The following is a 141,859-nucleotide window of genomic DNA, read 5'->3' on the forward strand; positions in this document are numbered from 1 at the left end:
GATCCTGAGAATGACAGCCTCAACACTGCATTTAATCTATTATTAGACTCAATTGGCTTTGCTTAAAATGTAAATGAGTCCACCCACCACTTTAATCATATCTTAGATCTTGTTCTGACTTATGGTATGGAAATTGAAGACTTAACAGTATTCCCTGAAAACTCCCTTCTGTCTGATCATTTCTTAATAACATTTACATTTACTCTGATGGACTACCCAGCAGTGGGGAATAAGTTTCATTACACTAGAAGTCTTTCAGAAAGCGTTGTAACTACGTTTAAGGATATGATTCCTTCTTTATGTTCTCTAATGCCATATACCAACACAGTGCAGAGTAGCTACCTAAACTCTGTAAGTGAGATAGAGTATCTCGTCAATAGTTTTACATCCTCATTGAAGACAACTTTGGATGCTGTAGCTCCTCTGAAAAAGAGAGCTTTAAATCAGAAGTGCCTGACTCCGTGGTATAACTCACAAACTCGCAGCTTAAAGCAGATAACCCGTAAGTTGGAGAGGAAATGGCGTCTCACTAATTTAGAAGATCTTCACTTAGCCTGGAAAAAGAGTCTGTTGCTCTATAAAAAAGCCCTCCGTAAAGCTAGGACATCTTACTACTCATCACTAATTGAAGAAAATAAGAACAACCCCAGGTTTCTTTTCAGCACTGTAGCCAGGCTGACAAAGAGTCAGAGCTCTATTGAGCCGAGTATTCCTTTAACTTTAACTAGTAATGACTTCATGACTTTCTTTGCTAATAAAATTTTAACTATTAGAGAAACAATTACTCATAACCATCCCAAAGACGTATCGTTATTTTTCGCTGCTTTCAGTGATGCCGGTATTTGGTTAGACTCTTTCTCTCCGATTGTTCTGTCTGAGTTATTTTCATTAGTTACTTCCTCCAAACCATCAACATGTCTATTAGACCCCATTCCTACCAGGCTGCTCAAGGAAGCCCTACCATTATTTAATGCTTCGATCTTAAATATGATCAATCTATCTTTATTAGTTGGCTATGTACCACAGGCTTTTAAGGTGGCAGTAATTAAACCATTACTTAAAAAGCCATCACTTGACCCAGCTATCTTATATCTATCTTATATCTAATTATAGGCCAATCTCCAACCTTCCTTTTATCTCAAAAATTCTTGAAAGGGTAGTTGTAAAACAGCTAACTGATCATCTGCAGAGGAATGGTCTATTTGAAGAGTTTCAGTCAGGTTTTAGAATTCATCATAGTACAGAAACAGCATTAGTGAAGGTTACAAATGATCTTCTTATGGCCTCAGACAGTGGACTCATCTCTGTGCTTGTTCTGTTAGACCTCAGTGCTGCTTTTGATACTGTTGACCATAAAATTTTATTACAGAGATTAGAGCATGCCATAGGTATTAAAGGCACTGCGCTGCGGTGGTTTGAATCATATTTATCTAATAGATTACAATTTGTTCATGTAAATGGGGAATCTTCTTCACAGACTAAGGTTAATTATGGAGTTCCACAAGGTTCTGTGCTAGGACCAATTTTATTCACTTTATACATACTTCCCTTAGGCAGTATTATTAGACGGCATTGCTTATATTTTCATTGTTACGCAGATGATACCCAGCTTTATCTATCCATGAAGCCAGAGGACACACACCAATTAGCTAAACTGCAGGATTGTCTTATAGACATAAAGACATGGATGACCTCTAATTTCCTGCTTTTAAACTCAGATAAAACTGACGTTATTGTACTTGGCCCCACAAATCTTAGAAACATGGTGTCTAACCAGATCCTTACTCTGGATGGCATTACCCTGATGTCTAGTAATACTGTGAGAAATCTTGGAGTCATTTTGATCAGGATATGTCATTCAATGTGCATATTAAACAAATATGTAGGACTGCTTTTTTACATTTACGCAATATCTCTAAAATTAGAAAGGTCTTGTCTCAGAGTGATGCTGAAAAACTAATTCATGCATTTATTTCCTCTAGGCTGGACTATTGTAATTCATTATTATCAGGTTGTCCTAAAAGTTCCCTGAAAAGCCTTCAGTTAATTCAAAATGCTGCAGCTAGAGTACTAACAGGGACTAGAAGGAGAGAGCATATCTCACCCATATTGGCCTCTCTTCATTGGCTTCCTGTTAATTCTAGAATAGAATTTAAAATTCTTCTTCTTTCTTATAAGGTATGAATAATCAGGTCCCATTTTATCTTAGGGACCCATAGTACCATATCACCCCAATAGAGCGCTTCGCTCTCAGACTGCAGGCTTACTTGTAGTTCCTAGGGTTTGTAAGAGTAGAATGGGAGGCAGAGCCTTCAGCTTTCAGGCTCCTCTCCTGTGCAACCAGCTCCCAATTCAGATCAGGGAGACAGACACCCTCTCTACTTTTAAGATTAGGCTTAAAACTTTCCTTTTTGCTAAAGCTTATAGTTAGGGCTGGATCAGGTGACCCTGAACCATCCCTTAGTTATGCTGCTATAGACTTAGACTGCTGGGGGGTTCCCATGATGCACTGAGTGTTTCTTTCTCTTTTTGCTCTGTATGCACCACTCTGCATTTAATCATTAGTGATTGATCTCTGCTCCCCTCCACAGTATGTCTTTTTCCTGGTTCTCTCCCTCAGCCCCAACCAGTCCCAGCAGAGGACTGCCCCTCCCTGAGCCTGGTTCTGCTGGAGGTTTCTTCCTGTTAAAAGGGAGTTTTTCCTTCCCACTGTCGCCAAGTGCTTGCTCACAGGGGGTCGTTTTGACCGTTGGGGTTTTTACGTAATTATTGTATGGCCTTGCCTTACAATATAAAGCGCCTTGGGGCAACTGTTTGTTGTGATTTGCATAATAAAATTGATTTTGATTTGATTTGATATGTCACCCTGCGCTCCTCCGTTTTCTTATGACGTTGTCTTCTGCAATGAAGTCACGTGTGCCCAGTGGCTCTGAAACTTCCAGCCACACTGAATTAGATGATTCAATCACGCAGGTACTATTCAATCTAACCGCAGAGTTTTACCTGGATTTGCCGACGAGCTTAAGTCTGCTACGCAGAGGAAGGTGAGCACGTGTCTGACGTCTACGCCCAGCTTTGAACAAAGCCCAAAAGGGAACAACTTGTTATGTGTCGGACGCGGTCGGAGCACCGACCCAGCGTTTGACAGGACCCAGCATAAAATAAGCAGAGCACCGTTCAAAGGATAACACATTTTAATGAAAGTGAGTGAAGTGATAAACAACTAAAAAGTCCGCGGTCTGGTGAGGTGAAAACACGGCGCGCTCTCAGCAGTGCAAACGGTCCGGAGCCACAGCAGTTCGGACCCAGGGACCCCGCCGACACCCCCCAGGTGGCCGCGACAAACCAACACTTTTGGTTTTGCTCCCATTTTGTATGAGATGAATTCAAAGATCTAAAACTTTTTCCAAATACACAATATCACCATTTCCCTCAAATATTGTTCACAAAACCAGTCTAATCTGTAATAGTGAGCACTTCTCCTTTGCTGAGATAATCCATCCCACCTCACAGGTGTGCCATATCAAGATGCTGATTAGACACCATGATTAGTGCACAGGTGTGCCTTAGACTGTCCACAATAAAAGGCCACTCTGAAAGGTGCAGTTTTGTTTTATTGGGGGGGATACCAGTCAGTATCTGGTGTGACCACCATTTGCCTCATGCAGTGCAACACATCTCCTTCGCATAGAGTTGATCAGGTTGTCAATTGTGGCCTGTGGAATGTTGGTCCACTCCTCTTCAATGGCTGTGCGAAGTTGCTGGATATTGGCAGGAACTGGTACACGCTGTCGTATACGCCGGTCCAGAGCATCCCAAACATGCTCAATGGGTGACATGTCCGGTGAGTATGCCGGCCATGCAAGAACTGGGTCATTTTCAGCTTCCAAGAATTGTATACAGATCCTTGCAACATTGGGCCGTGCATTATCCTGCTGCAACATGAGGTGATGTTCTTGGATGTATGGCACAACAATGGGCCTCAGGATCTCGTCACGGTATCTCTGTGCATTCAAAATGCCATCAATAAAATGCACCTGTGTTCTTCGTCCATAACAGACGCCTGCCCATACCATAACCCCACCGCCACCATGGGCCACTCGATCCACAACATTGACATCAGAAAACCGCTCACCCACACGACGCCACACACGCTGTCTGCCATCTGCCCTAAACAGTGTGAACCGGGATTCATCCGTGAAGAGAACACCTCTCCAACGTGCCAAACGCCAGCGAATGTGAGCATTTGCCCACTCAAGTCGGTTACGACGACGAACTGGAGTCAGGTCGAGACCCCGATGAGGACGACGAGCATGCAGATGAGCTTCCCTGAGACGGTTTCTGACAGTTTGTGCAGAAATTCTTTGGTTATGCAAACCGATTGTTTCAGCAGCTGTCCGAGTGGCTGGTCTCAGACGATCTTGGAGGTGAACATGCTGGATATGGAGGTCCTGGGCTGGTGTGGTTACACGTGGTCTGCGGTTGTGAGGCTGGTTGGATGTACTGCCAAATTCTCTGAAACGCCTTTGGAGATGGCTTATGGTAGAGAAATGAACATTCAATACACGAGCAACAGCTCTGGTTGACATTCCTGCTGTCAGCATGCCAATTGCACGCTCCCTCAAATCTTGCGACATCTGTGGCATTGTGCTGTGTGATAAAACTGCACCTTTCAGAGTGGCCTTTTATTGTGGACAATCTAAGGCACACCTGTGCACTAATCATGGTGTCTAATCAGCATCTTGATATGGCACACCTGTGAGGTGGGATGGATTATCTCAGCAAAGGAGAAGTGCTCACTATCACAGATTTAGATTGGTTTGTGAACAATATTTGAGGGAAATGGTGATACTGTGTATTTGGAAAAAGTTTTAGATCTTTGAGTTCATCTCATACAAAATGGGAGCAAAAACCAAAAGTGTTGCGTTTATATTTTTGTTGAGTGTATATATCAGCTTCTGACCCTGCAGGCACGGAACAACTCAGTTCAAATCTCCACTGCAGCAGAAGCTGATTAGACAATTAGCATAACGTGACAGCTCAATACAACAAGGTGTGAGGGACACCAAATCCACTGTCATTACTTCATAAACATCACCAAAACCAAATTACCTCAGGAAGTGTGCTGAAGAGTGTGAGACCTCACCCAATCCTCCTTCACAGACTGTGGCGTCAAACCTGGAGCGGTCTCTGCGTCCGTAATGGTGAGATTGTTCTCCTGACGTCGATCTCACACGTCTGCTCACAAGGTCGAGTCTCTGGCAATCACACTGTGCATTCAAGGTTTAAATGCAGCAATCTCTGATCAAGACAGAATACACCACAGCTGTGAGTCCTGATGACCTGCACGTGAAAACAAGCCTCAGGTGTTCAGGGTGAGGTCCTACTGCTCAGCCACTCAGTCCTGAATGCATACCACCTGGTGGGAAAAACAGAAACCAAGCCAGCCAAACACCCCAGCACACAACACAACTTAACTGAAATGCTAGGAAAATTAGCCTTAACTGCTTTTACCAAACTGAAGCATGGTGAATCTCTGTTATCACAGTCTGTTTCTCAATTCCAGGAACAGAAGGAGGAGATCCAGCAATTGAAACAGAGACTAGATGAGACAGAAAAATCTTTGATCCTTGCTGAACAACGCATCATAGACAAAAAGGTAACAGTCACAGTACTCAGTGATGAGGTCCGCGCCCTGGAAAAAACTACCAGTGAACATGACAAGACAATCACTGACTTACATGACAAACTCAAGCAGGCACATTGCAAAATCACAATACTGCAAAATGAGACCAAAACATGCAGACAAGTTCTGGCTCTTGAAAAATCAAGAGCCAGGAACTTTTTGACACAGACTTTTGTCTGACTGAAACTCGCCAACAGTTGGAGCTCACGAGCTCTGGAAAATTCTTGCATGAAACACTTCAGACAGCTCCATGACTTTGACCAAAAATACTTGAAGAGGGAAAAAACACCAATTCCTCTCCACAGGTTGTCCACCTCCCTTCATGGAAACAGGCTTTTGGCCTCCAGAAAACTTTGACAGGTATCGTGAGACTCTTGGAAGCTCACCTCACGATCCACCTCCACACTCAGCCTCTTTCAGGTCTCACCGATCGAGAACTTGATAAGATCGCACAACACATAGCCTGCATTGAGCCAAGTCCCGATGGCTCACTGGACACTGGTGATTACTTGAACGACATCAAATATTTTCTCAGAAGATTTCCTCAAGCAACCAGTGACAACTTTATCTGTCTTGTCAGATGAACTTCTAGCCACGAGGTTAGCAGGTTCATTGAACGCCAACCTGAAGCAGTAAGACAAGACATTCAGAAGCTTTATATGGCAATGGAGAAAGAATTCTCCGACCACACAGTTCAGACAGGCTTAGCAGCTGCTCTTGAAGTGAAACAGGGGAGAAGAGAATCTCCTCAACTGTATTACAACCGTCTGCTGCATGCTTATTTTGGTACACGCAACAAACCAGGCATGGATGAAGATCTCAGCTTCAAAACCTTGTTTCTTGAAAACCTTCACCCTGCCACCAGTTATCATCTGGGAATCCTTGGGGACCCCAAGGAAGCCAACATTCAGCATTTCCGTGATCTTGCTTTGAAAGTTTTACAAAGCAACAGAAAAGAGACTCTAAACCCACTGAACATCATTCAGTTTTGAGTGTTAACACTTGACTGTCAGCCCTTGAGCTCAAAGGAGCCCCCTGTGGCTCACCTAAGCTCATCACAGGGTCTACACCAAACTGACCACGTCCACAGCGACCGTGGTCCCCCCAAAATGCTCACTACTTTGGATCGAAGACTGATCCAAACTCATAGACATGACATGGATAGTTTGCACCCAGACGTCGGGAGAGAAACTGGGAAAGACAACCTGATAACCAACACCAAAGCAGGACCTCCCACGCAGATGAACATGAAAACTCTGCCTTGAGGCAGAAAAGTCTAAGCATCCTATGAGACATCATCTACGAGCTGAAGGAAGAGAACCATCAACAAAGGACTGATGTGCTATCATCACCTGTAGGGTTCCACCTTCACACATAGCAGCATCATTCCTTAAGTCTCACATGACTAAGGAAGATCACAAACTGACTCAGACACAGATCCTGAGTCCTAGATTCGAGGCTCATAGACTCAAGGCTGAAGACCCAACCCTGCGAAAAGGTCAACCTTACTCCTCCAGCAACGCTCTTGGAGACAAGGTCAACCTAGAGCAGAAAGCATGTGCTAACCCAGACGGGGTCAGCATAAATGAACCATGCAAACCAAAGTTTTTGTGCAACCTGTCAGAAAATGACAGAGCACAAAAACTATACATGCCTGTAATACTTGAAAATTCCTTCCAGCAGGAAGCCCTCATTGACACCGCTGCCGATGTCACACTTATGTCAGCCAAACTGTTTAACAAACTGCAGGCTAACAACAACCTTACACACTCACCTGTCACATCCGTGGCCCACATCCACCTGATGGTGGGGCCCATGAGTTTTGTCCATCCAGTCTGTATATCACAACTGGATACTTTTCCACTTCTTCTCGGCAAAGACTTTTTTGACTGAATTGAACCTCTCATAGATTTCAAACGGTTGAAACTTTGGGCTCAGGTGCAGCAACCGCTTCCCGTGAAACCACTACAACCAACCGACAACTTGAGGTGCTACACACCTAGACCACCTGACCAAAACACCAGTAGACTGATCTGCACGTTCCTTACCCGTAGGGCTGGTTCTCACCTGGTGTGTGACAAACCCTCCACTGACGTGGACCAATTTAAAATCAGCATAGATCAAAGAGAAATTCTCTCCAAACTAACATACCGCGATAGAAGAACATTTTACTAAATCTTGTGGGACACTTCGGGTACACCACAGTTGTTGACTCACTCAGACAAATTAAAATAAATCTTGTCGCATCGGAGTGCGCCCCAAATGTCTGCGATATCTGCCGCACTCACAAAGCTATTAGTACTGCGAAAACTACAGCAAACTACATTTCCAAATCTCTAAACTTATAGAGCATCACAGATGTTACACTCTTACATGCTGACTTAAGAAAATTTCTGAAACACCTTCAATTAATTGTTTGAGGTGAATATACCAAATGAAGTGCTCAAACTTTTTATCTGTTAATTTTATCTTATCTTTACATTTGTTACTTGAATTTATTTCCTTGAAATAAATTAGCATTCGTTTAACAATTCAATTTTCAATTTAAATTTATTTTCATTTATATAGCACCAAATCACAACACAGTTGCCTCAACGCGCTTCACACAAGTACGGTCTAACCTTATTAACCCCCAGAGCAACAGTGGTAAGGAAAAACTCCCTCTGAGGAAGAAACCTCAAACAGACCAGACTCAAAGGGGTGACCCTCTGCTTGGGCCATGCTACAGACATAAATTACAGAACGATTCACAGAAACAATTCACAAAACGAATATACGAGGTCTGTTAGAAAACTATCCGACCTTTTTATTTTTTGCAAAAACTATATGGATTTGAATCATGTGCGCTTGCATCAGCCAAGCTTGAACCTTCGTGCGCATGCGTGAGTTTTTTTCATGCCTGTCGGTTGCGTCATTCATCTGTGAGCACGCTTTGAGTGAGCAGTGGTCCACCCCCCTCGTCGGATTTTCATTGCGAGGAAAATGTCTGAACGATTTGGAGCTTTGCTGCATCAAATTTTTCCAGAAACTGTGAGAGACAGCCAGGTGGAAACCATTCAGAAGATTCAGACGGCTTTCAGGGATGATTCTATGGAGATCACACAGATTAAGGAGTGTTACAACTGGTTTAAAGACGGCACACAGTGTCGGAGGGCGCACCGCGCTCTGAGCGGCGATCAACAGGCTGAAAGGACCAGATCATTTCCAAAGTGAACGCTGTGTTGATCCGGGACATCGTCTGACTACTACAGAAATGGCAGAAGATGTGGACATAGCACTTTTTCTGCACATTCCACTGTTACAGGAGTTTTTGTCATGGAAAGAGGAGCAGAGGAATTTGCCACAGAGCCGCTAATGGCGCGGGACAAAAGAACCTCCGTGTTGGTCTCACAGGACATGCCCTGACATACCCAGCTCTTGCACCATTCGGAAGATTCAGATGGCTTTCAGTGGCTTTTCAGTCATGTGACTATCCGAGAAATTGTGGACGAGCTAGACATGCCACAACATGTCCTGTGAGGCTTCATCACGGCATTGCTTTTTGTTCTCCACCATTAGCGGCTCCGTCCCGACGCACGAATTCCTCCGCACGTCTAGGAGAATCTGCAAACTCCAGATTCTTCTAATTAATCTTAAAACCATTTACTTAACTTGTATGTTAAGAAATCTAAAGTAATCATCAGTTTTAATCAAAACAAATAGTAGAATAAATGATGCAGACCCACGGGGTCTCCAAACTGCTGAAACAGGCCTAAGATCAGCTTCCAAAGAAACACTCTTTGAGCTTTCCAATCTCAGAAATAAAATGCTTTGCTTTGTTTTGTTTATTCGAGCCACTTTGTGCATATGACATCAGCCATTACAGCAAACATCGCCTGGGAGGACCTTGTCCACCATCAGCGATCAATGACTCTTCTCAGCCAGCTTCTTCAGTGTGATGAAGGAATCGGACATCCTCCACTCCTCCATCAAATGGGGGGATATGTAGTGCATGGCCTCGCTTCACTGTAATTAAATAAATACATTAATGCTTTCTCAACAAAAACCTGAGGTTTTGAACACACTGTTTTACTCCTAACTGGGAAATTCCTGGGTCCACCTGGAGATGAGCTTTGGAGACACTCCCGTGGGCCTCCACACTGTGGCCCCACACCATAACAGAACTGTGGCACAGAGCTTCAAAGGAGCCCTTGCTTGTTTATCGGTTAAATTTCGGTCACTGTGAATTACATGACATTATAATTGCTTCATGTCAGAATCTGAACTTCCCCAGGCCAGGAGAATCCACCTTTTATAGCCTCATGCCAAGGCCAAAAATTCTCCAGACTGGAACAGGATCTCTTCCATGATAAGACGCGGCCATAAACTTTCAGCCTTGACAATCAGCTATTATCTCTAGGTCTAAGTGAAGGAAAAGACCTTTGCTTAAAATAAAAAATGCATCAGTATTCTTTTATTCATATATAAAAACTTGCAATGTTGTCTGTGTTGCTTATTCAAGCAAATGCTTTGCATGTATTCCATTTAATTGACGTGTTCTTTGTAACTGCTGTTGTGTTTAAATGTGATGTTTCTGACTTATCCATGTTTTGATAATGGAATATTCTGTTAACCAAGTGGTGTGTGTAGGATGTGTTTAAGCCTTTAATAACGTTATATTCATCCCCAAAATGTCTTAGAACAAATAGTATGCCAAAATAGTTAATGTGTTTAAATAGCTGAATCATTTTTCTGAGGACATGAAGTTTTCTGTAAAGTTATACACCCTTTAAGAAGTTAGAACAGAGTTTCTTCTCTCGTGCACCCCGCTCTCACTCCTCTCTCGGAAGGCTCTCTCTTCCCCTCTTCTTTCTCTTCCTTTCTTCAAATGCTTAACTTTATTTTTGGGTCAACAAGGCCCCATGCTAACCTAGCTAAGCTACCACATGGCTTCATTCATTGTTTATTTTTTGATAACTTTTAACAAATTATTAATAGCCTGACTTTTTAAGGTTCGTCAAGTCTTTCAGATTTTTAAGAGAACGTCCGAGCTGAGCTTTTCAAAATAATAGTGAATTTACAGAAAAGCGACTTTCCTTTTCTGTACTTTACAACACTGCTCTTAAAGTTTTAACTTTTTTCTAAATTCACAAAGACTTTTAATCTGGCTCCAACAAACTTTTTAAAAGCTACCAGAACCCATTTTCAACAAAACACCTTCCACCTCTGGGGTCAAGCAAGCTGACGGACCTGACTGCAAAGCTATCCTGTGTCGGTAAAACCAGCCGACACTGAAGCCTTGGGATCGCCGGGGAGTCCGCTGGTGTAACCCTTGACCCAAGTGAGCTCACGCTGCAAATCAACGAAGGACGGACGATTCATCTGAACCACCTCTTCAAGCGGATCAGCCAAGTAACCAAGTTAAAGGTTCCAGAAAAAGGGTTTTGTTGTCAATGGTTGCAAAGTGGCTTCTTTTTAAACATGTTCCTATATTTGTTTAATAATTTTCTTAATAATTGGCTTCAAATTTCATCACTAAATTCTAATCAGATTTATTTACTTAAAGTCTTTAAGCTTTATCGCTACTTTCTTTCAACATCTCATGAGTAAGCACATTGTGCCCATAAATGAACTTATTTAATCATTGTTCACAAGAATGCCATTCACTTCTTGTTCATTTCTTGTATATCTGTAAAAATTTTTGTTTTTTAATATTTCTGCTGTGGTTCATTTTGTGTTCAGAAGGAAACCTTTTGTCAGTCGTGTCGTAGAATTCAGACTTTCACACCAGAGACTGATTCATTAAATTGAGACTGATTGATTAATTTGAGACTGATTTAATGGTTGTTTAAATTAAAGTACCTATGCTTTAAATAGGTGGTGCCCTGAGATAATTAGATATTATTCTAATTTAATAATTATTAAACCCTAAAATTGTTAATTATTTTGGTGACCCATTAATGAGGTCTAGGCCAATTTAATTCAATTTGGGAGTTTAACAATACTTAAGCTACATATTTTTGGTGCTCTCAGTGAGGCCAATCACACATTGCGAGGCTTAACTACTTATTCACTGCATTAAATTATTGCCCATGTGAGGTGCCATTCATTCCAAATAAGTAAATTAATGTAATTTCGTTACATGTTGCTTATGCACCAACATCACCAGATAGAATTCCTTGTATGTGAGAATTTACTTGGCAATAAATCTGATTCTGATTACTACTACTATTATTATCATTATTATTAGTTATTATTATATATTTTGTTTTTGAATGAATGCTTTGGCATGTGATTTTTCTGTTGTTTTCCTCTTTTACTTTTTCGGTATTGTTTTTTTGTTTGCAGTTACACTTACCTTTACTTTATGTCCTGATTGTTGTTTGCTTTTCAGTCATTGTCTTGTTTTTCAGTGAACCTCCATCACGTATTGGCATAGAAAAAACACCTTTCATTTGGAATTAGAAAAAAAAAAAATGTGAGGAATATTTGAATAACTCACATGAACCACAGACTGCCGCTTAGACTCTGTCAGTCTGAAAGAATAAAATTAAGGTGAAGCATCAAGATGTTGAACTCTCTGGATGCCATTTGAGAGGAAATTCAACATGTTTTCTTGTGACTTTGAGAAACACAACACTGGACAAATTTTAATCACAAGTCAAGGTGCATATTTGCAACATGCACAAACTTTGCACATTCCATGAATACATGACAGTTCATTGTCAAAAAGTTGTACACTATTACAGCACAGTTCATAAAGTACATAAAAGTCAAAAAGGCAAGTTTATTTCTCTACATTTCTTATAATATCGAAAGTGATCAAATGATGAATCATAACTCTGCCTCTAATGTGTAGCCACATTCATGAATTCAATTAATTTCAGTGATTATAAACTCTTCTTCAGTTTAACGTCATTCTTTTAAAATAATTTTTCATTAGATGTCATTTTTCCACAAATGGTTTTAATTTTAAGGAAAGATTATAATAAGAAGTTCAGTTTAACTGATCCAACACCCTGCAAGTGTAAGCTGTGTAGCTGAGGTATTAAATTAAGTTACACGTGTCCCAGCTATGAATGACAACATGGTTGAAACAAAGTAAGTGAAAACAACCACAACACACGCGCGCGCACACACACACACACACACACACACACACACACACACACACACACACACACACACACACACACACACACACCACACACACACACACCACAACACACACACACACACACATCACATAAAAATATCCTCCTTCTACACTAATACACATTGTACAAACCTGGTAACATTTATCTAAATGAAACACCTGTTTCTGGCACCTTGCTTAGCAGGCCTTGGAAGTTGAAGAGTTTGCAGTGATGCAGAGGCTCATCTGAAACCTGGATTGTGGACTCCAGACAGGGTGCTGATCGGAGTGCTTTTGCCTCTGAGGAGGGTGAGGGAGAAGACGAAGAAGCAAACACTCATAACACCCAGGATGATCATGCCTGAGATGAGCGCGCTGGTCACTGCGTTCATGTGAAACGCTGGTGGTTTCAGCTGGGCTAAAGCAGCAACAACACACACAGAGTTAACTTTGTACACGTATAATCCATGATTTTTCCATGCAGAAAGGGTTATTGAGTTTCCTTTTTAAATGAATGTGTTTTAAAGCTGCAGTGTGTAGGATTTAGTGTCATCTAGTGGTGAGGTTGCAGATTGCATTATGCCATTGCTGGTCTTTATTTTGTTTTCCTTTTTTTTGTTTGGTGAAGGGATTCATACTTGCCTTATTTACTCTTGTGATAATCACTATGTATGATTTTCCATTTAACAAAAATTAAGGTTCTCACACTAGTTAGCCTGCACCAGTAATCAGTAGAGAGTGCAGAGGGAGCAAACTCTGATTCCACTTCTTTTTTCTTTAGTCTTCCAGCCACACTGCAAAATGCAAGCAGTGGTGTATGTATGTCCTATTTAGGCTACCGTATCAACATGGCGATGCAACATGGCGGCTTCCAGGAGGGGCCCGCTGCCATGTAGATATGAAGGGTTCATTCTCAGTTCATGAAAACACGTTGATTTGTTGTTGCCGATACACGAATGAACAGATGGTTATGAATGCTAATTTCCATTTCTGAAAACAAACACCACAAAAGTTGGACACTGTAGCTTTCAATAAAGCTTACTTTAAAAGTCAAAAAGCCTTAATTTATGCTTTGTGACTGACCAAACAGGGTCAAGATTTGCAATGAAGAAATTAAATATGTTCATACCTTCAAATACCTTGTTGCTATTATTTACAGTACCTTATCTTTTAAACATCATATTGATTACCACTCTTCAAAGATAAATGGATATACTATGGTTTTTAAATGGGGCAGTAAAAGTCTAGAAACCTTTAATAGTGGCCACACTTACTTATGCTTACTCTGAGATTATCTGAGAAGTTGCACCTGTTCCAGCCACTAATAAATTACAGGTCTGTCATTGTGTGTATAAGGCATTGTGAGTAATAATCAAAACAAACGGTCACATACACAAGCTTCTCGATGACCGTCATAGTAAAGACCATCTGAACGTATGTACGGTGCATCTGGAAAGTATTCACAGCGCTTCCCTTTTACCACATTTTGTTATGTTACAGCTTTATTCCAAAATAGATGAAACTGATTTTTAGCTCAAAATTCTTCACACAATACCCCATAATGACAATGTGAAATCAGACAATGTGAAATCACATGTACATAAGTATTCACAGCCTTTGCCATGAAGCTCAAAATTGAGCTCAGGTGCATCCTGTTTCCACTGATCATCCTTGAGATGTTTCTGCAGCTTAATTGGAGTCCACCTTGGGTAAATTCAGTTGATTGGACATGATTTGGAAAGACACACACCTGTCTACATATATGCACAAACCATATAGAATGCTTTTTTTTTTACATAGTTAGCAACTTGAAAAACACTTATAATCCCTTTTGCTCCTGTCTGCTATGTATTTTGCAGCAGTGCAGTAACTAAGAGAAGCTGAGTTTAACTCTGCCCCAGCAGAAAGGACCTGGCTACCAAACTGCCACAAAAAAAAAAAAAAAAACATGATTCCTTAACCCCGTGCAGTGGTCCAGCGATGAGGCAGAGGTCTTGAAATGGGAAGCAGGTTTGACTTATTGTTTTGACTTATAAAACAAATTATTCCGGATAGAATAACTACATTAATGTAAACTCTTAACATGTACAAAGTGGATATATAACACATATCTGTTAAATTTAAAATAATGTACTCCTTCTGAAGATTTGAACATTAACACACAGATGCCCAAAGGGATTATGGGTAAGGGATTATGGGTCTTAGCCTCCGCTCATACTAATTGGTTGACTGATTCATTCTATGTAAAAACTAACACAAGTGAATCAATGTAACGTGTGTTGGTGTGTACAAATAAATGCGCTTTTGTAAAATCAAAATGCATAGAACACTGCCATCTACTGGTGACCGGTTGTATCACAGTGTTGTCGACCACAGGATTTTAAAATTATCTATAGGTTTCCAAAACCTGAGAGACCACACATGTGGAGATAAAAAAATCATAGATCTGACAGGTTTAGTTGTACAGTGTGTGGTATCAGCCACACGGTAAAAACAACACACATGAACAGATTTCACACACGAACATTCCCAGGTCAAACACCTAGCTTTCTGATTAGCTGTATGTCACATTTAGCTCCTCGCGTCCTTTCGAGCAGATCACAGAGTGCTCTTTACACACCACACACGGCAGGGATATCTGATAAGATTATATTTAGTGTCATGACGATTGTCAGGGCGTCCTTAAGATTGTCGGAAGGGGAACATCGGGTCCGATATCTGCCTAATTATCTTGTCATGTGAACCAAGCTTAACCAGTTGGATGTTATGACACCGCATAGAGCCGCTAACTGATCGGATGTTATGAAATGATAAACCACCCAAAAATGTATCGGAAGTTACAGAAAACCAATAAATTCCAGTATTGTCTCTGGTACGTTTGTAACTACTAACAAACTGAATTTGAGTTTTAGCACCACAATAATTTCTGGTAGCATCAAAAGCAACAACAGACCCAAACAATGAGCCCACACTTCTATCTTTGAACATCTTGCCCCCCCTGCTGGAAGCTCTTGTTTACTACACAGCTTCCAGCACAGCAACAAGCTGCGAACAGCCACAAAGCCTAACACTCTACCTGATCACAATTCTCCGGTCAGGCAGGGTCTTGGAAAATAAAGCAGTGCTGACTTATGGTTTTGACTTATAAATAACATTAATACCGATAGAATAACTCTATTAATGTCAATTCTGTCATTTGTACAAAGTTAAAATATAACATATATCTTTTAATGTTGAATAATGCACTAATTCTGAGGTTTTGTAACAAACACAGACAGATCGCAAAGGATTCTGGGTAAAATGTGCCTCTGCCAAACTGATTGGTTCAGTCATTCATTATGTAAACCAACACATTAATGTGACGTGTGTTGTGTGTTGGTGTTTACAGATAAATGTGCTTTTGTAAAATATTCCATTTTTTATTTGTAAAAACTGCCATTTTTACGGAGCCCTGGAAGTGTCATCGCAAAATGTTTTGCATGTGGAGAGAATGTGCGCTCATTTTATTATATTATGTGTACATTTTATGATGTTGTCTGCACGTTTTATGATGTGAGCATGTTTTATTATATTGTAAAACGTGCACTCAGTATTGTCTTGACACATAAATGTTGGCTTTACACTGTGTGAGTTTTGGCCCTTTTTGAGATGATTTGTCATCCATGCGAGAATTTTTTGGACAGAGTTTCAGGTTAATCGCACATCCTGCATTGTGTAGTGTACATGGAGTAACAAGCTGCATTTAACATCTCACGACCACCTCCTGATCGCCGATCGTATGGTCGAATGAAAATCAAACCTGTTTGATATTATTCTGGTCGGCCGCCATGAGGGTATCCTGCTGCTGAAGAGCTACAAGTATCCAACCGCTCACACTGTGCATGTGCAAACACCGCAGACCTGTCTTGTAATGTTTTTTTTGTTGTTGTTTTGTTTTGTTTTTAAACTTTGATGTCTCCCATTGAGAGTTTTTGTAAATTAAGTTTGAAAAAAGCTTATGTTTTGCTTCTGGAAACACGAGTCCGACGTGTGGTTTTTGAACGTACAATGTGTGTAGAACATAAATCGTGCGCTCTGAACTTTTTTTACACCGTATGGTTCTGTGGTACAGTTTGAATTGAAACCGAGTACAGTGATTAAAAATATCATACAGTGTCTGCCCAGCTTCAGGACGAATACTGCCATGAACTGCCATGAACACTACTGACCAGTAGATGGCAGTAGAGACCATGAAAACTTGCCAAAACAAAATTCCAGATAATTCGTGTCTGCTACATTTAAGATGCGTGGAATTTAACAAACACAAACACAATAACAATGTCTATAAACCCAGAGAATATATTCACGAGAGTTTTAGGCACTAGAGTTTAATGATGTTGTCCGAGGAGCCTGAACAGAGTGTCTGAAATGCATTTGTCCTGTCGTGAACGTACTGAGATTATCCTATCCTACCCATAATGCACTGCTGGACACAGCATGTGCTCACTAAAACCTTAAAAATTAGCGCATTACTTTAAAACTAAAACATATATCTGATATTTTCACTTTATAAAACTTCAGACGTGACAGTAATTTTAAATAACTTGTCCGAAATTAGTTTTGTTAAAATTTGAACCATAAGTTAAAAATGTATGCCTCTGGATGACTTGGGTGATATTGCCAGTGTATCAGTATGGTGTTAAAAAAATGATTTTTTTTTTTTTTTTGTGACCAGTTCTTCAATCCCTGCAGAGAATAGAGCAGTTTCTCCTAGAAGCAGTTCTCTTCTGTTTGCAGAAGGTGGAACTATACATCTGTTATGAAACTTTTAACAGGTAGGTGCTCAACTGATTCTAAATTTTAAAAATGTTTGTTGCTTTGTTTACTAAGTTATCAGTCTAAAAGTTATCAGACAAAAATTTATTGGAAGATAATTAGTCCAATAATGGTTTTTAAAGTAATCTAAAAAGATAATCCGATAATGAAAGCAATATCTTCGATAATTATCTGTTATTGGATTATCAGAACTGTGCCCACCACTGCTAACAGATCGGATGTTATGACGCTGCACGGAGCCGCTAACTGATCAGATGTTATGACGCCTCATGGAGCGACTGATTGATACGTTGACACCACACGGAGCCGCTAACCAATCGGATGTTATGACACCACACGGAGCGACTGATTGATTCATTGTGACAACACACCGAGCCGCTAACCGATCGAATGTTATGACACCTCACGGAGCGACTGATTGATCCGTTGTGACACCGCACTGAGCCGCTAACCAATCGGATGTTATGACGCCACATGGAGCTGCTAACTGATCGGATGTTATGACACCTCACGGTACGACTGATTGATCCGTTGTGACACCATATGGAGCTGCTAACTGATCGGATGTTATGACACCACATGGAGCGACTGAGTGATTTGTTGTGACAATGCACCGAGCCGCTAACTGATAGAATGTTATGACACCTCATGGAGCAACTGATTGATCCGTTGTGACACTGCACTGAGCCGCTAACCGATCGGATGTTATGACACCGCACGGAGCGACTGATTGATTTGTTGTTATGACGCCGCACGGAGCGACTGATTGATGCGTTATTATGACACCGCACCACAAAGTTCAACGACCAAAATACCAACATTCTGGACGCAATGAACATGTTTTCACTATTATTTGATTTCTTTGTGCGACTGACATCATTATTCAGGCATTCAAAAGGCGAATCCTATCGCCACACAACTCCAACCACACACAAGAAAGTTTTTTGACAGTTCTTGTTATTGAAAGAAACCTTGTCTCCCTAACCAGATAGAGTTGTGGTGTCATCACGCGTGCGCTTAGATGCTGTCTAGCTGGATCTTCTTTTTTTTTTTTTTATACAAATGAAAAAATGACATATTTTACAAAAGCACATTTATTTGTAAACACCAACACGTTACATTGAGTCACTTGTGTTGGTTTTTACATACACTCAACAAAAATATAAACGCAACACTTTTGGTTTTGCTCCCATTTTGTATGAGATGAACTCAAAGATCTAAAACTTTTTCCATATACACAATATCACCATTTCTCTCAAATATTGTTCACAAACCAGTCTAAATCTGTGATAGTGAGCACTTCTCCTTTGCTGAGAAAATCCATCCCACCTCACAGGTGTGCCATACCAAGATGCTGATTAGACACCATGATTAGTGCACAGGTGTGCCTTAGACTGCCCACAATAAAAGGCCACTCTGAAAGGTGCAGTTTTATCACACAGCACAATGCCACAGATGTCGCAAGATTTGAGGGAGCGTGCAGTTGGCATGCTGACAGCAGGAATGTCAACCAGAGATGTTGCTCGTGTATTGAATGTTCATGTCTCTACCATAAGCCGTCTCCAAAGTCGTTTCAGAGAATTTGGCAGTACATCCAACGAGCCTCACAACCGCAGACCACGTGTAACCACACCAGCCCAGGACCTCCACATCCAGCATGTTCACCTCCAAGATCGTCTGAGACCAGCCACTCGGACAGCTGCTGAAACAATCGGTTTGCATAACCAAAGAATTTCTGCACAAACTGTCAGAAACCGTCTCAGGGAAGCTCATCTGCATGCTTGTCGTCCTCATCGTGGTCTCGACCTGACTCCAGTTTGTTGTCGTAACCGACTTGAGTGGGCAAATGCTCACATTCGCTGGCGTTTGGCACGTTGGAGAGGTGTTCTCTTCACGGATGATGCGAAGGAGATGTGTTGCACTGCATGAGGCAAATGGTGGTCACACCAGATACTGACTGGTATCCCCCCCAATAAAACAAAACTGCACCTTTCAGAGTGGCCTTTTATTGTGGGCAGTCTAAGGCACACCTGTGCACTAATCATGGTGTCTAATCAACATCTTGGTATGGCACACCTGTGAGGTGGGATGGATTATCTCAGCAAAGGAGAAGTGCTCACTATCACAGATTTCAACTGGTTTGTGAACAATATTTGAGGGGAAATGGTGATATTGTGTATGTGGAAAAAGTTTTAGATCTTTGAGTTCATCTCATACAAAATGGGAGCAAAACCAAAAGTATTGTGTTTATATTTTTGTTGAGTATATATAGATATACGAGGTCTCTTAGATAATAAACCGACCCTTTTATTTTTTTTTTTTACTATATGGATTTGAATGACATGCGATTACACCAATCATGCTTGAACCCTCGTGCGCATGCGTGAGTTTTTTCACGAGTGTCGGTGACGTCATTTCCCTGTGGGCAGGCCTTGAGTGAGATGTGGTCCCGCCCTCTCGGCTGAATTCCTTTGTTTCACACGCTGCTCGAGACGGCGCGCGTTGCTTTATCAAATTTTTTTCTGGACCTGTGAGGAATATCCGAGTGGACACTATTCGAGAAATTAAGATGGTTTTCTGTGAAAAGTTTAACGGCTGATGAGAGATTATGGGGTGTTTCTGTCGGTGTAAGGACTTCGCACGGAGCGGGACGTCCTGCAGCGCTTCCAGGCGCTGTCGTCGGCCTGTTTCGAGCTTAAAACATCCTAATTTAAGGCTTAATTCACCCAGGACATCGTGAGAGAACAGAGAAGATTCAGAAGAGGCCGGCATGAGGAATTTATGCGGACATTCCACTGTTTAAGGACATTTTTTTAATGAAAGACGTACGCGCAAATTCGCCGAGTCGTTTCCGTGACGACTCGGCAAATCTGTGTGCGCCGCGACAGGAAAAACACCTCCGTGTTGAAAACCATTTGTAGAATTCAGGCGGCTTTTAATGGCTTTCAACAAGTGAGTAACTGAGAAATTGTTTAACAGCTTGGGCATGTTCCAACTTGCCCGTTAAGATTTCCAACGGAGGTGTTTTTCCTGCCGCGACCCCCGCGGTCGGGTCCAGCCCGACATGCGACTCTGCCCGCACGTTCTTTCATTACAAAATGACCGTTAACAATGGAATGTCCGAATAAACTCCTCATGCCGACTTCTTCTGAAAGTTCTCTGTTCTCTGACGACTTACTGCGTCAACAGAGCCTGAAATGTGGAAGTTTTCAACTTGAAACGGCGAGACGCTGCCGCCTCGAAGCGCAGATCGCCGTCAGGCGCCGTGGACCGTCCTTAAAGCGACACTACCAGACCAAAATCTCTCATCAGCCGTTAAAATTTTTACCGAAAACCAGCTGAATTTATTGAATGGTGTCCACTCAGTTGTGCCTTACAGTTTTGAAAAATTTTTTATCAAACAAAGCAACAGTCTCTGAGCCATTCCTAAACAATGAAAAAAATCGACGAGCGGGTGGGCGACTCCTCACTCAAAGACTGCCCACAGGCGAATGACGTAACCGACAGGCGTGAAAAAACTCTCGCATACCCACGAGGGTTCAAGCATGTCTGATGTAATCACACGTGATTCAAATCCATATGGTTTTTGAAAAAATAATAAGGTCGGATACTTTTCTAATAGACCTCGTATATATAGGAAGGAAGATGATATGAGAAGTAACAGCCTTGTAAAATGTAAGTAAAATTTCTCTTGACTATAAACCTACTAATTGTATGTTTAACAATTCACGAAATAGGATGTCTGGACAGCATTTGATTCAAACGTTCCCACAACATTCAGGTAATGTTACCTAAACTCATAACCTAGTCATTGAAAGAAATTCAGAGTAAGAAAGACGGTGAGACTAGAATTAATATGTTTGTCAAATTTCCTTGAACTCATCTTGACTTCTCAATATATAAAAGGAGGTAATCACATGAGGAAAACATTCTAGAAATGTTCCTAATAACTGTAACCTAAATATAACTAATATATAACATTACCAAAACATTATGTTTTAGCTGGGAAGCACACAGCCAAGATATCAAAGGAGTGGCTTCAGGACAACTCTGTGAATGTCCTTGAGTGGCCCAGCCAGAGCCCAGACCTGAATCTGATTGAACATCTCTGGAGAGATCTGAGAATGATTGTGCACTGATGCTCCCCATCCAACCTGATGGAGCTTGAGAGGTGCTGCAAAGAGGAATGAGCAAAACTGCCCAAAGATAGGTGCACCAAGCTTGTTGCATCATATTCAAGAAAAACTGAGGCTGTAATTGTTGCCAAAGGTGTATCAACAAAGTACTGAACAAAGAGTGTGAATACTTATGTAAATGTGATTTCTTAAGTTTTTATTTCTAATAAAAAAAATTCATAAAAACTTTTTTCATGTTGTCCTTATGGGGTGTTGTGTGTAAAATTTTGAGGGAAAAAATGAATTTACTCCATTTTGGAATAAAACTGTAACATAACAAAATGTGGAAAAAGTGAAGCACTGTGAATACTTTCCGGATGCACGGTATGTTGAAGTCACCACTTATCTCTTGGATCGATAACTCCCAGCTTCACCTACTCGGCTGGATTTCCACACACTTCATTTGCATTGTGTCAAGTAGCCACCGTGTTTTTGACACATTTTTAGTCCAGTCTACATGTTTGTTGTAATGCATTTGGGGAATGGGTGGATGAGAGCGAGACAGAGTGATAGAGAGATAGAAAGACAGAGACAGACTGGGGGGGGGGGGGGGGAGTTTACAAGAGACAGTGAATACATCAGGGAGTGTTTCTGCTGAGAAGAATGATAACAGAACTGAAAAAAGAGACAGGTGATTATTTTTGGGAGGTAAAAGAAAGCGAGTGTGGCTGGGATTATAAGCAGAAAAAGTGCTGCATAATGTGCAGTTGTTGATCAAATACAGAAGCAGCGATTCGACCACCAGTTTGAACAGGAACTGTGTTGAATTCTTCCGTAATTGTTTATTTTTTACAACTACATTGGGTAAGTGCACTGTGTTGTAAATATTTATGAAGACAGAGTACGACGATGTGATCACTGACAATCTGATTGACCCCTCAGTTGCATTTTACTTCCAAATGTGTGCAAAATATACTTGCTGCTGAGTTTCTATGCAGCAGTATGTAATGCTGCAACTAAGATGCATCTGAAACATACTGCTGTGGGCCAGCGCTTTATTTTTGTGCTCCCTTTAAGAAATGTCCCATTTTCGTGATGCAGTTTTTCATGCCCCATCATAAAAATGGGGCGCTTTCTGTGATGCATTTTTTTTTAAATTTATTTTACTATTTATAGTCCTCCCCTTCTCCTAACTCTAACCATAACTCCCCAGACCTCCATGTCACTCCGCATTTTGTGCCCTCATCACAAAAAGTGCCCTATTTGCGTGACGATATCACAAAGTCTTCTGCCCTCGGTTAGTGCGATTACGTAACCTAGACAGCGAGCTAAACACCCGAATGGTTCCAACAATAAAAGGACATGTTGTTGTCATCTTTACCTACTGAAGACCATTTTGTACTTTTTTTGTGAAAAGATTATGATTTGCCAAGGCTCCCAAATGAAAAACAGTGCGGCGAGATATGAATCGCCATGTTTGCACCTGCTGTGCCGGCTTCCAAGTAGTTACGACTCATTTAGCTGCTACTTACGATCACTGGCCACTAGGGGCGCTGTTATAGAGATTCACATATACAGCCAAAGGTGCAAATAATACTATAATAGTGGCAAGAGTGACATCTACTGGCAAAAAAGGAAGAACAGAACCAACTTCCACTGAAGATGAACCTGTACCACAAAAAAACATACCACTCTACTTCAGAGTGAGGGGCAGAACACTCCCCGCCTGACGTCTGTAAGATGTCATCACAAGGATTATGGCAAAGAACTCAAACATCTCTTAGGCACCAACAACACCACTTCTTGGAGTCCAACGATGTACTCTTTCTGCCACTGACTCCAGAACACATTGGCCAAGTGCTGCACTTGTCTCCACTGCGCTCTGAATAGGTCACTGCTGTCAAAATGACCAGGTGGAATTGGAGGAGTACCAACTTTCTGGGTGAGGAGGGTGGCAGGTGTAAGGATCACTGGGTTTTGTGGGTCTGTCGAAACTGTTGTGAGCGGCCGTGCATTTACTACTGCAGTCACTTCAGCCATGAATGTCACTAACACCTTATGCGTGAGCTTTGCATTGTGTTCCAGCAGCATTGCATCCAGAATAATGGAGTGTGACTCCAATCATTCCCTCCCAGGAGCCCACCATATGGGATGCGTTTGGGGGGGGTTAAACTGCCACTGACACTGGTTGTCTTTCAGGAAAGAGTCAGTTTGTATATTTGTAGCTCTCTGCAGGCACTTACAAGGTTGGTGCCACAATCAGACCTGAGTAGTTTGGCAGCACCTCTGTGAATAAGCGATGCAATGCATTGGTAAATGATGTAGTGTCCATTGATTCAAGTACTTCAATGAGTATGTCACGTGTACTCATGCATTTAAAGATCAGCTGTAATTACACGTTGTCAGGACTAGCGGTCGGATATGGCTGGATGCAAATGCAGGACACAGACAACTGGCTCTGTAGGTAAAAGCTGTTTACTAAAACAGTAAACAGGGTCTGGTACACAACGAAGCAGTCCAACAAGAGTAACAAAAACAGAATCATCAGGCAAAAGGCGTGGTCGAAGATACAGGTAAGTAGTCATACACACTTGAGGCTAGCAGGTCGAGAATACAAGAAAACAGAGCTGGAAAGTGGGCACAGGGCGCAGCAATCTGGCGAAGAACAAGGAGAACAGAGGAGCTTAAATAAGCCCTGGCAAAGAGGTGCTGATTAGAAACAGGTGAGCATGGAATGAACCAGAAAAAGGGCGTGACCAGAGAGAGAGAGAGAAAGAACCACCCCCAAGAGACAGTAGGGCAAGACAAGAGAAAAAGGGACAGACAACCCCAACCGGAAAAACCCCAATCCTGACAGTACCACCCCCCCTCAAGGGCCGAACCCGGACGGCCCAGGAGCAGCAGGATTAGCAGAATGAAAAGCACGAATGAGACCGGGGTCCAACACAAACCGGGAGGGAACCCATGACCGCTCCTCAGGACCGTAGCCCTCCTAGTCAACCAAATACTGCACCCCCCGGCCCCGACGGCGCGAAGCAAGCAGCCGGCGGACAGAAAACACAGGTCCCCCATCCACCCACCGGGTGGAAGGCGGGGGAACGGCCGGAGGGCACAACGGGCTAGACTCAAATGGCTTAATGTGACTAACATGAACTGTAGGGTGAATGCACAAGGAAGAGGGTAACCAGAGCCGAACCGAAACAGGATTGATAACCTTAGTGATGGGGAAAGGACCAATGAACCTGGGAGACAGCTTACGCGGTGTCCCACAGAGAGGCAAGTGATGGGTGGACAACCAGAACTTCTGACCGACTGAGTACACAGGAGCCACTGACCGTTTACGATCAGCCGCCTCCTGAATCCTGAGATGGCAGAATTCCCTCCAGAACCCAGAAACGAACTGCGGACCCCGGTCAGAGACGATGTCCTGTGGGAAACCATGGAGACGGAATACATGAGTGAGCATAATCTCAGCTAACTCTTGGGCTGAAGGCAGTTTGGGCAAAGGCACAAAATGACACATCTTAGAAAGGCGATCTACAACAGTCAAAACAACCGTATGTCCTTTGGAAGGAGGGAGTCCGGTGACGAAATCCAACGAGATATGTGTCCATGGTTGTCTAGGAATTGACAAAGGCAGCAGAGAACCAGCGGGAGGGCGAGTTGAAGATTTATGCATGGCACAGACCTGACAAGCATTCACAAACTCTGTAACATCGTTAACCAAATGTGGCCACCAAAACCGTTGTTGCAGAACAAACATAGTCTTTTTAATACCCAGGTGGCATGAAAACTGATTACTATGAGCCCATTGAATAACCTCCCCCCTAAGGGAACCCGGAACGAACAACTTACCGGTAGGACACTCGACCGGAATAGTTTCTGTCTGTAGTGCGGCCCTAACCCGGGACTCAATCTCCCACGTAATGGCGGAAATGAAACAGGACGAGGGCAGAATGTTACCCGGATCTACAGGCACATCGGAGCAATCGTACTGCCTAGATAAAGCATCTGGCTTACCATTCTTTGACCGTGGCCGATAAGTGATAACGAAGTCAAAGCGACTGAAAAATATCGCCCATCGTGCCTGACGGGCATTCAAACGTTTGGCTGTACGCAAATAAGCTAGATTTTTATGGTCTGTGTACACCAAAAATGGAATTTGTGCTCCCTTGAGCCAGTGTCGCCACTCCTCCAAGGCCACTTTAACCGCTAGCAGTTCCCGGTCGCCAATGCTGTAATTACGCTCCGCAGCAGTTAATTTACGAGACAGATAGGCACAAGGGTGCAATCGTCTGTCTGTGGGACACATTTCTGGGACAAGATGGCTCCCAAACCAACATCCGAAGCATCGACTTCCACAACGAACTGCCGTGCGGGTTTCAGGGAGGAGTAGCACGGGGGCCTTGGTAAATCATTGTTTTAGGACCCTGAAGGCCTCATCACATTCCGGAGTCCACTTGAAAGTCTGTAAAGATGAGGTCACATTATGGAGCGGTGCAGCCACAGAACTAAAGTTTCGGATGAACTTACGATAGAAATTAGCAAAACCCAAAAATTTCTGTACATCCTTGCGACTACTAGGCACCGCCCAATCATGTACTGCTGCTACTTTGTCAGGGTCCATTTGGATCCTCCCTTCAGAAATGACGAACCCCAAAAATGACACTGTAGATTTGTGAAATTCACATTTTTCTGCCTTGACATACAATTCATTCTGTAGGAGAGTTCGTAACACTGTGCGCACATGCTTAATGTGTGAATCTAGGTCAGGAGAGAAGATCAAAATATCATCCAGATAAACAAATGCAAATTTATTAAGGTATTCCTGCAAAACATCATTAACCAGGTTCTGGAAGATGGCAGGTGCATTAGAAAGTCCAAATGGCATAACTAGGTATTCGTAGTGACCCGTCGGAGTGTTAAACGCTGTCTTCCACTCGTCCCCTTGCTTGATTCTAACCAGGTGATAGGCATTACGTAGATCCAATTTAGTGAATACTTTGGCGCCCTCTAGAGACTCAAAGGCAGAGGACATCAAGGGTAAAGGGTAACGATTCTTGATTGTTATTTCATTTAACCCCTGAAAATCGATACAGGGCCGAAGCGTCTTATCCTTCTTCTCCACAAAGAAAAATCCAGCACCTGCGGGAGACGAAGAGGGCCGAATTAAACCCGCGTCGAGTGACTCTTGGATGTACTCCTGCATAGCGGTGCATTCAGGCGCTGACAACGAATACAACTTTCCCCGTGGGGGACTGGTTCCTGGTAACAAATCAATTGTGCAATCATACGCACGATGAGGCGGGAGAGACTTAGCTTTTGCCTTACTAAAAACAGGCACCAAATCATGATAACAGAGCGGGACCCCGGTTAGGTCCGACTAAATGGCCATTGGCTGTGACTTGAGACTGGTTAAACACTTTCCAGGACAAGAGGATCCCCACTCAATGATCGTACCATTAGCCCAGTCGAAGTTGGGGCTGTGCTGTTGCAGCCAGGGGTGCCCTAGAATAACGGAGTGAGTCATCTTGTCCAAAATGAGAAAGCTGATTGCTTCTACATGGTTCTCATTAATAGTTAGACGGACTGACTGAGTACAGTAAGAGATCTGCCCAAGCTTATGTCCGTCCACCGCCCTAACAACCAGAGGTCGTGAGATGCAAAATAATTTCAGGTGCAGTGACTGTGCGAGAGAAAGTAACATCAGATTAGCGTCTGATCCCGAATCCACTAAAGCTTGCACCATAATTGTGTCCTGATCTGACTGAAATTTAGCAGGGATTAAATTTTGGGAGCTTGAAGCAAACAAAGAGCTGTGACTCACCCGTACTGAGGCTTGACGCTTAGCTGAGGCACCCCTGACTGGACAACTTGCAACTAAGTGACCGGATTGGCCACAATAAAAACAAAGTCCATCGTCCCGTCTTTGCTGTCATTCCTCCTGAGACAGAGGCGTGTCGCCAGGCTGCTTTGATTCTTCGGTCCCGTGAAGTGTGGAGCTGACATCGGAGTGCTGGACCGGAGCGGAACTTGGGTGCGGGCTGAAGGAGCGATGAGGAAGATGACGTGGCTTGTGATGACAACGTTCCGGCAGGTGTCGGTCGATCCGAATCGCCAGGGCGATCAAATCGTCCAACTCCTTGTGTAATTCCACGGCGATCAGATGGTCTTGTACCTCTGCTGCCAGTCCCTGAAAAAACACATCTTGAAGGGCAGCTGAGTTCCACTCACTCTTTGTGGCCAGGATCCGGAAATCCACTGTGTAATCGGCCACTCGGCGAGTGCCCTGCTCAAGCCTCAACAGAGAGCGTGCTGCCTCATGGCCTGGCGAGGTATGTTGAAAGACCAGCAGGAGTGCTGCAGTGAAAGCACTAAGGGAGGAGCAAGATGGCGACTGAAGGCTCCACTCTGCTGTTGTCCACACTGCAGCCCGACCGGAAAGGTGAGAGATGATGTATGCTATCTTCATCCTGTCTGACGGAAACATACTGGGCATGAGCTCGAAATGTAATTCACACTGTGTGATAAAGGGCATAACATCACCGGTCTCCCCAGAGAAACGGTCTGGACGGGAAAGCTGGGAACAAACGACCGCTTCAGGTGCGGAGGTTGAGATGACAGAGGATGGAAGAGACGCTGGAGAGCTGGTGTTGTCCTTCATCGAGTCTGGGCTGGCCTGATTATCGAATGTCGACAGGAATGGTACCAACTGAGAACTCACAGAAGCCATAAAAGCGTCCTGTCGCTGAGAAAGCTCATCGAGACCAGTGCTGAGAGCGGTGAGCCGATCCTCTTGCTGAGCAAGCTGCTTCTGATGGTGGCGTACCGCAAGCTGGAAAGGCGTCATGTCCGCTGCGTCTATTGTTGGCCAGATTGTTCTGTCAGGACTAGCAATTGGATATGGCTGGACGCAAATGCAGGACACAGACAACTGGCTCTGTAGGTAAAAGCTGTTTACTAAAACAGTAAACAGGGTCCGGTACACAGCGAAGCAGACCAACAAGAGTAACAAAAACAGAATCATCAGGCAAAAGGCGTGGTCGAAGATACAGGCAAGTAGTCATACACACTTGAGGCTAGCAGGTCGAGAATACAAGAAAACAGAGCTGGAAAGTAGGCACAGGGTGCAACAATCTGGCGAAGAACAAGGAGAACAGAGGAGTTTAAATAAGCCCTGGCAAAGAGGTGCTGATTAGGAACAGGTGAGCATGCAATGAACCAGAAAAAGGGCGTGACCAGAGAGAGAGCGAAAGAACCACCCCCAAGAGACAGTAGGGCAAGACAACAGAAAAAGGGACAGACAACCACAACTGGAAAAACCCCAATCCTGACACACGTGTTCTCACAAGAGGGCGAAGCTACTGAATACTACAACCCTACAACCCCTGGCAAAAATTATGGAATCACCGGCCTCGGAGGATGTTCATTCAGTTGTTTAATTTTGTAGAAAAAAAGCAGATCACAGACATGACACAAAACTAAAGTCATTTCAAATGGCAACTTTCTGGCTTTAAGAAACACTATAAGAAATCAGGAAAAAAACTTTTGGCAGTCAGTAACGGTTACTTTTTTAGACCAAGCAGAGGGAAAAAATATGGACTCACTCAATTCTGAGGAATAAATTATGGAATCACCCGGTAAATTTTCATCCCCAAAACTAACACCTGCATCAAATCAGATCTGCTCGTTAGTCTGCATCTAAAAAGGACTGATCACACCTTGGAGAGCTGTTGCACCAAATGGACTGACATGAATCATGGCTCCAACACGAGAGATGTCAATTGAAACAAAGGAGAGGATTATCAAACTCTTAAAAGAGGGTAAATCATCACGCAGTGTTGCAAAAGTCAGCTGTGTCTAAACTCTGGACCAAATATAAACAACATGGGAAGGTTGTTAAAGGCAAACATACTGGTAGACCAAGGAAGACATCAAAGTGTCAAGACAGAAAACTTAAAGCAATATGTCTCAAAAATCTAAAATGCACAACAAAACAAATGAGGAACGAATGGGAGGAAACTGGAGTCAACGTCTGTGACCGAACTGTAAGAAACCGCCTAAAGGAAATGGGATTTACATACAGAAAAGCTCAACAAAAGCCATCATTAACACCTAAACAGAAAAAAACAAGGTTACAGGCTAAGGAAAAGCAATCGTGGACTGTGGATGATTGGATGAAAGTCATAGTCAGTGATGAATCTCGAATCTGCATTGGGCAAGGTGATGATGCTGGAACTTTTGTTTGGTGCCGTTCCAATGAGATTTATAAAGATGACTGCCTGAAGAGAACATGTAAATTTCCACAGTCATTGATGATATGGGGCTGCATGTCAGGTAAAGGCACTGGGGAGCTGTCATTACATCATCAATAAATGCACAAGTTTACGTTGATATTTTGGACACTTTTCTTATCCCATCAATTGAAAGGATGTTTGGGGATGATGAAATCATTTTTCAAGATGATAATGCATCTTGCCATAGAGCAAAAACTGTGAAAACATTCCTTGCAAAAAGACACATAGGGTCAATGTCATGGCCTGCAAACAGTCCGGATCTTAATCTAATTGAAAATCTTTGGTGGAAGTTGAAGAAAATGGTCCATGACAAGGTTCCAACCTGCAAAGCTGATCTGGCAACAGCAATCAGAGAAAGTTGGAGCCAGATTGATGAAGAGTACTGTTTGTCACTCATTAAGTCCATGCCTCAGAGACTGCAAGCTGTTATAAAAGCCAGAGGTGGTGCAACAAAATACTAGTGATGTGTTGGAGCGTTCTTTTGTTTTTCATGATTCCATAATTTTTTCCTCAGAATTGAGTGATTCCATATTTTTTTCCCTCTGCTTGGTCTAAAAAAGTAACCGTTACTTGACTGCCACAATTTTTTTTTCTGATTTCTTATAGTGTTTCTTAAAGCCAGAAAGTTGCCATTTGAAATGACTTTAGTTTTGTGTCATGTCTGTGATCTGCTTTTTTTCTACAAAATTAAACAACTGAATGAACATCCTCTGAGGCCGGTGATTCCATAATTTTTGCCAGGGGTTGTATGTTGGTAATATGAGCAGCAGAAGAACAAACAGCAAGATGTGTAACGCTGGCAGCTGCAGGTTTGGTGATTAAATTGGCCGCCGTTTTTCTCTTTTCTGCAAATACGAGGTCTGTGATGAAAAAGCGGTCCTTTTTATTTTTTTCAAAAAATAAATGGATTTGATTCATATGTTTTTACGTCAGACATGCTTGAACCCTCGTGCGCATGCGTGAGTTTTTTCACGCGTGTCGGTGACGTCATTCGCCTGTGGGCAGGCCTTGAGTGAGGAGTGCTCCATCCCGCCCGTCGGAATCTCTTTGTCTGAATAGCCGCTGTGGACGGCGCGTGTTGCTTTATCAACATTTTTTCTGGACCTGTGAGGAATATCCGAGTGGACACTATTCGAGAAATTAAGCTGGTTTTCGGTGAAAAGTTTAACGGCTGATGAAAGATTATGGGGTGTTTCTGTCGGTGTAAGGACTTCCCACAGAGCAGGACATCGTGCAGCGCTTCCAGGCGCCGTCGTCGGCCTGTTTCGACTTGAAAACATCCTAATTTAAGGCTTAATTCACCGAGGACGTTGTGAGAGAACAGAGAAGATTCAGAAGAGGCCGGCATGAGGACTTTATGCGGACATTCCACTGTTTAAGGACATTTTTTTAATGAAAGACGTGCGCGCAAATTCACCTCCGTGTTGAAAACCATTTGTAAAATTCAGGCGGCTTTTGATGGCTTTCAACAAGTGAGTAACTGAGAAATTGTTTACCAGCTTGGGCATGTTCCAACTTGCCCGTTAAGGTTTCCAACGGAGGTGTTTTTCCTTTCGCGACCCCCTGCGGTCAAGTCTGGCCCGACATGCGACTCTGCCCGCACGTTCTTTCATTATAAAATGTCCGTTAACAATGGAATGTCCGAATAAACTCCTCATGCTGACTTCTTCTGAAAGTTCTCTGTTCTCTGACGACTTACTGGGTCAACAGAGCCTGAAATGTGGAAGTTTTCAACTTGAAACGGCGAAACGCTGCCAGACCACAATCTCTCATCAGCCGTTAAAATTTTTACCGAAAACCAGCTGAATTTATCGAATGGTGTCCACTCAGTTGTGCCTTACAGTTTTTGAAAAAATTTTGATCAAACAAAGCAGCAGTCTCTGAGCCATTCCTAAACAATGAAAAAATCGACGAGAGGGTGGGCGACTCCTCACTCAAAGACTGCCCACAGGCGAATGACGTAACCGACAGGCGTGAAAAAACTCTTGCATGCCCACGAGGGTTCAAGCATGTCTGATGTAATCACACGTGATTCAAATCCATATGGTTTTTGAAAAAAAAATAAGGTCCGTTACTTTTATCACAGACCTTGTATATGTACTTATGTCTCCATATACATTTCTACATGCTTTACTTTTTCTTGTTCCCCGCTTTTAATATTATTATATTTAAGTAAATATTGGAGGAGTGGGGTACAGTTAGTTATAACTAACAGCTAACGTTAGCTTATCTAGCAGGTTGTAGCAACGTTCATCGTAGCTTGCAAAATAGTTGGTTCTTTTGTGTTTGACAGCCCACATTAATTCATACTTTTGTCCACATTTATTTTATATGTATCTGTTAATACCCTTACTGTAAGTTTACCTACACTATTATACTTTATACACTAATTACATTTTTATTTATCGTGTTAGCTTGCTGGGTACGGTTGGCTTATTAATGGCTAATTTAGCTCTTCTACTCTAACTAGCTTATTTTTGCTATTTACAATTTTATTTTACATGGTGTAGATTTTTAATGATTTATCAGTTTATGTGTTCCTTTAAAGATATCAACATATAGTACCTAAGTTCTTAGGTTTCCATTTGATAGCATAATGATTATACTTTTTATTTTCCTATAGTATGCAAACAGAGTTACTTTAGATAGACACCAGTACACTCACACACTCATAGCTTCTGTTTCTATAATAAAATACTAAATTTAGAGCTTAGCCTGCTAACTGTATTTAATTTTACTACTAGTCTACATGCTAAATTACCTATACTACAGTCTTCTCCTGTGATGTCTTATCCTTCTTATGTTTTATTATTTATTATGTTATATATACCTTTTTCTTGAGCTGCTTGGGTGGGTAGGGAGAGTTCCCATAGGATAAAAAAGCTTTTCAACCTACCATCCCTGGTTCTCAAGACCAGGCACTTAAGTGGGTCTACTCTACTCTTTTCTACTCTCCTATTTTACTCTTCCTTTTTAGATATTTAGATATACCTTTATATACTAGCATAGTTCCACCTTAGAATTGGAATATAATATATAAGATATACTTTACTGAATTTTCATGTAAAGATGGCTGCCCACCTTTCTGCATCTGCCTGACCTCCACGCGTTTTTCTGATTGTGACAGGCCAGGGGCCAAATACATCAAGGCCTACGTGTGTGAAGGCAGGGTCTGTGGGTAACCTGTCCTCTGGAAGGTCAGCCATGATTTGTTCTTGCCGTTTTCCTCTTAACTTGCCACAGTTAAATATTGCACTGCTTACTGCCCTTTTCCCCCTACAACCCAAAAGCCTGTAGCTCTAACTGATCTTTCAGTGAAATGTCTGCCCTGGTGGCTTACAGTCTTGTGAAAGTGTTTGACTATGAGCTGACCAAGGTGATGTTTTGCAGGGATGAGCATGGGGTGCGTCTCATCTGATCTTAACTGTGTTCTTTTCAGCCTCCCTCCAACGCTAAGGACCCCATCTGCATCAATAAATGGGCTTAGTTTGCTGAGTGGACTTGACTGTTTGATAGGTTCACCTTGTTCGATGCTGGTATCCTCTGCGTAGAGCTCTCTTTGAACAGTGCGGATGATTGTGACTTTGGCTTTGTGAAGCTGCTTTTCATCCAGATGTTTACTGCTTTTGTGCCATCCATGACATGCACACGGTCCCTGGGTTGTGTTGACAGGATTTAGCAATGTGCTTAAGTCTGGCAATGACTCTCATTAGTATTGTCCAGCTTGAGAACCTCTCAAAACGCATGCTTCCAAGTGTAGCTTTTGACAGAGAAGTAGCACATGTTATCATTGGGCGTATTTCAGTGTCAATCTCTGGGTTTACAAGATCAAAGCGTTGTTCTTGTTGCAGGCTTTGGCAAAAGTCAGTGAGGCAAGCAGGCTCACTGAGCCAAGTGGAGAGTTAGAGCTGCTCGGCAGGTAATGCACACGTGGCAGGGTCTGCTGGGTTTAAATGAGTGGGTAAGTAATTCCACTGATGAGCACCTAATACGCGGTTATGTACATAAACATAAAAACGTCTCTTTTCATTGAAGATGTAACCCAGCACTACTTTAGAGTCTGTGTAAAAGTTCATCTTGTCCGCTGTGATGTCTAGCTCCTCCAGGTGTCGTGGGCTGTCTTTGTCTGCCTGTCTTTCCTTCCCCTTCTATCTCCTCTTGTGTGTTGTTCGTCTGTTTTTCCTCCAGGTGGTGCACTGCAGAGCCGAGGAACACCTGCCACTCATCAGCTACTCACACCTGCTGCTCATCAGGAGCAGGTTACTTGAACCCTGGCTTTGAGCTCAGTCACTGCCAGATTCTTCGATCTGATTCCTGCATGTGATTCCATGATCTCCACGCCGTCATTCCTGCTGCTTCCATGCGCTTTGACGTCTGAGCTTCCTGCAGCTCATCTCCAGACAACCTGACTACCTCTAATTTCCATATTAGAGTTCATTGATCTGTTGGTGTTTCCAGATGCCTTACTGCGCAGCTTCCACGCTGCACTGCTCTTGGCTTCCATGCCAACTACAACACTACGTCACTTTGGAACTTGCTGCTGCTCTCAGCCTCAGATCGCACACCTCTTCCATGTTCAGCTAAGTCCCTGCATGTCTCTGAGATTGCTTTGTCACGCTGCTCCTGTTTGTGACTGTGCATGACCAAGAACTGTTTCCAAGAACTGTGTTCAAGAACTATTACCAAGAACTGTTACCAAGAACTGTATGAACCCATATACAGAACTGTTACAAACTTTCCAAGTCAATTCTGAAGACAAGTCCTGTTTAATTGGAACTGCGTCATAAGACGCGCAGCACCCGACCTCTGAAGATAATTCATGAACTGTGAACAATTCCTGAACAGTGAACATTATTTCCTAAATTGTGAACTTTATTTCCTGACCTGTGAACATACCTACAGTGAACTGTTAATTGTTACGGAATTCAAAGGCAGCCTGAGTTACGAGTATTATCACTCACCTCTGTTCTCCTCTTCCTCCTGCATCTTCCATCTGCATCAGACGCTCAAAGCACATTACAATTATGCCTCACATTCACCCCGATGTGAGGCTGCTTCCATACAAGGTGCTCACTACACACCAGGAGCAATAGGGGATTAAAGGCCTTGCCCAAGGGCCCTTAGCGATTTTCCAGTCAGGTGAGGATTTGAACCCATGATCTTCTGGACTCAAGCCCAACACCTTAACCACTAGACCACCACCTCCCAGTTCCATATGCTCCAGGATCCCAGCTCATTCTCCACCTTTAAAGCCTGGCTCAGCTTGACCTGCAGCTCCCTAATTTCCACCGCTACATGTGGGCTGACTCTCCACTCTGCAGGGATCCCCAGCTCAGCACATTTTGTTTATTTATTATTGTAAATAAATCTCTTTTTGTTCACAACCAGTTCTCTTCCTTGTGTTTGGGTCCATAGCCTGTACCGGTTTGGTCGTATCCAGACCTCTAACTACAACACCAGAACTAGTACAGTGACCTCCACAGCCAGCACCGCTGCACAGAGCTCCAGTCTTGGTATGTTAACGTCTGGCCTTGGAGCTAGTCTTGTTTTGCCGAAGAGGAAGCCCCCTTTGCTGTAACCATCTGTAGTTGTGAGCTTGAGGTAGGCAACAGTGCCCACAGCTTTTATGGAGGCATCACAGAACACAATGATCTCTTTTGTCTGTGCTACAAACAAGGGAATGAAGTGTACATTCTGGGGATCTCAAGCTGCTGCAAATGTTTTTGAGAGTCTTTCCCATTTTGCCATTGTTATTCTTTCTCTTTTGGTGGGTCAGTGTCCCAATCACTGACATTGGATGAAATGTCTCTTAATGTTTGTAATGGTAAGGCTGTTAGATAAGATTTTGTGTAAACATATGTCAGACTGTGCCAGCATTTTCTACTGAGTTCTACTCGCTACATCGATGGCCTTGTCTGGGGATGAGAATGACTTCAGTTTGTCATCTACAACCCCTGGCAAAAATTATGGAATCACCGGCCTCGGAGGATGTTCATTCAGTTGTTTAATTTTGTAGAAAAAAAGCAGATCACAGACATGACACAAAACTAAAGTCATTTCAAATGGCAACTTTCTGGCTTTAAGAAACACTATAAGAAATCAAGAAAAAAAGATTGTGGCAGTCAGTAACGGTTACTTTTTTAGACCAAGCAGAGGAAAAAAATATGGAATCACTCAATTCTGAGGAAAAATTATGGAATCACCCTGTAATTTTCATCCCCAAAACTAACACCTGCATCATATCAGATCTGCTCGTTAGTCTGCATCTAAAAAGGAGTGAACACACCTTGGAGAGCTGTTGCACCAGTGGACTGACATGAATCATGGCTCCAACACGAGAGATGTCAATTGAAACAAAGGAGAGGATTATCAAACTCTTAAAAGAGGGTAAATCATCACGCAATGTTGCAAAAGATGTTGGTTGTTCACAGTCAGCTGTGTCTAAACTGATGACTAAATACAAACAACATGGGAAGGTTGTTAAAGGCAAACATACTGGTAGACCAAGGAAGACATCAAAGCGTCAAGACAGAAAACTTAAAGCAATATGTCTCAAAAATCGAAAAATGTACAACAAAACAAATGAGGAACGAATGGGAGGAAACGAGTCAACGTCTGTGACCGAACTGTAAGAAACCGCCTAAAGGAATGGGATTTACATACAGAAAAGCTAAACGAAAGGCATCATTACACCTAAACAGAAAAAAAACAAGGTTACAATGGGCTAAGGAAAAGCAGTTGTGGACTGTGGATGACTGGATGAAAGTCATATTCAGTGATGAATCTCAAATCTGCATTGGGCAAGGTGATGATGCTGGAACTTTTGTTTGGTGCCATTCCAATGAGATTTATAAGATGACTGCCTGAAGAGAACATGTAAATTTCCACAGTCATTGATGATAGGGGGCTGCATGTCAGGTAAAGGCACTGGGGAGATGGCTGTCATTACATCATCAATAAATGCACAAGTTTATGTTGATATTTTGGACAATGAAAGGATGTTTGGGGATGATGAAATCATTTTTCAAGATGATAATGCATCTTGCCATAGACCAAAAACTGCAAAAACATTCCTTGCAAAAAGACACATAGGGTCAATGTCAATGAGCAGATCTGATTTGATGCAGGTGTTAATTTGGGGGATGAAAATTTACAGGGTGATTCCATAATTTTTACCTCAGAATTGAGTGATTCCATATTTTTTCCTCTGCTTGGTCTAAAAAGTAACCGTTACTGACTGCCACAATCTTTTTTTCTTGATTTCTTATAGTGTTTCTTAAAGCCAGAAAGTTGCCATTTGAAATGACTTTAGTTTTGTGTCATGTCTGTGATCTGCTTTTTTTCTACAAAATTAAACAACTGAATGAACATCCTCTGAGGCCGGTGATTCCATAATTTTTGCCAGGGGTTGTACATAAAAGTAACGTTCAATGAATTGTCTCACATCACTGCCGTACTCACTTTCAACCTCTACAGCTGGACTCTTCAGCCCATGGATGGCAACGGATGGTGATGGGAAGTTACCGAATACGTGGACACGCATCCTGAATTCCTCCACTACTCCATTGAGATCATGGTTTTTGAACCAGAGAAGCGGAGTTAGTTGAGGTGATCTTCTCTGATCACAAAACTGTGAAACATTTGCTTCATGTCTGCCATGACTGCATAAGGGTCAGACCGGAAATACACAAGCACTCCCACAAGACTGCTTTTGAGATCTGGCCCTTTACATCATTGACAGAGATACTGTCACAATGAGCACTCGAGTCAAACACTTTTCTGATTTTCCCTGACTTTTGTGGGTGGTATATGCCAAAGCTAGGGAGATACCAGCATTCATGCTCTGGTGTGAGAGGAGGGGCAGGTTCTGCATGGCCCTTCCGAAATATTTTCTCCATGAACTCAGCGTAATGCTCTTTCATCTCAGTTTTCCTTTTTAGAATTTTTCAGACGACTGAGGGCTTTTTCCCTATTGTTGGGCAGACGCTGTCTTGGGGAACGAAATGGGAGTGGGGCCACCCAATTATTTGCCTCATCTTTTGTAAATGCGTCATGCATAATGTTATACAAATAATGAATGTTTATGAGTTCAATGGTACAAATATTTCATGAGGTGATAGCTGGGACACACCATTCAACAAGGTTATATAACGGCTAAAATAGATCCTTGTCATTTTATATGATATTAATTTACAAACAACAGAAAAGGGACTTACATTTTGGTGCGTCACTGCACTGACTTTGTGTACTTCCAAAAAAAAAAAAAAAAAGACTGTTCCTCACTCCAGCGAAAAATCATTTGTCCAGCTTTTGTGCATCATTGCTGCTTTGACATCGACAATCCAACACGTACTTTAAATAGGAGGTCAAAAATAATTCTGACGATGAAGTCCGCCATGCCGTGCACGGACTTTGTGTACTTCCAAAAGAAAAAAAAAACAAAACAAAAACCTGTACCTCCTCAGTGCAGCAATAAATAAATAAATAAAATCATGTCAGAAATTAGGCTAGCTTTTCACTCTAACTTCCTCCTAAACAGCTCTTCATACATCCAGAAGGCTTACAGCGCAGTGGATTTGTTTTGTGTGTGTGTGTGTGTGTGTGTGTGTGTGCAAATGCATGTGTGTTCAGAGAATTAGCACCGTCAGTTAGCTCCTTCAAATTGTCGTCTGTCAGCAAAACAAACTCCGCATATTTAGCTTAATGCTGCCCCCACTAGCGGGCAGGGTTCACAGCGTGCAATGGTACCAAACGTATGGAACCAAATTGCACTGTAAATGCAACACAATAACACAAGCACCAAATGACAAGGATCCACTCAGCTGTTACAGCTGAGTGGATCCTTGTCATTTGATTGGTGCTTTGTATGTCATGTGACATGGATTATTCATGTTGCATTGCATTTAGAGTGCAATTTGGTTCCATTGGGGTGCATCTGCTTCCATACATTTTGTGTACCATTGCACTCTGCACACACACACACACATGCACGTACACACAAAACAAATCCACTGAGCTGTAAGCCGTCTGGAGGCAGAGCTGTTAGGAGGAAGTTAGAATGAAAAGCTGGACTAATTTCTGACATGATTTATTTCGCTTTGCTGAGTAAGTACACAGTCCTTGTTTTTGGAAGTACACAATGTTGGTGCATGGCATCGCAGACGACATCGTCAGAATTATTTTTGGACTCGTATTTAAAGTTTGTATTGGATTGTTGATGTCATATGTGATTTTTTGCTGGAGTGACGATCGTACACAACCTCTTTTTCTTTGTTTTTCTGCAAGTACACAAAGTCAGTGCAATGACGCGCCAAAATATGTCCCTTTTCTGTTGTTTATAAATTAATATAATATCAAATGACAAAGATCTATTTTAGCCGTTATATAAAACAAATAATGAATGTTTTATATTCTTTCAATGGTAGGAATATTTAATTCGGTGAAAGCTGAAATGTACCATTCAGCAAGGCGAAGTTCAATGGTATGTTCCAGCTTTCACCGAATTAAATATTCCTACCATTGAACTCATAAACATTCATTATTTGTATAATGATGCACCCTCTACTGAAAGAGCTACTTTATCGTCATCTGTGGTTTGTTTGAAAAGGTGTTTACCTAGTTCATCATGCACACTTTCAAGAGAGATACATTTGTCAGCGTATTTCTCCTTGGTGCGGATTGTGCTCTTGCAAGGAGTAAAGAAGCTTTGCCGCCCATTGTCAAGAACATTTGTTTTAAAAGATTTCACTGTGGGTTTGTGGGCACCTGAAAGGCAAACATCTCCTACAATCATTCATCCTAAGTCAGGGCATTAAGCGTAAGGCGCATCATTTGGAACATTTACATGACTGCGAAACTTATGCGCTCTAATTATGTCCCTGCCCAAGAGAAGGAGGATATCCGCTGATGGGTCTAGGGGAGGTATGTGTGACGCTATTTTTCGTAGATGAAAATGACCAGCAGCCACCTCCAGAGTGGTATCTCACTCCTGTTGTCTGGGATCTAATCACATTCAGTTAATGTGGTTCAGTTAACATAGACACTTTCTCACTTATGTCCTCAATAACAAAGTCATTAGCTCTGCAGCCCCCTGTGTCTGATAACCCTGCACGTTTTAATGGTGTATGGGCGTATACTGCCTCATACCCCAAACATATTAAAAAAAAAGATTTAGCCAATGACAGATTGCTTTGATCATCTAACATGGCATAGATCTTTTGATTTCAGGGGATGCTTTTGCCACATATTTCTGTGCAGCTGGATGTGGTAATTGTAGGTGTTAGGGGCATCTGGCTCCCCGCCATCGCTCTGTGGGGGTGTGTCAGAGGCCTTAGGTGACCATGAGGTGGACCAGCATGCATGGCTCAAACGTGTGCATCACCAGTCTCTGGCCCTATGATCTGTAGATAAACAACATTTATAGCATATGGACTGCTCTTTAAGTAGACTCCTCCTCTCATCCAGTGTCTTCATTCTGAAGCCCCTGCATTTGGTGAGAGAATGCGGCTTATGGTGACTGGGACACTGCTGGTCTGGACTAGGACAGCTTATTTTGACATTGTTACTTGTTTTGCCAATCTCTGTTTAATTCACTGCAAACAGGACTCTGTACTTGGTTTGTTTTACTTGTGTCTTATCAAACTTGGGGGAAGGTGTGTTATCGCCCTGTAGTATGAAGCTAGGGTCTGTTTTCATTTCAGCATGGTTATTTACAAACTGCACAAAGTATGAGAAGGGTGGATAAACAACATCATGGTCTTTTTTGTGTTTTGATCTTTGTTTAACCCACGACTCTTGGAGTCTCTATGGCAGCTTCTCAACTATTGGGTTTATCCCCCTGGAGGTGTCAAGAAAAATAAGACCCGGGAAATAGCTTTGGTCTTTTGCGTATTGTAACTAAAGAAGATCGGCTAGCTCTTGTAATAGATTTCAGTCTTTGTGAGAGATCTTTGGGAACATTTCTAAGTGTTTAAAGAGGGATGCCTCAATTACCTCTGCCAAACTGTCATTTTTGTCTAAACATTGCTGTACGTGCTCAAAACCATCCTCTGGGTTGTTCACATGAACTGCTCTGATCCTTAGGATGTGCTGAAGTGACTCCCCGCTGAGCCACTTGGTGAGCAAGTCAAGCTCTTCACTGGCTTTCAGGCCGAGGCCCTCAGTAGTGTTGCACAACATGGATTTCCAGGATAGATAGGATTCTGGCGGTTGTCATAGACCTTAAAACCTGCTGTTAGCAGATCGTGGTGTGCCAGGAAGGCTGCTACATCTGACATTTCAGTTCATGGTGTTTGTGGTGATCTAAGCTGATGGTAGGGGCTGCTCGATTTTGCATAGTTAGAGGAGTGTTGATTTGGACGCTCTGGGTGTGGGCTCAGTACGATGCTCACATGGATGCACCTTGGGGAGTGATTCACTCAAATCCGTGTTGAGAGTTTTCAGATGGGGTCGGTTGGTGATGAGATGTTTCCTCGTCTCAACCTCTTCCTCTTCTTCACGCCCTTTTTAATATCCTGTTCTTTGTAGAACTGGGTGTCCACATATTCTTGCTCATGTATTCTTGCGCATGTCTGACAGAAGGAGGAGTTGTACCTGGGATGCCTGGGTTCATGAGCGTAGTGGGGTGAAGTGTCTCTGTAGGTGCAGCCTCCAAGACTTTGGCTGTGGCAAGCGCTGCTCCAGCCTCACCCTGCAGTCAAGTGGAGCTCTGACCTGGCTTTGAGCTGAGAACGTTGTGGCGTGGCCCCAGTGTATGACATCTTGCCAGATGTAGTTGGTCTCAGCATATCTTTTCACTCTTCTGCCCTCGGTTAGTGTGACTACATAACCTAGACAGTGAGCTAAACACCCGAATGGTTCCAGCAATAAAAGGACATGTTGTCTTCTTTACCTTTGCTGAAGACCATTTCGTACTTTATTTTGTTGAAAAGATTATGATTTGCCAAGGCTCCCAAATGAAAAATTGTGCGGAGAGAGGCGAATCGCCATACAATATAATACAACTATTACATACATACAAACATACAATTATTTATCAAAGTATACAAAAACTGTATTCCTTGAGTTGTCACAAGAAAATTTTCTGTAAAAGTAATGAATTGTAAAAAAAAAAAAATCTTATTTTTAGTTTGTGCAAGTTCTTATGGCCTCTGAAAATGAAGGAAACATGCATACAAATTATAACAATGCTAGATATGCCATGGTACTGATGTTCCCAAGCACCAGACATCTACTGTAGTTGCATCCATTCGAGCACAAACTGACAGTTTACATTATCAACCTGTATCTGATTGCAGAGTCCTTTCGAAGCTTTCATTACTTTACTTTTACTACTTACCCAACTGAGAGTTGTTGGTTGGCGTTTCATCTGTAAAACACAATAAAAAGAATTTAAGGCTGCAAGACACGATGCATTATTAAATTTATAAGCATTAAAAGTTTGTGTTGCTGCACTGCATGTTGGCATTAAATAAATGTAAGAATGCTGGTTGGTTGCTTGTTGGCAGTGGCGGGCACAGATAACCAAAAAATTAACTTTGATAACAGATAATCAGATAACTGAAAAGTTATCTTTAATAAAGATAAACCGATAAACCACCCAAAAATGTATCCGAAGTTACAGATAACCGATAACAGATAAATTCCAGTATTGTCTCTGGTACATTTGCAACTAGTAACAAGCTGAATTTGAGTTTTAGTTTGGTTAAAATTTGAACCATAAGTTAAAAATCGATGCCTCTGGATGACTTGGGTGATATTGCCAGTGTATCAGTATGGTGTTAAAGAAAATGATTTTTTTTGTGTGTGTATGTGTGACCAGTTCTCCTTTGCCTGCAGAGAATAGAGTGGTTTCTTCTGAAAGCAGCTCTCTTCTGTTAGCAGAGGGTAGAACTATACATCTCTTAGGAAATTTTTAACATGTAGGTCTCAACTGATTTTAAATTTTAAAAATGTTTGCTGCTGTTCAGCTTGGTTTACTACATTATTGGTCTAAAAGTTATCGGGCGACAATGTATCGGAAGATAATTAGTCCGATAATGGTTTTTAAAGTTATTTACAAAGATAATCCGATAATGAAAACATTATCTTCGATAATTATCTGTTACTGGATTATAGGAAGTGTGCCCACCACTGCTTCTTGGGAAATACAGTGCATCTGGAAGCACTTCAGTTTTTCTACATTTTGTAGCCTTATTCCAAAATAGAGACAGGTGCCTTTTGACAAACTCCAGGAGGGTTGCCATGTATGTATATTCCTTTTACTAAGTAGTGTCTTCTGTCTGGTCACTCTACCATACAGGCCTGATTGGTGGATTGCTGCAGAGATGGTTGGCATTCTGGAAGGTTCTCCTCTCTTCACAGAGGAATTCTGGAGCTCTGACAGAGTGACCATCGGGTTCTTGGTCACCTTCCTGACTCAGGACCTTCTCCCCTGATTGCTCAGTTTAGACAGGTGGCCAGCTCTAGGAAGAGTCCTGGTGGATCCAAATGTCTTCTATTTACGGATGATGGAGGCCACTGTGGTCATTGGGACCTTCAAAGCAGCAGAAATGTTTCTGTACCCTTCCCCAGATTTGTGCCTCGAGACAATTGTGTCTCGAGGTCTGCAGACAATTCCTTTGACTTCATGCTTGGTTTTTGCTCTGACATGCACTGTCAACTGTGGGACCTTATATGTAGACATGAGTGTGCCTTTCCAAATCATGTCCAATCATCTGAATTTTCCCCAGGTGGACTTCAATTAAGTTTATTTACACAGCTGAGTAAAATTTACTCTGCTGGGATAACATTTGATCCCAGTCTAAATAGAGCAAAAAACACTCTATTGTAGAGTGAAATCAGCGCTACTGGTGTCGCCGGCCGAATGGTCCCCCTGCCTGCCCTGCATGGACTGTGCACGCGTCATTCGGAGCACAGCCGCTCTGTGAACGGACTGTCTTCACCCAAAGCGATCAAATGGATTAATGTGATTATTAACCATCAGATGACAAGGTCAAACCTCTTAAATCATTATAAAGTCAGTTTTAAGCAGAAACTAGGCTGTTTTAAGCAGGCATTAATCCGTTACACTTTGAAATGAATGAATGAATGCAACAGCTAGCCACCAATGTAGCTGCAGCTATGTGGAAATGATTGTTGTACAAAAGCTTCAGATATCTGTCGCTGAGATAGATGATGACTGGAGTGCAGTTTTAAGCAGAAACGACATGATAGTCAGTGAACCACAGCGGATGACACATGTGCAGTGAAGGCAGGGCGGACCGAGTTTTAGGGCAGACCACTCGGTCGATGACACTGTCTAATCGATGCAAGTGGTTTTACTCCAATAAGAGTTGATGTTACACTATGTTGAGTTGATTTATCCCCATGGTAGAGTATATTTTACTCTATTTAGACTGGGACCAAATGTTATCCCAGCAGAGTAAATTTTACTCTGCAAAATTTCCTGTGTAGAAACATCTCAAGGATGATCCGTGGAAACAGGATGCACCTGAGCTCAATTTTGAGCTTCATGGCAAAGGCTGCGAATGCTTATGTACATGTGATTTCTTAGTTTTTGTTTTTTAAAATTTGCAAAAATCTCAAAAACACTTTTTTCACATTGTCATTATGGGGTATTGTGTGCAGAATTTTGAAGAAAAAAAATTAATTTCATCCATTTTTACATAAGGCTGTAACATTAAAATGTGGAGAAAGTGAAGTGCTGTGAATGCTTTCTGGACGCACTGTAGACTAATTGGTAGACTTTTATAAAATCGTACCACTCCGAGTGATAATAGGACCGGCAGTCAGAATGGCATTTCCAGATGCGGCGTTTGATTCCTTTCCATCTGAAACATCTCTCTTTTTTCTGCTGCCACAGATCTGTGAGAACACAACAGATATAGATATGGGAATAAAACCAAACAAACACCCCTGATGTCTTTCATGAGCCAACATGAAAATATTCAGCTGATGTAGGCTGTACAATGCTTGCTAATACTGTCATTTTCCATTTTGAAAGTGCTTTTTTTAAAACTGCATTCTGGGCTGTACTATCATCCAGAATGTGAGATATGAAGGCTGTTTTGATTACACACTGGACAATGCATTGTATGAAGAATATGAATGTGAGCTGTATTACAGATAAAACTAGATTGCCAGAAAATGGACATGAACAAGAAATAAAGTAATGAATGGAAGATGTGGAAAGAAATTAAAATGTAAAACAAATAAGGATATGGTCTGTCAGGCGTTGACCCAATTAAAATAAATGATTAACAACTCGCTCTGCACTCAATTGAGCAGTATGAACCAGCAGGGATAACTTAAAGGGGAGCTCCGACATGTTTCAACTTAAACTCTACTTTTAGATGTTTTCGGGTTCATCGTTTATACCAGGACAAAAAACTAATTTAATTGTGCAATACTACGTTAGAAAGCAAACAGTGTTGTGGGTTAGGCTGCTACAAAATGTTATGCAAGTAAAAAAACACACAGTAAATTGCTTCTTGACACCACTGAAGTCATTACATGTTGATTGCTGATGAGGGGTTCTATTTTACTGAATGGGCTCCTTGTCAGCAATTGATTTGTAATGCCTCAGTGGAGAGCATCACCACCGCATGGAATTGATGCTAAGGTAGGTGGCTAACTCTATAGTCGGTCATCTTAAAAAGTCCATTTATACAGAACCCGCGAGAGGTCACTTAAAAGTGATGTTTTTTCTGGCCGTGATAATTTGTGCACACATTTTCCTTTAACTGAGCCCACAAATTAATAAAATATGCACACGTTTTCCTTTATCTCTGGCAATGATAATTTGTGAGCATGTTTTCTTTTAATTTAGCCCTCAAATTAATAAAACATGAGCACATTATAGGCCTAATTGAGCTCTCAGAATATGTATTTCGTGCTCACATTAAGTCATTTTTGACATTTTCTCACCGTTCGCTGTCGGAAGCTATTGTATGGAGATTTGGGCTACTGGTAGTTAAGTAAAGCTGCAAAGATATTCAAAGATTCGATTCTCTGGAATCAATAACTCAAAAGCGAATCGCAGTTTTAAATCAAATTACACCTCTTTCCAAACATTGTAATACAGACAACAAACTACAACCAACCAACACCGTTTCTCAAAAATGAGACGTTCTCTGTTCTTTATGAATTACACTGAACTTGATGGACAACCGTCTGCGAGATCAGAGCTCAGGGACCATTGACAAATTACCACGGCGATAGGAAATGTTTTGATAAAAACTCAGTAATGTACATTTATGGTTTTTAGTGCCACCAAACTCACATCACACATCAATAAACTCCAGCTTGAAATAAAAAGATATTGAGATTTTATTCAAATTTATCACAATAAGAAAATCTTCACAATGATATAATCTTACATTTTTCTAATCTAAGTGCTGTAGTACAACCAGAGGGAGCTGATTGATGTGTGATGTGAGTTTGGTGGCTCTACAGAGCTTTCATCAAAGCATTTCCTTTCACCGTGGTAATTTATTGATGGTCCCTAAACTCCGGTCTCACAGCCGGCTACGCATCAAGTTCAATGTAATTCATAAAGAATGGAGGACATCTCATTTTGAGGGAGAAAACGGTGTTGATCGGTTGTAGTTTCTTGTATGTATTACAACGTTTACAAAGAGGTGTCATTTGATTTAAAACAGCGATTCACTTTGAAGTTATTAAGTCCCTTTGGCTGCTCCCGTTTGCACTCAGGTTCACCACAGCAAATCCTCGGTGCATGTTGATGTGCGCAGGTTTAATCAAATCTTTGAATGTCTTTCCAACTTAACTCTGTAAGTTTACAGTTGACATTAAGTGATGATAACCACAAGCAGCTGGTGGCAGCGGACTTCTACTCTTTGTAGCAGGGTCACATGCGGTGCTCATGTTTATGTGTCAAGACAATATATACTGAGTGCACATTTTACAAATTGTGGCCATGTTTAAGTAGATCATGCACCCATTGTTTTATAACGGTGTTCACTAAATTGTGCTATCATTATACTAAATCATTCCCTCGGTTTCATAAATCATGCCCTCGTTTTACTAAATTGTGCGCTCGTTTTAGAAATTGTGTGTTCTTTTTACAATGCTTAAAATGAGTGCACACTATAGTAAGAGTACAATTTAGTAAAACGACCATATGATATAGTAAAATGAACGCACAATTTAACAAAATGTGCGCACGTTGTAGTAAAACATGCACACATTGTAGTTTTACGTAATTATTGTATGGCCTTGCCTTACAATATAAAGCGCCTTGGGGTAACTGTTGTGATTTGGCGCTATATAAATAAAATTGATTGATTGATTGATAAAACGTGAGCATATTCTCTCCACATCCAAAACATTTTGCCATGACACTTCTAGGGCTCCATACATTTACATTTAGTGAGGAAAATATTCAGTTTTCCCTCCTTTGCGATCCTTTCCATGCTACCAGACACTTCTAATGACATTTTTGCATGTTCAGTTGTGACACGACTTGTAGTACAGTGTCATGTAAAACAGAAAGGACTAAACTAATCAAGGTTAACAGCCCTGACAGCATCTTAATTTCATAGGCTCCTAAAGTTAGCATTGCAATATTAACCTCAACACATAACCACGGCAAAACTATTGGTATTAAAAGACTTTGAGTTGACTCATTGAGGTATTTTATGTGCTATATAAATCTAACTGGCTTCTTATTGCAATTTTTTTGTTTTTGCCTCTTTCATCATGAGATTGAGTGGAACATCTCATCTGCCTGCTCGACTTCCATCATTACAATGATTCATTTAAGTTTAAAGTACGGTGTGAGGCACAAGCCAAAGGATACTACAGTAGGCTAATGTAAGCAGCTACATAATTTGTTTAATACACTTTACTTTCTTACCTTCAGAGGTTCTGAAATATTTTGTGTCAAGTACCCACAGATGAAGGCTAACATTAGCTAGTTGATAACGTTTGTCGTATGTTAGGGCCCCTTCACACATAGTACGAATTTAGTTGATTTGCACATAACGTGTCCATGAATCAGGAATCATGTGCAAAATATGTAAAATCGTAGCTGCTTCGTACACCTGTTGCTACATCTATTTGCTGTGTGAACCCATTGATCCCTCTTGCAGCAGGTGTCAGCCAAATTCCAGCTGACACATACGAACATCTAACACCGCTCGCATGGCACTTAGAAAACGTGTGGCCATTTGCACTATTAACATCAAATCAAAATCAAATCAATTTTATTTATATAGCGCCAAATCACAACAAACAGTTGCCCCAAGGCGCTTTATACTGTAAGGCAAAGCCATACAATAATTACGGAAAAACCCCAACAGTCAAAACGACCCCCTGTGAGCAAACACTTGGTGACAGTGGGAAGGAAAAACTCCCTTTTAACAGCAAGAAACCTCCAGCAGAACCAGGCTCAGGGAGGGGTAGTCTTCTGCTTGGACTGGTTGGGGCTGAGTGAGAGAAACAGGAAAAAGACATGGTGTGGAGGGGAGCAGAGATCAATCACTAATGATTAAATGCAGAGTGGTGCATACAGAGCAAAAAGAGAAAGAAACACTCAGTGCATCATGGGAACCCCCCAGCAGTCTTAGTCTATAGCAGCATAACTAAGGGATGGTTCAGGGTCACCTGATCCAGCCCTAACTATAAGCTTTAACAAAAAGGAAAGTTTTAAGCCTAATCTTAAAAGTAGAGAGGGTGTCTGTCTCCCTGATCTGAATTGGGAGCTGGTTCCACAGGAGAGGAGCCTGAATGCTGAAGGCTCTGCCTCCCATTCTACTCTTAAAAACCCTAGGAACTACAAGTAAGCCTGCGGTCTGAGAGCGAAGCGCTCTATTGGGGTGATATGGTACTATGAGGTCCCTAAGATAAGATGGGACCTGGTTATTCAAAACCTTATAAGTAAGAAGAATAATTTTAAATTCTATTCTAGAATTAACAGGAAGCCAATGAAGAGAGGCCAATATGGGTGAAATATGCTCTCTCCTTCTAGTCCCCGTCAGTACTCTAGCTGCAGCATTTTGAATTAACTGAAGGCTTTTCAGGGAACTTTTAGGGCAACCTGATAATAATGAATTACAATAGTCCAGCCTAGAGGAAATAAATGCATGAATTAGTTTTTCAGCACAGAGATGAGTCCACTGTCTGAGGCCAAAAGAAGATCATTTGTAACCTTCACTAATGCTGTTTCTGTACTATGATGAATTCTAAAACCTGACTGAAACTCTTCAAATAGACCATTCCTCTGCAGATGATCAGTTAGCTGTTTTACAACTACCCTTTCAAGAATTTTTGAGAGAAAAGGAAGGTTGGAGATTGGCCTATAATTAGCTAAGATAGCTTGGTCAAGTGATGGCTTTTTAAGTAATGGTTTAATTACTGCCACCTTAAAAGCCTGTGGTACATAGCCAACTAATAAAGATAGATTGATCATATTTAAGATCGAAGCATTAATTAATGGTAGGGCTTCCTTGAGCAGGTTGGTAGGAATGGGGTCTAATAGACATGTTGATGGTTTGGAGGAAGTAACTAATGAAAATAACTCAGACAGAACAATCGGAGAGAAAGAGTCTAACCAAAGACCGGCATCATTGAAAGCAGCCAATGATAATGATATGTCTTTGGGATGTTATGAGTAATTTTTTCTCTAATAGTTAAAATTGTATTAGCGAAGAAAGTCATGAAGTCATTACTAGTTAAAGTTAAAGGAATACTCGGCTCAATAGAGCTCTGACTCTTTGTCAGCCTGGCTACAGTGCTGAAAAGAAACCTGGGGTTGTTCTTATTTTCTTCAATAAGTGATGAGTAGTAAGATGTCCTAGCTTTACGGAGGGTTTTTTTTATAGAGCAACAGACTCTTTTTCCAGGCAAAGTGAAGATCTTCTAAATTAGTGAGACGCCATTTCCTCTCCAACTTACGGGTTATCTGCTTTAAGCTGCGAGTTTGTGAGTTATACCACGGAGTCAGGCACTTCTGATATAAGGCTCTCTTTTTCAGAGGAGCTACAGCATCCAAAGTTGTCCTCAATGAGGATGTAAAACTATTGAGGAGATAATCTATCTCACTCACAGAGTTTAGGTAGCTACTCTGCCCTGTGTTGGTATATGGCATTGGAGAACATAAAGAAGGAATCATATCCTTAAACCTAGTTACAGCGCTTTCTGAAAGACTTCTACTGTAATGAAACTTATTCCCCACTGCTGGGTAGTCCATCAGAGTAAATGTAAATGTTATTAAGAAATGATCAGACAGAAGGGGGTTTTCAGGGAATACTGTTAAGTCTTCAATTTCCATACCATAAGTCAGAACAAGATCTAAGGTATGATTAAAGTGGTGAGTGGACTCATTTACATTTTGAGCAAAGCCAATCGAGTCTAACAACAGATTAAATGCAGTGTTGAGACTGTCATTCTCAGCATCTGTGTGGATGTTTGGATGGCTTGCCTCTACTGGTGGTTGGCTCTCACTGCGGTATTGTATCACTTCCTGTTCCTGAGCACAGCGGTGTTTTGCTGTATCTGTTAGCTGTTTAATCTGCGCAGTTAGATTGATCTAGATAACTAGATAACGATTTGTTTCACAGTGTAATCTTCACGTGCCTTAACTAAAGCACTCCCTCTGCTGAATCACCTCTAAATTATTTACACATTATTCACTTTGTGTGTTTTTAGGAATCCGCTAGCATAGCGCAGCTACTAGCTCTTAGCTGATTTAGCATGGCGGCTTCTCCTGTCTCTCCCGCACTTTTCTGCTCTGGGTGTGAAATGTTTAGTTATTCCTCGGCCTCCTTTAGCAGTAATGGTACTTGTAATAAGTGTAGCTTATTCGTAGCTTTGGAGGCCAGGCTGGGCAAATTGGAGACTCGGCTCCGCACCTTGGAAAATTCTACAGCTAGCCAGGCCCCTGTAGTTGGTGCAGACCAAGGTAGCTTAGCCGCCGTTAGTTCCCTTCCAGCAGATCCCGAGCAGCCGGGAAAGCAGGCCAACTAGGTGACTGTGAGAAGGAAGCGTAGCCCTAAACAGAAGCCCCATGTACACCGCCAACCCGTTCACATTTCTAACCGTTTTTCCCCACTCGGCGACACACCCACCGAGGATCAAACTCTGGTTATTGGCGACTCTGTTTTGAGAAATGTGAAGTTAGCGACACCAGCAACCATAGTCAATTGTCTTCCGGGGGCCAGAGCAGGCGACATTGAAGGAAATGTGAAACTGCTGGCTAAGGCTAAGCGTAAATTTGGTAAGATTGTAATTCACGTCGGCAGTAATGACACCCGGTTACGCCAATCGGAGGTCACTAAAATTAACATTGAATCGGTGTGTAACTTTGCAAAAACAATGTCGGACTCTGTAGTTTTCTCTGGGCCCCTCCCCAGTCGGACCGGGAGTGACATGTTTAGCCGCATGTTCTCCTTGAATTGCTGGCTGTCTGAGTGGTGTCCAAAAAATGAGGTGGGCTTCATAGATAATTGGCAAAGCTTCTGGGGAAAACCTGGTCTTGTTAGGAGAGACAGCATCCATCCCACTTTGGATGGAGCAGCTCTCATTACTAGAAATCTGGCCAATTTTCTTAAATCCTCCAAACCGTGACTATCCAAGGTTGGGACCAGGAAGCAGAGTTGTAGTCTTACACACCTCTCTGCAGCTTCTCTCCCCCTGCCATCCCCTCATTACCCCATAAGCATAAAAATTTAAAAAGAAAAAATAATATAGCACCTTCAACTGCACCACAGACTAAAACAGTTAAATGTGGTCTATTAAACATTAGGTCTCTCTCTTCTAAGTCCCTGTTAGTAAATGATATAATAATTGATCAACATATTGATTTATTCTGCCTTACAGAAACCTGGTTACAGCAGGATGAATATGTTAGTTTAAATGAGTCAACACCCCCGAGTCACACTAACTGCAAGAACGCTCGTAGCACGGGCCGAGGCGGAGGATTAGCAGCAATCTTCCATTCCAGCTTATCAATTAATCCAAAACCCAGACAGAGCATTAATTCATTTGAAAGCTTGACTCTTAGTCAAGCTTTGCCCATCCAAATTGGAAGTCCCAAAAACCAGTTTTATTTGTTGTTATCTATCATCCACCTGGTCGTTACTGTGAGTTTCTCTGTGAATTTTCAGACCTTTTGTCTGACTTAGTGCTTAGCTCAGATAAGATAATTATAGTGGGTGATTTTAACATCCACACAGATGCTGAGAATGACAGCCTCAACACTGCATTTAATCTATTATTAGACTCAATTGGCTTTGCTCAAAATGTAAATGAGTCCACCCACCACTTTAATCATATCTTAGATCTTCTTCTGACTTATGGTATGGAAATTGAAGACTTAACAGTATTCCCTGAAAACTCCCTTCTGTCTGATCATTTCTTAATAACATTTACATTTACTCTGATGGACTACCCAGCAGTGGGGAATAAGTTTCATTACAGTAGAAGTCTTTCAGAAAGCGCTGTAACTAGGTTTAAGGATATGATTCCTTCTTTATTCCTTCACAAACTCGCAGCTTAAAGCAGATAACACGTAAGTTGGAGAGGAAATGGCGTCTCACTAATTTAGAAGATCTTCACTTAGCCTGGAAAAAGAGTCTGTTGCTCTATAAAAAAGCCCTCCGTAAAGCTAGGACATCTTACTACTCATCACTAATTGAAGAAAATAAGAACAACCCCAGGTTTCTTTTCAGCACTGTAGCCAGGCTGACAAAGAGTCAGAGCTCTATTGAGACGAGTATTCCTTTAACTTTAACTAGTAATGACTTCATGACTTTCTTTGCTAATAAAATTTTAACTATTAGAGAAAAAATTACTCATAACCATCCCAAAGACGTATTGTTATCTTTGACTGCTTTCAGTGATGCCGGTATTTGGTTAGACTCTTTCTCTCCGATTGTTATTTATTGTTATTTTCATGAGTTACTTCCTCCAAACCCTCAACATGTCTATTAGACCCCATTCCTACCAACCTGCTCAAGGAAGCCCTACCATTAATTACTGCTTCGATCTTAAATATGATCAATCTATCTTTATTAGTTGGCTATGTACCACAGGCTTTTAAGGTGGCAGTAATTAAACCATTACTTAAAAAGCCATCACTTGACCAAGCTATCTTAGCTAATTATAGGCCAATCTCCAACCTTCCTTTTCTCTCAAAAATTCTTGAAAGGGTAGTTGTAAAACAGCTAACTGATCATCTGCAGAGGAATGGTCTATTTGAAGAGTTTCAGTCAGGTTTTAGAATTCATCATAGTACAGAAACAGCATTAGTGAAGGTTACAAATGATCTTCTTTTGGCCTCAGACAGTGGACTCATCTCTGTGCTGAAAAACTAATTCATGCATTTATTTCCTCTAGGCTGGACTATTGTAATTCATTATTATCAGACAGTGGACTCATCTCTCTGCTTGTTCTGTTAGACCTCAGTGCTGCTTTTGATACTGTTGACCATAAAATTTTATTACAGAGATTAGAGCATGCCATAGGTATTAAAGGCACTGCGCTGTGGTGGTTTGAATCATATTTATCAAATAGATTACAATTTGTTCATGTAAATGGGGAATCTTCTTCACAGACTAAGGTTAATTATGGAGTTCCACAAGGTTCTGTGCTAGGACCAATTTTATTCACTTTTTACATGTTTCCCTTAGGCAGTATTATTAGACGGCATTGCTTAAATTTTCATTGTTACGCAGATGATACCCAGCTTTATCTATTCATGAAGCCAGAGGACACGCACCAATTAGCTAAACTGCAGGATTGTCTTACAGACATAAAGACATGAATGACCTCTAATTTCCTGCTTTTAAACTCAGATAAAACTGAAGGTATTGTACTTGGCCCCACAAATCTTAGAAACATGGTGTCTAACCAGATCCTTACTCTGGATGGCATTACCCTGACCTCTAGTAATACTGTGAGAAATCTTGGAGTCATTTTTGACCAGGATATGTCATTCAATGCGCATATTAAACAAATATGTAGGACTGCTTTTTTGCATTTGCGCAATATCTGTAAAATTAGAAAGGTCTTGTCTCAGAGTGATGCTGAAAAACTAATTCATGCATTTATTTCCTCTAGGCTGGACTATTGTAATTCATTATTATCAGGTTGTCCTAAAAGTTCCCTGAAAAGCTTTCAGTTAATTCAAAATGCTGCAGCTAGAGTACTGACAGGGACTAGAAGGAGAGAGCATATCTCACCCATATTGGCCTCTCTTCATTGGCTTCCTGTTAATTCTAGAATAGAATTTAAAATTCTTCTTCTTACTTATAAGGTTTTGAATAATCAGGTCCCATCTTATCTTAGGGACCTCATAGTACCATATCACCCCAATAGAGCGCTTCGCTCTCAGACTGCAGGCTTACTTGTAGTTCCTAGGGTTTGTAAGAGTAGAATGGGAGGCAGAGCCTTCAGCTTTCAGGCTCCTCTCCTCTGGAACCAGCTCCCAATTCAGATCAGGGAGACAGACACCCTCTCTACTTTTAAGATTAGGCTTAAAACTTTCCTTTTTGCTAAAGCTTATAGTTAGGGCTGGATCAGGTGACCCTGAACCATCCCTTAGTTATGCTGCTATAGACTTAGACTGCTGGGGTGTTTCTTTCTCTTTTTGCTCTGTATGCACCACTCTGCATTTAATCATTAGTGATTGATCTCTGCTGCCCTCCACAGCATGTCTTTTTCCTGGTTCTCTCACTCAGCCCCAACCAGTCCCAGCAGAAGACTGCCCCTCCCTGAGCCTGGTTCTGCTGGAGGTTTCTTCATGTTAAAAGGGAGTTTTTCCTTTCCACTGTTGCCAAGTGCTTGCTCACAGGGGGTCATTTTGACCGTTGGGGTTTTTCCGTAATTATTGTATGGCCTTGCCTTACAATATAAAGCGCCTTGGGGCAACTGTTTGTTGTGATTTGGCGCTATATAAATAAAATTGATTTGATTTGATTTGATTCGATGTTAAAATCGCCCACTATAATTATCTTATCTGAGCTAAGCACTAAGTCAGACAAAATGTCCGAAAATTCACAGAGAAACTCGCAGTAACGACCAGGTGGACGATAGATAACAACAAATAAAACTGTTTTTTGGGACTTCCAATTTGGATGGACAAGACTAAGAGTCAAGCTTTCAAATGAATTAAAGCTCTGTCTGGGTTTTTGATTAATTAATAAGCTGGAGTGGAAGATTGCTGCTAATCCTCCGCCTCGGCTGTGCTACGAGCATTCTTGCTGTTAGTGTGACTCGGGGGTGTTGACTCATTTAAACTAACATATTCATCCTGCTGTAACCAGGTTTCTGTAAGGCAGAATAAATCAATATGTTGATCAATTATTATATCATTTACTAACAGGGACTTAGAAGAGAGAGACCTAATGTTTAATAGACCACATTTAACTGTTTTAGTCTGTGGTACAGTTGAAGGTTCTATATTATTTTTTCTTTTTGAATTTTTATGCTTAAATAGATTTTTGCTGGTTATTGGTGGTCTGGGAGCAGCCACCGTCTCTACGGGGATGGGGTAATGGGGGGATGGCAGGGGGAGAGAAGCTGCAGAGAGGCGTGTAAGACTACAACTCTGCTTCCTGGTCCCAACCCTGGATAGTCACGGTTTGGAAGATTTAAAAAAATTGGCCAGATTTCTCGAAATGAGAGCTGCTCCATCCAAAGTGCGATGGATGCCGTCTCTCCTAACAAGACCATGTTTTCCCCAGAAGCTTTGCCAATTATCTATGAAGCCCACCTCATTTTTTGGACACCACTCAGACAGCCAGCAATTCAAGGAGAACATGCGGCTAAACATGTCACTCCCGGTCCGATTGGGGAGGGGCCCAGAGAAAACTACAGAGTCCGACATTGTTTTTGCAAAGTTACACACTGATTCAATATTAATTTTAGTGACCTCCGATTGGCATAACTGGGTGTCATTACTGCCGACGAGAATTACAATCTTACCAAATTTACACTTAGCCTTAGCCAGCAGTTTCAAATTTCCTTCAATGTTGCCTGCTCTGGCCCCCGGAAGACAATTGACTATGGTTGCTGGTGTCGCTAACTTCACATTTCTCAAAACAGAGTCGCCAATAACCAGAGTTTGATCCTTGGTGGGTGTGTCGCCGCGTGGGGAAAATGGTTAGAAATGTGAACGGGTTGGCGGTGTACAGGGGGCTTCTGTTTAGGACTACGCTTCCTCCTCACAGTCACCCAGTCGGCCTGCTTTCCCGGCTGCTCGGGATGTGCTGGAGGGGAGCTAACAGCGGCTAAGCTACCTTGGTCCGCACCGACTACAGGGGCCTGGCTAGCTGTAGGATTTTCCAAGGTGCGGAGCCGAGTCTCCAATTTGCCCAGCCTGGCCTCCAAAGCTACGAATAAGCTACACTTATTACAAGTACCGTTACTGCTAAAGGAGGCCGAGGAATAACTAAACATTTCACACCCAGAGCAGAAAAGTGCGGGAGAGACAGGAGAAGCCGCCATGCTAAACCGGCTAAGAACTAGTAGCTGCGCTAAGCTAGCGGATTCCTAAAAACACACAAAGTGAATAATGTGTAAATAATTTAGAGGTGATTCAGCAGAGGGAGTGCTTTAGTTAAGGCACGTGAAGATTACACTGTGAAACAAATCGTTATCTAGTTAACTAGATCAATCTAACTGCGCAGATTAAACAGCTAACAGATACAGCAAAACACTGCTGTGCTCCAGAACAGGAAGTGATACAATACCGCAGTGAGAACCACCAGTAGAGGTGACAGATAATCATTGTCGTGCTGGCAGTGAAATTTGTCTAAGTGTCCCACGAGTGTGGCTTTGGTGTGTATACTAAACTGACAAGAGCTGTGGCTGCTGACAGAAGCAGCTGTGGAGATCTGTCGATCTGGACATCCCAGCTGGACAACACATACTGTGTTTGGACGGACACGGACTAACAATTGCCCACTGTGACATGCATGTGTCTGCTTGCTGTCATCACATGAACATAAATAAAAACATATATCGCTTGATGATGGGCTGCAGCAAGTAAGCGCACGCACGCTGCAGCCCATTGACAGGCTGCACCCTGGTTGAAATGGACCATCAGATCATAATACGCAGCGGGCGATCTGACTGTCACGTCACTCATGTGAGCTCTGTTCCACATGACGCGGTGTAAGTCCTGCGGCACACCAGCAGGGCATGCGTGGGTGGCTGGACACGCGCCAGCAGATGTGGACATGATCAGAGCACACTGCTTCTCATTCATGTCATTTCATGACTGTATGGCAGTGACCATGGGCAGTAGTGGGCACAGCTAACCAAAAAGTTAGCTTCGATAACAGCAAATCAGCTAACTGAAGTTATATTTTATAAAGCTAAACCGATAAACCACCCAAAAATTTATCGGAAGCTACAGCTAACCGATAACTTTCAAAATTGAGTTTTAATACCACGATCACAAACCCAAACAATGAATCACCACTTCTGTCTTTGTGTGCGGTACCCCTGCTGGAAGCTCCTGTTTAATACATATTTAACTCTGCCGCAGCAAAAGGAGCCTGACCACCAAGTTCTCAACCCCTCTCCCCCACCCCCAAAAAATAAGAATTATTAACCACATACAGCAGTTCTGCTGTGAGGCAGAGGTCTTGGAAAATAAAGCAGTTTTGACTTATGGTTTTGATTCATAAATGAACTTATTCTGTATAGAATAACTACAATAATGACATTTCTGTCATTTGTACAAAGTTAAAATATAACACAACTTTTAATTTTAAATAATGCACTAATTCTGAAGTTTTGTAGCAAACACACACAGATGCCAAAGGGATTATGGCTAAAATAGTCTCCGCTAACACTGATTAGTTGACTCATTCTATGTAAAAACAAACACGTTAATGTGACGTGTGTTGGTTTACATATAAATGTGCTTTTGTAAAATATGCTATTTTTTACATATGTAAAAAAAGCCATTTGCAAAAGCCAAAAGTCAAGTTGTGATTAGACAACCGTCTGATATACCATGATAATACTGCCATGAACATGACTGGTCAGTAGATGGCAGTAGAGACCATGAAAACTTGTCAAAAGAACTATTCCAAATAATCTGTGTCTGTGACGTTTAATCTGCGTGGAATTTAATAAACACAAACCGATTTTCAGACATCTTATACATGTTACTCTGGAAAAACAAACAGTTTTGTAAAAGACAATAAGCACGACATTAAAGCACAAACAGGAAGCGATTGCACAGTGATTCCAATTGAAAATAATGGCAAAGCAACCTGAGCTGCTTCTGACGTTTTTACATAAACACAATAAAAACGTCTATAAACCCAGAGAATATATTCACGAGAGTTTTAGGCACAATATACAAAGGGTTTAATGCTGTTGTCCGTGTGGAGTCTGAGCAGAGCGTCTCAAATGCATTTCTCCTGTTGTGAACTTTTACAGTACCCATAATGCACTGCGCACACACCATGTCCACACTAAAACCTTTAAAATTAGTGCAATACTTTAGAACTAAAGCATATAGCTGATATTTTCACTTTATAAAACTTCAGACGTGACGTTAATTTAAATAACTTGTCCAAAATTAGTTAGGTTAAAATTATCAGACCAAAAATTATTGAAAGACAATTGATCTGATGATGGTTTTCAAAGTTATCTGAAAAGCTAATCCGATAATGTAAATGTTAGCTTTGATAATTAGCGGTTAGCGGATTAGCGGAACTGTGCCCACCACTGACCATGGGTCATCAGAGGAACAGACGGATCATATTTGTATTGCCTGGTTGATAAATGTGGTGCTTTTATATGGTGTGTGGTTTTATTTTTTTTTTTTAAATATGTCCATGTCCTTTCTCAGGACAGCAACAGTAGCTCAGTGGTAAAGATTCTGTTAGGAAATTGGAGCTTTTGGAAGGCACGGGTTCAATTCCCGTGGGTGGCATGTAATTTATTTTTTTAATTTTCAACCACATCAGGCAGCTGCTGTGAAAAGCTGCTACATGAACGGAACTGTCGCAGCATGTATTTTTTTTACTTTATTTTTACTTCACAGCAGCTGCGCACCCGTCGGTGCAATGTTTTGTGGTGCGCTCATACGATCTTTACTGCCGTAAAGTTGCCCTGGAGTTGTATTTGTTCGCACTACGTGTGAAGAGGCCCTTACAGTTTCACTGAATTTGACTTTTAGTTTGTAAAAAATACAAACAGACAAAATTTAAATAAAAACTATTATGAATGATAAACACATTAAAGCTGCCAAAAAAGGTCCATTGTGGTCATTGACATTACTCAGCTAAAGCTAACGTTTGCCTTAGCTACATTTGCCTTGGCTACATATGTACGGAATAAAACAAGATTTAAAAGCTGAGTACGTCCCTTCATTTTATATTTCATTCGCAAGGAAGTGAGGTAATGTTGAGGAGCCCTGATACAACTGAAATGTGTTGAAATTTGATTTTGTTATATTCAGCCTCACGGGCATGAGCAGCGGACAGTCGTCTGCTCGACACAGCTTGGTGATGCAGTGCAGAAAGACGGTGGACATCTTTTGGTTCTTGTGCTTGACAAAACGGAATACTTCAAAGGCAAAGCGGCCCATTTGGCTCTTCCCATTCTCAAAGACAGTGGTCTGAGGGTCTTTTTCACAGCTGGTTCAGAGACAAAAAAATTTTAAATTTATTAGAAAACACCGCAGAAGAATCATCAGAGACGGCCAAAATTACAGATCTGCGTTACCTGAAGAAAAGGTCATAGCGGAGGTCATCGTTGGGATTTCCAGAGGGCGTGGAGTAGCAATAGTCCATGAGGACATTCCATCTGTTATAGCGAGAAAACCCAGAATTAATGGACTTTAAAGTGAATCATCTTGATAAGTTTGGTGACATGTTTGACACTTATTCATGTGAACCATGCTGGTATGTGTGCCATGTTTGGTGAATATTGGAGAGAAAAATCAAATTTTTGACCTTTGATGCCAGCAACCTTAACCTTTGCCAAAATAAACTCTTTTAGGTCAACACCATGATTGGCCATCATCCACATAACAATTTTGGTGGAAATCGGTTAAAGAACCTGGGAGGAATAGGGGACCAAACAGACAAACTAATTCTGTATGGAGGTCTGGTGACAACTAATATCACAGATTATATAAAGGCTGAGTGCATCCTTGTAATTTGATTGGTGGCTTGTATGTCACGTGACATGGATTATTTATACCATTTGCCGTTGTGTTTCATTTACTGTGCAATAGTTCTTTTTTAGCGTGCAATTTTTTGGCTATATGAAATGTGCTATTGCATGCCGCGACCACTGCGCACGTGCTCACACTACCGGGGGCAGCATTTAGCTAAACATAGCGTAGTTTGTTTTGCTGACAGACAATGATTTGAAGGAGCTAATTGACACTGCTAATTCTTCTAACACACAAAAAACAAATCCACTACACTGTATGAAGAGCTGTTAGGATGAAAAGCTGGACAATTTTTTTTTTAAGTACATGAAGTCAGTGCACAGCATCACGGACTACATCGTCGCAATTTTGGACTCCAATTTAAAGTTCATGCTGGGCTGTTAATCACCAATGGAACACTAAAATATAAGTCTGTTTTCTGTTGTTTATAAATTAATAAAATATCAAATGACAAGGATCTATTTTAGCCGTTATATAAAACAAATGATGAATGTTTTTACATTCTTTCAAAGGAGCAAATATTTAATTCCATCTTTCACCTCGTGAAATATTCGTACCATTGAACTCATAAACATTCATTATTTGTATAATATTTTCCTCATGTTCTTCATTAGGACATTCTTGTTAGATTGATATTTTCAGCCCAAAGCTTGCCATTTATCTGTAATAAGTTTAAGACTTGCAGTCACTCACTGAAATCGTTGGAATCGTAAGTGCAGTGAAGATGAGGGATGTCGACTGTCTGTCACTATTTAACAGTATTTTTATGAATAGTGAATAGAAAAAGGAAAATGCGTATCAAAGTTAAGCCAGGGTCAAATCGTACAGGGTTTCACGTCATGTTGACAGGACTGCAGTCCTGCCATTTGTTTATGTTCAAAAGCACCGGATGTCCACAAAAACACACAAAGCTTTCCCTTCTCAGATGAACTACATCACAATTAACAGCTTAATTCTTTCTTGCTTTCATACCTAACTTATAGATATACTTTTTGCCATTCAGACCATTTATTACTTTTTAAAGTCATACAAGAAACATAAGATGTTGTTTTCATTTTAAAAACAAACATCTATATAGGCCAGTGGTATTATTCTTCATATTGTGAAGTTGCCAAATGTGTCATTTTACAGCCACTTATGTTGCTCTACATACTCCTTTGTATGGGTTTGCCACTTTGTAGGGGACACCAGGGTTACATGTCACCTGGCTGATTGTCACATGGATTATATCTTAACCCTAAAGGGATCTATTGAACGTGACTATTGTGCTGCACATTTTCAAAGTAAGAACGTTTTTCTATGAAAAATGTACATTTTCAACTATCAATTTTTCATTTGTACTTTCTAAACAATATTTAGAAACTTTTTGGGTTTGGTAGAAATGACCTTTTTCTTGTCTGTGTTGTTTGTTCGATTCCATGGCTGTCAGACACATGGGTTTTGTTTGTTTCTTGCCTAGCAACTGGGTGTCAAAATGTTATTGGCTCTGGTACTGGGAAGTGGGTGGGCAAATAGACCAAAGCACAGACAAACTTTCCACCATGGAATACAGTTTTTAAATGGGAATACACAGGCTGGAACATTGTTTTCAGAGAAGCTAGGATGTCAAGTTTGTATGTTTGTATAATCTCTGTTTTCATATGTTGTGTTGGGAAAGTGTAGTGACCCGGCTTGTTGGGGTGTTGACGGTAGAAGTCGGCCAGGAGGGCCGGATCCAGGATGAAGCTCCTCTTCACCCAGGAGCGTTCTTCGGGTCCATACCCCTCCCAGTCCACCAAGTACTGGAACCCCCGACCCATCCGACGGACGTCCAGGAGCCGGCGCACCGTCCAAGCCGGCCCCCCGTCGATGATCCGAGCAGGAGGGGGCGCCGGTCCGGGAGCACAGAGGGGTGAGGTGTGATGAGGTTTGATACGTGACACGTGGAAAACCGGATGGATCCGCAGTGAAGCCGGGAGTTGGAGCTTCACTGTGGCAGGACTGAGGACTTTGAGGATCTTGAAGGGGCCAATGTACCTGTCCTGAAGTTTCAGGGAGTCCACCTGGAGGGGGATGTCCTTCATGGAAAGCCACACCTCCTGCCCGGGCTGGTAAGCAGGGGCCGGGGATCGCCGGCGGTCTGCATGGGTCTTCGCCCTCGTCCGGGCCTTCAACAAGGCAGAGCGGGCGGAGCGCCACACCCGACGGCACTTCCGCAGGTGGGCCTGGACCGAGGGCACACCGACCTCTCCCTCCACCACGGGAAACAACGGGGGCTGATACCCCAAACACACCTCAAATGGGGAGAGGCCGGTGGCCGAAGACACCTGGCTGTTATGCGCATACTCGATCCAGGCCAGATGGTTACTCCAGGCCGTCGGGTGCACAGATGTGACGCAGCGGAGGGTCTGTTCCAGTTCCTGGTTGACCCGCTCTGCCTGTCCGTTCGTCTGTGGATGGTACCCGGACGAGAGGCTCACGGTGGCCCCCAGTTCCCTGCAGAAGCTCCTCCAGACGTGTGAGGAGAACTGGGGACCACGATCTGAGACGATGTCGGAGGGTATCCCATGCAGACGGACAACGTGGTGGACCAGGAGGTCTGCTGTCTCCTGGGCTGTTGGGAGCTTCGGGAGGGCCACGAAGTGGGCCGCCTTGGAGAAACGGTCCACTATCGTGAAGATGGTGGTGTTGCCCTGGGACGGCGGGAGGCCCGTGACGAAATCCAGGCCGATGTGGGACCAGGGGCGATGAGGCACCGGCAGCGGCTGGAGGAGTCCTTGGGCCTTCGTGTGTACTGCCTTGCCCCTGGCACAGGTGGTGCAGGCCTGGATATATTCCCGGACGTCTGCCTCCATAGACACCCACCAGAAGCGCTGCCGGACAACTGCCACGGTCCTTCGCACCCCTGGATGACAGGAGAGCTTGGAACCATGACAGAAGTCCAAGACTGCAGCTCTGGCCTCTGGTGGGACGTACAGACGGTTCTTCGGACCTGTTCTTGGGTCCGGGCTCTGTGCCAGGGCCTCCCGGACGGTCTTCTCCATGTCCCAGGTGAGGGTGGCCACGATAGTGGACTCAGGCAGGATGGGCTCCGGTGGATCCGACAGTGCAGTTTTGACCTCCTCTTCGTGTACCCGGGACAAGGCATCTGACCTCTGGTTCTTGGTCCCGGGGCGATAGGTGATCCCGAAGTCAAAACGCCCGAAGAACAGTGACCAGCGGGCTTGCCTGGGGTTCAGCCGCTTGGCGGTCCTGATATACTCCAGGTTCCGATGGTCAGTGAAAACCGTGAACGGCACAGACGCTCCCTCCAACAGGTGTCTCCACTCCTCAAGAGCCTCTTTCACCGCAAGGAGTTCTCGATTGCCGATGTCATAGTTCCGTTCAGCCGGGGTCAACCTGCGTGAAAAGTAGGCACACGGGTGAAGAACCTTATCGGTCTCTCCGCTCTGTGACAGCACGGCTCCTATCCCTGAGTCAGAGGCGTCCACTTCAACCATGAACTGGCGGCTAGGGTCGGGCTGCACCAAAACTGGCGCAGTAGAGAACCGTCATTTCAACTCCTTGAACGCGGCTTCGCACCGATCCGACCAGGTGAAGGGGACTTTTGGAGAGGTCAGGGCTGTCAGGGGGCTAACTACCTGACTGTAGCCCTTAATGAACCTCCTGTAGAAATTAGCGAAACCGAGGAACTGTTGCAGCTTCCTACGGCTTGTTGGTTGGGGCCAATCTCTCACCGCCGCAACCTTGGCCGGATCAGGGGCGACGGAGTTGGAGGAGATTATAAACCCCAGGAAGGACAAAGACGTGTGGTGAAACTCGCACTTCTCGCCCTTCACAAACAGTCGGTTCTCTAACAACCGCTGCAGGACCTGACGTACATGCTGGACATGGGTCTCAGGATCTGGAGAAAAGATGAGAATATCGTCCAGATATATGAAGACGAATCGGTGCAGGAAGTCCCGCAAGACGTCGTTAACCAAGGCTTGGAACGTCGCGGGGGCGTTGGTGAGGCCGAACGGCATGACCAGGTACTCAAAGTGACCTAACGGGGTGTTAAATGCCGTCTTCCATTCGTCTCCCTTCCGGATCCGAACCAGGTGATACGCATTTCTAAGATCCAGCTTAGTAAAGATTTTGGCTCCATGCAGGGGGGTGAACACGGAATCTAACAATGGCAACGGGTATCGGTTGCGAACCGTAATCTCATTCAGCCCCCTGTAATCAATGCATGGACGGAGTCCGCCATCTTTCTTGCCCACAAAAAAGAAACCTGCCCCCATCGGGGAGGTGGAGTTCCGGATCAGCCCGGCAGCTAATGAGTCCCGGATGTAGGTCTCCATTGATTCGCGCTCAGGTCGTGAGAGGTTGTACAGTCTGCTGGACGGGAACTCAGCGCCTGGAACCAAATCAATGGCACAATCGTACGGACGGTGCGGGGGAAGGGTGAGTGCCAGATCCTTGCTGAAGACGTCAGCAAGATCGTGATACTCAACCGGCACTGCCGTCAGATTGGGAGGGACTTTGACCTCCTTCTTAGCCTGTGAACCGGGAGGAACCGAGGATCCTAAACATCCCCGATGGCAGGTTTCGCTCCACTGAACCACCACCCCAGACGGCCAATCAATCCGGGGATTGTGCTTCAACATCCATGGGATGCCCAAAATCACGCGGGAGGTAGAAGGAGTTACAAAAAACTCAATCTCCTCCCGATGGTTTCCAGATATCACCAGAGTTACTGGTTGTGTCTTGTGTGTGAGTAAAGTGAGGAGGGTGCCATCTAGTGCCCGCACCTGCAATGGCGAAGGAAGCGCCACCAGAGGGAGCCCTACCTCCCTTGCCCATCTGCTGTCTAGCAGATTCCCTTCTGACCCCGTGTCCACCAGTGCTCGGGCTTGAAGGGTTAAATCCCCGCTCAGGATTGTGACTGGGAGTCGTGTGGCAATTTGTGTGTGTCTTACTTGAATGTTTTGACCCCCCCCTTAGCCCAGTCTCTAAGGGCGAGTGTTGTCGTTTTGGCCGTTTGGGGCAGTTTCTCTGTGTGTGCTCAGTTGAGCTGCAGAGAAAACACTCTCCACAGATCAGCCTCCCCATTTTGGCCCTGTGCATTTCCCTAACAATGTTAGCAGGGGGAGCTGTTGCCCCACAAAGCGCTGCGGCTGTGGAGCGTGGGGGGGGCGGCCCCTTTTCGAACCCGGAAGGGAGAGGGGCGGCGCGTATCCGGTCACGTCCTTCGCCTCTCTCCCGACGGCGTTCCTCCAACCGATTGTCTAACCGTATAACGAGATCGATAAGCCCATCTAAATCCCGCGGTTCCTCCTTAGCTACCAGCTGCTCCTTCAGAACCAACGACAGTCCGTTTATGAAGGCGGCGCGGAGCGCAACGTTATTCCAGCCGGACCTCGCAGCCGCGATGCGGAAGTTGACTGCATAAGCGGCTGCGCTCTCGCGTCCCTGTCTCATTGACAGCAGCACTGTTGAAGCGGTCTCTCCTCTGTTAGGATGATCAAACACTGTTCTGAACTCCCCCACAAACCCAGTGTATGCTGATAACAACCGTGAGTTCTGTTCCCAGAGCGCCGTAGCCCAGGCGCGTGCTTTACCCCGAAGCAGAGCAATCACATAAGCTATTTTACTAGCATCTGACGCGTACATGACGGGACATTGTGCGAAGACGAGCGAACACTGCATAAGAAAGTCCGCGCACGTCTCCACACAACCTCCGTACGGCTCAGGAGGGCTTATGTATGCTTCAGGGGATGGTGGGAGGGGTTGTTGAACCACCACTGGAACATTTATATCCTGCACAGGGTCGGCAGGAGGACGAGCTGCAGCAGCGCCCTGAGCGCTCGCCGCCATCTGTGCGGAGAGAGCCTCCACCCTGCGGTTCAGGAGGATGTTTTGCTCAGTCATTTGATCCAACCGAGCCGTAAAGGCGATGAGAATGTGCTGCAGCTCACCAATCACGTCTCCTGCAGACGCCTGCGCTCCCTGCTCTCCCATTGGTCGTTCAACAGCCGGGTGACGCCCCTCGGAGTCCATGACGCTGGCCGAGATATCCTGTTGGGAGAGTGTAGTGACACGGACCCACAACAGGGGGCGCAAATGAACGGTCAATAGATGAGCCAAAATATAACAATTTAATGTTGTGAATGTGCACAACGAACATACAGACAATCTCAGAATATCACAACAGTCAATACACAAAGGTGACGTGTGGGCAGGCTCGAGGATAGAAGACATCTGTCCTGAGGAGAGCCGGAACCACACGATTTCCGCCGCCCCAGAACCTGGTGAATACTGGAGCCGCCAAGTCCCGAATTCCCAGGTGATCACCGTCCCCGACTGTCGGATCTGGTACTGCTGGCGAAGAACAAAGACAGTCAAGTGTGGGTGTGTGTACACCCAGTAACAATAACGGTGGGAATGCCACCTCCACCTCACACTCAGCGCGTTGCAGCGGTCTCAGCTGAAAAGGAGCGCCGTCTTGCACAGCCTCCTCAAAAACGACCGGTTCTCCTGCAAACACTCACAATAAACAGATTTACAAAAGGCTGAGGATATTACCTCCAATGAAGTATGATATCTCGGCAACGAGGTGGAGATGACGTCTGGTCTTTATGGAGTGAGATGATGTTGAGTAGATGGGTGACAGCTGTCAAGAGGTAATGAGCGACAGCTGTCACCCCCGGCTGTGTCCATGGTGGCAGCGCCCTCTCGTGCCTGAAGCCCGCACTTCAGGCAGAGCGCCCACTGGTGGTGGGCCAGCAGTACCTCCTCTTCTGGCGGCCCACACACAACATGTTGGTCATTTTAAGATTTAGTACAATAAAAAGCTACATAGAGTATCTATAACTTTCAACATTTGTTAACACTTTGTGAAGTAAGTGTTAAGTAAGCTGTAGTTGTGGTAACTCCTTACATATAGGTCATAAAATGTGGACATCAGCATCAGTGATAACAAAACTGCTTTGTAGGGGAGAACTGAAACTTGGTTATGGTTGGATTCCACATGTGTATTTGTACCATGTAACATCCAACACATTCACAGTTAACTAAAAAAACTTGATATCCAAAGCAAAATTGCAAAGTTTAATTGTGAGCTAAGGTCTAAAATTATAGTTGCTAATTGAAATGGACTACTTTGACTATCCAAGGGCCTGCTCCTCTACACCTGCAGTAAGGGAAGCCGGCAGGCTGAAGAAGTAAGCCTTTAGTGCCTGGTTGGCACAGAGGTCTTCGGAATCAGTGGACAATGGGTACCAGCAGGCCAGAAGGACTCAATCAATCAATCAATTTTTTTATATAGCGCCAAATCACAACAAACAGTTGCCCCAAGGCGCTTTATATTGTAAGGCAAGGCCATACAATAATTATGTAAAACCCCAACGGTCAAAACGACCCCCTGTGAGCAAGCACTTGGCAACAGTGGGAAGGAAAAACTCCCTTTTAACAGGAAGAAACCTCCAGCAGAACCAGGCTCAGGGAGGGGCAGTCTTCTGCTGGGACTGGTTGGGGCTGAGGGAGAGAAACAGGAAAAAGACATGCTGTGGAGGGGAGCAGAGATCGATCACTAATGATTAAATGCAGAGTGGTGCATACAGAGCAAAAAGAGAAAGAAACAGTGCATCATGGGAACCCCCCAGCAGTCTACGTCTATAGCAGCATAACTAAGGGATGGTTCAGGGTCACCTGATCCAGCCCTAACTATAAGCTTTAGCAAAAAGGAAAGTTTTAAGCCTAATCTTAAAAGTAGAGAGGGTGTCTGTCTCCCTGATCTGAATTGGGAGCTGGTTCCACAGGAGAGGAGCCTGAAAGCTGAAGGCTCTGCCTCCCATTCTACTCTTACAAACCCTAGGAACTACAAGTAAGCCCGCAGTCTGAGAGCGAAGCGCTCTATTGGGGTGATATGGTACTACGAGGTCCCTAAGATAAGATGGGACCTGATTATTCAAAACCTTATAAGTAAGAAGAAGAATTTTAAATTCTATTCTAGAATTAACAGGAAGCCAATGAAGAGAGGCCAATATGGGTGAGATATGCTCTCTCCTTCTAGTCCCTGTCAGTACTCTAGCTGCAGCATTTTGAATTAACTGAAGGCTTTTTAGGGAACTTTTAGGACAACCTGATAATAATGAATTACAATAGTCCAGCCTAGAGGAAATAAATGCATGAATTAGTTTTTCAGCATCACTCTGAGACAAGACCTTTCTGATTTTAGAGATATTGCGTAAATGCAAAAAAGCAGTCCTACATATTTGTTTAATATGCGCTTTGAATGACATATCCTGATCAAAAATGACTCCAAGATTTCTCACAGTATTACTAGAGGTCAGGGTAATGCCATCCAGAGTAAGGATCTGGTTAGACACCATGTTTCTAAGATTTGTGGGGCCAAGTACAATAACTTCAGTTTTATCTGAGTTTAAAAGCAGGAAATTAGAGGTCATCCATGTCTTTATGTCTGTAAGACAATCCTGCAGTTTAGCTAATTGGTGTGTGTCCTCTGGCTTCATGGATAGATAAAGCTGGGTATCATCTGCGTAACAATGAAAATTTAAGCAATACCGTCTAATAATACTGCCTAAGGGAAGCATGTATAAAGTGAATAAAATTGGTCCTAGCACAGAACCTTGTGGAACTCCATAATTAACTTTAGTCTGTGAAGAAGATTCCCCATTTACATGAACAAATTGTAATCTATTAAACAAATATGATTCAAACCACCGCAGCGCAGTGCCTTTAATACCTATGGCATGCTCTAATCTCTGTAATAAAATTTTATGGTCAACAGTATCAAAAGCAGCACTGAGGTCTAACAGAACAAGTACAGAGATGAGTCCACTGTCTGTGGCCATAAGAAGATCATTTGTAACCTTCACTAATGCTGTTTCTGTACTATGATGAATTCTAAAACCTGACTGAAACTCTTCAAATAGACCATTCCTCTGCAGATGATCAGTTAGCTGTTTTACAACTACCCTTTCAAGAATTTTTGAGAGAAAAGGAAGGTTGGAGATTGGCCTATGATTAGCTAAGATAGCTGGGTCAAGTGATGGCTTTTTAAGTAATGGTTTAATTACTGCCACCTTAAAAGCCTGTGGTACTTAGCCAACTAACAAAGATAGGTTGATCATATTTAAGATCGAAGCATTAAATAGTGGTAGGGCTTCCTTGAGCAGCCTGGTAGGAATGGGGTCTAATAAACATGTTGATGGTTTGGATGAAGTAACTAATGAAAATAACTCAGACAGAACAATCGGAGAGAAAGAGTCTAACCAAATACCGGCATCACTGAAAGCAGCCAAAGATAACGATACGTCTTTGGGATGGTTATGAGTAATTTTTTCTCTAATAGTTAAAATTTTGTTAGCAAAGAAAGTAATGAAGTCATTACTAGTTAAAGTTAATGGAATACTCAGCTCAATAGAGCTCTGACTCTTTGTCAGCCTGGCTACAGTGCTGAAAAGAAACCTGGGGTTGTTCTTATTTTCTTCAATTAGTGATGAGTAGAAAGATGTCCTAGCTTTACGGAGGGCTTTTTTATAGAGCAACAGACTCTTTTTCCAGGCTAAGTGAAGATCTTCTAAATTAGTGAGACGCCATTTCCTCTCCAACTTACGGGTTATCTGCTTTAAGCTACGAGTTTGTGAGTTATACCACGGAGTCAGGCACTTCTGATTTAAAGCTCTCTTTTTTAGAGGAGCTACAGCATCCAAAGTTGTCTTCAATGAGGATGTAAAACTATTGACGAGATACTCTATCTCCCTTACAGAGTTTAGGTAGCTACTCTGCACTGTGTTGGTATATGGCATTAGAGAACATAAAGAAGGAATCATATCCTTAAACCTAGTTACAGCGCTTTCTGAAAGACTTCTAGTGTAATGAAACTTATTCCCCACTGCTGGGTAGTCCATCAGAGTAAATGTAAATGTTATTAAGAAATGATCAGACAGAAGGGAGTTTTCAGGGAATACTGTTAAGTCTTCTATTTCCATACCATAAGTCAGAACAAGATCTAAGATATGATTAAAGTGGTGGGTGGACTCATTTACTTTTTGAGCAAAGCCAATAGAGTCTAATAATAGATTAAATGCAGTGTTGAGGCTGTCATTCTCAGCATCTGTGTGGATGTTAAAATCGCCCACTATAATTATCTTATCTGAGCTAAGCAGTAAGTCAGACAAAAGGTCTGAAAATTCACAGAGAAACTCACAGTAACGACCAGGTGGACGATAGATAATAACAAATAAACTGGTTTTTGGGACTTCCAATTTGGATGGACAAGACTAAGAGTCAAGCTTTCAAATGAATTAAAGCTCTGTCTGGGTTTTTGATTAATTAATAAGCTGGAATGGAAGATTGCTGCTAATCCTCCGCCCCGGCCCGTGCTACGAGCATTCTGACAGTTAGTGCGACTCGGGGGTGTTGACTCATTTAAACTAACATATTCATCCTGCTGTAACCAGGTTTCTGTAAGGCAGAATAAATCAATATGTTGATCAATTATTATATCATTTACCAACAGGGACTTAGAAGAGAGAGACCTAATGTTTAATAGACCACATTTAACTGTTTTAGTCTGTGGTGCAGTTGAAGGTGCTATATTATTTTTTCTTTTTGAATTTTTATGCTTAAATAGATTTTTGTTGGTTATTGGTGGTCTGGGAGCAGGCACCGTCTCTACGGGGATGAGGTAATGAGGGGATGGCAGGGGGAGAGAAGCTGCCGAGAGGTGTGTAAGACTACAACTCTGCTTCCTGGTCCCAACCCTGGATAGTCACGGTTTGGAGGATTTAAGAAAATTGGCCAGATTTCTAGAAATGAGAGCTGCTCCATCCAAAGTGGGATGGATGCCGTCTCTCCTAACAAGACCAGGTTTTCCCCAGAAGCTTTGCCAATTATCTATGAAGCCCACCTCATTTTTTGGACACCACTCAGACAGCCAGCAATTCAAGGAGAACATGCGGCTAAACATGTCACTCCCGGTCTAATTGGGGAGGGGCCCAGAGAAAACTACAGAGTCCGACATTGTTTTTGCAAAGTTACACACTGATTTAATGTTAATTTTAGTGACCTCCGATTGGCCTATCCGGGTGTCATTACTGCCGACGTGAATTACAATCTTACCAAATTTACGCTTAGCCTTAGCCAGCAGTTTCAAATTTCCTTCAATGTCGCCTGCTCTGGCCCCCGGAAGACAATTGACTATGGTTGCTGGTGTCGCTAACTTCACATTTCGCAAAACAGAGTCGCCAATAACCAGAGTTTGATCCTCGGCGGGTGTGTCGTCGAGTGGGGAAAAACGGTTAGAGATGTGAACGGGTTGGCGGTGTACACGGGGCTTCTGTTTAGGGCTACGCTTCCTCCTCACAGTCACCCAGTCAGCCTGCTTTCCCGGCTGCTCGGGATCTGCCAGGGGGTAACTAACGGCGGCTAAGCTACCTTGGTCCGCACCGACTACAGGGGCCTGGCTAGCTGTAGAATTTTCCACGGTGTGGAGCCGAGTCTCCAATTCGCCCAGCCTGGCCTCCAAAGCTACGAATAAGCTACACTTATTACAAGTACCGTTACTGCTAAAGGAGGCCGAGGAATAACTAAACATTTCACACCCAGAGCAGAAAAGTGCGGGAGAGACAGGAGAAGCCGCCATGCTAAATCGGCTAAGAGCTAGTAGCTACGCTAAGCTAGCGGATTCCTAAAAACCCGCAAAGTGAATAATGTGTAAATAATTTAGAGGTGATTCAGCAGAAGGAGTGCTTTAGTTAAGGCACGTAAAGATTACACTGGGAAACAAATCGTAATGTAGATAACTAGATCAATCTAACTGCGCAGATTAAACAGCTAACAGATACAGAAAAACACCGCTGTGCTCCGGAACAGGAAGTGATACAATACCGCATTGAGAGCCAACCACCAGTTGAGGACTGCAGCCTCAATGGTGGTTGAGGCAAAAAGAAGGGTGTGGGAGGAGTTTGGAGAGGCCATGGAGAACGACTTTTGGTCAGCCTCAATGCGGTTCTGACAAACCATCAGGCAACTTGGGAAAGGGAAGAAATTCTTGGCCCAGGCTGTGTTTAGCAAGGGAGGAGAGCTTCTAAACCAGACTGAGGATATAATCAGGCAGTGGAAATAACACTTTGAGAATCTCTTCAACCCTACTGACATCCCCTTTGCTGAGGAGGCAAGGATGGAAGACTCAGGCGGATCTGGTGCCATCACCCTAGTAGAAGTCACCAAGGTAGTCAGTAAAACTCCTCAGTGGCAAGTCGCTGGGGGTGGATGAAAGTCATCCTGAGATGCTGAAGTTTGTGGATGTTGTCTGGCTATCATGGCTGACACGGTTATACAATGTTGCATGGAAGTCAGGATTGGGAAATTGGGATGGTGGTCCCTAACTTTAAAAAAGGGGACCAGAGAGTGTGGTCCTATTATAGAGGAATCACACTTCTCAGCATCCCTGGGAAAGCCTATGCCAGGGTAGAGAGGAGACTTCAAATGGGGGTTCTGTCCTGGTTGTGGAATGGTGGACTACCTCTTTACCCTCTCAAGGATGTTAGAAGGGTCTTGGGGGTATGAACAAACACTCTTCATGTGTTTTGTAGACTTGGTAATGGTGTATGACCAGGTCCCTGTGTGTGTGGGGAGGGGGCGCTGCGGGAACATGAGGTACTGGATTTGTAGGGGCTGTGTCAGCATTCTCTGCATTATATCAGACTTGTTCCTGGTGGGTGTTGGACTCCCTCAGGGCTGCTCCTTGTCATCAACCCTGTTCATGATGTTCATGGGTGGGATTTCAATGCACAGACAGGTATCAGAGGGTGTCCATTTTGGTGATCTCAGAGTTGCATCTCTGCTTTTTTGCAGATGATGTAGTTCTGTTGGCTTCATCAGGCAGTGACCTCTGATGCACACTGAGCAGGTTTGAACCCAAGTGTGAAGCGACTGGGATGACAATCAGCACATCAAATCTGAGACCTCGGCCCTCTGTCGGAAAAGGTTGAAGTATTCCCTCTGGGTCAAAGGAGAGTTATTCCAGAATTCTAGTTTCCCTTTAAATGTACTGTACTTTTGCAGTGGCTAAGAAAGGCCATAAAACTTCTCAATTAAGGCAAAATTAGCAAATACATGAAACACTTATGAATACCAAAGTGCCTGCTTACAACAGGCAGTTGCATAAAAACTGCACACAGGGAACACAAGTCAGCATAATGTACAGCGCATACAGCAATTTAATTTGATAATGTGCTGCAAATTCACACATCGGACACAAAAACACACATATGGACTTTCAGTGTATTAAAAACTGTATTAAAAAACTGCTTTGAGCATACTATGGAAAAAAGTGAATGGAAAAAAAAAAAACATCCCCAGTCTCCCCTTCCTGTCAATTTGACAAATGATTTCCTTTCTATTTTACAATTAACTGGCAATGTTACAAAGGCAAAGGCTAAAACCAAGGCATTAGGAAGGTGGTTGAAGATTTTTAGTGATTTTTATCATTCTACTACAAAAACAGGAGTATTTCAGATGAAGAACTCTGCTGATTTAATACCTTCGATCCAGATTAGAGGCTTTTACAGCAGCAAAGACACGGGTCTTCAGTGTCAGTCCAGACATGGGGATGGCCAGCTGCTGAATGTATGAGGAGTCCTGTACAGAAAGTGTAAAAGCATTTCAGTGCGTTATCTTGATGGCGAGACTTTGGCTGTACATTGTTACTTTCAACATATCACTGATCTGTTTTCCACAGAATCCCATTTCCTTGTATTTGCTGCAAAATGAGAAGTGAATTTAGCGCAAGGCCTCAAATGAACTGCGGGCAAATTGAATGTAATCTGCTCCAATTACAGAATTAAAGGCAATTTTCTGCCTCCTTGAGCTGCGTACAATACAGTTTCAGGGAATCTTTTCTTCTTATAGTTGTATGTAAAAGTTTGGGCACCCTTGATGATTTCTGTCATTTTCCTTTATAAATCATTGGTTGTTTGGATCGGCAATTTCAGTTAAATATATCATATAGCAGACAAACTGTGATATTTAAGAAGTGAAATGAAGTTTGCAGGATTTATAGAAAGTGTGCAATAATTCTTTAAACAAAATTAGACAGGTGCATTAAATTGGGCACCTCAACAGAAAAAATATAGGAGTATTTAGTAGATCCTCCTTTTGCAAAAATAACAGCCTCTAAATGCTTCCTATAGCTTCTAATGAGAGTCTGGATTCTGGTTGAAGGTATTTTGGACCATTCTTCTTTACAAAACATCTCCAGTTCAGTCAGGTTTGTTGGTTTCCGAGCATGGACAGCCCGCTTAAAATCACACTACAGTTTTCAACAATATTCAGGTCTGGGGACTGAGATGGCCATTCCAGAATGTTCCATGTGACCCTCAACTTTAACAAGATTCCCAGTACCTGCACTGGCCACACAGCCACACAGCATGATGGAACCACCTACACATTTTACTGTAGGTAGCAAGTGTTGTTCTTGGAATGCTGTGTTCTTTTTCAGCCATGCGTACCGCCCCTTGTTATGTCCAAATAACTCAATTTTAGTTTCATCAGTCTACAGCACCTTATTCCAAAATGAAGCTGGCTTGTCCAAATGTGCTTTAGCATACCTCAAGCGACTCTGTTTGTAGTGTGTACACAGAAAAGGCTTCGTCTGCATTACAGCATCTCTTTGTGCAAAGTGCGCTGTATAGTTGACTGATGCACAGAGACACTATCTGCAGCAAGATCATGTTGTAGGTCTTTGGAGCAGGTCTATGGGTTGACTATGACTGTTCTCACCATCCTTCACTTCAGTTTATCTGAGATTTTTCTTGGCCTGCCACTTTGGGCCTTAACTAGTACTGTGACTGTGGTCTTCCATTTCCTCACTATGTTCCTCACAGTGGAAACTGACAGCTGAAATCTCTGAGATAGCTCTTTGCATCCTTCCCTTAAACCATGATGTTGAACAATCTTTGTTTTCAGGTCATTTGAGAGTTGTTTAGAGGCTCCCATGTTGCCACTCATTAGAAGAGATGCAAAGAGGGGATACATTTGCAAATGGCCACCTTAAATACCCTTTCTCATGATTGGATTCATCTGTGTAAGGAGGTCAAGGGTCAATGAGCTTACCAAACCAATTTTGTGTTCCAATAATTAGTGCTAAATGTATTCAACTCAATAAAATGACAAGGGTGCCCAAATTTATGCACCTGGCTAATTTTGTTTAAATAATTATTGCACAATTTCTGCAAATACTAGAAACTTCATTTCACTTCTCAAATATCAGTGTGTTCATCTGCTATATGATATATTTAACTGAAATTTCTGATCCAGATATACAATGATTTATAAAGGAAAATCATGAAAATTATCAGGCTGCCCAATCTTTTGCATACAACTGTATATTTGGATTATGGTTCTGCGTAAACATTAGAGATGTAAAAGAAGCAGATTAACTTTATAAAGCAGAATACAGCCTCCTGACTGTATTCTGCTTAAGTATAAGTAACTATTCCAGATTTATATAACGCCAGTTTCAGCTGTGTCGTAAGTTTATCAAGTATTTGGACTCAAGCAGTTTGGACTTACATTGTAAAGCAGGAGGTTCAACGTGCTGATGAAAGTACCGTTGCTTTCCTTCACTGATATTGCTGCAGCTGACCTTTAAGAAAAGTAGAAGATGCAAAGAAGTATTAAAAGGCAATTCTGCTATTTAAATTGACATTTGCCTAATGCTGACACCCCCCCCCCCCCCCACACACACACACAAACATGATCTGAAAATAATTGACTGCATGTAAACAATATATGTGAATTTACTTGCTCATATTCACTGAATTAGATAGAAAAAGGTTGAATTTCAATATATTGTGTCTGTCTCAGGCTTATTGAGTTACTCTTGTTGAGTCATGTTGTGTCTGCTTCAAATGAACCTGTATTTATGTAGAGGTCTTCTTTTTTTGGGGGTGGGGGGGGGGTCAAAGTGCTTTACAGTGATACCTCATATTCACCCATTCACACACCGATGTCAGGGTGCTGCCATGCAAGGTGCGCACTACAACTTGGGGGATTAAGGATCTTGCCCAAGAGGCCTGAAGGATTTTTTTGTTCTGACGGGGATTTGGTTTGCCACAGGTGCACTTGTAGTTCACCTGCTTTGTGACAGTTAAGGTAGTTAAAGTTCAGCTTACTATTTCAACTAAAAGCAGAACAAGACACAAAATGAAGTCAGTCACTCCAGGAAGAAGTTACAATGTCACCATTTCAACAAATAATTCAATCTATCTATCTATCTATCTATATATGAAGTCTATCAGAAAAGTATCAGACCTTATTTTTTTCAAAAACTATATGGATTTGAATCACGTGTGATTGCGTCAGACAAGCTTGAACCCTTGTGCGCATGCGTGAGTTTTTCCACGCCTGTCCGTTGCGTCATTCGGCTGTGAGCAGGCTTTGAGTGAGGAGTGGTCCATCCCCTCGGCGGATTTTCATTGTCAGGAAATGGCAGAATGATTTGGGCTTTTTTTCCATCAGAAATTTTTCAGAAACTGTTAGAGACTGGTAGCTGGAAACCATTCGAAAAATTTATCTGGCTTTCGGTGAAAATGTTACGGGCTTCACAGAGAATAAGGACTGTTACTACAGCTTTAAGGACGGCATTAAGGATGCTCGGCGCGCCGCGCTCCGTGCCGCCATCGAGAGCCACAAACCACCGCATCATTTCTAAACGGATGGCTCTGTGGAGCCGAGACCATCGTGTGCACTTTCTCTGGTTATCAAAAGAGCTGGACATCAACCATTTACCGGCAGATTTCACTTAGCCCGTAACATTTTCACTGAAAGCCAGATAAATTTTTCGAATGGTTTCCAGGTTGACGCAATCACACGTGATTCAACTCCATATGGTTTTTGAAAAAAATAATAAGGTCGGATACTTTTCTAATAGACCTCATATATATATATATATATATATATATATATATATATATATATATATACACAGACCACACACTGTTGCCTCACAGTGAGGAGGTCATGGGATCAATTTGATTACCACCTGTGGCCTTTCTGTGTGTTTTTGCATGTTCTCTCTGTGTTTGTTGTTTGCGTGGGTTCTCCACGAGTGCTCAGGTTTCCTCTCACATCCAAAGACATGATGCAGGTGAGGTGAATAATTATCTGTAGGTGTGAAGGTGTTTGTTTGTCTCTATGTGGCCCTATGACACACTGGTTTCCTGTCCAGGGTGTACCCTGCCTCATGCCCTATGACTGCTGGGATAGGTTCCAGCCCCCCATGAACCCATCTCAGATAAGTGGTTGAAGAGGGATGTGGCCAAGTGGTCATTGCGCTGGTTTCAGTGTGGAAAGTTCCCATTTCAAACCCCACCCCTGTCACGTTTCTCCATGTAATATGGAGTTTTGTTTTGGTTTTTTTGACCCCTATGCAGTTCTTCAATTGACCAGGTGGTAGGAGAGCCCAGGTTGCTCTGATAGTGGCCTTCAGCTCTTCTGCATTGTGTCGCATCTTCCTCTTCACAATACCCCATAGATTTTCTATGGGCTTAAGGTCAGGCGAGTTTGCTGGCCAATTAAGAACAGGGATACCATGGTCCTTAAACCAGGTACTGGTAGCTTTGGCACTGTGTGCAGGTGCCAAGTCCTGTTGGAAAATGAAATCTGCATCTCCATAAAGTTGGTCAGCAGCAGGAAGCATGAAGTGCTCCACAACTTCCTGGTAGACAGCTGCATTGACCTTGGACCTCAGAAAACACAGTGGACCAACACCAGCAGATGACATGGCACCCCAAACCATCACTGACTGTGGAAACTTTACACTGGACCTCAAGCAATGTGGATTCTGTGCCTCTCCTCTCTTCCTCCAGACTCTGGGACCTTGATTTCCAAAGGAAATGCAAAATTTCCTTTCATCAGAGAACATAACTTTGGACCACTCAGCAGCAGTCCAGTCCTTTTTGTCTTTAGCCCAGGCAAGACATCAAGTCAGAAGTCTTCCCCATGATTGTGCTGCCTACAGAACTAGACTGAGAGACCAGTTAAAGGACTTTGCAGGTATTTTGAGTTAATTAGCTGATTAGAGTGTGCCACCAGGTGTCTTCAATATTGAACGTTTTCACAATATTCTAATTTTCTGAGGTACTGAATTTGGGATTTTCATTAGTTGTCAGTTATAATCATCAAAATGAATAGAAATAAACACTTGAAATATATCAGTCTGTGTGTAATTAATGAATATAATATACAAGTTTCACTTTATGAATGGAATTACTGAAATAAATCAACTTTTCATGATATTCTAATTATATGACCAGCACCTGTATATATAGAGCTTTTGGTTGAGTTCTTTAATTTATTGTTGAAATCCTGGCATTGCAATCCCTGAAAGGTCTTTCAAGTGGTCAAGACAAAAATCAAAAGAGATATGAAATTATTTTCCACTGTGAAAAACCTTTTTGCATGGCCCCTAGAGGTCACTGTTTGTTGTCTTTCTAACATAACTAGCTCATGCTTGAACTCTTGCTTGAACAAATGACATCTGGGGCCATTTTTAGGGCGAGGACAGTATGGACTAATAAGATTGGGTGTATTTACACCTATACTTTCTTGTCACCAAAAATGTATTTTAATGCTTGGTGTAAAAGGAGTACGACTAAATCTGATGGTGTTTGTAGTGGTGTCTGATTGCTATAAACAAAGTCCCATGCTCTGCTAATATTGAGAAGCAGTTTGTTTTATTTATTCCAAGTTAAAGCTAGTAAACTCCATCACCTCTGGTTCCCCTAAAACCGAAGTGAAAGGGGCAGTCGTTTGGAACTTACGAGGCCAGCTGTGTGTTGTTGACCAGATACTCCAGCGGGTAGCTGCAGCTGAACTTGTACAGCAGACCTGGCAGGTAGCTGATGACAGTGGGGGGATCTGGTGTGTCGATGTATCCTGATATGTTTCCAATCTGCACCAGCGACAAGTTCCCATAAGCGTTGGGACCTGGAGCTGTGGAGACCTGTAGCATACAGCACCACTGTGAGCGATACGCCATTATCTTATTCTGGGCACACTGGACAAGGGCCGATACGATCGGCCGTACTATTGAGCATACTAATGGACCTCACTAATCCTTAGCTCAGTCTCTCCTTATCTGAGCCTCCAAAAACTGCTCAGTACTCACAAAAACATGCCAGAGCAAGAGCAATATTCCCTTTAAACATCTTTAAACCACTTTTAAGAATTGTTTTTCACTCATCATCCTGACAGGGCTGCTAGGATCCACAGCAGCTTCTTCACCAAGATAACGAGAGCTGGATGTCATTCCAGCACAGAATAAACACACTGTGTCAGCATTAAAACACCGCCAGTGTGCACGAGACAGCTGGTTGGAAAGTGGGAAAGACTTTTGTTTTGTTAAATGTTTTCATCATCTCTTTGCATGTATTCTGCTTTTATTAATGATATGAAGTATGACACATTTACAGGTAAGAAGTTCACTCAGATCTGATGCATATTGCTGACGGAGTGCCTCAAACAACCAGTAGGGCCTGCTGAATGGTGTAAAGTTTCCACATCCAGTAGGGAGCAATAATGGCAGCCATCAAAATTCAGGGGATCAATTTTTTTAGAGTCAAAAATGTGTCCACTTTCAAAATGCCAATATGATGGTACACATTATGTCATAAAAAGTCCTGTATAGGCCAAAAGGTACATAGGTGTCTTCGCCTGATAGTCTGTTTCCCCCCTGGGTGGGACTCCAGTCCATCACAGATTACTTGTCCAACCACGGACAATACCCATTTACAGGTTGGGTAGACTGAGATGACACAATGCAGTGTTTTGTCCAAGGACAAAGACAGGTAGCATGACTGAGAACCAAACCCAGGTCAACATATTTGTACCCCAAGTCCTGTTCCACTGAGCTACCTACTCTAACATTGTTGAGGATCCTGTAAATTACAGACTGTCCCTGGTCAAATAAATTAAAGACTTTATGAAAATCAACACAGAGTGCAAAGAAGCATGGCAGATATTTGTGGTTAAGTTCAGTGAGTAGTTATAGGTCAGTAGTTGAATTCTTGGATGTAAAACCAGTGACTGGTGCAAACTTCTCAAACCGCTATCCCACTGAGCAACCTGATTGGTCTCACACATAGTAAATTCACAAGGGTTAAAATTTTATGTTGATGAAAAATGTCACACCAGAGTTACCTCTTTTTATACCCAGCTACAGTGGGGAAAATAAGTATTTGACCCCCTGTCAGTTTTGCAGGTTTTCCCACCTACAAAGAATGGAGAGGTCTGTAATTTTTATCGTAGGTACACTGTTGTGTGGACCGCCAGAAGAGGAGGTACTGCTGGCCCACCACCAGAGGGCGCCCTGTCTGGAGTGCGGGCTCCAGGCACCAGAGGGCGCAGCCGCCTCACAGGAGCAGCCAGGGTGACAGCTGTCACGCATCACCTGCAACAGCTGTTACCAATCACCTGATCAGCAGGGGTACATCAGCAGGACGACGTCTCCACCTCTTTGCCGAGATATCGCTTTACCTGGAAGGTAACGTTCTCAGCTGACTGTGAGATCTTTCGACAGTAAGCTTTTGTGACTTTTGTGCATAGTATAGCAGACTCTTTTTCCAACGAGAGGTGGAGGTAGTTTTCCTGCCGTGTGGATTGCTGGGTGCATACGCGCCCACATTTAATTGTTTTTGTTCCTCGCCAGCAGTACCAGGTCCGACACGCGGAGGCAGTGGCCACCTGGGAGTTCGGGACTTGGCGGCTCCAGTATTCCCGGGGTCTGGTGGCGGAGGAAATCGTGTGGTTCCGGTTCTGCTTTGGACAGACGTCTTCTATCTTCGAGCCTGCCCACACGACACCTTTTGTGATTTGGCTTTTTGTCTATTGTGTAATCTGTTGTGTTTGTTGTGCCCATTCACAACAGTAAAGTGTTGTTATTTGACTTCCTCCATTGTCCGTTCATTTGCGCCCCCTGTTGTGGGTCCGTGTACCTACACTATCCCAACAGGATATCTCGGCCAACGTCATGGACCCCGAGGGGCGTCAACCGACCGTTGAATGGCCAATGGAAGAGCAGGGTGCACAGGCGTCTGCAGGAGGAATGATCGGTGAGTTGCAGCGAATCCTCACCGCTTTTACGGCTCGGCTGGATCTGATGACCGAGCAGAATGTCCTCCTTAACCGCAGGGTGGAGGCTCTCGCCGCGCAGGTGGAAGCGCGCCCTCAGGGCGCTGCTGCGGCTCCCCCTCCTGTCGATCCTGTGCGCAATAGTGACGTTCCACAGGTCGTTCAACGACCCCTCCTACCTTCCCCTGAAGCATACATAAGCCCTCCAGAACCGTACGGGGGTTGTGTGGAGACATGCGCGGACTTTCTTATGCAGTGTTCGCTCGTCTTCGCACAACGTCCCGTCATGTACGCGACTGATGCTAGTAAGATAGCTTATGTGATTAATCTGCTTCGCGGCGAGGCACGCGCTTGGGCTACAGCGCTCTGGGAGCAAAATTCACGGCTCCTTCTGACATATGATGGGTTTGTGAGGGAGTTCAGAACAGTGTTCGATCACCCAAATAGAGGAGAGACCGCTTCAGCCGTGCTGCTGTCAATGAGACAGGGGCGCCGGAGCGCAGCTGCTTATGCAGTCGACTTCCGCATCGCGGCTGCGAGGTCCGGCTGGAATAGCACTGCCCTCCGCGCCGCCTTCGTAAACGGACTATCGTTGGTCCTGAAGGAGCACCTGGTGGCCAAGGACGAACCGCGGGATTTAGACGGGCTTATTGATCTCATTATACGATTAGACAATCGGTTAGAAGAACGCCGTTGGGAACGAGACGAAGGGCGTGGCCGGGCACGCGCCGTCCCTCTCCCTTCCGGTTCCAACCGAGTTCCACCCTCCCCACGCTCCATGGCCTCTACGCTCCGTGTGGTGACAGCTCCCCCTGCTGACGAAGCTATGGACACGAGCAGGGCCACATTTAGGGCACCAGATAGACAGAGGAGGCTGGCCCGCGGAGCGTGCTTTGTTTGTGGCTCAATAGAGCATCAAGTGAGGGACTGCCCCAAGCGGTTAAACACCAACGCCCGCCCCTAGACACTGGGTTAGGGGTGGGCCAAAACATTCACGTGGGACATACCCATATTGCCACACGACTCCCAGTGACAATCCTTTATGAGGATTTAACCCTGAAGGCCCCAGCACTGGTGGACACAGGCTCTGAAGGGAATCTGTTAGACAGCAGATGGGCCAGGGAGATAGGGCTCCCCCTGGTGGCGCTTACCTCGCCTGTGCAGGTGCGGGCACTAGATGGCTCCCTACTCCCTATAATCACACATAAGACACCACCAGTAACTCTGGTGGTGTCAGGGAATCACCGGGAGGAGATCGAGTTTTTTGTGACTCCTGCCACCTCCCGTGTGATTCTAGGGTTCCCCTGGATGTTAAAACACAATCCCCGGATCGATTGGCCGTCCGGGGTAGTGGTTCAGTGGAGCGAGACCTGCCATCGGGTATGTTTAGGTTCCTCGGTTCCTCCCGGTTCCCAGGCTAAGGAGGAGGTCAGAGTCCCGCCCAATCTAGGGACGGTGCCGGTGGAGTACCATGACCTTGTGGATGTGTTCAGTAAGGATCTGGCGCTCACCCTTCCCCCCCACCGTCCGTACGATTGTGCCATTGATTTGGTTCCAGGTGTTGAGTTCCCGTCCAGCAGGCTGTACAACCTCTCATGACCTGAGTGCGAATCGATGGAGACCTACATCCGGGACTCTTTAGCCGCCGGGTTGATCCGGAATTCCACCTCCCCGATGGGTGCAGGTTTCTTTTTTGTGGGTAAAAAAGACGGTGGACTTCGTCCATGCATTGATTATAGGGGGCTGAACGAAATCACGGTTCGTAATCGATACCCGTTGCCCCTGTTGGATTCAGTGTTCACGCCCCTGCATGGAGCCCAAATATTCACTAAGCTAGATCTTAGAAATGCGTATCACCTGGTTCGGATCCGGAAGGGAGACGAGTGGAAGACGGCATTTAACACCCCCTTAGGTCACTTTGAGTACCTGGTCATGCCGTTCGGCCTCACAAACGCCCCCGCGACGTTCCAAGCATTAGTTAATGATGTCTTGCGGGATTTCCTGCACCGATTCGTTTTCGTATATCTAGACGATATACTCATCTTTTCTCCAGATCTTGAGACTCATGTCCGGCATGTACGTCAGGTCCTGCAGCGGTTGTTGGAGAACCGGCTGTTTGTGAAGGGCGAGAAGTGTGAGTTTCACCGCACATCTTTGTCCTTCCTGGGGTTTATCATCTCCCCCAACTCCGTCGCTCCTGATCCGGCCAAGGTTGCGGCAGTGAGAGACTGGCCCCAACCCACTAGCCGTAGGAAGCTGCAACAGTTCCTCGGCTTTGCAAATTTCTACAGGAGGTTCATTAAGGGCTACAGTCAGGTAGTTAGCCCCCTGACAGCCCTGACCTCACCAAAAGTCCCCTTCACCTGGTCGGATCGTTGCGATGCCGCGTTCAAGGAGTTGAAACGGCACTTCTCGTCTGCACCCGTTCTGGTGCAGCCCGATCCTAGTCGCCAGTTAGTGGTTGAAGTGGACGCCTCGGACTCAGGGATAGGAGCTGTGCTTTCCCAGAGCGGGAAGACCGATAAGGTCCTTCACCCGTGTGCCTATTTTTCCCGCAGGTTGACCCCGGCCGAACGGAACTATGACGTCGGCAATCGAGAACTACTTGCGGTGAAAGAGGCTCTTGAGGAGTGGAGACATCTGTTGGAGGGAACGTCTGTGCCATTCACGGTTTTCACTGACCACCGGAACCTGGAGTATATCAGGACCGCCAAGCGGCTGAACCCCAGGCAAGCCCGCTGGTCACTGTTCTTCGGACGTTTTGACTTCCGGATCACCTACCGTCCCGGGACCAAAAACCAGAGATCGGATGCCTTGTCCCGGGTACATGAAGATGAAGTCAAAGCGGAGTTGTCGGCTCCACCGGAACCCATCATCCCGGAGTCCACTATCGTGGCCACCCTCACCTGGGACGTAGAGAGAACCGTCCGAGGGGCCCTGGCACGAAGCCCGGACCCCGGAACTGGGCCGAAGAACAAACTATACGTCCCACCAGAAGCTAGGGCTACAGTCCTGGACTTCTGTCACGGCTCCAAGCTCTCCTGTCATCCAGGGGTGCGAAGAACCGTGGCAGTTGTCCGGCAGCGCTTCTGGTGGGCGTCCCTAGAGGCCGACGTCCGGGATTATATCCAGGCCTGCACCACCTGCGCCAGCGGCAAGGCGGACCATCGCAGGGCATCAGGACTACTCCAGCCGCTGCCTGTGCCTCATCGCCCCTGGTCCCACATCGGCCTGGATTTTGTCACGGGCCTCCTGCCGTCCCAGGGTAACACCACCATCCTCACGATAGTGGACCGATTCTCCAAGGCGGCCCACTTCGTGGCCCTCCCGAAGCTCCCAACAGCCCAGGAGACAGTGGACCTCCTGGTCCACCACGTCGTCCGGCTGTATGGGATTCCAACAGACATCGTCTCCGATCGCGGTCCCCAGTTCTCCTCGCAAGTCTGGAGGAGCTTCTGCCGGGAACTGGGGGCCACGGTGAGTCTCTCGTCCGGGTACCACCCTCAGACCAACGGGCAAGCAGAACGGGTAAACCAGGAGGTGGAACAGGCCTTGCGCTGCGTGACTGCCGTGCACCCGGCGGCCTGGAGTACCCATTTGGCCTGGATCGAGTATGCCCATAACAGCCAGGTGTCTTCAGCCACCGGCCTCTCCCCTTTTGAGGTGTGTCTGGGGTATCAGCCCCCGTTGTTTCCGGTGGTTGAGGGAGAGGTCGGTGTGCCCTCGGTCCAGGCCCACCTACGGAAGTGCCGTCGGGTGTGGCGTGCCGCCCGTTCTGCTCTGCTGAAGGCCCGGACGAGAGCAAAATCCCATGCAGACCGTCGGCGGACCCCGGCCCCTGCGTATCGGCCAGGGCAGGAGGTGTGGTTATCCACAAAGGACATTCCCCTCAAAGTGGACTCCCCCAAGCTACAGGACCGTTATATCGGCCCCTTCAAGATCCTTAAGGTCATCAGTCCAGCCGCAGTGAGGCTTCAGCTTCCGGCCTCACTGCGGATCCATCCTGTGTTTCATGTGTCCCGTGTTAAACCGCATCACACCTCACCCCTCTGTACTCCGGGTCCGGCGCCGCCTCCTGCCCGGATCATCGATGGCGAGCCGGCTTGGACTGTACGCCGGCTCTTGGATGTCCGTAGGATGGGCCGGGGCTTCCAGTATTTGGTGGACTGGGAGGGGTACGGTCCCGAAGAACGCTCCTGGGTGAAGAGGAGCTTCATCCTGGACCCGGCCCTCCTGGCCGATTTCTACCGCCGCCACCCGGACAAGCCTGGTCAGGTGCCAGGAGGCGCCCGTTGAGGGGGGGGTCCTGTTGTGTGGGCCGCCAGAAGAGGAGGTACTGCTGGCCCACCACCAGAGGGCGCCCTGTCTGGAGTGAGGGCTCCAGGCACCAGAGGGCGCAGCCGCCTCACAGGAGCAGCCAGGGTGACAGCTGTCACGCATCACCTGCAACAGCTGTTACCAATCACCTGATCAGCAGGGGTACATCAGCAGGACGACGTCTCCACCTCTTTGCCGAGATATCGCTTTACCTGGAAGGTAACGTTCTCAGCTGACTGTGAGATCTTTCGACAGTAACCTTTTGTGACTTTTGTGCATAGTATAGCAGACTCTTTTTCCAACGAGAGGTGGAGGTAGTTTTCCTGCCGTGTGGATTGCTAGGTGCATACGCGCCCACATTTAATTGTTTTTGTTCCTCGCCAGCAGTACCAGGTCCGACACGCGGAGGCAGTGGCCACCTGGGAGTTCGGGACTTGGCGGCTCCAGTATTCCCGGGGTCTGGTGGCGGAGGAAATCGTGTGGTTCCGGTTCTGCTTTGGACAGACGTCTTCTATCTTCGAGCCTGCCCACACGACACCTTTTGTGATTTGGCTTTTTGTCTATTGTGTAATCTGTTGTGTTGTGCCCATTCACAACAGTAAAGTGTTGTTATTTGACTTCCTCCATTGTCCGTTCATTTGCGCCCCCTGTTGTGGGTCCGTGTACCTACACTTTCCCAACATACACTTCAACTGTGAGAGACAGAATCTAAAAAAAATCCAGAAAATCACATTGCATGATTTTTAAATAATTAATTTGCATTTTATTGCATAAAATATGTATTTGACCCCCTAGAAAAACAGAGCTTAACAATTCGTACAGAAACATTTGTCTGCCATTACAGAGGTCAGACCTTTCCTGTAGTTCTTGACCAAGTTTTCACACACTGCGGCAGGGATTTTGGTCCACTCCTCCATACAGATCTTCTCCAAATCTTTCAGGTTTGGAGTTTCAGCTCCCTCCAAAGATTTTCTATTGAGTTCAGGTCTGGAGACTGGCCAGGCCACTCCAGGACCTTGAAATGCTTCTTACAGAGCCCCTCCTTAGTTGCCCTGGCTGTGTGTTTGGGGTCATTGTCATGTTGGAAGACCCAGCCATGACCCATCTTCAATGCTCTTACTGAGGGAAGGAGGTTGTTTGCCAAAATCTCACAATACATGACCCCATCCTTCCTCCCTTCAATACAGTGCAGTCGCCCTGTCCACTTTGCAGAAGAGCACCCCCAGAGTATGATGTTTCCACCCTCATGCTTCGCGGGTGGGATGGTTTTCTTGGGGTTGTTCTCATCCTCTAAACATGGTAAGTGGAGTTGATTCCAAAAAGCTCTATTCTGGTCTCATCTGACCACATGACCTTCTCCTATGCCACCTCTGGATCATCCAGATGGTCATTGGTGAACTTCAAACAGGCCTGGACATGTGCTGGCTTGAGCAGGGGGACCTTGCTGCCCTGCAAGATTTTAAACCATGACAGCATCATGTGTTACTAATGTAATCTTTGTGACTGTGGTCCCAGCTCTCTTCAGGTCATTGACCAGGTCCTCCTGTGTAGTTCTGAGCTTTCTCAGAATCATCCTTACCCCACAGAGTGAGATCTTGCATGGAATCCCAGACCGAGTGAGATTGACAGTCATCTTGTGTTTCTTCCACTTTCTAATAAATAACCAGAACAGTTGTTGTCTTCTACCAAGCTGCTTGCCTGTTGTCCTGTAGTCCATCCCGGCATTATGCAGGTCTACAGTTTTGTCCCTGGTGTCCTTAGACAGCTCTTTGGTCTTGGCTATGGTGGACAGGTTGGAGTGTGATTGACTGAGTGTGTGAACAGGTGTCTTTTATACAGGTAACAAGTTCAAACAGGTGCAATTAATACAGGTAAAGAGTGCAGAATAAGAGGGCTTCTTAAAGAAAAATTAACAGGTCTGTGAGAACCAGAATTCTTGCTGGTTGGTAGGGGGTCAACTACTTATTTTATGCAATAAAATGCAAATTAATTATTTAAAAATCATACAATGTGATTTTCTGGATTTTTATTTATTTTTTATTTTTTAGATTCTGTCTTTCACAGTTGAAGTGTACCTACGATAAAAATTACAGACCTCTCCATTCTTTGTAGGTGGGAAAACCTGCAAAACTGACATGGGGTCAAATACTTATTTTCCCCACTGTACATAACTAAATAGTTGTGGTCAACAATGGCCCTTAAAGCCATTTTTTGTGAAATCAACAACGTCGATGCTCGTTTGATGATTTGGAATTTTCAGCATCCTGCTTTCACCTCTATGAGAAATGACTCCACATCTTCAGTTTGCATCTGACAGCCACAAATTAATGCTGACCATTTCTTATGTGGGCCTGGTAAGTACACTGAACAAAAATATAAACGCAATACTTTTGTTTTTGTTCCCATTTTTCATGATCTGAACTCAAAGATCTAAAACATATTCTATATGCACAAAAGACCTATTTCTCTCAAATATTGTTCACAAATCTGTCTAAACCTGTGTTAGTGAGCACTTCTCCTTTGCTGAGATTATCGAGCCCACCTCACAGGTGGGGCATATCAAGATGCTAATTAGACAGCATGATTATTGCACAGGGGTGTCTTAGGGTGGCCACAATAACAGGCCACTCTGAAATGTGTAGTTTTACTTTATGGGGAGGGGGGCAGAAAACCAGTCAGTATCCGGTGTGACCACCACTTGCCTCACGCAGTGCAACACATCTCCTTCGCACAGAGTTGATCAGCAGCCAGACGCCATCTAATGTGAGCATTTGTCCACTCAAGTCAGATGATGAACTGCAGTCAGGTCGAGACCCCAGTGAGGACAATGAGCATGCAGATGAGCTTCTCTGAGATGGTTTCTGACAGTTTATGCAGACATTCTTTGGTTATGCAAACCGATTGTTGCAGCAGCTGTCCTGGTGGCTGGTCTCAGATGATCTTGGAGGTGAACATGCTGGATGTGGGGGTCCAGGCTGGTGTGGTTACATCAATCAATCAATCAATCAACTTTTTTCTTATATAGCGCCAAATCACAACAAACAGTTGCCCCAAAGCGCTCCATATTGCAAGGCAAGGCCATACAATAATTATGAAAAACCCCAACGGTCAAAACGACCCCCTATGAGCAAGCACTTGGCAACAGTGGGAAGGAAAAACTCCCTTTTAACAGGAAGAAACCTCCAGCAGAACCAGGCTCAGGGAGGGGCAGTCTTCTGCTGAGACTGGTTGGGGCTGAGGGAAAAAAACAGGAAAAAGACATGCCGTGAAGGGGGGCAGAGATCGATCACTAATGATTAAATGCAGAGTGATGCATACGGAGCAAAAAGAGAAAGAAACAGTGCATCATGGGAACCCCCCACAGTCTACGTCTAAAGCAACATAACCAAGGGATGGTCCAGGGTCACCCAATCCAGCCCTAACTATAAGCCTTAGCGAAAAGGAAAGTTTTAAGCCTAATCTTAAAAGTAGAGAGGGTATCTGTCTCCCTGATCTGAATTGGGAGCTGGTTCCACAGGAGAGGAGCCTGAAAGCTGAAGGCTCTGCCTCCCATTCTACTCTTACAAACCCTAGGAACTACAAGTAAGCCCGCAGTCTGAGAACGAAGCGCTCTAATGGGGTAATATGGTACTACGAGGTCCCTAAGATAAGATGGGACCTGATTATTCAAAACCTTATAAGTAAGAAGAAGAATTTTAAATTCTATTCTAGAATTAACAGGAAGCCAATGAAGAGAGGCCAACACGGGTGAGATATGCTCTCTCCTGCTAGTCCCCGTCAGTACTCTAGCTGCAGCATTCTGAACCAACTGAAGGCTTTTTAGGGAACTTTTAGGACAACCTGATAATAATGAATTACAATAGTCCAGCCTAGAGGAAATAAATGCATGAATTAGTTTTTCAGCATCACTCTGAGACAAGACCTTTCTGATTTTAGAGATATTGCGTAAATGCAAAAAGGCAGTCCTACATATTTGTTTAATATGCGCTTTGAATGACATATCCTGATCAAAAATGACTCCAAGATTTCTCACAGTATTACTAGAGATCAGGGAAATGCCATCCAGAGTAACGATCTGGTTAGACACCATGCTTCTAAGATTTGTGGGGCCAAGTACAATAACTTCAGTTTTATCTGAGTTTAAAAGCAGGAAATTAGAGGTCATCCATGTCTTTATGTCTGTAAGACAATCCTGCAGTTTAGCTAATTGGTGTGTATCCTCTGGCTTCATGGATAGATAAAGCTGGGTATCATCTGCGTAACAATGAAAATTTAAGCAATACCGTCTAATAATACTGCCTAAGGGAAGCATGTATAAAGTGAATAAAATTGGTCCTAGCACAGAACCTTGTGGAACTCCATAATTAACTTTAGTCTGTGAAGAAGATTCCCCATTTACATGAACAAACTGTAATCTATTAGACAAATATGATTCAAACCACCGCAGCGCAGTGCCTTTAATACCTATGACATGCTCTAATCTCTGTAATAAAATTTTATGGTCAACAGTATCAAAAGCAGCACTGAGGTCTAACAGAACAAGCACAGAGATGAGTCCACTGTCTGAAGCCATAAGAAGATCATTTGTAACCTTCACTAATGCTGTTTCTGTACTATGATGAATTCTAAAACCTGACTGAAACTCTTCAAATAGACCATTCCTCTGCAGGTGATCAGTTAGCTGTTTTACAACTACCCTCTCAAGAATCTTTGAGAGAAAAGGAAGGTTGGAAATTGGCCTATAATTAGCTAAGATAGCTGGGTCAAGTGATGGCTTTTTAAGTAATGGTTTAATTACTGCCACCTTAAAGGCCTGTGGTACATAACCAACTAACAAAGATAGATTGATCATATTTAAGATTGAAGCATTAAATAATGGTAGGACTTCCTTGAGCAGCCTGGCAGGAATGGGGTCCAATAAACATGCCGATGGTTTGGACGAAGCAACCAATGAAAATAACTCAGACAGAACAACCGGAGAGAAAGAGTCTAACCAAATACCGGCATCACTGAAAGCAGCCAAAGTGGTCTGCATGTGGTCTGCGGTTGTGAGGCCGGTTGGATGTATTGCCAGATTCTCTGAAACAGCTTTGGAGACTACTTATGGTAGAGAAATGATCATTCAACTCACGGGCAACCGCTCCGGTGGACATTCCTGCAGTCAGCATGCCAATTGCATGCTCCCTCAATTTTGTGACATCTGTGGCATTGTGCTGTGTGATAAAACTGAACATTTCAGAGTGGCCTTTTATTTTGGCCAGCGTAAGGCACACCTGTGCACTAATCATGCTGTCTAATCAGCATCTTGATATGCCACACCTGTGAGGTGGGATGGATTATCTTGGCAAAGAAGAAATGCTCACTAACACAGATTTACACAGATTTGTGAAGAATATTTGAGAGAAATAGGTCTTTTGTGTATATAAAAAACGTTTTAGATCTTCAGTTCATGAAAAATGGGAGCAAAAACAAAAGTGTTGCATTTATATTTTTGTTCAGTGCACAGTACATTTTGCTGAGTAAATTATACTCTGCCAGGATAACATTTAGTCCCAGTCTAAATAGAGTAAAATACACTCTATTACAGAGTCAAATCAGCTCTACTGTCTTGTCAAATCAAGTGTTTCTACTCCAATAAGAGTTGATTTTACACTGTGATAGAGTTGATTTAGCACTCAGCAAAATTTACTGTGTGTAAATGTAAATTTTCAAAATATTGTCACATTGTGGTAACATTAGCACAAAATGTGGGTGGGGAAGATGAAAGAACAGCACCTGTCCAACTTTCATTTCCAACACTGAGGTGCCTTTAAGCAAGGTCTTGATTCATATTCGAAGCCTTTGTAAGAGCCTAGAGATGTACCTCCTAAAATGCAATGAGTTTCTTAACATGATTCTTCAATAATAAAAGCGAACATCTTGCAAATCCTAAATTACAAAAAGCATACAATGAGCATAAAAATAATTCAAATCTGGTGAATTTTGCAAACAGAACAACTGAAAAAGCTATTTGGTTTTTCATCTGTAACATCCCATAGACATATTTGCCACCTGCTGGATGGTTAGTGGATACTGGATTAATGATGGATTAGGCAGGTATTGTTTGAAGTGAGAGAGATGGGATATTTATGCACAGAAATGTACTAAATCAAAGACATGAACTGTTTCACAGCAGTTACATTCTGAAATGTAAGCATGGCCATACTTTGGCACAACCCAGTAGAACGGACTGTGATGAATTTAGCTGGGAAAGAAAAAGAGAGCGCCGGAGATAGTCAAGGTAGGCACGAGGTGAATGGGGTCCGTGAAAAGAGAGAGAGAGAGAGAGAGAGAGAGAGAGAGAGAGAGAGAGAGAGAGAGAGAGAGAGAGAGAGAGAGAGCTTTTTAGCACAGAAATTTTATAAATCAAAAAAAAAAAAAAGCAGTAGTTTGTAATTGTTTCACAGTGGTTATATTTCACATATCAAATAACAATCCCAACTTCACACAACCCTGCAGAAAGGATTTTATATGAATGTACCCAACACATCTTCCTCCTTTTTCTTTACCTCTCATTGTAAGCATGGTTTTGAAGGTAGAAATTAGTCTGTATGTCATTTTCTTTCAATTCCAAAGCCTGGGTTTGGTTGCCACCAAGGCATTTAAAAAGATAAAATCACAACAATTACAGCATTACCATTCCTGTTCTTCTTACCACGAGGGAATTGCTGCAGGATTCCAGCGTGGCCAGGCTGATACTAAAGATTACAACAGTCGGGAAAGTGTTGTTATTGATGAATCCGCGGCAGTGGGCATCTCCATGGCGACCGTTGAGGGCAAGGTCAGTGTCGGTGTAGCCGGAGAATAGGACGGGGCAAAAGTTGACCTTGAGGGTGATAGTTTGCACTCCGCAGTAGACACTAATGTCCCTCTCAGCTGCAGGAAACAGACATGTACAAGTGAACATGGGATGTGGCACAAGGTTTTTTTTTCTCAGAGACAAGTGAAAGTGAAAAAGACATTTTCTCAACCACTTTCATGTATCTATATACAATAATAGGCAAGGGGCCTCTGTTTGCATGTGTGTGTATGGCTTCGATCACGGAGAAACTGGGGAGAGCTGACATTTTCCGTTTCTTATGCTTATTTATTTTGGGTGAAGGATGAACGCCACCAAAACGGAAAGTTGATAGAACTAATATTTTTGGAGAAACTACAGACATCAGGTAACATTGCTAATTACACTTTGGACTAACACACCATTCCAGCAGGGGCGGTAAATCAACTTTAGATTAAAAGCATGAGTGCGTGCATGTGTGATTTTTTTTTTTAGTAACTTCAATGTAAATAATAATATAATTGTAAATACGATAAAAATACATGGATGACACAAGAAAGTGTCTATTTAAAAATCAAATGACAAAACAGAAGTAAAAATAAAATAATAATAATAATAATAGTATTGAGAATAATAATCATCATAATAATGATAATAATAATACTGTGTTTGTTATAAGAAGAACCTAAAAAATTTATAAATACATTAAGACAGTAAATTAACATTACAAAAAATTATGTAATTAACAGGAAAAAGGGGTTGAGTTCTTCTTCTAAGGTCTAAGGTTCTAAAAACATTCTGGACTCACATGCCATTCCAACTCTTTACAGAAACTATGCACAATTTATTACCATACTTGAAAAATGTCAGCTACCTGTTTTAAAAAATTACCCAATCTAGTAAAAATAGTATTGTTTTGAATTGTCATACAACATCATAACAATATCAAGAACAATTTAGATTTCTTGAAACATTTTTAAAACACTCTCAAAGTGAAAGCAGATCTTTTCTACAATCTGATCGAAATGACAAAAAAAAAAAAAATATGTATTGTGATCGATTTAACCAAAATGAAAGAGATTTGTTTCAGTGGAATTTTTCTGGTGTCCATCACCTGACTTGTGCTTTTCAATCATCTGGTCACTGAGTTGTTTGAATGTTATTTGGTCTTTGTGTAGGCTTTGCTATAAGACTGAGTCATTACAAATTAGGCTATCTAGATACCAGTACCTTACACAGCCAAGTAATTGACATTGGATTCATTTGACAACTTTTAATGACGATGGCTTTAAACATGATGAGTTATGTTCTATGTATGCCTGTATAGTGTGTTATACATTTATCATTTATTTCATTTTATTCATGCTGTAGAAATTTGTTTTCACTTTGACACTAAAGTGTAAAATTTAAAAATTATTGTACAGTCAGGTCCACAGGTATTTGGACAAGTGCACAGTTTTTAGATTTATTTATTTATTTTTGCCTCTGTTCACCACCACAGTGGAGTTGAAATCAAAGCATCATGATGTGCTTTTCACATAGACTTTTCACTTTAATTCAAAGGATTTTAAAAAATATAGCATTAGCCGTTTAGGAATTACAGCCTTTTCTACAAACAGCCTATTTTCAAAAACTATAAGTAATTCAATTTGGTAAAATTGCTAAGTCATGGGGAGGGCTACATTCCCAAGCCAATGAATACACCTTGGGATTAATTTATGTCAGACATTAAGAAATTCAAATAATATGCAACTTCATGGTGAATCTGACACAAGTGAGGGAGGTCACCAGTGCACTCATGACCTCTCTGAGTTAGTTATCGGCTTCTGTGGCTGTGACCGGAGAAACTGTGCATAGGGCTCTGTGGTTGTATCGCCACTCACAGCTTCACGTTGGCGTGGATTTCATAGGATTTTATTCTGTTAAAACAGATCAAGTGTCCCATGTGCCATCTGGTAAGCTGGAGCTGAAATTTCATGTCTCCTTTTTCAGAAAATTCTTCATTGTGCCACTCCACCATGAAGCAGCAACTGATGATACAACAGAAGAAAGTTGGACAACACGCAACTTCTACAATAACTCCTTCAAAGTTATTATGTAAAAAATGTCTGTATTTCCTAAATAGTGATATTTTTGTTAGACACCTTGAATTAAAACTACAAGAACATACTGATTACTGACTGTTGAATTTCAACTCCATTGTAGAGGTTTACAGAGGATTCATTACAAAAATTGTGTCATTGGCCAAATACTAATGGACATGACTGTATAAACAAGGCAAGTTTTTCTTTTGTTGTAATATCATGAAAAAAAATTTAAAACATATATAAACCTCAATGTTTGTAAAAGGGGGAAATAAATTGAGCTTTGTAAGTGATTAAAGATGATAAGAAATACAATAATAATAATAATAATTTATTATTATTATTATTATTATTATTATTGTTGTTGTTGTTGTTGTTAATATTACTAATTTATTATTGTTAATATTAATAATTTATTATTGAAATTATTAATTACAATTTATTTAAAAAATGTATGAATGTCACATGGTTACAGTTTTAAAAAGTATTTGCAGTAAAATGAAATCATGAAATGTTGCACTGGGAAAATAAATGTTGCTGATTTCCCTTGAAAGGTTTTTTTTTTAATGAATAAATAAAAATATATACATAGAGCTGAAATCTTTCTGATTTTCTTTGGGTTCCTCACCAGGGAAACGGCTGTGAAAGTTGCCGTCACAGTTGTATCCGTTGAACTGAGCTCCAGACGATAGTGCGTTACTAAAGAGTAAAAAAATCAAAATATATGTTCCATTTCAGCACCTGAAAAACAGAGAGTTTTCACTTAAAACAAGGAATTCAGCTTTTACACTTCCTCTGCCACTTTTGCAAAAAATAAAACCATAAAATGTGCCAGAAAGTGAAACAGAAATCTATCATTTATTTACTTATTTATTTATTTGTTGTTGTTGTTGCTGCTCTGTAACACTTGAAACAGACCCCTGTTCTCACAGTGAAATCAGAGGCGAAAAGCTTCCCAACAGATTTCTGTCATCTCGTAACAGTTCTGACTTCACAGGAACATCTTTCATTTGCCTGCCAAACCGTATCAAAGCAGACAAAATGTCACACTGAATTATTTTTGAACACCTGCAGTTTTGGCATCAAAGTTCGGAGAAATGACTTTGGACAATGTGCAGTCATTTCTACAGCAGATGGCTTATCTCTGTGTGAGCACATCGCATTGTCCTCTTATCAGATAATTGTTGTCCATCACTGATAAGAGTCTTACTTCTCAGGAAATGCCTAAATTAAAACAGAAATTCCACCGCCGCAACTTAACATCTCTATTGCTGAAGGTAGACGCTGCTGTTCGGGACGGCTTGAGTTAAAAATGACCCACTCACCCTGGTTCCTGGAAGCCGGCGAGTCAACGGTTCTCCATAAGCTTGGGCCAGGTGATGGAATGGTCCACACAGCATCCCTTCCTGCCAACTAGAAACAGGACTCGGGAGCAGGGGGGGAAAAGGGAGCCTACACATAAGAGATTCATTATTTGAACATGTCAACAAAAAAGGGCTGTCCAGACCCAACATGGGAAAGTCCATCAAATCTGAATGTGTTATACAAATCCTTTCACGTCGGCAGAAACATGAGCAGGTTTTGAAGTTTCCCACTCATATCCTTTCGGCCCAATCTGGCTCTGTCACTGCTCACAAATGGTTTGACGCCGCAAGAGGTCCAGCAACGGTAGGGGGGAGCAAATTATCTTTTCATCGCTCCAGTGGCCCTCGCTTGCTGACTGAGCCATTCCTTTCTGCCTCAGCCAGTCGGGGAGCGCAAAGGCCACCGAGCGGGCCCTCTGCCCCGTTAATCCACACTTTTTATGCTTTGTGTAGGCCGCTTCTCAGTCAGCACCAGCGGCAAAGGCAATCTGCTCGGCGGAACTTCGAACCGCTGCCGGCCTACCACTTGATCCTCAAAATTTGATTCCCGGTCACAGGACCCCCACAGAAAGACAGCAAAGTAAAAAGCAAAGTTCATGGAGTTTCAAGAGATTAGCCCTCGTCGTCGCGTCTTCCATATGACCGGCCGCATATGAGGTGGAGTGAGAATCAGACAGACGACACTCTTGAATACTGAGAATATGGAATTTAATCTGCAGTTTGGAGCAACCATCTCAATTTAGGTCAAATAGAAAACAATCGAGCCATTTGTTGTCAAGAGTTACAATAATCTGCATAGGGGACCTTACCCACCAGTGTCACTTTGGAATCAGACATTTTGAGTTCATGTGGGAGGTTTTGGGGGGAGAAAAAGTTGACTTACTTCCAAAACTAAACTTAGAAGTAAAACCCAAGTTATTTTACCCAATTAGATTCACTTAACTTGGGTTTTGCTTGTTAAAGATACATACATAACATTTGCAGTATATTCAACTTGCAGGGAATAAACAAGTGTGAAGTATGCAAAAGTACACAAAATCAGTACTAAAGATTGATATAGAAACTTTTTATAGACACTAAACCAATATGTGTCATATTTATCAATTTATTAAACATTACAAGCAGTGGTGGGCTTGGTGGCCATCAGACCTCAGCTTTGGAAGCTCATTTCATGTTCCATGTAATTTCAACCACACCTGCTCCTAATTTCCATCATGCATGTGATGATAAGTCCAGACCTGTCCATGCAGCAGTTACACTTATGTTATGTTCAATAAGCAAAACAAACTTGCACTTTCTGTTGATCTGGTGCATAAACATTAACCAAATTTTACTGTTTATTCGCATTATATGCCCTTTTAATCTGGTAAATTGTAAAAGGTGAGCATTTATTATTATTTTTTGTTGTTTGTTTTAATGTTAACTCTTTTAACAAAAATAATATGGAATAAAATGACAAATTCTCTTAAAAATGCACATAATTGTTCAATTATCCAATGTTCAAAATTTATGGTCCAAAGCAGAGAAATGTGAGTGAAGCATTCAAAGATGCATAAGTAGCAGTATTAAGCACTGACTGCAAATCATTTTTTAACAAGTGCACAATATATATTCATTATATCGATGTTCAATCAAATTTCACGAGGATACGTTCAACCATTCATGATATCAAGTTCATTCAGTCACAGGCAAAGAAACAAAGAAAGCACCCAACATAACTTAAAAATTGGATTAAACATTGACATACAACCTCCAATCATTCAAAATTTGACAAATCTATCTTTATATGTGATTTCAAGGCTATTTTTGATACTATTTAAGTTAAAAAGATAGTCAAACACTGAATGAGGAATGAGGCTCAAAAATAGAACCGCATCTCCATTTTTATTTGTATCTATTCCAGAATCAGGTTTCATGAGGTCATCTACTGAATGCTCATGACTACTAATATAAAAGTAGCACTGGCAGATACTATATAACCTTAATAGTATTATTTACAAGACACCTTCCTATTACATTATGAACATTTGCTTCAAGTAATGTATTTTGTGTATTTTGTTTGAATTTCTAAGAAAAGAGTTAAAAATACAAAAATCTGCACTTACCTATTTCAAGTGAGGTTATCCTTCATCATAGATGATGATTTCATTAGTCATTCAAATCTTCAATATGTTCACTTTGTAGATGAATTTTATAAAGTGTAGCGGTCTGGTTGTTTTTAAGGCAACATTTGTGATCATACGTCCGTTTGAAATAAAGCGTTGAAGCTGCTGATGTCTTGAATTAACTCAAGATGTCCAAACGTCTTCCTTCATAGCTGGAGAGATGTCAAGTAATCGAGCAGGATTGGAAACTCCCAGAACAGCAACTTCTTCTTTTTTATGGACTAACCCAGATAAATTATAAGAATCTTTGCCAAACGCTGAAGGCGACACTTTGGATCATTTCACATCTAGACTGATAACCATCTAGAGTGCATCAGCACCATAATTACCCAGCAGCACTCATTTCATCACTCCATATGCCTAATTGTTAGATCATGTTGTTGTTATCGGCTCCAGAGTATCTCATTCTGTGGAACATGAAGAGTGTAAAATAGAAAAGCACTTTTCTTCACCTCATACAACCAGACAGATTGACAGCACAGGACAAAAAAAAAAAAATAAATAAAAAAATGCCCCGGGCCTCCGTTTGACATTTATATCAAAAATGCTGCACTCATGGTGATATCTTGAAACTTTCCAGGGGAAAAATGTATTCTTTGCCAACCACACACAGAAATGGCTGTTGCACTTTCAGTCTGAACAAAATAACTGTCAGCTATTATATTTTTTTTCAGCCAAGCTACAAATGATGACACCAAATTGCAAGTGGTAATTTCTCATTCTGAGCGTAGCAACACTGCAAACATGGAGACTCTCCCAGGGAATGTAATTTTCCAGCTGTGTGTGCACACCAGTGGTTCTTTCTTATTCAACTGATCTCTGACATGGGTGGAATAATAATTCAATCCTTGCCATTATTCATATCATGGACCTCATTCTGGTCCTGACTGCTAAAGGTCGTCAGCGTGTCACGCCATCCCACATCACCTCAGCCACATATCATTAGTTTTAAGTCAGCAAACATGTGTGCTACCTGCCAAGTAGTTCGCCTAACTGCACTTGAGCCAAGACTTCTGACCACTGACAAATGATTGGCATCTGTCCATTCAAGATAACACTTGTGTTATCCATTAAAAAAAATAAAATAAAACACTGCAATCATGGACTTATTTAGATGTCTCTGCAGCTGCTTTAGAGATAAGACAGCTTTGTATATATAGAGAAAGAAGCAGAATCACTTGTGAAATATCTGATATGCTGCGTTTACGCATAGGCAGGACATGTTACGAATGTCATTTTTCTGTCATTCGTGGCACATTCCTGACATTCTTAATGTGACTTAACGCAACTGAATAGGTTTCTTAACACTGCATGTAAGTGTGTGATATTCATGGAGCATGTTTTTGGCTGTCAAAAAATCTTCCACGAATGTCACACACCACCCTCATTTTGCCTCATGTTGTGGAGTTCGCAACTGAGCGTGTTGATACGTTTTGATTGGTGGTGAGCCTTAATAGAGAGTGACAATGTTCGCAGTGGTTCCTGTGATGGTTCTTGGAGCCCAAACTGTCACGCGTTGTTACGAATTGACACGGAAACTGTCAAGTTTTGACATAAATTGTAAGGCAGCGTCACATTTCACTGCACGCCACTACTGTTTTCTCTCATGTGCGCACAATTAAACCCTGCTGCACCGCGTTCAGTTTCATTGATGCAGCATGCTCAGCGGTGGGCACAGCTAACCAAAAAGTTAGCTTCAATAACCGCTAGATAATAAGATAATATCTTTTATAACGCTAAACCGATAAACCACCAAGCGCCTGTGTCTTTGTGCACTCTGCCCGCTGCTGTGGACAGGGTTGGGTAGGATTACTAAGAAATGTAATCCAAAAGTAATCAGATTACAAGTAATCCGAATTTATGTACATACATACATGTAATCCACATGTATTCTTTCAAGGTAATCCTACCCAACCTTGGGTGTACAGAAGGATCATTTACCTTGATAGTATACAGAGGTTAAGCCGTGAGGCAGACATTAATGTAGTTATTCTATCCGTATTAATTTGATTTATAAATCAAAACCATAAGTCAAACCTGCTTTCCTTTTCAAGAGGTCTGCCTCACGGCTGGACCACTGTATGCTGTCAAGGGTAATAACTTTTGTTTTTTTTTATGTGGTAGCATGATGTCCAGGCTCCTTCTAATGGAGTAGAGTTAAGTTCAACTCCTCTCAGCTGTCTCACTGCTGCAAATTGCATAGCAGATAGGAGCCAACAGGGTTTATAAATGTTTTACACCATTAAAAAAAAAGAAGCTGCTCCTGCAGGTGTTTCACCTGCTGTTGTGCCTGATGCCCAGGGGAATGAGTCTGAGCCAGAGGAACCAGAGGAGTGAGAGGAGACCCACATGCGGGCAGACATCTCTGCACATCCTCCAGTCATGCAATTATAAAGTTCTTCTTCTGCTGTGGATTCATCTGGATGTTGAGGAGCAATCTAGAGCGATGTGAACGGTTCAGCAGCTGACAGTAGGATGAATATCAGGGGGAGGGTGTGGAGACAGTTTGCCAAATTCACAACATTCCTGACAGATGAGTGACAGAAATGTTGTTGCGCTATTGCGTGCAACAGCAAGGGACAATATTCTTGACCGTGTGTAATGGCTCGTAATAATTTGCCAGCGATACATGCCATTAATTGTAACAGGCTGCAACAGTTCCTGAGGACACCTGACGCCTCTGCCCTGAATCATTACACTCGTTATCAAAGGCCAAGAATGTATACTTTGTGGCATTCGTGACTTGTCGTCATTATGTGTGAACGCAGCATTACAATTTTGTTGAGTCAACAATGTTGTTATGTTGGTTGGTTTGTCTGTTGATGATGGCAAAGCGGTGAAAGAAAACTGATGAAGGTAAGTTGACATTTGGCCGAGGCTCCTCCAGCAGCAAGTGGGATTTCATCACGACATAGCAGAACACCTTTCAGGGGGGCCGACACCGAAAGAGTTAGAATGACTTTAGAGCTTGGGCTGTGATGTTCTAGGGGGTCAAGAACAATTATTATTCTTTCATATTTTGAATACTTCAGTTAACCACCATATAACATTCAGTCGTTCATCCATTTTCTGCTGATTATGGGTCTGTCTCACTGACTGTGGCAATAGAGCAATAGATGTATGGCTTTTGCTTTGCATGGTAGAGTTTTAACTTGCACTTGTAGATGTAGCGATGAACTGTATTGACTGACAATGGTTTTCTGAAGTGTTCCTGAGCCCACGCGGTAAGATCCTTTACACAATGATGTCGGTTTTGAATGCAGTGCTGGTTTTCGGCCTTGCCGCTCACATGTAGAAAGTTCTCCAGATTCTCTGAATCTTCTGATTATATTATGGACTGTAGATGATGGAATCCCTAAATTCCTTGCAATTGAGCATTGAGAAACATTCTTAAACTGTTGGAGTATTTTCACGCAGTTGTTCACAAAGTGGTGATCCTCGCCCCATCTTTACTTGTGAATGGCAGAGCCTTTTGGGGATGCTCCTTTAATACCCAATCATGACACTCACCTGTTTCCAATTAACCTGTTCACCTGTGGAATGTTTGAAACAGGTGTTCTTTGAGCATTCATCAACTTTCCCAGTCTTTTGTTGCCACTGTCCCAACTTTTTTGAAATGTGTTGCAGGCATCCATTTCAAAATGAGCAAATATTTGCACAAAAACAATAAAGTTTATCAGTTTCAACATTAAATATCTTGTCTTTGTGGTGCGTTCAATTGAATATAGGTTGAAGAGGATTTGCAAATCATTGTATTCTGCTTTTATTTATATTTTACACAACATCCCAACTTCATTGGAATTGGAGTTGTACAATCCCCCCAGCAAGTCTGATGACTCCTCTCAGTTGGACACGCCTGGAAGACCTCAGTAGCAATGTGACCAGGGGGCATCCTCATCAGATCCCTCAATTAACTCAGCTAGCTCCTTTCAATGGGAAGAAGCAGTGGCTCTACTCCGAGAGTCCAAGAACCCAATGGAAGAATGTCATTTTCCACTGCTTGCATCTGTGATGATGTTCTTTCAGTCATTACCCAAAGTTCACAAGCATAGGTGAGGACAGGAGCGTAAATCGATTGGCAAATTGAAAGTCTCGTCTTCTGGCTCAGCTTTTTCTCCACCATGACAGGCCGGTAGAGCATCCACAGGACATCAGAAGCCGTGCGAATAAACACCGACAGGAGATGGTGGAAGCCAAAACATGCTAAGGACGTTATAAAATCATTGGAGATTATTTATTTATTTACTTGTTTGTTTTTTTGTCTGTCTGTGCAGGATTACATCAGTGCGGCTAAACACCGACAGGAGCCGGTGGGTGCCAATAGGAAACAACATGAGCTAATAGGAAGCCTAATTTCTTTTAACTACGTATGAATAACACTTAAATTTCCATGAAAGTCAACATTGTCCTGTCATGATCCAGCCCTTTGGGCTGAGTTGTTATAGTTCTGGTCTCTTTTCCACTTCCGTGCTCTGAGCCTTCTGTGTTTTATTCATGCCATGTCTTCTTGGTCATGCTCAGTTTATTATTGGTTTTGTTTCATTTATCTTCTGTGTATCTCATTTTGCCATTTGTGCAGTTCTGTCTGAGTTTCTGTAGTTGTTTATTGTATTCTTTCACTCTTGGTCCCTCAAGTTACTTTAGCCTTAGTTTAGTTCTGTTTATCACATTTATTGTATTATGCTTGAGTCACAGGTTTTGGTTGTTATTTATCTTCAGTGTTTCTTATCTGATTATGTTCAGTTTGTTTTTTATTGCTTTCTCTGTTTATCAGATATTTTGTTTTATTTATTGCATTATTCTGTAGTGTCTGGTTTTGTTGTTCTGTTCATTTATTTTCAGGGTAGTCATAGTTTATCTTATTATCAGTATCAGCATGTACTTTTATAATTTAATCAGTATCAGTTCTGTTGTAGTTTCAGTTATAATCATTGATCATCTTGTTTCCTGCTTTTTAGATTAGTCACATTATTTCCTAGTTTTTCTCCTTTTGTTTTTGTTCACGTTAATTATTGTTTGTTGAGCATGTCACATTTTGCACCATTGGTTTTTCTGTCACTTTTTACAGTTGTATGTAAACGTTTGGGCACCCCTAACAATTTTCATGATTTTCCTTTAGAAATCATTGGTTGTCTGGATCAGAAATTTCAGTTAAATATATCATCTATCAGATGAACACACTGATATTTGAGAAGTAAAATGAAGTTTGTAGTATTTACAGAAAGTGTGCAATATTATTTAAACAAAATTAGGCAGGTGCATAAATTTGGGCACCCTTGTCTTTTTATTGATTTGAATACATTTAGCACTAATTATTGGAACACAGAATTGGTTTGGTAAGCTCAATGAACCTTGACCTCATTACACAGGTGAATCCAGTCATGAGAAAGGATATTTAAGGTGGCCATTTGCAAATGTATCCCCTCTTTGCATCTCTTCTAATGAGTGGCAACATGGGAGCCTCTAAACAACTCTCAAATGACCTGAAAACAAAGGCTGTTCAACATCATGGTTTAGGGGAAGGATACAAAAAGCTATCTCAGAGATTTCAGCTGTCAGTTTCCACTATGAGGAACATAGTGAGGAAATGGAAGACTGCAGGTGCAGTACGAGTTAAGGCCCGAAGTGGCAGGCCAAGAAATAGTCATAGTCAACTCACAGACCTGCTCCAAAGACCTACAACATGATCTTGCTAGAGATAGTGTATCTGTGCATCGTTCAACTATACAGCGCAGTTTGCACAAAGAGATGCTGTATGATGCTGTAATGCAGAGGAAGCCTTTTCTGCATACACGCCACAAACAGAGTCATTTGAGGTATGCTAAAGCACATTTGGACAAACCAGCTTCATTTTGGAATAAGGTGCTGTGGACTGATGACACTAAAGCTGAGTTATTTGGACATAACAAGGGGTGGTATGCATGGCTGAAAAAGAACACAGCATTCCAAGAACAACACTTGCTACCTACAGTAAAATGTGCAGGTGGTTCCATCATGCTGTGAGACTGTGTGGCCAGTGCAGGTACTAAGAATCTTGTTAAAGTTGAGGGTCACATGGATTCCAGTCAATATTTAATTTAATTTTCAATTTATTTTCATTTATATAGCACCAAATCATAACAAGGCTGCCTCAAGGCACTTCACACAAGTAAGATCTAACCTTACCAACCCCCAGAGCAACAGTGGTAAGGAAAAACTCCATCTGAGGCAGAAACCTCAAGCAGACCAGACCCAAAGGAGTGACCCTCTGCTTGGGCCATGCTACAGACACAAATTGCAAAACAATTCACAAAACGAACATACAGGAATTGTTGCCGGTGCACAGGATGGTTTCTGGAACAGACACCACACCCATCTCTGGATGGAGCCACACCTCAAACAGACAGAAAATAAAAAAAGCAGAATCAAGCATTAGAAAGACAAATACAATGTAATTTGTCAGCATTAAGCAACAAGAAAAACAGAAGAAATACTAAGATGATTGCTGGCCACTAGCCCTAAGCTTCACTAAAAGACCCAGAATTTTGATAAAGTTGAAGCCACGGCCTGCTCCGTTTCCTAATAAAATGAATTAAAAGAGTAAAAAGCATAGAAACATACTATGCCAGTATGCTAGACATACGAAAGGGAAAATAAGTGTGTCTTAAGTCTGGACTTGAAAGTCTCTACAGAATCTACAGGGGTACGATAAGAGAAAGCTCTGTGACCAGCAGACTTTTTATTCACCCTAGGGACACTAAGTAGTCCTGCACCTTGAGAAGGCAAAACCTGGGTCGGTACATAGGGTTTAATTAGGTCAGCTAGGTAGGGAGGTGCCAGTCCGTGAACAATGTTATAGGCTAGTAGCAGAAGCTTAAAATCTGATCTCACTGAGATAGGAAGCCAGTGAAGAGATGCCAAAATGGGTGTAATGCAACACAATGGGTGTAATGCCACACAATGGGATCCACCCTACGTGGATCCCATTGTGTGGTTCACTTTCCGGCGAGGGCGGTCGCATCTCCTCCTCTCTCCTCTATCTCTGCTCCAGCCTTCAAAGTCCCTACTTCACCACACTGTGAATTCTTCAAAGAGAGTGGCTATACGCCCAACTGTTGGGTCAATAAAGTAAATTCGCGTGCATATACGTCCAACCACAACCGACCAATGAGCGCACTTGTAAGCTCACTTCTGGTTTCAACGCAAGAGGGAAAAAAGGTGGATATTTTCTTGCCGGCTGCGGGAGGGTTTGCAGCCTGCGGAGGAGCTGTGATTTAAAGTGGTTCTGTTTGGCTCATCACACCTAGGGAACAGTGTCAAACTAACACCAACAAGCAGCCAAACTACAGCCAACAAGCAGCATTTTGTTCAAAAACTGTTTCGTCATCATTAACAGGCTTCCATTCAAAATGCTTATGAAGTTTGTCTGTTTTCATCCATTGCAGTGTTTTTGCAGTCATTAAAGACAGTGCCGTTAAATGTGAAACATACGCCGCAATACAGCCTTAAAAAGTGGTGTTACAAACATAGTTTAGATGCACAAAACATGTCAAATACACGATCATGGTTGGGTGAATAAGATAAGACATTATATTTATCTGCCCAACGGTTGTGCATGTAACGTTCAATGTATGACTTATCTGCCCAAACGGTTGGGCGAATAAGGTAAGACATTATATTTATTTGCCCAACGGTTGGGCGTATAGCCTTTGCCTTCTTTAAACTATATTGGATTAACCATGGAATTGATCAGCTGGTCTCTGAACGCTATTGACACCATTTTTTCTACAAGAAGATCAGGGCCGTGGGACCCTGCGTGCCCAGATGGAATTTACCCTGTGGGCTATGTTCACGATGCCTGGGAAATATGGCGTGTCGCATACTTTGCGCCATTTTCTGTGGAGGACATCGAGGATTTATTCATATTTGGTTTCATAGTAGGGGGGCTGGTATTTATTGGCTTATGTGCTGCCCTGACCTACCGGAAAATTGCCAAGACGGCAGCCGCCAAACCAAGACCCCTCACTTGTACATCGTGATTAATGAGTTGGGCAAGGCGATGCATTCTCAGACTGCGTTAATTCTTGAACTTAGACGTAAGTTGGATAACGTCTTGGAGCAAATGCGCACCTTACAGGGGAAGGTGAAAGATTTCAGAGACCGGGAATAATTCATAAATTGGGATCTGGTTTGTTCATGTGAAGCTGTAAAAGTGTTTTCACTGCTCAACCACAACCACGGCAGGCTTATCAGCCTTTAAAGGACAAAATACCCCATTGTTTCCTCCAGAAGAATCTCTATGGCCTCGGAGAATATTGGCTGCCTCCTTATTTCTCTAACTCCAGACACAAGGACAGATACTGACTCACACATGGACAAAGACTGAGGCATGCTCCACCTCCCCCCTACCTCCCCTCCTGTCCCCATCACACACCCCATCCCGGCCACCGCTCACGCCACCCCTCCCCTCCGTGGGCCACGCAGTTTTATCTGCGGCAGATCCCGTTCCCCCCCAAGCTGATAGCGGCACGACTCACGTTTGCTGCAGCCTTCACCCACTTTGCCTCAATTCGAATGATGGACTGCTTCAAGTTTAGAGCACATAAACAATGTCAAATGTATATGTGTTGTCTTTAATTTTAAGTAATAATTGTGGATTAATTGCTGTATTCTGAGGTAATTGGAGTGTAAACGTAATCTTGTTGTTGTTGCATTTGTAATGACAATGATAATAAATCTCATTCCATTCCATTCCATTTGTTTGAGATTTTTGTGTAAAAACTAGGCATTTTATGAATGTGGAGCAAGTGCTTGAGTTATTTTTTGAAGTGGAGGAAGACGGAACGTGCAGTACGTCATCAGAGTCTGAAACAGACAGTGAGGATTCTGGTACTGAAAGAGATGATCCCTCTTTTGTTCTGGACAGTGGTGGGCACAGTTCCAATAATCTGATAACCGATAATTATTGAAGATAATGTTTTCATTATTGGTTTATCTTTTTAGATAACTTTAAAAACCATTATCAGACTAATTATCTTGCGATAAATTTTTGTCTGATAATTTTTAGACCGATAAAGTGGTAAATAAAGCTGAACAGCTACAAATATTTATAAAACTTAAAATCAGTTGAGCACCTACCTGTTAAATGTTTCGTAGCTGATGTGTAGTTCTACCCTCTACAAAACAGAGAAGAGCTGCTTTAAGGAAAAAACCACTCTATTCTCTGTAGACAAAGGAGAACTGGTCTCCCCCCAAAAACCATAAAAGCTCATTTCTCTTAACCCCATACTGATACACGGGCAATATCTCCCAAGTAATCCAGATGCATGCATTTTTAAATTATGGTTCAACTTTTAACCAATCTAATGTCGGACAAGTTATTTAAATTAATGTCATGTCTGAAGTTTTATAAAGTGAAAATATCAGATATATGTTTTAGTTTTAAAGTAATGTGCTAATTTTTAAGGTTTTAGTGTGGATATATGCTGTGCCCAGCAGTGCATTATGGGTAGGATAGGGTAATCTCAGTACGTTCACGACATGAGAAATGCATTTAAAACACTCTGATCAGGCTCTACGAACAACAGCATTAAACTCTAGTGCCTAAAACTCTCATGAATATATTCTCGGGGTTTATAGACACTGTTATTATGTCTGCATTTATTAAATTCCACGCATCTTAAATCAGACACTGGAATTTTGTTTTGGCAAGTTTTCAAGGTCTCTACTGCCATCTACTGGCCAGTAGTGTTCATTCACCCTATTGACGTATCCCATAATCCCTTGCATGCCAGAGAGTCACTGCAGTCAACAACATATAGAGAATCAACATGATGACAGATGTAAATTAATATTATACTACAAAAATGTAATTTTTTATGCTTTTCGTAATGTTAATAAGAGACTGCTGCACGATACCCTGAAAACTTGCAAAAACAATTATAACAAATAATCCGTGTCTGTTACTTTTAATCTGTGTGGAATTTAATGAACTCAAACCAAATTTCAGACATATATATATATATATATATACATATACACACAAGGTCTGTTAGAAAAGTATCCTTTTTATTTTTTTCAAAAACCATATGGATTGGAATCACGTGTGATTGCATCAGCCAAGCTTGAACCTTCGTGCGCATGCGTGAGTTTTTTCACGCCTGTCGGTTGCGTCATTCGCCTGTGAGCAGGCTTTGTGTGAGCAGTGGTCCACCCCTCTCGTCTGATTTTTATTGTGAATAAATGTCTGAACGATTTGGAGCTTTGCTGCATCAATTATTTCCAGAAACTCTGAGAGACCTCCAGGTGGTAACCATTCGGATAATTCAAATGGCTTTGAGGGACAATTTTATGGGGATTACACAGATTAAGGAGTTCTCCAGCCGTTTTAAAGACCGCCCACAGCGTCTGAGAGCGCGTCGCACTCCGAGCGCTGATCGACAGGCTGAAACAACCAGATCATTTCCAACGTGAAGGCTTCGTTGATCCGGGACGTCGTCTGACTTCCACAAAAATGGCAGGAGATGTGGACATCAGTACTTTTTCGGCACATTCCACTGTTACAGGAGTTTTTTTCATGGAAAGAAAAGTGGACGGATGCGCCACCGTGCCGTTCATGGCGCGGCTCAAAACCACCTCCGTGTTGGTCTCACAAGACGGCTTTGAGATGGCTTTCAGACGGCTGTCAGTGGGTTTTCAGTCGTGTGACTAACCGAGAAATTGTGGATGAGCCTGGACATGCCAGAACATGTCCTGTGAGGCTTCATCATGGTGTTGCTTTGCGCCATGCGGCACCGCCGCAACGCGTAGAATTCCTCTGCTCCTCTTTCCATGACAAAAACTCCTGTAACAGTGGAATGTGCCGTTCATTTCCAAACTGTGCGCTGTGTTTTATCCGGGACGTCCTCTGACTAGCACAGGAATTGTGGAAGACGTGGACATCAGCACTTTTTCGGCACATTGAGACAAACGTGCGGAGGAATTCAGCAGCTGTGGGCGGTCTTTAAACCGGCTGGAGCACTTCTTAATCTGTGTAATCCCCATAAAATCATTCCTCAAAGCCATTTGAATTTTCCGAATGGTTACCACCTGGAGGTCTCTCACAGTTTCTGGAAAAAATTGATGCAGCAAAGCTCCAAATCGTTCATACATTTATTCGCAATAAAAATTCGACGAAAGGGGTGAACCAGTGCTCACACAAAGCCTGCTCACAGGGGAATGATGCAACCGACAGGCGTGAAAAAACTCACGCATGCGCACAAAGGTTCAAGCTTGGCTGATGCAATCACACGTGATTCAAATCCATATGGTTTTTGAAAAAATAAAAAGGTCCAATACTTTTCTAACAGACCTCGTATGTCTCAAATAAAGAGAACACACAGTGTTGTAAAGAACAATAATCAAGATGTGAAAGAGCAATGGTGGGCACACTTCCGATAATCTGATAACAGATAATTATCAAAGATAATGGTTTCATTATCAAATTACACCAAGTCATCCAGAGGCATACATGTTTAACTTATGGTTCAAATTTTAACCACTCAGTTATTTAAAATTATTGTCATGTCTGAAGTTTATAAAGTGAAAATATCAGCTATAATAATCAGATTTGTTTTAAAGTAATGTGCTAATTTTTAAGGTTTTGTGAGCACATGCTGTGCCAGGCAGCAATGCATTATGGGTAGCATAAGGTAATCTCAGACGTTCACGACAGGACAAATGCATTTCAGACACTCTGTTCAGGGTCCGCAGATAACAGCATTAAACTCTAGTGCCTAAAACTCTCGTGAATATATTCTCTGGGTTTACAGACGTTAGTGTATTTGCGTTTGTTAAATTCCACGCATCTTAAATGTAGCAGACACGGATTATCTGGAATTTTGTTTGACATTTTTTCAAGGCCGCTACTGCCATCTACCGGCCAGGAGTGTTCATGGCAGTATTAAACGTCTGGGTACATGGCTGCTCTCAAAGTGTTGGTATTGTCCATTGTCCAGGCGCTTTTTGTGTGTATATATGTTAACTTTGTATTCTAAAACTACGGTTAGAAGTAATTCCGACTCCTTATCGGTCCACACGAACAAGGTTGGCGCCATGTTTTTAGTTTTTGTGGAAGTGATGACAAGAGAATAAGGCTCCTGATTGGATAGAATTTTAATCAGTACCGCAGACTAATTACAACACATTTATACGGTTCGATGTGGATGGATTTTTTTTTTAAACGACGTAGTGTGGATGAAGTTTTTTCCCCAAACTGAAAGGGTAAGATATTCGGTTTTACAAATACCCGACAACGTGTGTACATGGCCTTATGTCTGTGAAAGGCACTATATAAATAAATTTACTTACTTACTTACTAATATTGAGTGCACGTTTTACAACATCATAAAAGTTTTAAAACATGCAATTGCGATGACATGTTTGTTTTTACAAATACAAATAAAAATAAATGGAATAATTTACAAAAGCACATTTATCTGTAAACACCAACACACGACACACGTCACATTAACGTGTTGGTTTACATAATGAATGACTGAACCAATCAGTGTTTAGCAGAAGCACATTTTACCCAGAATCCTTTGTGATCAGTCTGTGTTTGTTACAAAACCTCAGAATTAGTGCATTATTCAACATTAATAGATATATGTTATATTTTAACTTTGTACAAATGACAGAATTGACATTAGTGGAGTTATTCTGTCGGTATTAATGTTATTTCTAAATCAAAACCATAAGTCAGCATAGCTTTATTTTCCAAGATCTCCACCTGAACGGAGCATTGTGTGCTGGAAGCCATGTAGTGGGCTCATTGTTCGGGTCTGTTGTCACTTTTGATGCTACCAGAAGTGATTATGGTGTTAAAACTCAAGTTCAGCTTCTTAGTAGTTACAAATGTAACAGAGATAATATTGGAATTTATCGGTTATCAGTTATCTGCAACTTCCAATACATTTTTGGGTGGTTTATCATTTTATCTTTATCAAAGATAACTTTTCAGTTATCTGATTATCTGTTTCGAAGTTAATTTCTTGGTTATCTGTGCCCACCACTGGTTCTGCAGAAGCAACCAAAGCAGGTGGATCCACCAACATGCACGCGGAGGTCTGAACAGAAGGTCAAAGCACGCACTTATCTTTCCAGATCCAGATCTCTGCTCAGACACGCAGCAGAGACACGTCCCAGTGCTGACTGCTGGAACACGAAGGAGGACGCAGACACCACTCCAGCAGTAAGCAGATTTCAGGCTCAGAGAACACCAGGAGTCCAGGTTGATACACTTTCCACCCAAAGTCCAAAACACCATCCATCCATCCATTTTCTTCTGCTTTATCCGGAGTCGGGTCATGGGGCAGCAGCTCAAGCAAAGCCGCCCAGACCTCCCGATCCACACACAGCTCCTCCAGGGGAACCCCGGGGCGTTCCCAAGCCAGCCGAGAGATGTAGTCCCTCCAGCATGTCCTGGGTCTTCCTCGGGGCCTCCTCCCGATGGAACATGCCCAGAACATCTCTCCAGCGAGGCGTCCAGGGGGCATCCGGAAAAGATGCCCGAGCCACCTCAGCTGGCTCCTCAGTTGGCTACACACTCAAGTTCACCATTTACACTGGCAAGACTGTGACAAGTGAGCACACGCTGTCATACGATGTGATCATGAACCTGATCCAGCCATCCTTGCTTGGTACTGGGTACCACATTTACATGGCCAATTTTTACACTGGCCCCAAACTGTTCATGGACCTGACATACATGAAGTTTGGGGCATGTGGCACATACAGGGAGAACAGACGAGCATGCCCCAGAGGGAGGGCAAATGCTCTCACAAAAAAAAAAATCTGAAAGAGGATTTATAAGATGGATCAGAGAGGGGGCTCTGGTGTTTGTCAAATGGATGGACACACGGGATGTGTCTGTGTGGTCCACCATCCATTTTCGGGTGAGACAGTGTGGAGAAGGGTGAAGGACATTCCCTGTCCTACCCCAGTGTGGGCTTATCATAAAAACATGGGTGGAATCGACATATCTGACCAGCTCATCCAGTACTACTCCATCCATCAGAAAACTGCACACTGGTACAGGACAGTGTTGCTGCACTTCCTTGGCAATGCAACCACAAATGCATTCATCTTGCATTGTGAGGTCAGCAGTGTCAAGCAGGTGCCACCCATGACACACAGGGACTTTATGGTGGAGCTGGTGTGTCAACTGTGTGGCCCAGACAAAACAGGTGTACCACAGAACAGGAGCCAGAACCACGTTCCTGTGCCAATTGTGACAGGCACAGATCCTTGCCAAAAAGCCACAAAAGGCAGATTGAGGTGTCAACAGTGCCTTCAGGTGGACAACAAGAGGAGTGACACACTGTGGAAGTGTCAGGCCTGCGATGTGCCCATCTGTGTTGTGTTGGACAGGAATTGTTTTTTTGAGTGGCACAAATAATTTGTTATAATAATTATATAGTAATAATAATTTGATTTGTGTCACTTTCCAGCCTTCGTACCTTGCTCCATTTTGCCCTGTTTTTTTCCTGCCTGTAGACCTCAAGTTTGCCTTTGCCTCTGATAGCCTATATGCCGTGTTTTTTGACCTGTGCCTGTTTAATGAACTACATCTCAGCCTCTTGCCTTTCTGCTACCTTTGCCTCGCTGCTGTGTACCGTGTACCCGTGTACCGACCCCCTGCCTGTTGCACTTATTAAATCTTTCTCAACTCTATCAGTCGTGTGAGCTTGCATTTGTGTCCACCCGGTTTATGCCACGCTTGGTATGTCCATGATGTACACAGTCTGAAATATCCCTTATTAATGCTGTAAAATGTAAACTGCTTTTTTAATGGTGGATATTAGGGAAGGGACAAAATGTTCTTCTAATTATTGCCATATAACCTATTACATGTACCAGTGAAACACAGATTTTCGCCAGATTGCTATTTGTTTAGCTTTTCTAGCTGATGATATGTTATTCACACCACATCTCATGTCAACTAATGTACAACCCCAATTCCAATGAAGTTGGGACATTGTGTAAAATGTAAATAAAGACAGAATGCAATGATTTGCAAATCCTCTTCAACCTATATTCAGTTGAATACACCACAAAGACAAGATATTTAATGTTCAAACTTCATAGTTTTTGTGCAAATATTTGCTCATTTTGAAATGGATGTCTGCAACATGTTTGAAAAAAGCTGGGCCAGTGGTATGTTTACACTGTGTTACATCACCTTTCCTTCTAACAACACTCAATAAGCATTTGGGAACATTGTTGAAGCTTTGTAGGTGGAATTCTTTCCCATTCTTGCTTGATGTATGACTTCAGTTGTTCAACAGTCCAGGGTCTCCATTGTCCGTTGTGTATTTTGTGCTTCATAATGGTAAATGGACTGCATTTATATAGCGCTTTTCCATCTGCATCAGACACTCAAAGCACTTTACAATTATGCCTCACATTCACCCCGATGTCAGGGTGCTGCCATACAAGGTGCTCACTACACACTGGGAGCAATAGGGGATTAAAGGCCTTGCTCAAGGGCCCTTACTGATTTTCCAGTCAGGCAGGGATTTGAACCCATGATTTTCTGGACTCAAGCCCAACACCTTAACCACTAAACCAGCACCTCCCCCCATAATGTTGAGAATGATTTTGAAACTTGTCCCTATACAGTAAAATCACCACTGTTAAATTAACACTGATGGTGTACATGTGGTCCCACTCTGACCGGAGTTGGACCATATGTACACTGGGAGTGTTACTTTAACACTGTCAGTGTTAGTTTACACTGATGATTTTACTGTGTACATCTTACTGTATTTGAGGGAGTTTTGTATTTTAAACACACATAAGAAAATATATGTCTGAACACTCTGAATGGTTTTGCTAAATTTGTTTTAATTCGTAATTAGCACAATTTAATTGTTGGTCTTTATTATACAAATATATGGCAATTTAAAGAATTCCGGGGGTTTCTGAAATTCAGGCACATTGGGTGTTTTTCTCTCAAAACAAAAAATAAAGCCCATCTCCTATGCTTATCTCTTCACAGTAATGACATTCTCAATGGGTGGGCACTTGGATGGGCACCTTTGTGTTTCTGGCTAAGCCTGTGGTGTCAGTCTTGATATTTTCCCAAGTACCAAACTTTCATTGATCAAATGGATTTTAATGCAGAAAACTCTTTATCCACATGATCATGCTTTTAAATGTGCATTACTTCACATTCAATAACAATTCCACTCATTTATGTTTCCAAGACAAAATGGTTATTTATTCCTGTCATTTCCAGGCCAGAACTAAATTCTAAAGCTTTTCCAGACTTCAAACCCTGATTGAGAACCCTGATTTTAATTCCTGCTGATTCTGTACACATGCTTGTCTTGTGTTGGGCAACAGAGAGAAAGTGAGGTTTGTTTGACATCATGCACTTCTTATGCAACAAAGAAGCTATAAAGTGTAGGTCCTGATCATTTGTTTATTACAGAGCAAATATCACTCATTTGGAATCCACATCCTATCCATACAAACGTTTCTTCTGGTACACATCTATGACCACTGTATCAATAGCAAATTATAACCTTTTAAGCTTCTCTGATGTTCATCCAAATCCGAACAACTTGGCACTTTTACTCAGAACATGACAAGCAAGAGTATTCCGAGATTTCTGATGTCCACCAGTCCTCCTGCTAACAGACAGACAAATAAATAAATAAATGCCAATGATTTTATTACATCCTTGGCTCTTTTGGCTCCCAGCGGCTCCTGTCAGTTCCTGTTGGCTCTCACTGGCTCCTGTTGGTGTTTTGTTGAACCGCCTATTGGCTCCTGTTGGCTCCTTTTGGCTCCCACCAGCTCCTGTTAGTTCCTGTTGGCTCCCATCGGCTCCTGACGATGTTTAGTCGCACCCTATCAGATGCAGCCCCAATCCATCTGTCAATCTCACGCTCTAGTTTACCCCCATTTGTGAACAAAACCTCAAGTCACTTAAACTCCTCCACAATCTTGTGCACACCGAGGTTTAGAGTTTAGTTTAGGAGCACAGTATGCAGAGAAACAACAGAGTATAAAAAACTCTCAAATCCACTTAATGTGTGGCTTCATAAAACTACACTTTCCAGTTATTTACGTTGAAATAGTATAAATTGGGATGCAAATAAAGCTCTTGGTCTTCTAAATGCAAGAAGGATTAACATGCACAATAAAGTCAATTATGCATTCTGCATAATTTCACAAAAACAGCAGCAAACGAGCTGTTTTCTACATTTTTGTTGATGCTCTTTATTTATATATAAGGCGATAATATTTGAAACTCAGTGTAAGAATGGACAACTTCTTAAATATATCCTCCTGAAAAATAATAAGAAAAATAACAGTTAATGTTACAGATGATCTTCAATGTGATTTTACCTCAAAACTGGCATATTTTATAAGTATAACATGTAAACATGTTAAACATATTATATTATTCATTTATTGTGCATTTTCTGAAAGTAAAAGAGTTTTTAATCATTTACATTTTCATTTATTTATTTGAAAGAATGGGGTCCAACTCTTTAAGTATGCTTTTTCAGAGGGTCACTGTACACACAGTATAGTAATCATGTAACTACCGCTACCATCATAAATGCTGAGGCAGACAAGAGGAAGTGGGTCAACTGTTTTTTTTTCATTCCTGAGATTGATTTTTGGTGGAGATAATTAGTGCTGCTCCAGGTTTTATGTTTTTCTGTCCTGACACTGTGCCATACTGTTTGCCATTATTAGGAATACTCATAACTTTTATTTTCAAAAGACAAATATATCAGCATAATAAAATGTGGCTGTGTCAGCAAGGGCACATAAACACAAATAAAAGGATAAAGATGAAAAGTTCTGCTTTTATTTAACGGCCACATTCAAACTTTAGAATACTTGTGAAGATTTTCAAGCACGTCATTTCTCTGGGAAAAATACTTGCTGCTTGCAATATTTCAAGGGAGACCAACTGTTTTACATTATGCAAGGACATGCAATCAGGTCTGAGGGAAAATCTGCTTTATAAAAGTAAAAATGTCATCAATATTAATCAGAGTGCTGATTGTGTCCTAGGAAGGACTCATGCAAATTCTGAGCCTTTGACCAACGGTTTTATGCTGTGTCATCTGTTATTTTGACTCACCAAAAAATTTAAAATTTATACTTCTCTGCAGTTCTGTCAGCTCCTTGACGCTGCCATTAAGACAACCCCTAAGTCCGATGAGCTTATCATCCTTTGGGATTTCAGCGCATGAGTGGGCAGGACTACAGTAGCAAGGGGAGAGTTCTTGGGCTTCATAGAGTGGGCAACTTCAACGACAACAGCCTGCTCCTCCTCAGCAAGTGTGCGGAACATGGTTTGTGCATCACCAACACCCTTTTCAGGATGACAGACAGATACAAATCCATGTGGCTGCACCCAAGGTCCAAACATCGGCACATGATAGACTTTGTGATCGTACAGCAACGTGACATCAGGGACGTCTGCGAGACTTGAGCCATGAGAGGTCCCAAGTGCTCTACGGCCCACAGACTGATAAGATCCGTCATGAACCTACATATCCCACCACCACAGAGGAAGAAACCCAAGACTATCACAGCCTCATTCAACACAGCTAGGCTGAAGGACCAGTCCTACCTTGCCAAATTCCAATAGACCTTACATGAGAAACTTAAGGAGGGCCTGACCTTTTCCGGTGACAGCATTGGGAAATGGTCTGCCTTCAAGATCATCATTTCTCAGATGGAGAAGGAGATGCTATGACCCAAAGTAAGGACTCACCAACATTGGTTTGATTCTAACAACAAAAACTCTCTTTCTGCCAAAAACAGAGTCTACACTGAATGGCACAACAAACCCATCTCAGTATCCAAGAGAGTGAGGTTCAACTGTCTTCAGGCGAAAGTGCAGGCAGAACTGAGGGAGATGCACTGAGAGACCAGTGGTGGCAGGTGAACGCTAAAGAGGTCCAGATGTACATAGACTCCCACACACCAAGAAATTCTTCAGCTCCCTATGGACAATTTACAGCCCTTCAACCTTGGGATGCTTGCCACTGCTGTCCTCTGACAGCACAACCCTGATCAAGGACCAGGCGGGGCTCCACGAACGCTGGAAGGAACACTTCAGCACCCTGCTCAGACCATCAACAGTGGACCTGGCTGCACTTTACCAGATTCCACAGCAGCCTGAAGTGAAGGAACTCGACTCTCTTCCCACAAAGGCTGAAATCGAGAAGGTGATACATCAGACTAGCTCTGGCAGAGCATTGGGTAAGGACAGCATACCTACTGAGATTAATAAAGCAGCAGGCCCCATTGCCCATGAAGCCTTCAACGACATTCTGCTGACCATCTGGGTCAAAGAAAAGATGCCGGATGACTTCCGTGATGCCCTCATCATCTCCCTATATAAGAACAAGGAACGACTCATCATCTCCCTATATAAGAACAAGGAACGACTCATCATCTCCCTATATAAGAACAAGGAAAGGAGAGCAGACTCCAGAAACGACAGGGGCATCTCACTCCTCTCCATCACCAGAAAATTCTTTGCTCGGGTCATCCTCAACAGACTAGTCACCATCTCTGAACAAATCCCCTCTGAAGGACAGTGTGGCTGTACTGCAAGAAGTACCATGGACATGAGCTGTGAGACAATTACAAGAAAAGTGTATTGAGCAGAACATGCCCCTGTACTCTGTGTTTATCGACCTGACCAAGGCATTTGACACAAGACGCCCTTTGATTTGTGCTTGAGCACATTGGATGCCCCAGGAAATTTATCCAAATGATTCAGGTTTTCCACGACAGCCAGGTTCTTACCAGTGGCGACATGACGGAAGACTTTCAGATCAGAAATGGTGTGAAACAAGGCTGTTCGTCCACATGCTGTCCCACACTGATGAGGACCTGAAAAAGGGAGTGAACATCCATTATCGCCTAGATGGTTCCCTCTTTCACCTCTTTTGCCTCAATGCTAAAACCAAATGCGGCTTTGACTTAATTCAGGAAGTGCTCTTCACTGATGACTGTGCACTGTTAGCTCATACAGACTCTGACCTGCAGCTCATGCTGGACTGCTTCTCAGAACCTTCCAAGCACTTCGGCTGACAATCAGTCTTGGCAAGACTGAAGTGCTCCATCAACCTGCTCCAATCCCTGTGCTTTTCACAGATGAGAACAAGTTCAACCAGAGCATGTGTGCCAGACATGAAAGGGTTTGGTGATGCTGTGGAGAATGCTATGCTGCTTGCAACATCATTCAGTATGACCAGTTTGGTGGTGGGTCAGTGATGGTCTGGGGAGGTGTATCCCTGGAAGGATGTACAGACCTCGACAGGTTAGATAACGGCACCCTGACTGCTATGAGGTATCGGGATGAAATACTTGGACCCACTGTCAGACCCTACGCTGGTGCAGCAGGTCTTGAGGTCCTCCTGGTGAATGATAGTACCTGACCTCATGTGGTGATAGTAGGTCCTGGAGGATGAAGGAACTGATACCATTAACTAGCCCACCACGTTTGCCCGACCTAAATGCAATAGAACACCTCTGGAACATTATGTTAGCTCCATCCAGCAGCACCAGGTTTTGTTTTGTGTGTGTTCATTCCCAACACATTACCCAGTCCATATCAGGAAAGACCTCCAGCATGATTTTTTTTTCCCCCATTGTGTTTTCAAAGTGTTTTTTGAGCAGTGTCAACAAAAATATAAACGCAACACTTTTGGTTTTGCTCCCATTTTGTATGAGATGAACTCAAAGATCTACAACTTTTTCCACATACACAATATCACCATTTCCCTCAAATATTGTTCACAAACCAGTCTAAATCTGTGATAGTGAGCACTTCTCCTTTGCTAAGATAATCCTTCCCACGTCACAGGTGTGCCATACCAAGATGCTGATTAGACACCATGATTAGTGCACAGGTGTGCCTTAGACTGCCCACAATAAAAGGCCACTCTGAAAGCTGCAGTTTTATCACACAGCACAATGCCACAGATGTCGCAAGATTTGAGGGAGCGTGCAATTGGCATGCTGACAGCAGGAATGTCAACCAGAGCTGTTGCTCGTGTATTGAATGTTCATTTCTCTACCATAAGCCATCTCCAAAGGCGTTTCAGAGAATTTGGCAGTACATCCAACCAGCCTCACAACCGCAGACCACGTGTAACCACACCAGCCCAGGACCTCCACATCCAGCATGTTCATCTCCAAGATCGTCTGAGACCAGCCACTCGGACAGCTGCTGAAACAATCGGTTTGCATAACCAAAGAATTTCTGCACAAACTGTCAGAAACCGTCTCAGGGAAGCTCATCTGCATGCTCGTGGTCCTCATCGGGGTCTCGACCTGACTCCAGTTCGTCGTCGTAACCGACTTGAGTGGGCAAATGCTCACATTCGCTGGTGTTTGGCACGTTGGAGAGGTGTTCTCTTCACGGATGATGTGAAGGAGATGTGTTGCACTGCATGAGGCATATGGTGGTCACACCAGATACTGACTGGTATCCCCCCCCCAATAAAACAAAACTGCACCTTTCAGAGTGGCCTTTTATTGTGGGCAGTCTAAGGCACACCTGTGCACTAATCATGGTGTCTAATCAGCATCTTCGTATGGCACACCTGTGAGGTGGGATGGATTATCTCAGCAAAGGAGAAGTGCTCACTATCACAGATTTTGACTGGTTTGTGAACAATATTTGAGGGAAATGGTGATATTGTGTATGTGGAAAAAGTTTTAGATCTTTGAGTTCATCTCAACACAAAATGGGAGCAAAACCAAAAGTGTTGCGTTTATATTTTTGTTGAGTATACATACATATATGCACACACACACACACACACACATGCACACACATATGCAGTGAGGAAAATAAGTATTTGAACACCCTGCGAAGTTCTCCCAATTAGAAATCATGGAGGGGCCTGAAATTTTCATCTTAGGTGCATGTCCACTGTGAGAGACATAATCTAAAAAAAAAAAAAAAAAAAGTCCAGAAATCACAAGGTATGATTTTTTTAATAATTTATTTGTATGTTACTGCTGCAAATAAGTATTTGAACACCTACCAACCAGCAAGAATTCTGGCTCTCACAGACCTGTTCATTTTTCTTTAAGAAGTCCTCTTATTCTGCACTCTTTACCTGTATTAACTGCACCTGTTTGAACTTGTTACCTGTATAAAAGACACCTGTTCACACACTTAATCAATCACACTCCAATTTGTCCACCATAGGTAAGACCAAAGAGCTGTTTAAGGACACCAGGGACAAAACTGTAGACCTGCACAAGGCTGGGATGGACTACAGGACAACAGGCAAGCAGCTTGGTAGAAGACAACAACTGTTATAATTATTTATTAGAAAGTGGAAGAAACACAAGATGACTGTCAATCTCCCTCGGTCTGGGATTCCATGCAAGCTCTCACTTTGTGGGGTAAGGATGATTCTGAGAAAGCTCAGAACTACACAGGAGGACCTGGTCAATGACCTGAAGAGAGCTGGGACCACAGTCACAAAGATTACATTAGTAACACATGATGCTGTCATAGTTTAAAATCCTGCTGGGCAGCAAGGTTCCCCTGCTCAAGCCAGCACATGTCCAGGCCCGTTTGAAGTTCACCAGTGACCATCTGGATGATCCAGGGGAGGCATGGGAGAAGGTCATGTGGTCAGATGAGACCAGAATAGAGCTTTTTGGAATCAACTCCACTTACCATGTTTAGAGGATGAGAACAACCCCAAGAAAACCATCCCAACCGTGAAGCATGGGGTGGAAACATCATTCTCTGGGAGTGCTCTTCTGCAAAGGGGACAGGATGACTGCACCGTACTGAAGGGAGCATGGATGGGGTCATGTATTGCAAGATTTTGGCAAACAACCTCCTTCACTCAGTAAGAGCATTGAAGATGGGTCATGGCTGGGTCTTCCAGCATGACAATGACCCCAAACACACAGCCAGGGCAACTAAGGAGTGGCTCCGTAAGAAGCATTTCAAGGTCCTGGAGTGGCCTGGCCAGTCTCCAGACCTGAACTCAATAGAAAATCTTTGGAGGGAGCTGAAACCCCAAACCTGAAAGATTTGGAGAAGATCTGTATGGAGGAGTGGACCAAAATCCCTGCTGCAGTGTGTGAAAACTTGGTCAAGAACTACAGGAAACGTTTGACCTCTGTAATTGCAAACAAAGGCTACTGTACCAAATATTAACACTGATTTTCACAGGTGTTCAAATACTTATTTTCAGCAGTAACATACAAATACATTATTAAAAAAATCATACATTGTGATTTCCAGATTTTATTTTTATTTTTTTTTTTAGATTATGTTTCTCACAGTGGACATGCACCTAAGATGAAAATTTCAGACCCTTCTAAGTGGGAGAACTTGCAAAATCGCAGGGTGTTCAAATACTTATTTTCCTCACTGTATAAATAAACACATGTTTTAACCTCATTTTATGGATATGCAGGTCTCTGAAATATTGATGAACCATAACAACGGGTAAACTAACTGAGTATTAAAATAATGCTGGATTGCATAGAATCTATAAAGAACCCAAATTTTAAAATATTCTGAATTTATACATAAGTGAATGTCTTACTGTTGCTATGATCAGTAAAAGGAAGACCCTTGGGCTTCTCCCTTGTTTCACTCGGGATCATCATGGCAGATCAGAGGTGGATCTACACTTTGACTTGGCACAGGTTTTACGCTGGACACTGTTCCTGACACAATCTCAGAGAATGGGTCGGGGTGGGTTTGAAGCAGAAACATTCCACACGAGAAACAAGTGCACTGGACCGCTTGGCCATCACCCCCGCTGTCGCTATGATCAGTGATAAATGGAAATTCAAACAGTCATGGCAAACTGACATGCACTGACTGACATGACATGCACTGACATGCATTTGAAACAATGTAAATTGTTTCAAATGCATGTCATAAACTAATATGTCATGTAACTAGTAATACTTACAAGCACAAACAACTAAAAATATAAGGCAATGCTAACAAACCCTCGGCCATATGAGCATAAAAATAGGAAACAGAATGTGACCTTTTGATCTCTTAAAATACGAGGTATATTAGATAATAAACCGACCCTTTTATTTTTTTTAACTATATGGATTTGAATGACGTGCGATTACACCAATCATGCTTGAACCCTCGTGCGCATGCGTGAGTTTTTTCATGCGTGTTGGTGACGTCATTTCCCTGTGGGCAGGCCTTGAGTGAGATGTGGTCACGCCCTCTCGGCTGAATTCCTTTGTTTCACACGCTGCTCGAGACGGCGCGCGTTGCTTTATCAACATTTTTTCTGGACCTGTGAGGAATATCCGAGTGGAGACTATTCGAGAAATTAAGCTGGTTTTCGGTGAAAAGTTTAACGGCTGATGAGAGATTATGGGGTGTTTCTGTCGCTGTAAGGACTTCCCACAGAGCAGGACGTCGTGCAGCGCTTCCAGGTGCCGTCGTCGGCCTGTTTCGACCTGAAAACATCCTAATTTAAGGCTTAATTCACCCAGGACGTCGTGAGAGAACAGAGAAGATTCAGAAGAGGCCGGCATGAGGACTTTATGCGGACATTCCACTGTTTAAGGACATTTTTTAATGAAAGACGTGCGCACAAATTCGCCGAGTCGTTTCCGTGATGACTCGGCAAATATGTGTGCGCCGCGACAGGAAAAACACCTCCGTGTTGAAAACCATTTGTAAAATTCAGGCGGCTTTTGATGGCTTTCAACAAGTGAGTAACTGAGAAATTGTTTAACAGCTTGGGCATGTTCCAACTTGCCCGTTAAGATTTCCAACGGAGGTGTTTTTCCTATCGCGACCCCCCGCGGTCGGGTCCGGCCCGACATGCGACTCTGCCCGCACGTTCTTTCATTACAAAATGTCCGTTAACAATGGAATGTCCGAATAAACTCCTCATGCCGACTTCTTCTGAAAGTTCTCTGTTCTCTGACGACTTCCTGGATCAACAGAGCCTGTAATGTGGAAGTTTTCAACTTGAAACGGCGACACGCTGCCGCCTCGAAGCACAGATCGCCGTCAGGCACCGTGGGCCGTCCTTACGGCGACACTACCAGACCAAAATCTCTCATCAGCCGTTAAAACTTTTACCGAAAACCAGCTGAATTTATCGAATGGTGTCCACTCAGTTGTGCCTTACAGTTTTGAAAAAATTTTGATCAAACAAAGCAGCAGTCACTGAGCCATTCCTAAACAATGAAAAAACGACGAGAGGGTGGGCGACTCCTCACTCAAAGACTGCCCACAGGCGAATGACGTAACTGACAGGCGTGAAAAAACTCTTGCATGCCCACGAGGGTTCAAGCATGTCTGATGTAATCACACGTGATTCAAATCCATATGGTTTTTGAAAAAAAATAATAAGGTCGGATACTTTTCTAATAGACCTCGTATGTCAAGGTTAGTCATAAGCAACAAGGTCAGTTTTAAAATACAATTAAAGTAATTTTTATTCAGTCAGTTAAGGGAAGAGGAACTCAGTCCTTTTATTTGTTATTCATGTGAATTTTAGTTCAAATGTTTAGGCTTTAGTCTTCTTGTTTATTGTTTTTGTAGTCCTAATTTCAGGGCTAGATTTGTTGTTGTGTGTACATATCTATAGGTATACAGTTGCTATTTACATTAATTATTAAGATCTTATTGTCATCACTCACTCATCTTCAACCGCTTATCTGGGATCAGGTTGCTGGCGCAACAGCTCCAGCAGGGGACCCCAGAATTTCCTTTCCTGAGTCACATTCACCATCTCTGACTGGGGGATCCTGAGGCGTTCCCAGGCCAGTGTGGAGATATAATCTCTCCACTTGGTCCTGGGTCTTCCCCAGGGTTTCCTCCCAAGTGTACGTGCCTGGAACACCTCCCTAGGGAGGATCCCAGGGGGCATCCTTACCAGATGCCTGAACCACCTCAGCTGGCTCCTTTCAACATGAAGGAGCAGCGGCTCTACTCCGAGCTCCTCATGAATGACCAAGCTTCTCGCCCTATCTCTAATTTAGACACCAGCCACCCTCCTGAGGAAACCCATTTAGGCAGCTTGTACCGTGATCTAGTTCTTTTGGTCATGACCCAATCTTTATGACCATAGGTGAGAGTAGGAATGAACACTGAGCAGTAGATCGAGAGCATTTGGCTCATGGGTGGCAGTGAAAGTCGAGGGCCTCTGTGGACCAGACCCAGGTGGCAAAAAGATGTTACTGTCTTCTTTATAATTTGTATATATATATATATATATATATATATATATATATATATATATATATATATATATATATATATATATATATATATATATATATGTGTGTGTGTGTGTAATACACTTATTGTTATTTGCACTAATTATTAAGATCGTATTTTCTTATTCACAATTTGTATATGCTCAATCAAGCCCCTCTAATTTGTCATGTGATCATTTCTGAAGGACCACAATGGAAATACGTTTTTGTGCTTGATTGTGTTTTCCATGTATCATTACTATAGTCACATCTGTATATTTAGATTGATGTTGCAGAATAAATTCAATCAATCAGTCATAAACAATATTTAATTTACCTTCTAATGGCGTCTGCAGGACGTCATGCGTGTGCGTATACATGAGCTTTTGAAAAGAGCGGAAGTTACCTTTGACCATGTGAGATGCACGTGCAGGCTGACGTTCGCGAGATGGCTTGTAAGTCACTCCAGAGGTGTTATCAGGTTACAAAAACAGCGTTTTCAGTTTTAGAACTGTTTATTTCTTGCTATCGCTTACATAATATATGAGAAATATGTTAGATTTACACAGAAACACAGTGGTTTCAGAGGAGATTCCGCAATGTTGGAGTAGGAGCCAGAGAGAAACAGACACTGACGTCACTGTGCCTCTCTACTCTGATTGGCTGTCCTTCTCAGAATTCCAGACTCCCCCACCCCCCAAGGGAAAAAAACAGATTTGTAAGATTCATGCTGTCCGCCTTATGAGGTCAAGGTTAGCCATCTTTGCACTTGTCCAAGGTCTGTGTCCGAAGGATGTTCCTTGTGAATTTGAAGACCCTGCCAGTAATAGGACTGGACTTATGCTGAGCACAGATGGACGGATGCAAGGCCTTTGCAATACCTAATGGTTATATTTTCGCCTCAGTTAAAAATGGTACATCCCCTATAATTGCCTTATTGAACAGAGGCCATTTTGGAAAATGGCTGCCATGACTCTCCTGGACAATACTCCAGAGGGCTTAATAATCAGATGGGTTTAGAATCCGTCAGTCTACATGTGTACCAAATTTGGTGCTTTTAGTCAAAACTGAACAAATAGTCTACTACTTTTGACTATGTTGCTGGAGTATGTATCAAAAACTAACTCACCAACCAGACAAATTGGGAGCAAATATCTGGAAATGAAATTTGTCTGTGGATCAATGGACCTGTCAATCATAGCTCTTCTGCATATCACAAGGCTGATCCATAACCTTCCACTGAATAATTTTTCAAACATAAAATTAAAAACAGATATAATGCATACACACGATAAGGACATGATAAGGACTGTATAAAACAACAGAAACCATCATTGAGATTAAAAAAAGGCATTTTGATTTTTTATTTCATTGCCTTGGACAGGCAGGTGGAGTTAATGACCGATACTGCCACCAGGTGGTGATGTAAAGATGTTGGCTTCACCTTTCAAGAGCTGACGTTGTCCAGCTTTACAGTATAAGCTCACAGCTGAAAACAGTTCAACAAATTAGCTTCCATTTATATGTTCATAGGACAAAATAATAACAAATAAGAATAAGGAACTGAATTAATTAATCCAACCAATCCAAAATTTGGTTGTAACCATGACAAAACTAAGTAGCAACACTCTCAGGATAAAAAAAAAAATATCTGAGGGTTCTTTATCTGGAGTGAAATGAATCTCACTGGGTGTTGTCAGAGTGATCTCGCCTTAGCGCTTTGAGTGTCACAATGTAATTTTGCGTCTTTGGCAGAATGAAAGGACACGTCTCTTGGCTTTTGTCAGCTAAAATGTCATCACTTGGCAATGTGTACAAGTGTTTGCATCACTCTTTGGTTCCCTCAGAGAGTATCCCTGTATGAACACGTCCACCCCGTTGACATACCCATTATATACATGACAAAAAAAAAAAAAAATTCTTCAGAGACAAAGTAGAGTGGTATTATACATGACAAATAATCAAAAGATTCAGTTCAGTTTTGATGCCATTTTCATGTATTATACAGTACATCCAGAAAGTATTCACAGTGATTCACTTTTTCCACATTTTGTTATGTTACAGTCTTATTTGAAAATGGAGCAAATTCATTTTCCCCTCAAAAATTCTACTAACTACACCCCATAATGACAACATGATTTTTTTTTTTTTTTTGCAAATTTATTAAAAATAAAAAGCTAAGAAATTACATGTACATACGTACTCACACCCTTTGCTCAATAGTTTGTTGATTTACCTTCCACAGAAATTACAGCATCATTTCTTCTTGAATATGATGCCACAAGCTTGGTGCACCTATCTTTGGACAGTTTTTCCTATTGCTCTTTGCAACACCTCTCAAGATCCATCAGGTTGAATGGAGAGCATTGGTGCACAGAGTTTTTCAGATCTCTCCAGAGATGTTCAATTGGATTCAGATCTGGGCTTTGGCTGGGCCACTCAAAGACATCTTTGATATCTTGGCTGCGTGCTTAGGGTCATCGTCCTGCTGAAAGATGAACCGTTGCTCCAGTCTGCTCAAGAGTGCTCTGGAGCAGGATTTCATCTAGGATGTCTCTGTACATTTCTGCATTCATCTTTCCCTCAATCCTGACTAGTCTCCCAGTTCCTGCTGCTGAAACACATCCCCACAGCATGATGCTGCCACCACCATGTTTTACTGTAGGGATGGTGTAGAGAATATTGTTTCTCATGGTCTGAGAGTCCTTGAGGTGCCTTTTGGCAAACTCCAAGTGGGCTGTCATGTGCCTTTAACTAAGGAGTGGCTTCCGTCTGTTCACTCTACCATACAATTGAGGGATTGTTGCAGAGATGGTTGTCCTTCTGGAAGGGTCTCCTGCCTCCACAGAGGAATGCAGGAGCTCTGACAGAGTGATCATCGGGTTCTTGGTTACCTCCCTGACTAAGGCCTTTCTCCCCCTATTACTCAGTTTAAACGGACTGCCAGCTCTAGAAAGAGTCCTGGTGGATTCAAACTTCTTCCATTTACAGATGATGGATGCCACTGTGCTCATTGGGACCTTCAAAGCAGCCGAAATGTTTCTGTACCCTTCCCCAGATTTGTGCCTCAAGACAATCCTGTCTCGGAAGTGTACAGACAATTCTTTTGACTTCATGTTTGGTTTGTGCTCTGGCATGTACTGTCAAAGGTGGGACATTATATGTAGACAGGTGTGTGCCTTTCCAAATCATGTCCATTCAAATGAATTTACCTGAGGTGCTGTGCTGGATTTACATAGGGGCCATTAGGGCCATGGCCCCGGGCCCAAGGTCCCTGGGGGCCCATCCTCACCCCCCCCCCCCCCCCAAAAAAAACACCTAAATAAAAAATATGCATTAAGAAAAATGAATACAAATTGTTTGAGTTTTACATGTTGATACAAAGGTTTTACAGATTTTGAGGTGCTGACCTGGAAACATGGCGAGAGGGATATTAGTGGACATGAAAATAGCCCTCAACACAGACAAGCTTGTGGTACATTACTGGCTAGAATAAAAACTGATGAGCACATTGACTATAAGCTTGTTCAACAACTTGAAGAGGAAAGTCATTACTGGCAGAAAGTGCTCACACGTGTCATAAGTGTTGTCAAGTTTCTAGCTGTACGTGGTCTTGCTTTTAGAGGAAGTGATGAACGCATGGACTCAGTGCATAATGGCAACTTTCTTGGTATTCTTGAATTGATTGCACAGTATGATCCTTTTCTTGATGCACACATGAAAATACATGCTGACAAAGGGTCAGGGCATTCATCATATTTATCTAAGACTATACGTATATGAAGAGTTGATACACATAATTGGTGAGAAAATGATGAACCAGATTATGCATGAGATTAAAGAAAACAGATATTTCTCAATATCTGTAGATTCGACACCAGATATAACACACATAGACCAACTGACACTTATTGTCAGGTATGTTAACAAAGATGGACCAATAGAGCGTTTCATCAAATACATTCCAATTTATTCACATACAGGGGAAAATTTGGCAGACACAGTTCTAGATTTTCTTGCTTCTCAAGGTATTGATATGACAAAGTGTCGAGGACAGTCATATGATAATGCTACCAACATGTCTGGAAAATATCATGGTATGCAAGCAGTGATCAAACGAGTGTGTCCAACAGCACACTATGTCCCCTGTGCTGCTCACTCACTCATGTTGGTTGGAGAGTTTGCAGTCTGTTCTTGCAGAGAAGCTATAAGTCTGTTCTCAACCATTAATGAGTTGTACACATTCTTCTCAGCATCAACAAGCAGGTGGAAGGTGATGGCAGATGAACTCAAACCAGTACAAGTAGTGAAGCATCTCTCAGATACCAGATGGTCAGCTAGACATGATGCTGTAATGTAGCACTGAAAGGCTACAAGCACATCAAATGTGCCCTTCATATTGTAGAAGAAGACAATCCACAAAAACCTGACTCCTTCTGTGTTTCTGGGCTTATGTTCTGGAGAGATTCCAGGCAACAAACATCAGCCTGCAGAAAGAAGGCATAACTCTGAATAATACAGTCAGACTGTACAGGTCATTGCAGGAATTTGTCAGAACAGAGAGCACCAGATTTGAGAAGTATGAGGAACAAGGGAAGAACTCCTTCTTGAGGATGATGATGGGGACATTGGGGAGGAAGCCCAGTACACAGACTATAGTGTCACGAGAGGAGGGAGGCCTTCCAGAAGGAGACAAAGGTTTTCAGATGGCACTGTAGAGGAAACACCAATGTCTCCTAGAGAGAAATTTAAACAAAATTTCTTTGTCATTGTTGACCATCTGCTAGTAGCCTTAAACAAGAGGGCTGAGGCCTATGAAGAGATACATCAAAACTTTGGATTATTATCCAGCCTTGAAGCAATGGCACCCAGGGACATTGAGGAGGCAGCTCAAAAACTCATTGAGTTTGGAGGATACATCTGGAGGATACATTAGGTGCAGAGTTAGTTCAGCTGCCTGCATTGCTGAAGGAATCATCAGATTCAGCAACATCAGAAAACAAGGAGCTTTATGTCTATCAACTCATTCAACCAATCAATGAGACATTTCCTAATGCAAACGTTCTTCTTAAAATGTACCTGTGCATGCTATCAAATCAAATCAAATCAATTTTATTTATATAGCGCCAAATCACAACAGTCGCCCCAAGGCGCTTTATATTGTAAGGCAAAAGCCATACAATAATTACAGAAAAACCCCAACGGTCAAAACGACCCCCTATGAGCAAGCACTTGGCAACAGTGGGAAGGAAAACTCCCTTTTAACAGGAAGAAACCTCCAGCAGAACCAGGCTCAGGGAGGGGCAGTCCTCTGCTGGGACTGGTTGGGGCTGAGCACAATTGGTGCATGCTATGCACCAAGATCTTCCTCAAAACTAAAACTGATCAAAACCTGCCTCAGAAATACAACTGGCCACAAGAGACTTAATGATTTAAGTCTCATGTCTATTGAACATGAACTTCTTAATGCCTTGGACATTAGCTGTTGTGTGGGCCACTGAAGAGGAGGTACTGCTGGCCCACCACCACCAGTCAGCGCCCTGCTTGGAGTGCGGGCTTCAAGCATGAGAGGGCGCCGAGACAACACAGAGTGACAGCTGTCACTCATTTACACCAGCTGTCACCAATCACCACCTTCCCTACAAAAGCCGGATTATTACTCCACTTCCTCGCCGAGAAATCAGCTACCGTTTAAGGTAATTCTGTGCAAGTCATACTTTTTGAGACTAATTATTGTTCTGTGTGCAGCCGTATTCCTGAAGTCTGTCATAATTGGATTGGCGTGCAGTGAGAGTCTGCGACGTCTTCGCCTCTCACTCCATCCAAGGAGCAACTGTCAGGAGCTGCACGGGTGATTCTGTATCAGAGGTGGAGGTTTTCCCTCCCTGAAGACCTGTGGGTGAAGGATTACTGGGTGTGTGGATACACACTCACCATTAACTGTTTTCATCTTCTGCCAGCAGTACCAGGGTCTGCAACAGAAGACAGTGACCACCTGGGGACTCAGGACTTGGCAGCTCCGGTGTTCTTCAGGCCGTTGGTGGTGGAAGCTGTGTGGGTCCCGGCTCTTCGATCGCCAGAGGTCTCCTATCTTTGAGCCTGCCCGCACGTCACCTTGTGTTTAATTGGCATTATATATTTTTGTCTGTATCCAGTTGTGCGTTTCACAACATTAAATTGTTACTCTTATCCATTGTCCGTTCATTTGCGCCCCCTGTTGCGGGTCCGTGTTACGACACCTTCCCAACAGGATTTCTCGGCCATTCGTCATGGATCCCGAGGGGCGTCAACCACAGCTTGAACAGCCAATGGGAGAACAAGGAGCGCAGGCATCAGCAGGAGGTGTGGTAAGTGATCTGCAGCAAATCCTTACCGCTTTCACCGCTCAGTTAAATCTGGTAGCCGAGCAGAATGCAGTCCTCAATCGGAGGGTGGAGGCTCTCACCGCCAGAGTGGAAGCACGCGACTCGAGCGCTGCTGCAGTGACTCCTCCTGCTGGCCCTGGGCCACAGACAGACGTTCCACTGGCCGTTCAACAAACCCCCCCACCGTCCCCTGAAGCTTACATAAGCCCTCCAGAACCGTACGGAGGCTGTGTCGAAACGTGCGCAGACTTCCTAATGCAGTGTTTGCTCGTTTTTGCACAGCGTCCAGTTATGTACGCATCAGATGCCAGCCGGGTGGCTTATGTGATTAATTTGCTTCGAGGTGAGGCACGCGCCTGGGCTACGGCGCTTTGGGAACAGAATTCGTGGCTCCTGACGTCATACGCTGGGTTTGTACGGGAATTCAAACAGGTGTTTGATCATCCCAACAGAGGCGAGACCGCCTCGAGCGTGCTGCTGTCAATGAGACAGGGGCGCCAGAGCACAGCTGATTATGCAGTCGACTTCCACATCGCGGCTGCGAGGTCCGGCTGGAATAACGTTGCGCTCCGCGCCGCCTTCGTAAACGGACTGTCTCCGGTCCTGAAGGAGCTTCTGCTGGCTAAGGAGGAACCGCAAGATTTCGACGGGCTTATCAATTTGGTTATACGCTTAGACAACCGGTTGAATGAACACCGTCGGGAGCAGGCGGGGGGGGGGGGGGGCGTGGTCGGGCACAAGCCGTCTCTCTTTCCTGCGGGTCCGAAAGGGTGTCGTCGTCCCCACGTTCCACTGCCAGAGGGCTCCGTGTGGCAACAGCTCCCCCTGCTGACGAAGCTATGGACACGAGCAGGACCAAATTAAAATAAAATATCAGACAAAGGAGGCTGGCCCGCGGGGAGTGTTTTTTCTGTGGCTCTTGTGAGCACATGTTAAAAGACTGCCCCAAACGATCAAACTCCAACGCCCATCCTTAGAAACTGGGCTAAGGGTGGGCCATAATATGTACACGGGGAAAACCCATAAATCTGCACGAATCCCAGTAACAATCCTGAGTGGGGATTTAACCCTTCACGCCCCAGCACTGGTAGACACGGGGTCAGAAGGGAATCTGCTGGATAGCAGATGGGCAAGGGAAGTAGGGCTTCCTCTGGTGGCTCTGCCTTCACCATTGAAGGTGCGAGCACTAGATGGCACTCTACTCCCGTTAATTACACATCAGACACAGCCCGTGACCTTGGTTGTGTCTGGGAATCACAGGGAGGAGATCGTGTTTTTTGTGACACCTTCTACCTCCCGAGTGATTTTGGGATTTCCATGGATGGTGAAGCACAATCCCCAGATTGATTGGCCATCTGGGGTGGTGACGCAGTGGAGTGAAACCTGCCACCGGGAGTGTCTTGGATCCTCGGTTCCACCCGGAATCACAGCTAAAGAGGAGGTCAAAGTCCCCCCCAATCTGACGGCGGTGCCCGAGGTGTACCACAATCTTGCTGACGTCTTCAGCACAGATCTGGCACTCACTCTTCCCCCGCACCGACCGTACGATTGTGCCATCGATTTGATCTCGGGCGCTGAGTACCCGTCCAGTAGATTGTACAACCTCTCACGTCCGGAACGCGAATCGATGGAGACCTACATCCGGGACTCCTTAGCCGCCGGGTTGATTCGGAACTCCACCTCCTCGATGGGTGCAGGTTTCTTTTTTGTGGGTAAAAAAGACGGCGGACTCCGTCCATGCATTGACTACAGAGGGCTGAACGAGATTACGGTTCGCAATCGATACCCGTTGCCCCTGTTGGATTCGGTGTTCACACCCCTGCATGGAGCCAAAATGTTCACCAAACTAGATCTTAGGAATGCGTACCACCTGGTTCGGATCCGGAAGGGAGACGAATGGAAGACGGCATTTAACACCCCGTTAGGTCACTTTGAGTACCTGGTCATGCCGTTCGGCCTCACTAATGCCCCCGCGACGTTCCAAGCATTGGTTAATGACGTCTTGCGGGACTTCCTGCACCGGTTTGTCTTCGTATGTCTGGATGATATACTCATCCTTTCTCCGGCCCTGAGACTCATGTCCAGCATGTACGTCAGGTCCTGCAGCGGTTACTAGAGAACCGGTTGTTTGTGAAGGGCGAGAAGTGTGAGTTTCACCGCACGTCTTTGTCCTTCCTGGGGTTCATAATCTCCTCCAACTCCGTCGCCCCGGATCCGGCCAAGGTTGCGGCGGTGAGAGATTGGCCCCAACCAACAAGCCGTAGGAAGCTGCAACAGTTCCTCGGCTTTGCAAATTTCTACCGGAGGTTCATTAAAGGTTACAGTCAGGTTGTTAGCCCCCTGACTGCCCTGACCTCCACTAAAGTCCCTTTCACCTGGTCGGATCGGTGCAAAGCCGCGTTTAGGGAGTTGAAACGCCGGTTTTCGTCTGCACCAGTTCTGGTGCAGCCTGATCCTACTCACCAGTTCATAGTGGAGGTGGACGCCTCTGACTCAGGGATAGGAGCCGTGCTGTCCCAGAGCGGGGAGTCCAACAAGGTTCTCCATCCATGTGCCTACTTTTCCCGCAGGTTGACCCCCGCTGAACGCAACTATGCCGTGGGCAATCGGGAACTCCTCGCGGTGAAGGAGGCTCTTAAAGAGTGGAGACACCTGTTGGAGGGAGCTACGGTGCCTTTCACGGTTTTCACGGACCATCGGAACCTGGAGTACATCCGGACCGCCAAGCGGCTGAACCCCAGGCAAGCCCGCTGGTCCCTGTTCTTCGGATGCTTTGACTTCCGGATCACCTACCGTCCTGGGACTAGGAACCAACGATCCGACGCACTGTCCCGGGTGCACAAAGAGGAAGCCAAGGCCGAGTTGTCAGACCCCATCGAGACCATCGTTCCCGAGTCCACTGTCGTGGCCACCCTCACCTGGGACGTGGAGAAGACCGTCCGGGAGGCCCTGGCAAGGAACCCGGACCCGGGGAACGGTCCTAAGAACAGACTCTACGTCCCACCAGAGGCCAGGGCTGCCGTCTTGGACTTCTGCCACGGATCCAAGCTCTCCTGTCATCCCGGAGTGCGTAGGACCGTGGCAGTGGTCCAGCAGCGCTTCTGGTGGGCGTCACTGGAAGCCAACGTCCGGGACTATGTCCAGGCCTGTACCACCTGTGCTAGGGGCAAGGCGGATCACTATATCCTCCTCCAGCCCCTGCCTGTGCCTCATCGCCCCTGGTCTCACATCGGCCTGGACTTCGTCACGGGCCTCCCGCCGTCCCAGGGCAACACCGTCATCCTCACGATAGTGGACCGGTTCTCCAAGGTGGCCCACTTCGTGGCCCTTCCGAAGCTCCCGACGGCCCAGAAGACAGCAGACCTCCTGGTCCACCACGTCGTGCGTCTGCATGGGATACCATCGGACATCGTTTCGGATCGTGGTCCCCAGTTCTCCTCGCAGGTCTGGAGGAGTTTTTGTAAGAAACTGGGGGCCACCGTGAGTCTCTCGTCCGGGTATCACCCACAGACGAACAGCCAGGCAGAGCGGGCGAACCAGGAGTTGGAGCAGGCCCTCCGCTGCGTAACCTCCACGCATCCGGCGGCTTGGAGTGACCATCTGGCCTGGATCGAGTACGCCCACAATAGCCAAGTCTCATCTGCTACCGGCCTCTCCCCTTTTGAGGCGTGTTTGGGGTATCAGCCCCCATTGTTCCCACTTGTGGAGGGAGAGGTCGGGGTCCCCTCGATCCAGGCCCACCTGCGGAGGTGCCGCCGGGTGTGGCAGACCGCCCGTTCTGCCCTGTTGCAGGCCCGGACGAGGGCTAAGGCCCATGCAGATCGCCAGCGTTCCCCGGCCCCTACATACCAGCTTGGGCAGGAGGTGTGGTTATCAACTAAGGATATCCCACTTCAGGTTGAATCGCAGAAACTCAAAGACCGGTTCATTGGACCTTTTTCCATAGTCAAGATCCTCAGCCCGGCCGCGGTGAAGCTGAAACTCCCAGTTTCACTGCGGATTCACCCAGTGTTTCATGTCTCCAGATTGAAACCATACCACGCCTCACCACTCTGCACCCCTGGACCCGTACCACCTCCTGCCCGTATCATCGACGGGGAGCCGGCATGGATTGTTCGTCGGCTCCTGGACGTCCGTTGGAAGGGCCGGGGTTTTCAATACCTAGTGGACTGGGAGGGGTAAGGACCCGAAGAACGCTCCTGGGTGAAGAGGAGCTTCATCCTGGACCCGGCCCTCCTGGCCGATTTCTACCGCCGACACCCGGACAAGCCTAGTCGGGTGCCAGGAGGCGCCCGTTGAAGGGGGGTCCTGTTGTGTGGGCCGCTGAAGAGGAGGTACTGCTGGCCCACCACCACCAGTCGGCGCCCTGCTTGGAGTGCGGGCTTCAAGCATGAGAGGGCGCCGAGACAACAGAGAGTGGCAGCTGTCACTCATTTACACCAGCTGTCACCAATCACCACCTTCCCTACAAAAGCCGGATTATTACTCCACCTCCTGGCCGAGAAATCAGCTACCGTTTAAGGTAATTCTCTGCAAGTCATACTTTTTGAGACTAATTATTGTTCTGTGTGCAGCCGTATTCCTGAAGTCTGTCATAATTGGATTGGCGTGCAGTGAGAGTCTGCGACGTCTTCGCCTCTCACTCCATCCAAGGAGCAACTGTCAGGAGCTGCACGGGTGATTCTGTATCAGAGGTGGAGGTTTTCCCTCCCTGAAGACCTGTGGGTGAAGGATTACTGGGTGTGTGGATACACACTCACCATTAACTGTTTTCATCTTCTGCCAGCAGTACCAGGGTCTGCAACAGAAAACGGTGACCACCTGGGGACTCAGGACTTGGCGGCTCCGGTGTTCTTCAGGCCGTTGGTGGTGGAAGCTGTGTGGGTCCCGGCTCTTCGATCACCAGAGGTCTCCTATCTTCGAGCCTGCCCGCACGTCACCTTGTGTTTAATTGGCATTATATATTTTTGTCTGTATCCAGTTGTGCGTTTCACAACATTAAATTGTTACTCTTTGTCTTATCCATTGTCCGTTCATTTGCGCCCCCTGTTGCGGGTCCGTGTTACGACACCTTCCCAACATTAGCAGCATAATTAAAACTTTCAATAGAAAGAAGGCAAGAAAAACTCTCCTAAGAGAGTTCAGACATCACATCATGATCTGAGACATAATGACATAGCCTAAAATTTTGGAATCTCAGTCTTGTTCATGTTAAACTGTTATAAGAATAATATACTATATGTCTATATATTACCTGTTGATTATTGACTATAAGTAAGGGCTGTAAGGCAAAACATTATAGGCCTTTAAGTTTAAGCTCTAATGTGATATTTATGACTTATAAGTTATAATGGTTATACTGTTCAGTGTTCAGGTGTAATTGAATGAGAGAATGAGGCGTTCACAAATAAATCTGCTCTTTAAACAGCTCAAGAGTTGTCATTTGTGTCATACTTTTAACTTAAATATTGCAAAGACTGTAAGACATTTAATATTATTGAATTATTATCTGACTATAGAATTGTCATCTGATATAGAATATTACAGATTTACAGTCCAGTTAACTATGGTTTTTCTTAAAAATATGGCAAGGAATATGGGCCATTGCCCACTGGGGGCCCCCAAAAAAATGGTATGGCCCCAGGCCCTGGGAAGTCTAAATCCGGCACTGCAGAGGTGAACTCCAATTAAGCTGTAGAAACATCTTAAGGATGATCAGTGGAAACAGGATGCACTTGAGCTCCGAAAAAGGCTGTGAATATTTAAGTACGTGTGATTTCTACGTTTTTAAATTTTAACAAATTTGCAAAAATCTAAAAAAACAAAAACAAAACAAAAAACAACCCTTTTTTCACATTGGCATTATGGGGTGTTATGAAGAGAAATGAGCGAAAAAAAAAAAAAAAAAGAATTTCATCCATTTTGGAATAAGGCTGTAACATTAAAAAAAAAGTTGAAAAAGTAAAACACTGTGAATACTTTGCGGATACCCTGTATATGATGATTAATGTTTTGGGGAAATGCATTAAACTGACTGTAATGTTTGCTTTCATTCAAAAATGCACAACTCAAATAAGAATATATTCGCTATCCCTGCATTAGCCTCAACACACACTGTTTTCTACTCTGTTCACGCTCAAGTGCAATTTCCTCACATATCTTGTAAATGAAAATTTTCTTCCCTCACAAACTGCCTGATCAAACATTGAAAGCTGACAGGAGTTTTTACGAGTAATCTTCAGGGAGCAGCAATAAACAGCTTCGCATGCCTCATTTTGCCAAGGCAGATGGGATAATTAGGAGCAGTAATAGGGATTTTCATTGCATTCTGGGAAATGACTGCTTTGAAAGAAGACACTCAAATGATGGAAGGTCACAATAACTATGAATCCTTTGAATGACAAAGACCCAGAAAAAGTAGGTTGTGGTTCTCCATCTTTGCATTCTGAGAAACCAACATTTCTTGATATTGTGTGAAATTTTGAGTCAGTGGATGCAATGTTGAGAAATGCGGGCTGGATTTGTCTCACAGGTTGCACACGTTCTAAGTCGTTGAGACTACATGGAGAGGGGTACAAGACGCCTATTTGATTATTTAATGAGGAAGTTTGTCACACAACTTTCTTGGTCTGTTCAAAAACCAAAGCAACACACGGATGCCACCCTGTGACTCAGGTGAGGAGATGGTGAACAGCTGCGAATGTCACACAAAATTGCGCAAATTCCTTCATGGTGTAGCAAACGTTCACCATGCAATGGACATAATTCACCATACCGAGAGTGTTTCCTGCGTGGTATGTGATAACACGCCCAGATGTGCGGAGCACAGACAATGTGTCCCATGTCCTGCATGTGTTAAGACACTGATGCGTGCATACTGGGGGTTCGGGGGGGGGGGGGGGGTCATGGTTAATGTTTGGGGAGGGTACACATTTACGCTATGGTTATGGTTAGAGTTAGGAGACGGGGAAGATTATTAATAGCAAAATAAAAAAAACCATGTCACGAAAAGCACCTGCTTTTCGTGACGGGGGCACAAAAACTTAGAAACTTAGAAGCACATAATGACAAACTAGACATCATTCTATTGAGTCAGGACAGTAATAGAGGATCTCCAAAAGTGTGGATAGAGAGGCACTTGAAGTGCTGCAGACACCATGTCATGCCTAAAATAGAAGCTTCAAGGGCCACACTGGAGTTCCAACATGTTGGAAAGGCTCCACGTTCAATACTCTTAGGCATACATGGGCATCAGGCTTGGTCATTCACAACGAGACATATCCCTGACTTCACCACAATGATGCGCCAGAGATGCTTGCAGGCTTGGGACACAGAAAGGAGCATGTGTGGGGCCCATGAAGCCTGGCACCAGAGCAAACTAAAGCCCTGCCACGACCTAATGCTGAAAACATGTAGTTCTCCACCCCCAGGACAAAAGCCGACTCACCATCCCCTCTCATCAGAAGCACGTCTTGTGTGTTAATGGTCAGGTATACAATTAATCCAGGTCAATATATATTATAATATCCAAGTGGCCTCTGTGTCCATGCATGCATGCATGTGGATGGCTTTGATCGTGGAAAAACTGGGGAGAGCTGACATTTGTCGTTTGGCATACTTGGGTCAAGGATGAATGCTGCAAAGATGGAATGTTGGTAGAACTAATATTTTTGGAGAAATTAGCAATATTAGTTAACAACAGTGAACAATGGATGTTGTGCTGCAATGCACCATGGGAGTTCAGGGTTTGGGTTTTTTAAATGTTATTATTGTGGTTCTTGTGTTGTTAATGTTGATTTATTGCGTTTTTGTAGTTCAGTTGGTTTAGTCACTTTAGTTAAATGTCATGTTGCCATTACCATGAGTGAGCTAAGTGTCATGTTGCTATAACCATGAGTGAGAAGTGTACTGTGTTTGATGTCTTCTGCCAACATCTCTTTTTGTGGATGTGCAAAAATAAAAGCACCTGCTTGCGGCAGAATGCAGAAAAAACAAAAAGCTCTGCGTGTGTGCGTGTAACTTTGATCATGGACAAATTTGATGTTTGGTATGACATTTGATGTTTGGTATGCTTTTGTATTTTGGGTCAAGGATGAACACCACCAAAACAGAACATTAATAGGACTAATATTTTTGGAGAAAAACAGATATTATCTAACAACACTGAACAGTGGATGTTGATAATTACATTCTGGACTCACACACCATTCCAGCAGGGGGCGGGAAATCATCTATATAATAACAGCATGCATACGTGATTTTATTTAGTAAGTTCAATGTAAGTACATAATATAATTGTAAATACATTAAAAATACATGGATGACACAAGAAAGTCAAAACACTTATTTCCATCGTGGTCCATTTAAAAATCAAATGACAAAATAGAAGTAAAAATAAAATAATAATACTAATAATACTTATAATAATAATAATAATAATAATAATAATAATAATAATAATAATAATAATAATAATAATAATGTGTGTATATGATAACAAGAGCCTAAACAATTTATAAATACATTAAGACAGTAAATTAACATTGGCCTTGTCATTGTCTCTTCTTAGTCATGAAACAAATGGTCGTTGATGAATATATTTCGTCTTGTCTGACAAAAATAAACACTAATGTACAACTAGGAACTTTAAAAACATAAGACAACCTCTGGGAGCTAAGGTTACTTGCTCAATGGCACTTTAGCAGAGATAATGAGCGTGAAACAGGTGCTGCTGATCACCTGCCCTTTCCCCATTTTCGCCCATCCAGTCACGAGATCAAACCTCCGGCCACATGGCTACTTTAGACCTCCACTTCCCCTTAACAACTTGGATCCAAATGATCCAAGTGAACATTTTTGAGGAGCTATGAAGAATGATTACCACAAAGCCCGACCTGCAGATTGTTTCTGTTAAGACGTTATAAACAGCTCCATCATGAACCTGTTTAATATGCTGTCAAAATGTTCCTCGCTCTATTTTTGTCATGTGGCTTCTTCTCTCCTTATTCTGTTAGATCAAACGTACGTGCTGCAGGTTTTATGTTTTCCAGCTCAGCTACAGTGGAGTTTCTCATCACTTAAAAAAAAGTATGCGCTGTCTAAAACACAACAGAAGAATGTCACTCTCGATTTGAATCAAAGAGCAAAGGCATCTTTCAACATTCAGTATTTATTGCTGAGATTCAACAATCGCAGAGCAAAAAACTGACACAGCAGAGCTCTGGATGAGATGTGGCCCCATTTAACCAAAGCGAAACAGCAAAGCATGTTTACTTAACCTCGTTTACCCACACTTAAAGGGATAACTCACCAATTTAATTAGTGAATAAGGCACACGTGCAATAATCATGCTGAACATCTTGATATGCTACACCAGCCAGGAGGATGGCTCACTAACACAGATTTGAACAACTCTGCAAACAAAATTTGAGAGAAATAAGTCTTTTGCGTCTGTTCAGGAAATTGTAAATCCTTTACTTCAATGCATGAAAGATGGGAAAGTGTTTCATTTATACTTTTATTTATTATATGCATTAACATCTATTTTGCAGCACATTTGTGTTGCTATTATGTTTCTTGTAATATCTTGAGTTATTGTCAATTGCTTGTAAACAGTTCATTTTACAAGAAATAATGGATGCAAATATTTTACATAGTCAGGAGATTTAATGTGGAGCATTTATGTCACATGTGCAACAGGGTTGTCCCACCCATGCCATGGTGGCTTGGATTACCACACATAAAAATATGTGATTACAAAGTGCCAAATCGTGAAAATATCAAAGTTGCTGATTTTGGGAGACAGCTGAGGAGATCTGCATCAAGACAACGACAAGGTGGATAGGGGAGAGTCCCAAGATGGTGAAAATATCTTCAGAAATGACAGTTTTTCAGCCAGAGTCATGCGTCGAGTTGATGAGTGGTGCCGCTGTCAATCTATTGATGTTCTTATCATGAACTTTTGTTGTCACAAATTAGAAGAACTTCAAAGTGAACCTAAGAAGATGATGGAAAATTCCACCAAAACTGGCCGTGAGAGCAGCAGCCACACACTGTGTCGAGATAAATAAACGTTTCCCACTTGCTGCAGTGACAAGGACAAAATACATTGTAGGCAATGCCACCGTAATACAGTTGTGTACAAGATCAAAAAACGTCATTTGACTGAGGTTACTTCAGTGGCACTGCTAGAAATCTTTGGCCTTATGACAGAATATAACCTTGGGTCCCCCAAATCTGGATACTCACATTGCTATAAACATAAAACCACGTCACTCACTCACTCACTCACTCACTCACTCACTCACTCACTCACTCACTCACTCACTCACTCACTCACTCACTCACTCACTCACTCACTCACTCACTCACTCACTCACTCACTCACTCACTCACTCACTCACTCATCTTCAACTGCTTACTCCAGTTAAGGGTCATGGAGGGGCTGGAGCCTATCCCAGCAGTCATAGGGCATGAGGCGGAGTTTACCCTGGACAGAACGCCATTCTGTCGCTGGGCTCATGTGTGTTCCTCAAGCTCGGGTCCTCCATCAGAGCCCTGGCAGTTTGAGGGTTTGGTACAGTATCTTAACTGTTCCTAGGACTGCACTCTTCTGGACAGAGAGACCTCTGATGTTGTGCCTGGAATCTGCTGGAGACACTTCCAATTTGGGGGTTACAAGTCCTCGTGCTCCTATTATGACCACTCCGGACTTTTTCACACACACACACACACACACACACACACACACACACACACACACACACACACACACACACACACACACACACACACACACACACACATATATATATATATATATATATATATATATATTAGGAATGATTAATTACCCAATCAATAAAAAATATTTTATTATTCTATATTTCCTTATATATTTATATTAAATACTGAGACCCTATTTTGTAGTGTAGAACAACGTGATTACGTTCAAAACACACAACGTGAAATTTGATCTTCCATGAACCAACCAATAATTTAATGAATCTTTACAACTGCTGGTATATAACTGCTATTGAACTATTTTCTGTTTAGTAACACATAATCAAAAGTAAGAACATGGATTAATTTATAATTATTTATAATTATATTAATTTAATAGGTGGTGAAAAACTATAAACAGGCAAATAAATACAAGCTTCAAAGAACTCTGAGGTGTGGCAATTACAAAGA

At 43.0% G+C, this 141,859-nt stretch overlaps 1 protein-coding gene across 1 annotated transcript; it reads right to left on the reverse strand.

Annotated features, from left to right (window-relative positions):
• Nucleotides 1-12,993: 12,993 nt before the first annotated feature.
• Nucleotides 12,994-95,259, reverse strand: zpld1a (zona pellucida-like domain containing 1a; the record flags this gene model as incomplete). The annotated part of the gene is made up of 10 exons (XM_034177465.1): nt 12,994-13,218; nt 42,365-42,394; nt 44,790-44,892; nt 59,480-59,651; nt 59,740-59,820; nt 73,728-73,825; nt 75,758-75,830; nt 79,009-79,190; nt 92,328-92,548; nt 95,163-95,259. Coding segments are annotated over 10 exons (1,233 nt in total), but the record flags the coding sequence as incomplete, so codon positions are not given.
• Between the last annotated feature and the right edge of the window lie 46,600 nt (nt 95,260-141,859).

Source organism: Thalassophryne amazonica, chromosome 9 (genome assembly GCF_902500255.1).
Source record: "Thalassophryne amazonica chromosome 9, fThaAma1.1, whole genome shotgun sequence".
Taxonomy (NCBI): domain Eukaryota; kingdom Metazoa; phylum Chordata; class Actinopteri; order Batrachoidiformes; family Batrachoididae; genus Thalassophryne; species Thalassophryne amazonica.